Here is a 144,179-nt window from a genome sequence, read left to right as displayed (position 1 = left end):
AATCTTAAAAATGGAGAAAGGACTTCAATAGACATTTCTCCAAAGAATATTTACAAATAGCTAACTGGTATGCAAAAAGAGTGCTTAATGTCACTAATCATTAGGGAAATGCAAATCAAAACCACAAAAGGATATCACCTTACTCCTGTTAGGAGGACCTTTAAAAAAAAAACACACACACACACACAAGATAACAAGTGTTGGTGAGGCTGTGAAAAAAAGTGTAACACTTGTACACTATTGTCAGGAATGTAAAATGGTGCAGCTGCTATGGAAAACAACAGGGAGGTTCCCCAAAAAATTAGAAATAGAACTACCATATGAACCATCAACCCTACCTGTACATATATAATATAAGTGAAATCAGGATCTTGAAGAAATAGCTTCACTCCATGTTAATTGCAGATTTATTCACAATAACTAAAATATGGAAACAACTCAAATGCTTATCAATGGCTGAATAAAATAATTGTGACATAGTCATACAATGGAATATTATTCAGCCTTAAAATGTAACGTTTTATTTATTGTATTGATCATTGCTTTCCCTAACATGTTAATCCACTCTAAGAAGGAAGTTCACATTGCTATTATATGTAGTCAATTCAATGAAATCAAATATTTATGATGATATATATTTGAAAATGAAGCATATAGCTTCATATTCATTACTTTTAGCTTTTAATGAAGGAGATCTTGGAGTCTAGGACACTGCATGTAGTAGACCAATTAAATTAGATTATATGTGTGTGTGTGTGTGTGTTTATTTTTAACGTGTGAGGTTCCTTTTTGTAAAAAAATGCAGACTTTGTTCTTTGGCTTTTTTGACCACTTTTTTCAAATTGTTTTTGAAATATTGTCTAATCCTATTTTGGTATCATAAATTTACAATTCATATACATCTATGAATATATTACATAGATATATACAATCATATATATATTGTTTCCTTGGCCCATGTCAAAATATATATATTTCTCTCCCAAACATGTATATATACACATTTTAGAAATAAGTGTATTTATAACTGCAAATAATACATAATATATATGAAAAGTTTTATTTCAAAAAATTATTTATTTCTAAAGATCAGCAGGGTAGGTATAGCACCATTTTAATGTTATTCCCTTTGAAAAATTATTTAAAGAGCCCTGAAAATAATCCTTTCAGCTCTCCAAAAAACCCATTTCATTATCTTATTTTGTAACCAAAATGCATATTCGTAAAAATTTAATGCAGATAATGAAGCATAGCATTATACCCTGTCAATGAGGACACCAATCATGTGCAAAAATATAAAATGAAAAGACTGCAGTTTAATGGACTACACAAAAATAACAGTCTTATCATTTGCACTTAGCCTGGTTTCCCAGGGAAACAAGAACTATAAAACTAGTGCTCTCATACTTTTGATAGAAAATAAAAGTTAAATGATAATTATAACTATTAGGCTATCAGTCATACTGTCAGTCTCTATAATGTTAATAAATTTGGCCTTTGCAGCCAATTTCAGAAAAGTTTGCAATGATCTGAGTCTTGATGCTGGGTAAGAATATAAAACATCAAGAAAATAGAAGCAAATTTAATACTGAGATGTATAAAGAGCAAATGACAAGAAAATGTCAGGAACTTAGCATTTATTCTTATTTTAAGTATAGATGTAAAATTTTGTAACAAATTTTATGCATGCCCTTGTTTTGAAGTGTATGTGGGCCTTTATAAGATTCACAGGGAAAAGAACTTTAATAAAATACATTACTCTTCAACATATCATTTGTTTCCCTATTGAAATACGCCCAGCAGGTTCATGGTAACTGCTTGAGTAATAAATGTTCTCTAATATCTCTACTGGAGATCCCTATGTCTTCTTGCCTTATCAGAAATTCTCCTGAAATTCTTGGCTATAGACACCATTCTTTCTCCTATTCATTTATTGTTCCCTTGGCCCACATCAAAACCACTTCCTGTCATGAATTTTCAACTAAGTACATGCCATCAAATAGTACCTTTTCATATCTTTATTGTGAAAAACCATATTTATTCCTGATTTTTAGCATAAGTAGATTAATTTTAAAACTGGCTTGGATTTTTCATCTTCAGAAACTTTTGGTAAGACTTCTCCTATCATCTTGTTAGTATGCTAACAATTACAATGATGAAAATCCAAAACTATCAGCTTTAAAGTTTTTCATTCTCATCATTCTCTATGCTTTTATTATAATTATATGTATATCCGTAAGAGTGAACCTACAAATTGCATTTTCGTGACAGTATGAGAAAGACTTGTCCAAAAACCTTGAATTCAGAAAGTGTGGTCTTGCTTAACAGAAGCATACATATTCTTCTGTCTCTAAGAGTTTGTATCACAATTGCAGGATTCGTGTATACTGAGATTTTGCTTGTGAAAATTACCTGTGAAAAGTAATTATTTTAACTTTGGAAATTATTATTTCAATTATTATTAAAATAGCCAAATGACAATTTTTAAAATGAAACATATTCTGAGATATGTGTCTCCATTCTGCAATAAGGTGATATTTATCTTATCTCTATTTTGGAAATAATAGTTAATGTGCTTTTGCTTTTTGTATTTTTATTTTCTTAAGCAATTTAACGCAATATTCAAGAGTTGAGCCTGGAGAATGTGGCATTTGCGTGACATGGTTCTCTTTGTTATTTTGGGGCCTTTATATTTGCCCTAATCACTCCTATTGACTCTTCTCATGATATTTAGTTTTCATTTTTATTTCTCTGATTAAATTCCACCTCCCTAGAGAGCCTTCCTCTGAATGCCTCTGCTTAATTACTATCTATCACAGCATAGTTCATGTCATTCATCATGCTATTACAGTTTGCCTGCACTTTCATAAGTCTGCATTGCCCATTAGAATGTGCAGATACGTGAAAAAGATCTGGCCTCTTGGAACCTAGATCGATCCTGTCAAAGCACCATATCAATCTGTCGAGGGTCATTGGAGAACAATGACACCTTCCAGCACATGAAGGACATTCACTCACACATTTACTTAATAATATTTATACAGACTTCACTTTGCCCAAAAACCGACTGCACTATGGTCATGGCACGCAATGTAGACAGGGTGACACATGGTTTTTGAGGGGTAAAACTGAAAAGCCAAAAGGCAAATTTCACTAGAGTGTGACACGTGCTATGGAAGGGCAGGTATAACCCAAAGTGCAATGGGAGCACGTACGGAGGGCCAGGAAAAGCTTCCTGAAGGAAGAGACCTGCAAGCTGAGGTGAGAAATACGGTAGCATTTATCTAGGTAATAAGAAAGAAGAAAGCTTTCTAAGTAGAGAGAAGTACATTTCCATAAACCTAGATGAAATTAACATGAAGTTGTATTTAGGAAATTCACAGTCAAGTATAACTATGGCCTAGTCACAGTTATACTTGAACATGAGCTTGAGTTTGAGGTTGCATGACAAAAGGTGAATTGTAAAGGCACCCCAACATCCAATCCTGAAAAGTCCCATTAATCAAGTGGCATATCACATAAGGAGTGGAGATATTGTGTCTTTTATTGTCACCTACAAAAATTGTATGGGAATAATAGAAAATGGATAAAGAAAATGTGGTACATGCACACTATGGAATACAATGCAGCCATACAAAAGACAAGATTGTGTCCTTTGCAGGGACAATGGATGCAGCTGGTGGCCATTATCCTTAGCAAACTAACACAGGAACAAAAAACCAAATACCACCTGTTCTCACTTATAAAATGGAGCTAAATGATGAGAACACATGGACACACAGAGGGGGATAACACACACTGGGGCCTATTGGAGGGTTGTGGGTGGGAGGAGGGAGAGGATCAGGAAAAATAACTAATGGGTACTAGGCTTAATACCTGGGTGGTGAAATATCTATACAATGAACCCCTGTGACACAATTTTACCTATGTAACAAACCTGCACTTGTACCCCTGAACTTAAAATAAAAGTTAAAAAAAGAAAATGAAAGACGACTTGCGTGTTTTAGACCAAATCATTCAATTTAAAGACTATATCCTGAGAAAGAAAGCTGGATTTCTCATTCTGTTTCTCAGATATATACATTTTACTACTAGCTTTACAAAGAAAAGCTGAGAGCATCTCCAGATCTTAAGACCTAACATGTGAGAAGAGCAAGAAGGAGTTTTGGTATATTTCTTTAGCATTATGTAAAATGAGCTTTCTAAATTTTCTGTAACCTCCTATACATGATGAATAAAGGTCATTCCTACAAGATATTTCCTGATGTAGTTTAATGCAGGTTTACACACTGGCTGCCATATTTTTTCACAATCCTAGCCCATTCATTTCTATCCTTTCTCATGTGTAGTTCTGGGTACACATTAACATTTGACTAGCATCTAGGTGTAAGCCATTTTACAACTTATATAGAGTTTGAAAATGCTACTAGCTCCTGGAACCACCTTCTGATTTGTCAAATGAATATGCTGTTTGGTCGGCATCCACGCCTAGTACAGGCATTGAGCTAGCATCAGAAGCCAGACTTCCTGACGCTCAGTACAGTGTTCCTTTCTTCTGCTCTAATCTCTTTCTCAGCAGCTGGATAATGTATGGGGGATGAGATAATAACCATTACACTTATTTTTCTTTATGTAAAAAGGAGATCAAGAAATTAAAGTAAGTTTTATAAGCGTTAGTGCAATTATCATTTTGGTTGTGATGATAGTAAATTGAGATTAAAATATTGTTTCATCTATCCTGGGATATATACAATTGTCTTTGAAAAATATAACAATTCCTGGATTTGGTTAGCATACTTTTGTGATATTCAAACAGTTACATGATAAAACTACATCTGAAATGAAACAATTTAATGTAGAAATAAGATCAACCTGTTTATTTTCAATAAACATTCTTGCTATCTAAAATTGTCCACACGGTAAAAGCAGAGGAGATTTGTTCAGAATATAGCTTCTAATGAACTGATATAAAAACCATTAGTTTAGTTTGACATGTTTAGCATTGGTATTAGAGCAAAAAGAAAAAAAAAAAAAAAAAAGGCTTTCTTTCTTTCTTTGCTTTAGTGTGATTTATTTTCAACTCCTCTTTATTTCGATTTTATATAACAGTAACAGTGTTCACACTTTTTGCTATATTTTATTTCAGAAACAATGGTTTTGCTAATTTAATGTTTAAAATAAAAGGACTAATAGGTATGTATTTATCTACTATATAAATTATAAAAGAATACTTTAAATCACAAATATGCCGGTACAGAGAATACAAGCTAATCTTTTTAGTCTGTGCATAAATCAAATAGGAAAATAGCCCACAGAAGCACATTGGGATTTTTTGAGGAAAATGCAGCCATCACATAAATGATATTAGAGAAGCTGGGATCATGATTGGGCGTTCTTAATTGGTTAATATGAAACTTTGAATTATCTCCAGGTCTTGTTACCTTTCTTTGGTGTTGCCTTTTATTAATGATGTAGGAATCCCTAGGGAATTAAATTTCTCTTTCATGTGCTGTTAGACTGTTTACAACAAAACATTTTCAAATAAATTATTAAATTAATTCTCAATGTTTTTAAAAAACTAAAAAATAATAGCCTTAATGTATAAACAATATTGCATAACTTTTTTAAGACAAGGTCTCATTTTGTCACCCAGGCTGGAGTGCAGTGGCACAATCATAGCTCACTGTAACCTAAACTTCTAGGCTCAAGGGATGCTCCTACCCCAGCATCCCAAGTAGCCAGGAGTACAAGCACATACCAATGTGTCTGGCTACCTTTTTCTTTTAGTTTTTGTAAAGATAAGGTCTTGCCTTGTTGCCCAGATCTTAAACTCCTGTGCTCAAGAAATCCTCCTGACTCAGCCTCCAAAGTGCTGGGATTATAGGCATGATCCACCGTACCCAGCCCAAGGTTTTAACTTAATATATAACATCATTGATTTTTTTAAAAATTTATTTATTATTATTATACTTTAAGTTGTAGGGTACATGTGCATAACGTGCAGGTTTGTTACATATGTATACTTGTGCCATGTTGGTGTGCTGCACCCATCAACTCGTCATTTACATCAGGTATAACTCCCAATGCAATCCCTCCCCCCTCCCCCCTCCCCATGATAGGCCCCGGTGTGTGATGTTCCCCTTCCTGAGTCCAAGTGATCTCATTGTTCAGTTCCCACCTATGAGTGAGAACATGCGGTGTTTGGTTTTCTGTTCTTGTGATAGTTTGCTAAGAATGATGGTTTCCAGCTGCATCCATGTCCCTACAAAGGACACAAACTCATCCTTTTTGATGGCTGCATAGTATTCCATGGTGTATATGTGCCACATTTTCTTAATCCAGTCTGTCACTGATGGACATTTGGGTTGATTCCAAGTCTTTGCTATTGTGAATAGTGCTGCAATAAACATACGTGTGCATGTGTCTTTATAGCAGCATAATTTATAATCCTTTGGGTATATACCCAGTAATGGGATGGCTGGGTCATATGGTACATCTAGTTCTAGATCCTTGAGGAATCGCCATACTGTTTTCCATAATGGTTGAACTAGTTTACAATCCCACCAACAGTGTAAAAGTGTTCCTATTTCTCCACATCCTCTCCAGCATCTGTTGTTTCCTGACTTTTTAATGATCGCCATTCTAACTGGTGTGAGATGGTATCTCATTGTGGTTTTGATTTGCCTAGGAATCCAACTTACAAGGGATGTAAAGGACCTCTTCAAGGAGAACTACAAACCACTGCTCAGTGAAATCAAAGAGGACACAAACAAATGGAAGAACATACCATGCTCATGGATAGGAAGAATCAATATCGTGAAAATGGCCATACTGCCCAAGGTAATTTATAGATTCAATGCCATCCCCATCAAGCTACCAATGAGTTTCTTCACAGAATTGGAAAAAACTGCTTTAAAGTTCATATGGAACGAAAAAAGAGCCCGCATCTCCAAGACAATCCTAAGTCAAAAGAACAAAGCTGGAGGCATCACGCTACCTGACTTCAAACTATACTACAAGGCTACAGTAACCAAAACAGCATGGTACTGGTACCAAAACAGAGATATAGACCAATGGAACAGAACAGAGTCCTCAGAAATAATACCACACATCTACAGCCATCTGATCTTTGACAAACCTGACAAAAACAAGAAATGGGGAAAGGATTCCCTATTTAATAAATGGTGCTGGGAAAATTGGCTAGCCATAAGTAGAAAGCTGAAACTGGATCCTTTCCTTACTCCTTATACGAAAATTAATTCAAGATGGATTAGAGACTTAAATGTTAGACCTAATACCATAAAAATCCTAGAGGAAAACCTAGGTAGTACCATTCAGGACATAGGCATGGGCAAAGACTTCATGTCTAAAACACCAAAAGCAACGGCAGCAAAAGCCAAAATTGACAAATGGGATCTCATTAAACTAAAGAGCTTCTGCACAGCAAAAGAAACTACCATCAGAGTGAACAGGCAACCTACAGAATGGGAGAAAATTTTTGCAATCTACTCATCTGACAAAGGGCTAATATCCAGAACCTACAAAGAACTCAAACAAATTTACAAGAAAAAAACAAACAACCCCATCAAAAAGTGGGCAAAGGATATGAACAGACATTTCTCAAAAGAAGACATTCATACAGCCAACAGACACATGAAAAAATGCTCATCATCACTGGCCATCAGAGAAATGCAAAACATCATTGATTTTTAAGGCACAACATGATTTTATATATCACAAGAAATAGTATAATTGTAAGACCTACTGATTGTTACATGCATCTCACTTTTATATATGTTAAAATGTGAAAAAGGTGTTTTTAGGATTGATGACATAGGATATCTGTTTGGTTAATTCAAATAAATAACAAAAGAGACATTTCTTCAGACCGTTTTGCAGTGATAATTTTAGAATGTTGAAGAGTCTCCAGTAAGTATATAAGTTTGTAGCCAAGAGGCATGTCACCATTTGTTTGGTGGGATAGAAGGAGCAAAACATAAGCAATGGGCTGCATTTTATACTCTTTAGAGTACTAAACTTTTAAAGGCTGAAATAATGTTCGTTTGATAGTCACATCAGCCTTGTACTGTCTCACAAAGCCTTTTGTTATTGCGCACTAAGGAAGAATGAATTTATAATCATTCGTAAATATGGCAAAAGGAATTGCATTATAGCAGTCAGCAATACAGGCATACTTTAGAAATAAAGAATCTGAACTCTACAATATCTGTATTAGTCAGATTAGACGAGTTTTTTTTTTTTTTTTTTTTTTCACTGTGATAACATCCCACCAAATCTCAATGGCTTAGCACATCAAAACTTAGTTCCTTGATTATCTAAAGTCCGATGAAACTTCTGGGGATCTACAAGGTAGTTCTTATCAACAAAAAATAGTTTTCTTCAGGTTTTGTGCTGTGGCCTCTGGAGTTATAGAAATGACACAGAGCTGATAAGCCACATTGGGGCATCAATCCTCTCCACCTACTGTAGCCAGACTATTCATGCGACTCTTGACTAACTACAAGGGCAACTGGTAAATGTTGTGTAGCTCATGGATATTTAGTAATCACTAAATTTTCAGAATATTTCTTTAAAACTCTTTCCTCTAGCATATGCCTATTAGGAACGTCTTAACAAAACATTTCTTTAATTCTAACAATACTGAAATTGAAAGTAAGATGTTCTCTGTCATCATGAAAAAAAATATTTCCTTGGGTCTCTGGTAACGTGAACTATTTGCTCCCACCATCTTGCTCAATTTAAAACCAGGTCACACTTCTATTATAAGTGTTAGGCAGAATAACATATATTGATTTACATTTTGGTTTTCTCCTGTCAAGACTATGTTCAATTTGAGACCAGGCTAGCTAGCTATAGTGTTGCCACAGCATTTGTGTTGCCTACAGGAACAGTGTGTACTACAATGGACTCAGTATCATATGATAATGTATTTAATATGTGTCTATTCATAACTCTGGTCACATGTCCAGCATTCTTTTTTTGTTTTACTTTTTTAGAAAAATTAAATTTCAGTTCTCTTGATTCTTTGAATTTATATAAATGTATCCCAAATTGAAATAATTGTATTAAAGGGGTTAGACATTAAAAATTATTATTTATATGTACCTGAACAAAATATGAGAAAATAATTGATTGACCAAATTCATCATAAAAGCAAGTAGCTATAATTAAGAAAGTTGCAATTGTGTGGCAATGCAGAGATTCGAGAGTTCAGTATTGATAAAGTTGTGTCAACTTGAAAGCCTGGCATACACATTTTCTGGTTCTCAGTTTTTAATCACTTTTCAGTTCAAATATCACAAGATTTTTCAGGTCTTCTGTTATAGATAATATAGGTGTTTTGTCTGTCAGTGAGACCCATTGGTATTTAATATGATTAATACCAATAAATAGATTGAGCACAGTTTTAATATATACTCAAATGAAATAAATGTGATCCTAATCTTCCATAGAACAAAAGAAATTCACTGTTATTTTGTATCATTAATTATAGCTTTGTACTGTCTATTGTGGACACATCAAAAATTCTGTTTAAAAATAATAAAGATAGACATCCCAATGTTTTACAAATATATTTTACAGAAATATCTCAAATACCTTATATACACGTGTTTTGATGTTGTATGATTTATCACAAATTTGATACCTAACAACATTAAGCAGTTTGCCTTTGAATTGTTGACTGAATCAGAGTTTCTATTACTGAATCAGTACAGTAGCTGTAGCCAAATCTAAGAAATGGCATGTCCTTTGAATTCAAAACAAAAGCAATACCCTCAAAATTTTAAGCTGCATTTTTAAAGTTTTGCTTTCTCTAATTGTACATACAGTATAACATTATTCATGAATAATAATCAAAACAAACATTTCTAAAGCACTCATATGAGTCAGGCACCATCCGTTTATCTACCAATATTAGCTCAATCTTCACAGCAGCTCTGTGGTATAGCTAGGTTTTATTATGGCTGTTTCACAGTGGAGGAAACTAAGGCTGGGAAAACATTGAGAATATTGCCCAACATCTGGGTCTTCATAATGTGAGCTTTTAAAAATTGTATGCATAAGATCTTTAGAGTGAAAATAAGTTGGTGTTTGGGTTTTCAGCCTCTTTCTGAACTATAGAGTTCTCTCCAGGCTACCTTGTAGAAATTTGGGAGTTCAGCATCACTTTCCAATGAGACCCAAAGATTCAGGCGCTTAGAGTTGTGACTAGACCACTGATGGAGACATCAGAAATGTTTAACCCAACCTTGATCCTAGAGTCTTCACAAATGCTCACTGAAAAAAAATTCCCAGGACAATGTAGACCTCTCATAACTTCTGCTTTGAAATGTTAATAAAGAACCTTCCCAACCTGACTCTCAACTCTGGTACCAAATCCCCTACCCCTCTACCAGAAAGTTTACCCAAACAACAGGGGAGAAGAGAAAAGATATTTCAAAACACCAGAGATCACTTGCTTTGCAGAAGGACAGGAGTAATGACATTGTTATTGTTATCTGTAGGGAAACAAAGGATGGTACTTGAGATATCCATTACTCAAGAGATTTTCTTGGTTTGAAAGAAAACTAACACACACTGAGCTTAAGGGTGTTGAGAATGAATGAAGAAGTAGACCATTTAAATATGGCTGAAGTTCCTGTCTTTATCATGATGAGATTCTTTTGAAAATTCTAGAATAGGGAATTACGCCAAGTCCATTGAAGCATAAACCCTATTCTTGTATGTTTCTTTCTTGCTGGTGATTTTATTCAGCAGGTTGAGAAAGCAGCTCTATGATAGGAGAGGCTGTATACTCATAATTTTAATAACCTATGACGAATGATGTCTTTTTCTTATAGCATCTTTTCCTTCTTATCTTAATAATGGTAATTTATATGGGATCTGTCTAGTTTGAATGTATTTCAGTAACTTCAATACACTTTAGCTCAACTTTTTGATATGACCCAAAGGAGTACCAATAGGTCTCATGTACTCCCATGTGCTTTAGAAGGCGGGCCCAACACCAAGAATTTGAAGCAGGCTTGGCACAGTGGATCAGGCCTTTAATTGCAGCACTTTGGGAGGCCAAGGTGGGATAATTTCTTGAGCTCGGGAGTTCAAGACCAGCCTGGGCAAATAGTGAGACCTTGTCTCTACTAAAAAGAATTACAAAAAGTATCAGCTGGGCATGGTGGCATGTTCCTGTAGTCCCAGCTACTTGGGATGCTGAGGCAGGATCGTTTGGGTCTGGGAGGTTGAGGTTGCAGTGAGCTGTGATCATACCACTTCAGTCCAGCCTGGGTGAGAGATTGAGACCCAGTCTCAACAAGACAACAGACCAGGCGTGGTGGCTCACGCCTATAATCGCAGCACTTTGGGAGGCTGAGGTGGGTGGATCACCTGAGGCCAGGCCAACATGGTGAAACCCTGTCTCTACTAAAAATGAAAGAATTAGCCAGGCATGGTGGTGTGTGCTATAGTCCCAGCTACTCAGGAAACTGAGGTGAGGTGTTAAAATAGCTTAAACCAAGGAGGCAGAGGTTGCAGTGAGCGGAAATATCACCACTGCACTCTAGCCTGGGTGACAGAGCGAGACTCCTCAAAAACACAAACAGAAACAAAAACAAAACAAAATAAAAATGAAGGAAAGCAACCTGTGGGGAAATAATATAAATAAAACACTGGGTAGTTTGACAAGAGCATAATAATCAATTAGATTTTCTGATTTTCAAAAATTTGAATTGCAATAAAAGAAAATTCTGATGTGTTATGTTTTAACTTTTCAGTCACAAACAGATGTGCAAAATAATAAAGTTGACATCTTTATTTACCTTTACAAACAATGAAGACAAAAGAGTTCTGGTAAAACATTCAGGTAATAAAACCTGCTTATAATTTTGACCACATAACTCAATAGTAATCAGTTTAATATATAACACATAATAGTGGAAGGAAATAAGAAATATAGGCAAAAAAGAGAAGACAGGAAGAAAAACAGTATCAGAATGAAAAGGAGAAACAAGCCACATGAATATGAGGGACCATCATAGATATTCTGCAGAGTAAATTGTGCATACTTATTTACTTTTTTATAATTTTAATATTAAAATTATACATCAATTATTGATAGCAATTATATTAGAAAACACAATGCGACTATATGTTCAATGATAGAAGTTACCCTTTCATTAGGAAATAGGTTAAAAATAGGAAATAGACATAGTTTAAAATAAGGATGGAATACAACATATCATAAAACACTAATCAAAATAAGCTGGAAGACATTATCCATGTTAGGAACACGACAGTTCAGACAAGAAATATTTCCATGGAAAAACAGAACATTACATAACCATAGAGGTAGATACACCATAAAGACATACTAATCCTTAATATGTATGCACCTTACAACCGAGATTCAACATATGTAAAGCAAAAGTAACTGAAAGAAGATTTGTACAAATGTATAACAATGCTGGAAAAACTTAACATTTCTCTTATAGTAATCAAAACACAAATAGACAGGATATCATTAGGTTGTGAAGACCAGAACTTCACTATCAAATGTCAGTTTGTCGGAATTGACGTTTATAGAACACTTCACCAAATGAGATAAAAATATTCATTTTTTAAGTCACATAAAATATTAATAACCAAAACTTATTTTCTAGTACATAAAACAAACCTCAGATGTTGAAAGTATTGAAAACATACAACTTATAGTCTCTACTCACATGTTATTACCCCTGAAATCAGTTATAAAAAGTATTTGAAAAATCTACAAATATTTGGAAACTAAACAACATACTTTACTAAGATATTTCTACAAAAATGTATGCATCTATGAGGAGGAAAAATTTTAAAGTACTTTTAATTGAGTGAAATGAAAACAGAATTGTATCACTCAATGTCCAGAGAGCTATGGCAGCATATTAAAATGTGTAGGATGCAGTTAAAACAGTGTGTTTGAAGAGAAACACACAGCATCATATGCTTGTATTAGAGAAGATGAAAGCTTTTATATCAATGATCTAAAATTTGACTTAAAGTGGAAATGCAAAAGCAAAGTAAATCCAAACTAAATAAAAAAATAAATAAAAACAGAGACAATTAAAAAAATTTGAAACTGAAAGACAACAGAAAATTTTTAAAAGACATGTGTTTTTGATACAACCAATAATATTGATAAATTTATAGCCAGAGTGATAACAAAGTGAGAAACAGAAGACACAAATTATCAAGTTAAAAATTATATCAGTATGCCACCACATAGCTGAGATAAGTAAAAGGGTAACAAGTATACATTATAAACAACTTTATGCCAAAAAATTGTAACTGAGATGAAATTGACATATTCCTTGAAAGATACAAATTACCAATATTTACTCAAAAAGAAAGAGGCAATCAGAATAGTACTATACCTATTAGAGAAATTAAACTCATTGTTAAAAAAATTAAACGGTGAAAACTACAAGCCAAGATATGTTAACCAACTATTAAAAATTTAAGAAAAACATACCAATTTTACCATAAAAACAATTTCAGAAAGTAGGAAAGGAGTGAATGCTTTCCAACCCATATTGTGATACTTGGAATATCCTGAAATCAAAACTAGTAAAGACTTACAGGGAAAGAAAACAGTAAACTAACATCCCTGACGAGCACAGATGCAAAATTTCTCAAAATATATGGGGAATTAAATATAATAGTATACAAGAAAGATGATAAAGTGAGATTTACCCAATGCAAGCAAGATTGCATCAACATTTGAACTACGAAAATCAATCAAGGTAACTAACAATATCAAAAACAAAAACATAATTTGATTATCTTCAGAAATACGGAAAAAGCAATTGAGAAAACTCAATTTCCATTTATTATAAAAACTCGGAATAAAACATATCTTCCATAACCTGATTAATAGTATTTACAAAATATGTATAGCTAACACCGTAACATAATCGTGAAAGACAGTACTTTCACTAGGACCAGAAACGTGGCAAAGATGTTCACTTTCACCACTCCTGTTAAGCATTATATTGGAGATCAATGAAGAAAAAATCATCTTTTCGTGAAACATCGAAGGTGAATCAGCACAGCGGTAGGGGATCATCCCATTGCTGAGGGAGCTGTCAACAAAAGGCTCCTGCAGTTTTTTGGCCCGAAGATCCTGGACTAGGAGAAGGGGAAGTTCTAGGAATTGAAAAGTACTGAGAACTGAGTAGAGTGGAGAAAAGTGTCTTCAAGCTACCTCCCTTTCTTATGATAAGTCCAGAGGTACCTGAGAGAGGGCCTCAATGGAACCCCAATTCCCCATAAAGATACTTCCAGATAGAAGCACCTAAGCTGGGAATGCAGCGGTGCCTGAATCCTTGACTTCCCCTTCCTGAAGAGTCTGAAATCGGTGGGCTATGCCCCAAGTCTGGTGTGGGGAGGGCCACTTTGCCCATGAGGCCTTCGTGGTGAAGTCTTTGTAATTGCCTGTGGTTGGGCCTGGAAAATAACCCTAGGTTTTTAGCCACAAGTCGGAATACTTACATTTCATTTAAAAAGTGTTATTTTTCCTATTTCTATTGGAACTTATTGTATTTATAAAGGAAATGAATATCTTCTCATTATTTCATAGACGTGATTCCAGTAATCTGTATAAGCATTATCTGTTTTGAAGAAACCCATCAGAAAAATTGTCAGACATGTGACATCACTGAAGGATCAGTCTTAGATAACTGTGTTCAACTGACCCCTTGGTTATAATCTATTCAAGTTTTAATGGTCTTCTTAAAAAAATTTAGAAGTTGATATTTTATTAGGGTTTAATGAAGAAAAAAGGAGTCACTTTATATACCTCAATATACCTCAAATGTCAGATGCTTTAATGCAGAGAATTAGAGACATGTGAAATATTTGAAAGAAAAGGCTAAGGGAATGAGGTACCTGGATCTGGCACTGACAACCTCAGCTTCTATACCACCAGCACAGATTTCCAAAGCTCACCTAGAAGCAACTGAGAACCACCTGTCTGCCATCCTTGCATGCATCTGACTGTAACTGTCTTCAACAAACATGACTTTAACTGCTTTTCCATTTTCTGTATTTCATACAAGGGCCTCTTCTAGGACATAGATTGGCATAAGGGCAAAGGGCATATGAAAATGTACAACAGACACTGTGAGGTACACAGAAAAGGATCATCCAATGATAAAAAGAAACATGAAAGAAAGGTATGAGGCTTCATCAGAGAACTGGATAGTGGAGACAGTATAATGGGACTGCCCATAATTTTATGATTTTACATTCTTTACCCTTGGGTAGATTCTATGCCTGTGGGACTAATAAGCTTTGATTTAGGCATGACCTAAATGGTAAGAGGTCCAGGAAAAGCTGAAGCAGGAAAGGGAATGAATACACTCAGTTAACTACTACAATAAGAAAAAAAAAAATCCAACACTCAAAGCAACATTTTAACAGATGGTTAATCAACAATGTCATCTTCCTACCTGGAGAATAGTATCAGGGTTAATACATTCATAAATACATGAAAAATCAGTGGAGAAATTCAACCAATACCACTGTTACTTAAAAAAAAATGAGCTACTTTAGATGCTATTTTGAAGATTAATATGGTACTTTGCCTAAAATTTTCATGCAGAATATAACTTTCAAAGGCATTTTTGTATTAAAAATCACATTGCTGAGTAGAAGAAATAAAGGAATGCGAAACAGTATATTTAATTTACTATAAATATTTAGATGATTCACATTACAGAATGGATTTATTTTTCTTCTCTTGTATTAAAGCATCTATGCAGAGTTTTGGTCATTGTTTTATATGTTTAGTAGATTTTTGCCTTTCATGTAATTCCTCTAAAAATCTATGCCATGACATAGCTCTTTGTTTGTCAGGTCTATCGGGGTAATGCAAGTCAATTAAATTTCAGCAGAACATGTAATTACTGTTGGGAGTCCCTCTGCAAGATTTTCAGTTTCTCTTTAGGGATTTAGAACTGAACAATGAATAAATTTGGTTTAATTAAAATTCAAGTGCCAAATCCCTCAAGGCTCATTTTACAGAGAGATCTGCCAATCAGTCAATTGACAGACTCACAAAACTCTTGCTCACTCTGTGACTATCTTTTCCCTCATGTTATAACCCCCCAGTGAAGGTCTTTTGTTTGCTGATATTTCATCCCACATATCTTGTAATTTGGCAATCTCATAATGAAAGAAGTGACATCCTATTCCAAAGTAATGACTTATGTACAGCAAGTTATACAGTCCCAATCTGCACTAGTCTCTCTTGCATGATGTAAGACGACAATGTGGCGATTTTCTTTCTTCTCTTAGTGTTACTATTACACCATTTACGCAATACTTGAAAACTAAGTGACCTTCTCACTGAAACCAATGGTACACGTTGGAGAGCTTATTTATTCACTTTATCATTTGTTAAATATTTATTGATAAGCTACTATGTCACAGTCAACCTCTATCTGTTAAAAGTACAAAAGAGAGCAATATAAACATGTTTTCTGTTGTAGCAGGCCGAATAGGCAAGTGGGGAAAGCAAAAGATTTAATAAGAAAATACTACAACGTGAGACAGATATATTGACTAGGTAAGTAAAAGGTATGACTGGACAAAACTCAACCAAAAACATCAAAGAAAGTTTAAGTGATTCTGATCTGACACTTGCGTGAGTAGGAGGTAGCAAGGTAAGGAGTTTGTAGATGTGGGAGGATATGCCTTAGGCATGTGTAATCAGGGGCTGGGTCAAATGTGGGAAGAAAATTGTGGATACATTGTGGGGTGTAAAAATTATGAGTATGGGGGTTGGGAAAATTATCCAGGTGAAATAAATAGTGTGTGAGGTAGTGATTAGAGGAGGCACAACACTTTATAGAATTTAGATAAACTTCTTAGAGATTATCCACTACAAGGGGACTAGATTATTACAAATCAATAACTAAAACATTTTGTAAAGTAGAGTTTGTTTTAAGGAAAGGAAAAGGAATTCATAGTTTTTATGGAGAAAAGTGATAAAAATTAATCTGGAAGTCTTAATGATAATTTTTTCATACTCATAGAAAGTGTATTAAATTTTGCTTGTGGAGTGACTAGCCAAATTCAGAACTTGAATATTGGCTGGATTGCTTCATCTGTAATTTTTACACTTGGAAAATAGCTTCACAATTTTCTTCCCACATTTGACCCAGCTCATGATTACACACACTACAAATTTAGACACATTAACAAATATTACTGTATCCCAGATGAGGAGTATAGTCCACTTAAGTACCAATCGACATAAACACAAATAAATTCATAGTTATAAAATCCATTGAATATTCAAGTTGGTAAATAATTTACAATATTTCATTTTTAGAGGAATAATCTAGGCTTCAAGTTGGGGGACCCACTTGAGTGCTGCCATCCAAATGGGTAAGTGAGGGGCTCGTTCAAGAGAGTAAAGAATTGTCTATAGAGATTATAAAAAATGACAAAAAAGTGACACGAATGTCATCTGTGGTCAAGTTGTAAAGAGCATGAATATTACACTTGATGAGTCAGAATGGTCTTCAATATCAGCTAAAATTAATAACTACAGTATGTTGTCTTTTATATATAAGGAATAACTCCAATCTTTCTATATAAGTGTTTAGTTTAAGTATTAAAATAATATCCAACAACATCAAAAGAAAAGCTGTAGAGATAAGATTTGGCATAATCATGAGTAGTATCATCAAAGTAAAAACATATACACTCTTACAATAATGCCATATATACGAACAGAACCAGAAAAGAGCATTGTAGCTTCTAATGTGTCCAAGATATATGGCTTCAATAGAATAACAGCAGAAGAGCGTAATGATTACAATAACTGAGAGGCACAAAGGCATTCTTCGAAGTGTGTTCTTTATGTGGCTAAAAGCTATTTGTTGATTTCTTTGATATCCGTAGTGCTGTGGGGAAGATTTTACATGGATTATTTAATTTATCTTCACAGCAACCTGAAGAAAGTATATTATAACCCATATTAGATAAATGAGTTTTCTGCGGTATAAAGTGGCTAAAAATCTTTCCCAAATTCTTACCAGTGTTGGAGGCAGGATTCTGAGCATGGTTTGAGCTAACCCACTCCCAGTATTTTATATATAAAACATTCTTTAGAATATTTTACTTTTTAGTAAAATGAGAACGCCAGCTTATACTGGTTACTGAGAATACGTTATTAAATTTCCAAGAATTTTCTAAGTGAATGGCATCCTGTTGACAGTTTGAAATAATCCATGGTGGGGATATTTAAATGACAGAAATCTGAAAATATTATAAATCAGGGTCATTTTAAAAAGTTGGTTGTCAAACATTTACCAGTGCACCTATAGATACATTAAGCCAATCAGAAGAGAAGCAAACTGTGGTAAGGTCACAGACTGTGTTAAGATATATGTGTGAGGCAGTGCTCCTTTCACGGGGGCCCTAGCTGCAGGGGGTCTGTTCCTGCAGACCCTTGATTTGGCAATGGATGAATAAAGTACACTAACACAAAGATATTCTGCTTTGCCAGTCCAGTTGAGGGTCCCAGCTGCTTACAGGCTCCCTGCTAGCAGAGTCCTGTAAACAGTTGCGACTGGGCCCTGATCAGCTATTGAGTCTCATATGTATTCAGTAAGACGAATTAACAAAAGTTGTGAGTAAACACCACTAGAGGGTAGAGATTAAAGGCCAGGTTCTGAGGCCTAAAGCAAACACTATTTGCTGGTAATAAACTTCTGCCAACCCCTGAGTAGGAGGCGGTAATGTACCCACAGTAGGACAAAGGTCAGTCTTAAGCCCATGTAAGTAAACAGGTTGGTAATATAAATTTCCCACATTCTTTTGTACTTGGACCCTAATCTTTCTGGCTGCTGCAAAGAGACCCTGGCTCTCTTCAGCCAAGCAATCTGAAGCTATGCAAACTTTTAGGCCTTCCAAGAGAGTTTTTGGCTATTACTATAACGATCTTTAATATTTTTTCCACCAGTTTGAACCACAACATATGTGTATATTCTGCAGTATGTTGAGAGATTATGTTTTGCTGTAATAAATAAAGCTTGAAAGATGAATTATGTAAACCACATAGAAAGGAAATAATTTAAGATGCAGATGTCTCAATAAGTACATGGTCTGTGTGTGTGTGTGTGTGTGTGTGCACGCACACACATGCATGTGAGCCCACATATGGTGGGGAAGCAAAGTTAGTTAACTGGAGGCAGAAAAATTTGGTTTGGTAATAAAAACCGTAAAGCAAATACATGCATCAGAGTTTATCAGAGTAAGGTTGTGATTGTGTTACTGGAGTGTCCTGAATATCACCAGAATATTTTTCCCTGCAAAATGTGCACAGAAGTAAAAAGAAAGGATCAAGAACCAAGGAAGGTGCTAAAATCAAAGGTATTGCACTCTTTGAGGCCATAGCGGACCAGAAGGAAAGCTCTGGTGTGAGGAGCAGTTCAAGTATAGGCTTCCAGAAATTCAGCAAAAACTTCTGGCACAAAATCTGAATAGTGCTGGTCCTGAAGTCTGTTTACTGCTCCTTTTATTTTTTCTAACTTTTGGATTGTAGAAATTAAGAGTAAACATTCCACACAAAGTCTCCCTCGTTTCCACTAGCCCTGTAGCATCTTACTCATTTTACCTGTGAAAGAAGGCACCACAAAGTTGTAAGAGAATGAAGAATATTTACTATTATAAGAATCATCTATTTAAAGTAAAGTTTATAAAGCTAAAAGTTTAAAATAATCACTAGAGTTACTTGTTATCCAGATATATTTAGATTCAAAATTTACATGATGATTGTTAGAAAACTTTCAGTCATTTGATTAGAGATAATTAGTGTTAATCTATTAGACTGTCCCATGAAGAGTTGAACATAATTTGATTGTTCATACAGAAGAGTAATTTCTTCTTGCAGTAATTATTGACTCTTGATAATGATCAGTTATTAAAATAATTATTCCTCTTAAAAGACCCTACTGATCCAACCACTGATTACTATGGCATCCCTTTTCAGAGAAGGAGTTATTTAACAAATTACTATTTCTCAATGACTCTGCATCTAGCTATACAACAAAAAAGTATAATAAGTTTTTATTTCAAATTCATGGAGAATATACATAGCATTAAGAACAGGAATGGCTGTCAAAATAGGTAATATTTATTTTCCTTTTCTTCTAAGAGTTAGAACACTTTTTTTTAAAATCTGGCACTATATTTGAATAGAATTTTAGAACCTATTAGAAGCTTCCACATTCAGCAACTTGCTTAGTAATCATATCTATCCTATGAGATAGTAATGTAGATATCATAATAGTATATTTACAAATGAAGAAATTAAAAATTAAAAATATTAAGAAACTATTCCCCCAAAATCATTGCTATAGGACTATCAGTAAATATACCCACTTTTATGTAGTCATATGTTCCCTATTGTGTACCTTGAAGACTGGTGGCTTATGTCTGTACTTCCACGTCATGCACTATTTTTTAACATTTAGATATTATAGTTACAAAGAGAAAAAGGAGAACAGAAGGAAATGAGAAAAGAAAGGAAGACAATTAACAAATTAAAAAAAGGAAATAATTAAAATTGGTTTATATAATAGATATTTCTATAACACAATATGCTGTTTGTCAATAGTTAAACGTCTTGTTGGAAAACTTTCTATATACGTTTCTTGGAACAGTTTCTGCATGAGTTTAATCATAATGACTTTTTAAAAAGTTGTCGCAAGGCTAACATTTTGTGAAACAAAATTTGCTGAGTAGCACTTCTGTTTTTTCTGAGAGCATTTCCCCAAGAACTGAGTAAATGAGAATTTACTCTACAACAATAGATAGATACACTTTGATCCAGAGGGAGTAGAAGATATACTGCATTACCCCCATATGCTCTTTGGAAATGATATTATTCATTTCAGTGTTCAAACAAAGGGTAATTTGTAAAGGTTGCAGGCTCTGCATAGTCGTTTTGTCAAATTGTCAAAGCTTTCTGATTTCTTTAGGGACTGTTTCAACTGTCACACCATTCAGGACACATCCAGAGGCCAGCTCATTTGACAGTGGTTTGGGGAAACATATTTGTCTGAATATCAATTCCTGTCACTTTACATGCCATCTTTATAAATTATTGAAGCAATTATAAGAATGGAGAACACAGTGATTTTCAATGTGCCGTATTTGACTATAATAAGAGAGAGACTTTACAAAAGCAGTGATGCATTAAAGCTTGTATTATTTGGTCACTACTTCTTGAGCCATTTTCTTATAAATGTCCATCAGTCTGATAGACTTTTCCTCTACAAGTGAAACATAATATCTGACATATTTTTGGTGGTTTAATGCTTTATAAAAATAAAAAAGGATGATTATTTTGCAGTAGTTTGATGTTACAGAGTAGAAAAATAAACCACCAAGAAGTTAAATGACTCTCCAAAATCCCCTAGAAAATTAGTGGCAAAGACACAGCCATAAGTGGAATTCCTGATTCTTAACGTAAGGCTGCTTTTCGTCAGAACCTGGTAAATCCATTTTCAACTCAATGTTATTCAAAACACTTTAATTCTGATATGTAGTGGTTGAGACTAAGGGCTCTGGAGTGCATTTGCCTGGCGTCACTACTTGGAAGCTCAGACCTGGAGCAGGTGACAGAACTCATCTGCACCTCAGTTTCCTCATTTTCAAAACTGAGTTTTGAATGGAGCCTAACTCAGATCATTAAATAAATTAACATGAATTCTAATTTTAAGTGCATGGAACAATGTCTTGCACATGATATTCAAAGTGTTAGCCATTATTATAATGTTTTGACTAGTGATTATTTATGGAACATAACAAACCACTCCAGAATTTAGTGGTTTAAAGTAATAATTTTTGTTCATGAATCTGCAATTTAAAGAGGTATTGGGGGTTTTTACTTGTCACTGCCTCTCATTGTGTCATCTGAGGAGCCTTGGATAGTGTAATTGTTATGGATTGTATTGCATTGTGCTCAGAGAACTTAGATTCTAATTTATTGATACTTTGTACTTCTTGATATTCCTTTTGTGGTTTAACACATGGTCAACGATTTTTGTTTGACTGTTTTTATGTCTCAAGTGTGGTTTTAAAAAATGTGTTCTCTATTTTTTGCAGAATTCTATGGATGTCTATTACATTAAGTGTTTATTGTATTAGATCTCTGTATCTTAACTACTGTTTGATCTAGAAATTTTGAGAGAGTAAATTTAGAATACTGCACTTTTATACTTTTTTGACATGTTTTTCAGTTTAGATATTTTCACGTACAAAAAGATTCAGATTATATTTTTTTCCTAAATGTATAATTTTCCTACATTTTATCATTAAGGAAAAAATAATTTTATTTGTACATCTTATAATTAACATCATTCTTTGTTAGTGTTTTCCTGATATATATTCTATATTTTTACTTTATTTTTCTGTTTAATTACATGCTTTCTATATATATACTTAAAATTTATGTAACAGCTTTTATAACCATCATAATCTCTGCTTTGAACAGGCAATTTTAATGTTTCAGTTTATTTTAGTTATAAATACAATGGAAAATATTTCTCTCATTTTATTTTGTGTTTTCTACTTGGTATGCTTTCCTTTTATTTTCCTCCTCATTCATTCTTCCATAAAATTTACCAGATTCTGTTGGTTACCTAATTTTCTTCTACAATTTTGAAATGTATTCATTTTTATATTACTTTTGCAGCAAACCCTTTGAAATTTTAACAGATTTGTCACAGTGCAATGTTGTTATCTCTTTTCTACCAAAGAACAAATGCACAAAATAACATTATTCTGGTTTTTTCCATCCTCCATATTTCTTTGTTATTTTAGTTTTAGCTTGTTTTTGGTAATCCAGCAACAAATAATTTCTGTAAATTTATAATCAAAGTTTGCAGAATTTTACTTTGACAGATATTTATGAACATCTGCAATCACATACCAAAGTGAAAGAATAGTAAACTGAACCCATGCTCAGCAATCATCAGATTTTTATCAGTATTTTTGGTCCATTCTTCATCCTACCTTTTTCGCTGCAGTATTTTAAAGCAATTTCTACCAATCACATCATTTTACCGCAGACACTCAATTTTGCATAGCAAAGAGATGAAAATATTAGTATCACTCCTTTAAAGTTAATATTCAGAGTTTCTTTAAACAAAAAATTTCATTTAATTTCCTCCTATAATATCTGATTACACATGGTAAATCTGCTTTTACGTTGTGCTACTTCCTAATTTTTTGATGTATGCAATATACCCTTAATATTCTACTTCTAGGTGGACCAAATGTGTATATGATACATATTTGCTCCTTGACCTTGATTGATTTTTTTTTTTTTTTTGGTCTGTGGTTCTCAGGTCTTCCTTTAATAACCGAAAATGTACAGTCATTATCATCACAAATATTATCTTATTCTATCACTCTGTTCAGGATATCTTATCAGACTCTTTAAATCTGTTACCCAACTTTCTTAAACTGCTTCATTACTTTTATCTCTATCTTCATTAATTTTATCTCATAAAATAAAATTTATCACATAAAATTCTCAGCTGTATTCTGTGTTATTCTTTTGGCTCTTTTTTTCATTTCTGTAAAAATCTCCTGAAGTTTATAAATTCATCGGTTCTTTATAAACCTTCACTTATTTTTTTCAGTGCATATTGCATCTTATGACAACATACATTCATAACAAGAAGTTTTCATTATTTTTCATCCAAATTTGTTTTTTTATTCATACTCTTTTTGCTGTTTTATGGTTTCTATTCTTTATCTTTTTATTCATTTAAATACATTTGTGTACCTTCCAAATTGTTGTGTTATCTCCTCACTCATAGGCGTTATTCTTTCATATGCTAACTCTTTCGCCTGCTAAATCTTTCTCGTGGTGGTTTGTTTCAGTGCATGTTTTATAAGTTTTGATACTGAGCTCACCATCTGTAAGCGTTTACTTTCCTGTGGAGTCCAATGTGTGCTCTATAATTGAGGATTCAATAAATTTTTGACTTTTCCAAGGCTCCAGAGTTTTCACTATTGTGGGATCAGCTTTCATGATCAGTCTTCATAATTTAGAATTTAATTAAGACATGAGCATTTTAAAATTTCTTACAGAATAGACAACATTTTAAGCAACGATTTCTTTTCTCAGTCACAAATTTCTTGCCATATCACTGGCCAAAAGAGGATGTTGATCTAATCCCATTTTCATGACTAGCCATCTCATTGATGTTTGGACTTTATGCTAAAGGCTCAGGAGAAGTCTTTCCTGTATTAAAACCTGAATCTCATCCCATAGGACCAATATACTGTCTGCTAGTCTTATTAGCTCCCAAATTGTTAGCTCTCACTTTGTGCACCAGTTTCAAGTTACTTCTTTTTCTCTGATGCCCAGCGACTCTGCTGTGTTTCATTCATGTCTGAACATGTATTTTAAACATCATAATGTTAATTTCAGTGTATTACTGTGTATATGTAGCAAGGGTAGGAAATATGTGGCCCAATATTTTGTCTAAAATATCTATAATTGTATAATTTATTAACAGTTCTCTTTTCAGACCAGGCGCGGTGGCTCACACCTGTAATCTCAGCACTTTTGGGAGGCTGAGGCGGGCAGATCACAAGGTCAGGAGATTGAGACCATCCTGGTTAACACGGTGAAACCCCGTCTCCACTAAAAAATACAAAAAATTAGCGGGACGTGGTGGCGGGAGCCTGTAGTCCCAGCTACTTGGGAAGCTGAGGCAGGAGAATAGTGTGAACCCGGGAGGCAGAGCTTTCAGTGGGCCAAGATCGCGCCACTGCACTCCAGCCTGGGTGACAGAGCAGGACTCTGTCTCCAAAAACAAAAACAAACAAACAAACAAAAATCAGTCCTCTTTTCAAAATTAAATGATTCAACAAACTGTCATCTAAGGTGTTTTAAAAATAAAACATATTTATGCAGTTACCTTACTAATCCAAAACAACTCTGTCAGCATTACACATTTTACCTGGAAGTTATTTTTGTTGGATGGTAGAAAAAATATATATTATTAAGTGACTAATGTTATTAACTGGAATGCAATTTTTTATTATTAAAAGAAACATTCAAGGACATGTTCTCTTAATAAAAGTGAACAAGAATCTAAATTACAAAATACAACAACTACTAGGCTTAGAATCAGGCAAGATCTGAGTTTGAATACCACCTCTGCCAAGCAACGGTCTGATTCAGGATGCATAATTTTACTTCTGAAAATCTGCTATCTCATAGGGTTTTATGATAGGGTCATTATTAAAAGTATTCTAAAGTCTGTGAAGATCTATAAATATGTTAATCATTTTAACTACTAGATAGTATTTTATTTCACTGTGAATTTGTGGTAAAATAATTATGGCCAGAAATACATATATCAAGAAGTTATGAATGGCTCATTAAGAAAAGAGAAAAAAGGAAAAGTGGAGAGAACAAAACACAATATTATAAAAAGTGGCTAAAATACATTTGATGAATGTATTTTAACTTTCTAGTTTTATTTTAAACACATGATAAGGGAATCTCATTTTGTATTAACATTGCTTGCATAGCACTTTATAAAGTACCTTTACGTGGTTTACTAGTTTCCTACAGCTTTTGTAATAAAGTCCCACAAACTTTTCGGGTTAAAACAACAGAAATTTGTTTCTCTCACAGTTCTGAGTCTAGAAGTCTGAAAACAAGATGCCAGCACCCTCTCTGTGATGGCTCTAGGAGAATTCCTTTCAGGCATTTCCCTTAGCTTCCAGGATTACTGTAAATCTTTGGTGTTCCTTGGCTTGTAAATATATCACTGTAAAATCTATATCTCCATCATCATATGGTGTGTTCCCGTGGATTTCTGTCTCTGTAGCTCTTCTTCTTCTTCTTTTTTTTTTTTTTTTTGCAAGGATAGCAGTCATTTGGAATTGGGGGATCAGCCTATTCCAGTATGACTTCATCTTGACTTTATCACATTTGCAAAGACACTATTTCCAAATAAAGTCACATTCACACGTACAAGAATTTAGGGTTTCAACATATCTTTATCAGGGATACAATTTCACTGACAATACCTAGACATTAGAAAGAAAATAAGCATAAAATATGAACAACTCTATGCCCACAAATTTGGAAAGTTAGGAGTAAGGGAACAATTTATCGAAAGACACAAAATACCAAAACTCACTCAAGAAGAAAGAAATGATTTGAATAGCCTTACATCAGGCGAAGAAATTAAGTTAATACATATCTGAGTGCTGAGACAAGTGCTGACAAGAAGGATTCTTTGATTAATTTTACCAAATATTTAAGGATGAAATGGTTATTCTACATCAACTTTTTTCAAAAAACAGGAGCAACGGAGATTACTTTCCAACTCATCTTATGAGACCGGCTTTGTATTAACAGCAAAAACAGATAAATGTATTATGAGAAAGGAAACTATAGATCAATACTTCTCATGATCACAGACATAAAACAAGGGTAAAAAATGCTAGCAATCTGAATCTGAAAATATGTAAAAGGATAATACACCATACTAAATGGGGTTTAATTAATGAATGCAAGACTGGTTCAACATTTCAGTCAAGAAATGCAATTTATCATATTAACAGACTGGATAAGAAGAAAAAATGAATGACCATATTATTAGACAGAGAAAAGTCATTCAAAAAATACAACACATTCAAAAAACTATAAAGAGGGAATTTCCTTAATCTAATAAAAGACATGTAGGAAAAACTTCCAGCTAATATCATAATTAATGGAGACAGACTGAAGACTTACTCCCCTAAGATCAGAAAGGAAGGATGGCCTCTCCCAAAACTTCTATCCACTATTGTACTGAAAGTCCTTACTAGTGTAGTTGATCATACAAAAATCAAAAATATACAGAGTAGAGAGGAGACCAAGAAATAAAACTCTTTATTCACAGATGACAATATTGTCTATGTGGAGAAACCCCAAAGAATTAACGAAAAAAATGCTGGAACTAAAACGCAAGCATGACAAGATTGCATGATACAAAGATACAATGTGAATATATAAAAGTGAATTGCTATTTTATGAGAAATTGGAATTTGAAGTTAAAAAATCTATTTACAATAGCAATGGAAACCAAAATGCTTAAATTAAAATCTAATAAATATGTACAGTATCTGAATTTGGAAAGCTACAAAATACTGATGAAAAAACTCAGAGAGATATTTCTGTTTATAGATTGAAAGACTCAATATTAAGATGTCAGTTCTTCTCAGCTTAAAATACAGGTTGAAGGCATTGTCAATGACAATTCCAACAATTTGTTTTATAGATACTGAAAAACTGATTCTAAAATATGTATTAAAAGCCAAAGATCTCTAACAACCATAAAAACACTGAAGATAAACTAATTTAGATTAATCATACCACCTGATTTTCAGCCTTACCAAACGGCTACAGTAAGGAGGACAATGTGATATTGGCAAAGGAATAGGAACATGGATCAATGAAACAGAATGGAGTATGCAGAAATAGAATTAAACAAGCACAGTCAACTGAGTGTTTTTTATAAAGTGCAGGGCAATTTAATGGTTAAATTATAGTCTTTCAACACATAGTTCTTCAGTGCTTGGGTGTCCATATTTTAAGGAAAGAATCTATATACATAGCTTACCACTTATAAATACATTAACTTGAATAAATCATAAATGTAAACAAAATCTAAAGGACTGAGTTTGAAAATGAGTGATCAGATATAACCCAAAAGCATACCCATGATTTTTTTTTTTTAAGAAATGATGTTTTTTTAAGAAATGATGTTTTAAATTAGAAAACATTTTTTCTTTTCCTTTCTTTCTTTTTTTTTTTTCTTTTTTTTTTTTTGAGACGGAGTTTCTCTCTTGTCACCCGGGCTGGAGTGCAATGGCGTGATCTCGGCTCACCCCAACCTATGCCTCCTGGGTTCAAGGATTCTCTTGCCTCAACCTACAGAGTAGCTGGGATTGTAGGCATGCGCCATCACGCCTGGTTAATTTTGTATTTTTAGTAGAGACGGGGTTTCTCCGTGTTGGTCAGGCTGGTCTGGAACTCCTGACCTCAGGTGATTCACCCTCCTCGGCCTCTCAAAGTGCTGGGATTACAGGCATGAGCCACTGCGCAGAAGACACTGTTAAGAGAATCATTCATTAAATCACAGACGGGGAGAAAATATTTGCAAAGTACATAGCAGTTAAAGACTTTTATCCAAATTTACGAAGAACTCTTAAAAGTCAAAACAAAGGCCGAGGCGGGCGGATCACGAGGTCAGGAGATCGAGACCATCCTGGCTGACACGGTGAAACCCCGTCTCTACTAAAAAATACAAAAAAAAAAAACTAGCCGGGCGAGGTGGCGGGCGCCTGTAGTCCCAGCTACTGGGGAGGCTGAGGCAGGAGAATTGCGTGAACCCGGGAGGCGGAGCCTGCAGTGAGCTGAGATCCGGCCACTGCACTCCAGCCTGGGCGACAGAGCGAGACTCAAAAAAAAAAAAAAAAAAAAAAAAAAAAAAGTCAAAACAAAAAAACATAACAAAACAAAACAAAAACAATGAATAAAGGACAAAAGATTAAAAGACATCTCACTAAAGAAGATACACAGTTGGCAAATAAGCATATAAAAAGATTTTATTTATTTATTTAGAGACGGAGTCTCGCTCTGTCGCTCAGGCTGGAGTGCAGTGGCGCCATCTCGGCTTGCTACAAGCTCCGACTCTTGGGTTCACACCATTCTCCTGCCTCAACCTTCGGAGTCGCTGGGACTACAGGCGCCCGCTAACTTTCTATATTTTTAGTAGAGATGAGATTTCACCGTGTTAGCCAGGATGGTCTCGATTTCTTGACCTCGTGATCTGCCCGCCTTGGCCTCCCAAAGTGTTGGGATTACAGGCGTGAGCCACCACACCCAGCTGCATATAAAAAGATTTTAAACAAATTTTGTCATTAAGAAAATGCAAATTAAAACAAAAATAATGTATTACTCTACATCTATGACAATGGTTAAAATCCAAGAAACTAAAATTATTATCAATTTCTAACAGGAATACAGAAGAACTAGAACCCTTGTTCATTGCTACCAAGCATGCCAAATGACACAGTCACTTCGGAAGATAGTTGGCAATTTCTTGCAAAGGTAAAAATTATCTTACAACATAATCCAGCAATTGCATTTCTAGAAATTTACCCAATCAGAAAATTTATGTTCACACAAAAGTCTGCATTCTAAAGCTTCTATCAAATTTATTCATAAGCTCCAAACCTGGAAGCAACCAACATATTCTTTGATAGGTAACTGGCTAAACAAACTTTAGAATATTATTTAATGATCTAAAAGAATCAGCTATTAAACCACACATTGAAACCTCACACAATTTTATGACATTATGCAGAAACAAAAACAATTGATATAATAAACAAATAAGTGTTTAACAGAGGTTTTTGTATAGGCCAGTTGAGTAGATGACGTACAGTGTATTTTTTAGGGTAGTAAATGTATTGTGTATGAAACTGTAACGGTCAAAATTCACAGAATTTCACAGGACAAAGAGGAAGCGTTCATAGAGTGAAATTAAAAAAAAATCATTCAAGGGGTTGGAAGGTTCAAGGATGGAATACAGACAATAGTAGAGAATCGAACACTGTAAGAAACACATGAAATAACCTCTTTTAAGGAGGTTGGGGAAGAAGGTTCTGACCAAACTATCTTTGGAAATAAGCGAACATTCAAAGACTAAAAGCAAAAAGATCCATACATAAGTTTTGGTAAAGTTGTCCCAGTGATGATTTTGGTTAACAATCCTGAAACATACATATATAACAGAATTGATGTAAATGCATGATGGATAGTAGGAGCAAGTTTCTCACATCTGGAATAGGAGATTACAGACAAGAAAGAGAGAAAAGCTGGAATAAACCATGTAATACTGGATCAATTCATCCATAGAAACTATTATTGTAATGTAGATACAGATGATATCCACAGAAATTTTTATGAGTATATGTATATACATGAGTTTTATAAATTTCCTTGCTGTCATTTGGAAAGTCCTAGAATCAATAACACCTCAGTAGCAATTAACACATCCGGAGCCCAGATGCTGGTTTCTAATAACATTTGCTGAGAAAAGGAAGCTGAGCTCCTTAAAGAAGTGGTTCAATCTAGGGCTTCAGCAGGGATACACAAGATGAGCTTAGAGTATCTTGTAGTATCAGAAAGTAGGGAAGTACTCAAAAATTAAAAAATGTAATTACTGGGGTACTTCAAAGAAACAGAGGAGCCAACAGAAACAGTCGCAATGGCTAAATCCAGCCCAGTGAATGAGAGGGAGATACACACACACACACACACACACACACACACACACACACACACAGAGAGAGAGAGAAAGAGAGAGGGAGAGAGAGAGATTCTACCTTCACAATGAGACACAGCATATCTTTCCATTCCTTAATAGTGGACTGTGTATAACGACTATGCTCCAACATGTACAGCATGGAAGGACAGAGTGAAAGAGAATCTGAATAATTAAGAAAACTAACAAATATACTATCTCAGCTAGGTGATGAAATTTAACTTCAAAAGTGACAAATTAAACTGATGGCATGTATCCTTAATGTGATGTGATGAGATTGACACTTTATTTCAGTGGTTTTCTTCCCTCAAACTCATAATTTCAACCTAATCATCAGGAAACCACCAAACAAATCCCAACTGAGAAACATCAAAATATTCACCAATACTCCTCAAAACTTTCCAGGTCATCAAAAATAAGGAAAGTCTGAGAAAATAGTCATAGTCAGAAAAAGCCAAAGGAGAATGACAAGTGAAGGTAATGTGTATTTTGGATGGGATCCTAGAACAGAAAAGTGATATTTGGAGACATTGAGGTAATCTAAAAAAAGTATGGACTTTTGTTAATAAAATGTATCCATATTTGTTTATTAATAGCGACAATTATACCTTATACTAAGCTTTGGATATATGTCTCTGCTATCTTTGTAACTTATTTCTGAACCTAAAACCATTTTAAATAAAATATAATTGTTTATTAAAATATATGTGTATGTGTATATACACAACCCTACATACACACACACACACGAAGAAAGAGTTCTTTGTATTTATAAAGTGACTAAATGACACTACATTGTGGTTCTTACTCTAAATAATTTTAACCCATGAATACTGATAAAACAATAAAAATTATTGTTCCATATTAATATTTATTGTCTAAGTATGACAGCATCACTTTTCACAGTCTCTTCCATTCCTGTACTGATTAAGGAGAATTATTTTTTGCTTTCTCTATTTGAAATCTTTGATGTGCAAAATCAAGATAATGTTTGAGGAGATAAGTTGAAGATTTCTAAGTCTCACTTAATGGATTCTTTAAGTAGAGCATATTTACTGGCAGGAAAACAAATGAAGAGATCCAGAAGTGATAGTTAAATAGATTGAAATACACACACACAAATACACACACACACACGGAGAAGAGAGAATTCTTTATATTTATGAAGGGACTAGATGACCTATATTGTGGTTCTTGCTCTAGATGATTTTAACCCATTATTATTGGTAAAACACTAAAAATCATTATTCTATATTAATATTTGTTGTTTCTAATATGACAAAACAATATTATTGTAAGACTTCTCAGTATCGTCTATTCCTGTACTGATTAAGGATAATTATTTTTCGCTTTCTCTGTAAACCTTTGATGTGCAAAATCAAGATAATGTTTGAAGAGATGAATTGAAGATTTCTAAGGCTCACTTGGTGAATTTATTTAAGTAGGGAATATTACTGAACAGAAAAAAAATGAACAGATCTAGAAGTGTTAGTTGAATAGACTAAAAATTTAAAATTCAGTCCAGGCTGATATAGATGGAAAATTTAGAGGAGATTGAAAAGGAAAGAGAAATTTGGGGACCCTCTAGTATATGTAGTATATATAATATGAAGAAGAATTAAGAAGTTTCTCTGTGTTAAAAGCACATTTTTGGCATTTTGAATTTCTTCAATAGAGATGTAAAATCTTTTTCAATTACTTTTTGGTCTATTATACTTGCTTTAAGTATATCTATAATGAGAATAGATTCTAAATGTCTTGACATTATATAAGTTATAGCTACTTTCAAACTTGTCTCGGCAAAGACTACTATCATGGGAGCAGAAATTTAGTAAAATTAGCTCATTGTTTCTAGGCTATAAAATTTTCTTAAAGGTCAGTTGTAAAACTGAATATTTTTCCTCTTTACAAGTCTCAGCAGTAATACAGTTATTTCAGTTTTGTGACAATGGCACGTGTCCATTTGTCTACATAGCAAGTAGTATGCACAGATTATCTTCTCAAATTCTGTATGTATTTTGTGATATATTTAATAAACATAATCTTACTGTCTTAATTCTACATGACTTTAATTTATAAGCTTTTAGGTTTAACATTATCTTATGTATTTGAACTGCTCGCTATCCCTAGAAATTAAGCTACAGGCCAATACACTTTACATAAATAATGGTAATTGACAGGATTAAAATAGGAAACTGGCAGGCCACAGTGGCTCACACTGGGAAGTCCAGTGCTTTGAGAAGCAAAGGTAGGAGGATTGCTTGAGCGCAGGAGTTCAAGACCAACTTGAGCAACATAACGAGGTCTTGCTTTTAAAATAAATAAATAAATAAATAAATAAATAAATAAATAAATAGCTGGGTGTGGTGATGTGCATCTGTAGTCCCAGCTACTCATAAGGCTCAGGTGGGAAGATGGCTGAAGCCTGAGATTGAGGCAACAGGGAGCCATTCACACCACTACATTGCAGCCTGAGTGACAGAGTGAGCCCCCATCTCAACAACAACAACAACAACAAAAGGCAACTATATTGAAGTAACTGAATTAAAGTAAGTGAATTACTGTGTTAGTTTACTGTATCTTCTCTCATAGTAGGAAATAATGCATTCAGAATGATGGTTCAGCAAATGTACCATACAATAACCTTGCAATAATTAAGATAAGTAAAACAAATATTTAAAAACAACTGGAAAGTTGTATAAAGTTTTTATTTTAGTCATTCATTAATTCTCCCATTATAAGACTGTTTGTATTATATTTCTTGGTGAAAAAAAGGAGTAGAACCAGAAACTGTTAATTTATATTAAAATATATTTTTATGAAAGGGTATTAAGTAATTCACAGAACTGGGTTTGATCTAGAACCAAGGGAAAAAGGTAGAGTCAAGATCCTATAACCAGAAAAATGTTCCCAGGGAATAGCTGCTGGCACTTTGGCCACTGGATAACTGGCTCTGAATCTCCACCAAAGCCACCTCAAATAAATCTTAAATGGCCCTGTACCTTTGACTATAACACAAGTGACCAATATTTATTGGTAGAAGTCTAATGATTAGACTCTGAGGATAAGTTGGACTTACGTGGCTGAGTAGAACAAGGTTATTTCAGCTCAATTACGTCTATACTGAAAGTTGTACAGAGGTTCATATTTTCATTTGCATCGGTATAGACAAAGACATCATGTGTGTGAATTGTCCCAAAGACAGACTGACTCCTAGAATATATTTGAGAAACTCATAAACGTCTTTAAGAAGAAAAGACTTAGCTTTGCAACCCACAAATGGATAAACAAGCCCAGTTTATAACTGTACCAACTTAGCACAACTTAGCAAGGCCTTTGCAGCACCTTACAATGCTTCCTTATCTCTTACATAATGAAATATAGCAATATTGGGAAAACACTGGAATTGAAATTGGTGAGTGTAGGTGTATTTATCAGTTTCTCTCTCATTAACTGAGTGACCTTGGTAAAATTATCAGTGAGTTTCAATTTATATATACATATGTATGTGTATATATATGTGTATGTGTGTGTGTGTACATATTGTGTGTGTGTCTGTGTGTGTGTGTGTGTGAGAAGAGAAAGCATATATTCTTATAAGAATACCCTTCCTAGAGCATATAAAACCGAACTGTACTCTGACTACCCTGGACACATGCTGTCAGGACTCCTGAGGCTGTGGCATGGGCATATGTCCTTAACCTTGGCAAAATAAACTTTCTAAATATATACTCTCTCTCTACTCTCTCTTTCTTTTCTGGCAGTGTTTTTCAAAGGATCAAATTAAATGAAATAATGTATCTGAAATGTTTTATGAACCCTAAAGCAATGTAAGTTATGTTTGTTAATTAATCATCACTCAGATCACTCAAAGATCCTTGTGAGATTTTCAAAGCACTGCAACTGATGAACAACAAATGATAATCATGATAAATAAATATAATAAAGAGCACTAAATTTATTACACTGTTCAGATTTCCTACAATGCCTACTTAGAATTATAACATTAAGCAAAAAAATATAGAGCTTCATTATTCTCTGTATATAAAGTATCAAACTTATACTGAAGTAATAACCAGCAAGTAAAACAGATTTACTTCTTACAGAAATATAATTGGGCATTGATGGAGAATTTTTCCTCAAACCCAGGCATTTGTATCAGAGATATTTCTGTAAATTGGAGAAAAACGATTCTCTAAATTTAGCATATGTTAAAGCCTATAAACAGTAAATAAAGAAAAGCTATCTTAGTAGTACGATAAACAACAGAGCATCACCATAACTTTGATGCATGGAACAAAAAGAAAGTAATGGCATGGTGGTTTTAGAGCTATGTGGTCATTGTTCATGCAGGTAAGGTAACCCATTAACAATGCTTTGCATAAGGTAGTTTGCTAGGATCAGACTATTCTAGGACTACAGAGATCTACAGCTGTTAGCTGTAGACAAGAAAAGACAGAATGGAAACAATGCAACTCAAGTCCACACTGACCTGAGCTAGCTTCATTGCTGGGAAAAATGCAGCCAAGAATCAAGGATAAAGACAGACCAGAAAACCGAAATAACAACCAAAGAGGATAAAAAATAGGATCATAGCAAACGGGAGTGGTGAATTGGGAAATTTATTTCAGAGCTAAAGTTTTGCTTAAGTTTTCTTTTTATATAGTTCCTAATATGTGATAGATAAGATTATTAGTTTGGAATTTTAAATATCCTGTAGAGAATCAGATTCTTGGCTTGAAGTTGGAAAAGCTGTTCACATCAGAATGTGCACTTCATATTCCAATAAGAATATATATATTTTTTATACTTTATGTTCTAGGGTACATGTGCACAACGTGCAGGTTTGTTACATATGTATACATGTGCCATGTTGGTGTGCTGCACCCATTAACTCGTCATTTACATTAGGTATATCTCTAATGTTATCCCTCCCCCCTACCCCTACCCCAAAATAGGCCCCCATGTGTGATGTTCCCCTTCCTGTGTCAAAGTGTTCTCATTGTTCAATTCCCACCTATGAGTGAGAACATGCAGTGTTTGGTTTTCTGTTCTTGCGATAGTTTGCTGAGAATGATGGTTTCCAGCTGCATCCATGTCCCTACAAAGGACACAAACTCATCCTTTTTTATGGCTGCATAGTATTCCATGGTGTATATGTGCCACATTTTCTTAATCCAGTCTGTCATTGATGGACATTTGGGTTGGTTCCAAGTCTTTGCTATTGTGAATAGTGCCGCAATAAACATACGTGTGCATGTGTCTTCATAGCAGTGTGATTTATAATCCTTTGGGTATATACCCAGTAGTGGGATCCTGGGTCAAATAGTATTTCTAGTTCTAGATCCTTGAGGAATCGCCACACAGTCTTCCACAGTGGTTGAACTAGTTTACAGTCCCACCAACAGTGTAAAAGTGTTCCTATTTCTCCAAATCCTCTCCAGCACCTGTTGTTTCCTGACTTTTTAATGATTGCCATTCTAACTGGTGTGAGATGGCATCTCATTGTGGTTTTGATTTGCATTTCTCTGATGGCCAGTGATGATGAGCATTTTTTCATGTGTCTGTTGGCTACATAAATGTCTTCTTTTGAGAAGTGTCTGTTCATATCCTCTGCCCACTTTTTGATGGGGTTGTTTGTTTTTTTCTTGTAAATTTGTTTGAGTTCTTTGTAGGTTCTGGATATTAGCCCTTTGTCAGATGGGTAGATTGCAAAAATTTTCTCCCATTCTGTAGGTTGCGTGTTCACTCTGATGGTAGTTTCTTTTGCAGCGCAGAAGCTCTTTAGTTTAATTAGATCCCATTTGTCAGTTTTGGCTTTTGTTGCCATTGCTTTTGGTGATTTAGACATGAAGTCCTTGCCCATGCCTATGTCCTGAATGGTATTGCCTAGGTTTTCTACTAGGGTTTTTATGGTTTTAGGTCTAAGATTTAAGTCTCTAATCCATCCTGAATTAATTTTTGTATAGGAGTAAGGAAGGGATCCAATTTCAGCTTTTATTTTAAGGCTTGTTTTATTTTAATGGCTGATCTATGTAATCACGGAGGCCAGTATGTACAGACAAAGGGGGAGCTTTTATTTATTGGTCTCTTCCTCCTTGGACAAAGTCTTGATGATCTCCTCCTTCTTGGCCTGGAGGCATTCTTCATGACGTTTGCCTGCTTCCTTGGTCTTAGACCTGCGGGCCTCAGCCTGGTCAGCCAGGAGCTTCTTGAGGGCCTTATCTGCCTTCAGCTTGTGGATGTGTTCCATGAGAATATGTGGCCACAGCCGTGAGTATGCTCAGGCTTCAGAAGAGGCTCGCCTCTAGTGTCCTCCACTGTGGGAAGAAGAAGGTCTGGTTAGACACCAGTGAGACCAATGAAATAGCCAGTGCCAACTCCTGTCAGCAGATCCAGAAGCTGATCAAAGATGGGCTGATCAACTGCAAGCCTGTGACGGTCCATTCCTGGGCGCGATGCCAGAAAAACACCTTGGCCCGCCTGAAGGGCAGGCACATGGGCATAGGTAAGCGGAAGGGTACAGCCAATGCCCGAATGCCAAAGAAGGTCACGTGGATGAGGAGAATGAGAATTCTGCTCCGGTTGCTCAGAAGACACTGTGAGTCTAAGAAGATTGATCCACGTGTATCACAGCCTGTACCTGAAGGTGAAGGGGAATGTGCTCAAGAATAGCTTAAAATAGGAGGACAGAATCACTAATTTATTGGTTATAGCCACTTGGTCAGTTTTGAAAAAATTATCATTTAGACGTGAAATATAGGCCAAATAATGAAATAAAAATAGAATATATTTGTTAGAAGAAACATGGTCAAATGAAGTATGAGAAACATGTCAAAATTATAAACTATGTGAAAGGAAAATAAATCTTGGGGCCCCCAAATCATGAAGCTAAAGAGAAAAGTCAAGGTGGGAGCTGCTTAGGGCCAACCTGCCTCCCATTCTATTCAAAGTCACCCCTCTGCCCGCTGACATAAATACATATCTGAGTGCCTCCTTTGGAGGCTAATCAGAAACTCCAAAGAATGCAACCGTTTGTCTCTTATCTACCTGTGACCTGGAAGTCGCCTCCCCATTTCAAGTTTTCCCACCTTTGCTTCAAGTTGCCAGTCTTTCTAGATCAAGCTGATGTTCATCTTGCATATGTTGATTCCTGTCTTATGTCTCCCTAGAATGTATAAAACCAAACTGTGCTCTGACCACCCTGGGCACATGTTGTCAGAACTCCTGAGGCTATGTCATGGGCACGTGTCCTCAACCTTGGCAAAGTCAACTTTCTCAGTTAACTGAGACCTGTCTCAAATTTTCGAGATTCACAACTAGAAAGTAGTAAAGCAATAATTGGACCAGTCATTTCAGCAGCAAGAAAGAGAACTATCCTTTTCTCAGCAAAATGTAGATCAATAATGTGGTACAGAAGAAATTCACTGGTAGTAAAAATGTTGCAAAAACTATGTAGAGAATTAACTACCAATGATAAAAAAAATGATATATATCATAACACATTCTTTCTTGATATTTATACCTACCTTGAGAGCAAGTATTAATTTCTGCACTTGAAAGGTGAGGAAAATAAGGCTCAAAGAAAATATTTGCTTTCCCCAAAGCCAGATACATTAAAGTCACTCAGGGTTTAAAACTTACATCTCTCATTTTCTTAAATCTTATCTTCTTTTCTTTTTTTGCCTTTATTTGATTTAACATATTTTTTAAAACATAAATTTTATTGTGTATATTTGGGCTTTATAGCATAATGTTATGGGATACATAGAGATAGTAAAATGGTTATTATTGTGAAGAAATTAACACAGCTATCATCTTATAGTTACTTTTTTTGTGACAAGAGCAGCAAAATCTAGTTACTTAACAATAATCTCTAACATAATACAGTTGTATTAACCATAGTTACAATGTTGCACATTAGATCTCTAGACTTATCTATGCTACATATCTACTATTTTGACCTCCATCTCCTCATTTTCATGCCCTTCCTCCCAACCTCCACTACTGATAACCACTGTTTTATTGTCTATCTCTGTATATTTGAAATTCTTTGTTTCCCAGATTCCACATATATGTGAGATAATGCATTACCTTTGAGTTTCTGACTTATTTCACCTATAATGCCCTCCAGATTATCCACAGTGTGGCAAATGGCAGTATCTCCTTCATTTTTAAGGCTGAATAATATTTATTGATTATATATAGCACATTTTCTTTATCCGTTGGTCCATCTGTGATCATTTAAGTTGTTTCCATATCTTGGCTATCATGATTAATGCTGCAATGAACATGAAAGTACAGATATCTTTACCATAGTGATTTCATTTCCCTTGCATATATAAGCATAAGAAGGATTGCTGCGTCATATGGCAATTCTATTTTAAACCTCTTTAGGAATCTCCATGGTCTTTTTCATAAGGGCTGTACCAGTCTACCTTCCCACCAACAGCATATGAGGGTTCCCTTTTCTCCACAACCTTGCCAACATTTGTCTTTTCTTGTCTTTTTGATAATAGCCATCCTAATGGTGTGAGGTAATAGCTTATATTGGTTTTAATTTCCATGTGCCTTATGATGCATGAGGTTAAATGCCTTCCATAAACCTGCTGGCCATTTTTATGTCTTCTTTGCAGAAATGTCAGTTCATATCCTTAGCCCATTTTTTAACTAGGTTATTTGTTTTCCTGCTATTGAGTTTTAAGAGTTCTTTATAAATTTGTGGTATTAGCCTCTTATTGTATATATGATTTACAAATATTTTTTCTAAATCCATAGGATGCTTTTCATTTTGTGGACGATTTCCTTTGCTGTGGAGAAGCTTTTTAGTTTTATGTAGTCCTATTAATTTAGTTTTGCTTTTGCAGTCTGAGTTTTTTGTGTGACATCCAAAAAATCATTACAAAGCCAATGTAAAGAACTTCCAAAAAGATTGTTCCAAACAGTAATATGTAATTACTAGTAGTATTTTAACTAACTTTTGGGAGAAATTGAGTGTGATGGCCTATCTACAGAAATAAGATTGGGAGAATATATCAGAGAGTAAATCCATTTCAAGATAGTTATTGCTTTATTTATCAAATCCTAGAGATGAAAATAATACAGTCTATAATTATTTCAAGTCTCTGTATATGCCACATATATTATATTTATCTGCTTTTCTTAAGTATCCTAAAAAGTTAATATTCTATGACCCATTTACATGTGAAAAAAAGTGAGTTTCAGAAATTAGGTAATTTTTTTTCCTAAATCACAAGGCAGTGGTAATGGAGGATTCAAGATAGAAGAACCAGATAAAAATTAGCAAGAATGTAGAGGAAATCAATAACACCATCCGTCAACAGTATCTAATTGACATTTACAGAACACTCAGAACACTACGTGTTATAATAACAAAATATATAATCTTTTAAAGCACTAATGAAACATATACTAAAACAGGTCATATTCTTGGCCATAAAACACACTTCAACAAATTTAAAAATTATAGTCCTACAGAGCATGTTCTAACCACCATAAAATCAAACCAGCAATTGAAAAAAAAAAAAGAAAGAAAAATCTCTAAACACTTGAAAATAAACAATATGCTTTTAAAAAATTATATGCATCAAATTAAGTAAAATAAACTAAAAATACAATATATCCAAACTGATGAAACACAATTTAAGCAGTGCTGAGAGGAAAATTAATAGTATTAAACGCTTACATTAGAAAATAGAAAATATCTCCAATAAATAATCTAAACTCCTATCTCACGAACCTAGAAAAAGAAGAGCAAAATAAGCCATGAGCAAGCAGAAGGAAGGAAACAATAAAAGAAAGAACAGACATAAATGAAATAAAAAACAGAAAAGTAATAAATAAAATCAGTGAAACAAAAATCTGGATTTTTGAAAAGTTCAATAAAATTGGAAATATCTAGCACCGTTCATGAGAAATAAAATAAAAAGCTTACAAATTAGTAATATCAGAAGTAAGGGCTATAACTGCAGACAAGTGCTGATATCAAAAGACGGATAAGAGAAGGTAATGAACAACTATATTACAGTTCAAAGAACTGCAAGCCTCTCATACCTTATTTAAGAAAGAGTCTCGGCTGGGCGCAGCGGTTCACGTCTGTAATTCCAGCACTTTGGGAGGCCAAAGCGGGCAGATCACCTGAGGTCAGGAGTTCGAGACCAGCCTGACCAACATGGAGAAACCCCATCTCTACTAAAAATACAAAATTAGCCGGATGTGGCAGCACGCACCTGTAATCCCAGCTATACGGGAGGCTGAGGCAGGAAAATATCTTGAACCCGGGAGGCGGAGGGGTTGTGGTGAGTGGAGATCACGCCACTGCACTCCAGCCTGGGCAACAAGAGCAAACTCCGTCTGAAAAAAAAAAAAAAAAAAAAAAAGGAATTGCTAAAAACCCAAAGACAACAGGGGAGACATAAACAAGAATGCTAGAGGGAATTTTAGCCTTGTATACTACAGGTACAGTAAATATAACACCTCACATTCACAGTAATTCAAAACATATTTAAAAAACCTTCCCTAATTAGAGAACAGCATTTTATTATTCTGTTTAGAATCACAGGAGATGAATGCGGAGGGGAAAAAGCTCACTAGCTAGGATAGAAGATGAGATGAACTTCTACAAGAAGCTCTGCTTTCATTTCTCTCCTGGTATATTTTATTTATGAGGCATCATTAATACATATTAGGAGTCAGTTTTACACAAGATAATCTGAGGGGGAAAAAAACACTATTTCTTGAAGAAAAATGGCCTCATTTGTTATCCAGTGTTTTATTATTATTTTCTTGTCAGAGAACAAATTGAAAATTTTAGTCTATTTTCCCTTATACACAAAGGTATCATCTTTACTTTATGCCGTATTTTGAAATATCATGGAGTTACTTCCTTGATTCAAATTTCTCCTGAGCATGTCAGGTTGCTCAATTTTACTTTAATTATTTCAATAATTTAATATTTACTGGTTTGGGAAATAATACTTTAATTTCAAACCAAAGGAAATGCAATACTGCACAAATTTCTAGATGGTCAATACCAATCCAAAATGTTGCACTTAAATTATTTACTATAGAAATTGCTTTAACTCTTCCATGGCTTCTGGTACAGTCTTTAGGACTCTGTTGATTGCTTAACTATTCAGAGTTCTTTGTAAAGTTCATTCACTATCATGTAGTCTTGGTCTTAACGTAACGTCATCATTGACTAGGAATATACCTCTTCTCCTATATGATTTTATTCACTTATTTGAAACACTTCTAACATTGAAAAACTAGGCTCACATCCCAACATGTTCACACAGGAGACTCATATTTCTCTGAGAAGCGTCAGTAAACACGTATTCAATAACTTTAGTATTTATCACATTTAGGTGACATCTGTGTCTACTTGCACTTGATTTTGAGCTCCTTGAGGCTTGGTTCATATATCAGTCTCCACATTCTCAGTGCATAGTATAATACCTAACCTGTGCTGAGACTCAATGAACAACAAGCATGTTAAAAATTAACCAGTAAATAAATGAATCAATGTGAGATTAACATGACATCCATCTCATTTATTCAGCAAAAAAGAATCACACACTTTCCATATGGCAGGCAAAGGCTGATTATACAAGTGTTAAAAAAAAAAATACAGACATTTTTGTGTTGCATGTACTTTAATTGTATTTGCCTAAAAATGTTGTATCTATTATAATTTAAAGGTCAGCCAACATTTTAACTTTTTAAATGTAATTAAAAAGATGCTATTAATCATGTTCCTAGAGTCGATTTTCCACTCTTGGGATTGCAGCAGAAGACGCAAGGACATTTGGGTATATGGTCCTGAAACATTCGATAGCAGAGTGGTTAATCTGTGAGTCTGAGATCTGGACTCTGCTATGTATCACCTGTAGGGCCTGGGGCAAATCAGTTCACCTTTCTATGTTTTTCTATGTTTTGATTTCCTCTTTAAAAATGGGGAATAATAATAAGACCTATATAAATGGTTGCCATCAAGCTTCAATAAGTGAATTTATGTGAGTAACAATGGAACAACACCTGGCACATGGTAAGCTCTTGACAAATGTACTCATTATTATTTTTATAAGACTATTTGCCACTAAATGAAAGCATTCTAGTATGACTACTTAATTGAAGTTTAATTTTATGGAGAAAAATGTAGTTTCCTCTTTCTATAAAATGTCTACCCAATAAGTGTGACCATCATTTGTATACATATCTTGCTCCCTTAAATTCCTGTTTCTTGAAAAAATGACTACAAAGATATATCTGAAAAAAATACTGTTGCTTATTTTATTTTGGGCACAGAGGGTCACCGGATTTTATTTATGCATATGTTTTTGGATTTGGTCCTAAGACAATCTTCAAGGGTAAAGAAATACCAAGGTAGTGAGGCTTTTCATAAAAATGTGCAGATGGAATTATTTTGCCTCTCCAAAACCCTAATAAATAAATTTAAATAAACTTTTTGCAGAAGAAGAATAAGCCATATTATAAAGAAGGGAAAAGATTCCATGAGGTACTTAATGTAGTAATGTATATACTATCCTCCACACCTCTTCACCAAATAAGTGTGTCAGTACAATTATTTCTCCATCCAAAGGCTTGTCTGGCATTACCCTTTCAATTGAATCTTAACATGTGTGCACAGATACACTTGTGCACACACACAAACACACAAATTTAATCAACCTGCCTTCTGAATTACCTGTTTACCCTGCAGAAGTTTTATATTATTAAGTGTAAGAAAATGTATTACTGTAGTGCTGTTATTCTCTGTCAAATAGGTTGGTTTATGTGCCATGCATCTTAGCACAAAAAATTGTGCCCAATAATGCTTTGTTGAGCCAAACCTAATTCAAAGTAAATAGAAAAGCTCTTATTGTAGAGATAGAAGTTCAAAGGTCAAGGCTATCTATATAGAGTGCAAGAGTCTGAGTTGGGTATGGCCTAATTTATGTATGGCTTCAGACATTAAAATTTCTTCCTACCCACTCTTGAAACAGCTTTGGGTTTCACAAAATATTCACTTTAAACTTGATTGTTAAAATTAATAATAGCATAATTCTAGTTCAGTCCTTTTAAAGCATAAAATTCTCAGACATTCTATGACAATGCAAAATGGAAAGAAATGGGAATAGAGAATCACAGGAGTTTTATGAGTAATGCCATGTTTCTTTATATTATTTTTATTAAAAATAATAGTTGTAAACACCTGTGAGCTAACAATGATAATGTCTAGATGCCTACAAATGTATCCCCCGAGGTGTCAATAAAATTTAATCACCAGATTATATTGGGGATCTACTGCTGGTCAATTTACTAGGGGACATATTATCACCAGGTGAGTTTTCTTAATTCTCAGTGATTCTAAATCAAATGTCAGCCTCTGTGCCTCTTCCTTAAAACAATTTAATTGTTCTTGCATTTATAACTGTCATCTGAGGCATAGTAAAAAGAAATTTCAACAGAGAAGTGACAATTAGAATATAGCATGTCCTCAAGGATTTTATCCAGAGAGATTCCATTATGTAAATTGCTAACTTTCTTGCCTCTGAATTCAATTCCAAGGCACAAGGATATTCAAAATTAAATCAAGTTGGAGTTATAAAGTGAACTTCCAATACAACTGGCAACTTGAGATTTTTTCCTTCTCTTTCCAAATTCCAAATCTTAATTATTCTCTGTTGTCTTAAAACCTCTTGAGTTCAATATAATCATGTATAATATGTGAGAATTGGCATATACTGACTGCAGGCAGAAAAAAAATGACTTTTCTACTCACTTTACATAAGATAATCTAATTATTTCTTGAAAAGAGCACAATGTGATTGATGATACCTCTTAGGAAAATTTAGTAATCTGGAGGAATGTATTTATGCTTTTATTCACAGCAAGGTTTTATATTAAAACATTAAAGAAAATGACAGGTTTTTAAACACTTTTCTCTAAAGATACTCTCAGATCTTTTCTCATCTGTTGTTTCAGGCTCTGCTTTTTAGAATCTCTTCTACAAAGATAAATGTATTGTCTTTGGTACCATCTCTCACTCATTGTTTTTTACTTATGCCCCTTAGATTCTTGTATCTGTGTTGAAACCTATAGTTTGCAACAAAGAAATGTTTTACATGTGGAACATAGAGGGTTTGAGAATTTACTAAAACAAGAAGCAGGCAATTAATTCCCGAGAGGAATTTACATTGAACAAAATACATACTATTAAAAATAATCGCAAAAAACGCGATTATTCTTGCAGCAACCTAATATGAATAATAAATCCAGCTTACTTTAATATAAATTTGTGTACTTATATATCTGTTTATATTTCAGATGGCCTCTAGATAGAAAAAGCGGGTGGTATCCTGAAGCCAGTTCATACAGCCTCACAGAAGCAAATTTTATGCTTCTCTTCCCAACGCCACATTCAGCAATGATACATTTGTTGCTTGAAATTGGTCATAGTTTGTATATTTATACCACAGAAAGCTGCAAACAGCTTCAAATCGGCTTCGGAGAACAGTTGTTGAACATTTACCAGCACACCATTAGTGAAACTATGGGTCAAAACTAACACCCCTATAAACATAATCTTGAAGTTTAATTCTACAGATACCCAGGCCTAACTTTTGAAGGAAAATAGAAGTTAATAAAGACGTGTAACCAATTGTTGTTAATTCTTACAATGTTCCTGCCTCAGCATCCATTTTGAGTACAAGTTTAACTTTCTCCTATGAGAGGCAGGGCTTGGTCACCATCGACAAAGTTTCCAGTTCTACACCACGCTCAAATGGCCCAAGCCTGCTAGGCAGAGATAAGAACTTAGAGGCATCTCTTCTGTCTAGTCCACTGGGCTCCTGCTTTCCTGCCAGCTCCTTTAAAGGAATCATTCAGACATTTGCACAAAGTGACCCACACCCTCCCTATTCCCATATATATTCAATGCTGCTATTTCTCTCTCTCTCTCCGTATGCTCCTGAAGGCTCTTCCTGACCCAGACAGATGAACAAATGCCCTCCTTACTGATCGTACTCTCTTTACTCAGGATGTGTAAGCACAAAGTCTTTGAGCTTGTTTTCTATTGTGGTGGTGTATTGAATGTGTGCCTTCTATCTGAAGAACTATGGGCTTCCCAAGGATGCTGAGGAGAACACAAAGGCAGGCTGCCAGAGACAGAGTAATGGTCAGGCAGGCATAAACAGCACATGAGTCTGGGTAAGAGTCCCGGACCAGTATACTGACTAACCTCCATAATTTCATAAGACAAGTCCCAGTATACCTCCCAGTATAAACAAGTTTCCCTTGTGAGGGAACCTCGTCATCACAGGTCCAACAAATAGGCATTAACCCATCCACCAGGTTAAAAATGTATCCCAAGGAAGTCCACTAAACACAAATGTTCCACTTCCATATTTTCATTAGGGCAGGGTTGCTAGCTAATCTGGTATTGGAACCCCAATTTAACTGGGCGTTCCGAAAATACTATTTTATTCAATCCATATTTTAAAGATGGAGGCTAGATGTTGTTTTCCTATTACTGGAATACAGAATATATCTACACTAAAATAGAATATTTAATTATTTATAGATATTTAAAGTCAATTGTTAATACCATTCTTTTAATGCATTTTAGTAACTGCACTGTTTATTGTGAATCATTGTGTTTAAATTCAATTATTAGAAATGTATCTGAAACAGTAATTTTTTAAAAAGATTGTTTTAAATATACGTATATTAGTGTGAAGATTTTGTTTTGTTCACTACTATATGTCTGTATCCTAGAATAAATAAAGTCAGATAATAGAAAATGAATAGTCTTAAATAATCTGAATTTAAAATAAAAATCATATCCTCCATTTGAATGTTCATGTGAAGTTTTTTTTATGTGTATCTCTATTGCTTATCTAAATGCTCTCAATATTCCTATGAATTATGCAATATCAGGTTCATTTTATAGATGCAAAAACAAATTACTTTTCTTGCTGCATCTTTGCAGAGCTTCTTTTATCTTACTAATATTCATTCACTAACAACCTCTAACTAGAAGATGAGGTCTCTATCTTCACTACAATTATCTTAGTCTGGATCAAATCAAAAAGTCCAGAATTTATAATTTCTACATTAAAAACTGTAGAGCTTATAATAATTTTCTTTCACCACAAATCAGTCTTAGTATCTTGGACAGGACAGATACAGGCTTGTTCATCTTTAATCTAACCTCATTGTGAAAACTCTGACAATGCTCACTAAAATATGTTATGGAAATTTGAAATCTGAAAAAGGAAGATATACTGATCACATTTATCTAGAGAAACAGAACCAATAGAATGTGTATGTATGTATGTGTCTGTATGTGTGTGTATGAAGATTTATTATAAGGACTTGTCTCATGAAATTACGGAGGCTAGTGAGTCAAAAATCTGCAGTGTGCAGGATGGGCTGGCGGGCCCAAGATTTGAGTTTTTAAGTAAACTTTTTATACAACCCAATGAAAACTTGTAAACATATAAACTTCAGCTTTTGATTCAAGTGTCCAATGATAACGCCAAGGCTGGAGTGCTTAGGAAGTAAACATTCATTTAAGAAGTATTTCATTTAAGAAGTATTCCTTTAAGAAATATTTCAGACTGGGAACGGTGGCTCCGCCTGTAATCACAGCACTTTGGGTGGCCAAGGTGGGCGGATCATGAAGTCAGGAGTTTGAGACCAGCCTGGCCAATATGGTGAAATGCTGTCTCTACTAAAAATACAAATACTAGCCAGGCATTGTGGCGGGCACCTGTAGTCCCAGCTATTCAGGATTCTGAGGCAGGAGACTCGCTTGAACCCAGGAGGCAGAGGTTGCAGTGAGCCAAGATCGCGCCACTGCACTCCAGCGTGGGTGACAGAGTGAGACTACGTCTCACAAAAAAAAAAAAAAAAAAAAAAAAAAAAAAAAAAAAAAGAAGTATTTCACTTAAGAAGTATTCATTTAAGAAGTATTGAGTAAACATTCATTTAAGAAGTATTTCTTAGGTACTTCCTGAATACATCCTAGGCAAGGGGTTTGCGGTAAGCATGCTCTAGATTTTTCTCATTTCTCTCAATAAGTTAAATAGATTTCAGATTCAAAATTATTTAGGTTGATTGACTATTTCATGGGGGGATTCGATTTTATGAAGATCTAGAATGCTTTAAATTTTATGAGAAGTCCTCAGAAATGAATGCTTTATAATATGTATTCATTATTTTTATTATGGCTTATTAACCTTGATGTGTTTAGGGACATTACTGTGCTATTTTTAAGAGCAGGTGCTTTGGAGTAGCACCCTTAGGTTCTAAGCATTGTCCCAGGCACTTGACATGCAATGGTAAATATGACAAACACTGCCATGGGCCTCAAAACTATTTTCCAACCATTACAGGTGACTATAGTCCTAACCTTCTCTTTGTCCCGCAGAACTAAATCTCTCTATTATATATTTTAGCACCGAAACATACTTCAGGGCTGTTTTCTCTTCTGTGAATGTGCCTAACCACAATGCTAAACACAGAGTCTATTCAATAAAAATTGACTAGTTGAATTGAATTAGGCATGAGGTGCATTTTCAGTGAAAGGCTTCCAATAAAGAGCAGCACTTACTATTTTCTGCCAGAAACAATATGTGGCACTGGTTGAAAGAAAAGATAAAGTGGTGTATTTTCAGCTCGGATCACATATTTTCAGCTCGGATCAGTTAGTGGCAGTAATATTCTGTATGTAGTTTTTCCATATTTATTTCTCAGAATCATAAAAATAGGGTATTTTAACGCTGGACATTTCTCAGAGTTTGGTTATAGTTTTCTAAAGATGTTTTTAGAGGAGTATATGCTTTCTTGCTGTAACTCCTGTTTTGTGTTGACCTCGCACTATTGCAACAATACTTGCGTCTTTTTTTCACATTAGTCAAATTTTAAAAATATTCACGGTTTTCATACACGCAGTGTGTGTTTGTGTGCGTGTGTCTGTCTCTGTGGATTATGACAATGTTGCATGCATGTCTTAGCATTTTATATTAGCATTCTATTTAACAACATATAAAATTTTCTATGTCAATATGAGTATTAATAAACATGACTTTTAAATGATTCTGTAATATTTCATCATACAAAGTCACTATATAAACAGGCTCCAAATGATTCAAATTTAAGTTACCAATTCTGTCATCATCATAAAAGTGACCACCTAGGTAATGAATATTTGTGCTTCATTTCATTTTTTCTCTTCTCACATATCTCTTTCTTTTTATCTCTTATGTATAACAGCAATAATAAAATACAAATTCATAACCCATGTTTGAGTAATGGATATGCTATTTGCAGGTGATGAGAAGCCACATTGTTCTTCACTCTATTCTTTCAATTTCTGGATCAAAGACCACAATTCACAGTGGAAGAGATTTTGGCATCCAGATGGGATGGCAACCAGGCCACAGGAAATGTTTTCTGACAACTTAGAGATTCACTTTTTGGAAATACGCCATGACCATTGCCTAGGGATCTGAAAACATGAGATGGTATTCTCAAGGTAAAAGCAACTCAACTCAAAATGTTGCTTTTCACATAAGAGACAAAATGAAAATCAATTGCAGCTCTCTGTATAAAAAGAGAGCAAAGAATAACCATGCATGCTTCTGAAAGTTTTATCTTCTTGTAAGGATTAAAGTAAAAAAAAAGTATTTTCAAGGGTAACAATTAGTCTATATTTTGAGGTTCTAAAATCAATTTTTAACAAAGACTAGAAATAAAGAATTATATTGCCTCTAAGTGTAGATGAATCACACTTTATAAATACAGTAAGAATATTGAAGTTATTGGTACACTAAGAAAGTAATAAAATTAAATGTAACTGTGAATATCAATGTGTGTGTTAGTATATGAATTAAATAGCATTTAAACTTTCACCAAAGAAAGATGATAGATGATACATAGATAGATAGACACATAGATATAGACAGATAGATAGATAAAGATAGAGAGAGAGAGAGATAAATAGATCCTCAAAGGGAATTTTACTGAATGCTTGTGTAGCTTAATTATAAGTAAGTAAAAATAATTGAATCTTAGAGTACATTGAATTTTAAAGCTGGAAAAGTTTTTAAGAATGAAATAATTTAGTTCCTTTGCTTCACCAGTATGAAAACTGAATTTAAAAAAATAAAAATCAATTTAGCTGATGCTTAAGCAATTTAAAAAGAGTAAAAACTTTCTTTGTTTAAATGAATCATAATTAAAATAACTTTTGAGACAATTTATTGATTGAAAGCTGAATGAGAATCATTGGCAATGTAGACATTACAAAAATCACAGGTCAGGAAGAGTACTGGCTTTTCTTTTAGGCCTATCTGGAGAATGTATCTAGCAAGTAAATGTATATAAGGCATAAGAGTTTACCTGCATTACTAATATGATAAAGTTAAGTGAAATGTGAAGATTTCAGAGGGCAGCCATAAATGTCATCATAAGTAGAGTTAGAACACAGATTAGGAACAATTTAAACAGTTAGAAAAGCTAATGCAAAGGTCATGCTACTCACAAACCATGAGGACTTCAATTTTCATGACATTTTCTCTAAGGATGTGAAGTTCACAATCTCCAAAGGACCATTTAAGTTCTATCTCATAAAACTGGAAGGCTTTCTTTTTTCACAGTCAATGACCAACTAATAAGACAAGTGATTAGAGAGAAAGCAGTCCTAAGAAACAGAGCAAACATAATAAAATTACTTGGCATTCTTAATTTGGAAACTCTACTAATTTAATCAGATCCAGCAAGTTTGATGAATACAAATATTGGAGCCTGAAGGAGATATACTGAATATCAGAATACTAGATTAATTAAATATAATGAACAATAGAAAACAAACTAAAACATCAGGCTGAAGCTACAGGAGGCAAATTCCAGTTATTTATTTATTGTCTTGATCAGGTTATTTAATTTTTCTGAGTTAAAATTTTCATATTTTGTAAACTAAAATAAATATATATTTATTTCAAGATTCTTGGGCATTAAAGTAACAGCATATATAAAAGTTCTTATATAGTTAATACATACTTATACATTTTAAAAATCATAGCCTAAAATATAGGTTATAAAATATTGCATGTGATTTGGATAAACAATTGAAAATTAAATACATAATGGAAACAAAATAAATATATCACTTTCATGCTTACATATGTGCAGAGACAAGCTTGGCTGGGAAGACCCTAACTCAGCAGTGCTAGAGGAATTAAAGACACACACAGAAATATAAAGGTGTGGAGTGGGAAATCAGGGCTCTCACAGCCTTCAGAGCTGAGAGCCTCAAACAGAGATTTACTTACATATTTATTGACAGCAAGTCAGTGATACACATCATTTCTATAGATAATATATTAACTAAAAGTATTCCTTATGTGAAATAAAGGAATGGACTGAAATAAAGATGGGCTCTGGCTAGTTATCTACAGTAGGAGCATGTCCTTAATGCACAGATCACTCATGCTATTGTTTGTGGTTTAAGAACAACGTTAAGCGGTTTTCTGCCCTGGGTGGGCCAGGTGTCCCTTGCCCTCATTCCGGTAAATCCACAACCTTCCAGTGTAGGCGTTATGGCCACCACGAACATGTCACAGTGATGCAGAGATTTTGTTTATGGCCAGTTTTTGGGCCCATTTATGGCCAGATTTTGGGGGCCTATTCCCAACGCATATGTGAAATGAAGATGAGAACAGAGAATTGATATGGTTTGGCTGCATCTCTACCCAAATCTCATCTTTAATTGTTGCTCGCATAATCCTCATGTGTTGTGGGAGGGACCCAGCAGGAAGTAATTGAATCATGGGGGCAGGTGTTTCCCATTCTGTTCCCATGAGAGTGAATAATTCTCCTGGGATCTGATGGTTTTATAAAGGGCAGTTCCCCTGCCCATGTTCTCTTATCTGCTGCCATGTAAGATGTGCCTTTGCTCCTCCTTTGTCATCTGCCATGATTGTGAGGCCTAAAATATAGGTTGTACAATATTGCATGTGATTTGGATAAATAATTGAAAATTAAATACATAAGGGAGACAAAATAAATATATCCTCCCCAGCCATGTGGAACTGTGAGTTCATTAAACCTCTTCCCTTTATAATTACCCAGTCTCCAGTATGTCATTATTAGTAGCATTAGAACAGACTAATACAAGAATTTTTCTTAATGTAATCAGAATCAAATGCTAAATCTTAGCTATCTGAATATTTAAAGTAAAAGCCTTCTTATCTTATTTGTTGAAATGATGTCTTTACCATATAATTTTATTTTTATAATTTGACTAGATATATTAGCACATTGTATAGTATTTTTGCAAAATATGGCTTCATTTTCCATTTAGTAAGTCCCAGTCTTTCTTAATCAATAAGAACACTGGAATGAAGATAAGAATAAAGTAGAATTGCAATGCTACCTTTATACTTCCACAAAAGATGAAGAATAGTTCACATTTACATAAAATTATATTTTCATTGAATTAAGTTAAGAAGAGTTGAATAATATCTTCCCTCTGACATATGGGAGTACAACATTCCAGGCCAAAAGCATTGCATTTTAAGTAGTTGTCTCTGGAACGCCTGCTTTCCAATAATTAACTTGATTCTAGTGAGAAATACTTGCTTATCTCCCTCCCAATTAATAATTATTGCCCTTGTTTTATTTGCATGTCCCAGGTACTGAAAAACTGAAATGAAATATTTGACTCAGGAGGAAAATATTTAAAATAATTCCCTTGTTATAAGTTTTGGTGATGTTATTCTTTATATATCTCACACATTTATCATACTAGGACAGCTTTGACATTATTTCTTCTTATTAAGTTTAATACCACTGTCTTATTTACTAAATCTTTTGTTTATCTGTCATACTTTGTGCTTCTATATTTTGGGGTCTATATAGGAAACCAGGGAAGATATAGATGTTCCACATAAAAATCAAATTTACATATGATGCCATCAGCGAAATACCAAAAATGCTGCTTGGAAGCTGCAAATGCCATACAAATATTCTTATGGCAATGAGGCTAGAAATGGGGAAAAAGTGAGAGGCTTCCTCAGTTTCTAAGTGTCTTAATTGAGAATCGCCACCACCCTGTGTGTTTGCAGAGGAAATAGAGACTTTGTAAGCTTCTTCAATCTATTGCTTAAGAACATGTGGAGAAAGGGAATACTGGACATTTGGAAGAGCTCACAATAGTGTTGCTGAAACTCCATTTTAGACTGAGAACTGCTCTTAGACATATTTGTCCTGAAAGTTTGATGGGAACTTCTCTTGTTGAAAGTTGCGCTAAACTACCACAAGGGGTTTTTCTTAGAGTTCTTTCATCAGGGACCCTGTGACAAGTAATAAAAGCTGCAAAACAGAATGCCAAGCAATACTCTTAGGGTAAGATATGGTATGTTAAAGCCTGTTGGACTGTTTATAGGTTATTTGGTGAATGTAAATATATCAAACATTACTACACTTTTCTGTATGTGATCACTTAATTTTAAAAATATTGTACTTACTTGCTCCTTATCTCATTATATATGCCAATTTCAAAATATACCACATGAATGTATCCTGTTTTAACTGTAGAAAAGGGGAGAACTATTTTTCAACCAGACTGGCAAATACAACATAAATGTTTAAAATGTTTATCACAAAGGACATCTTTTACATTTAGAATACTACTCTGCCATCTAGGGGAAAACTAAGAATCCTAACACCCAGTGGGAGAAAAATTCAACTAGAATGAATTCTTCATACTTAGAATGCAAAATTATGCCAAGTAAATAGTGTAAAGGGCCGGACCCGGTGGTTTACGCCTGTAATCCCAGCACTTTGGGAGGCCGAGGCAGGCAGATCATGAGGTCAGGAGTTCGAGACCAGCCTGGTCAGCATAGTGAAACTCACTCTCTACTAAAAATACGAAAAATTAGCCTGGCATGGTGGCAGGCGCCTGTAGTCTCAGCTACTCAGGAGGCTGATGCAGGAGAATTGCTTGAACCCAGCAGGTGGAGGTTGCAGTGAGCCGAGATCGTGCCATTGCACTCCAGCCTGGCAACAGAGTAAGACTCCGTCTCAAAAAAAATTAAAAAAAAAAAAATATATATATATATACACACACACACACACACACGCATATATATACATATATAGTGTAAAGTCACCATCAACAGTAAGATTTTTTACTAACCTTGTTATTGTAGATCATAGAGGTAATAACAACAAAAAGACAATATTTACAAAAATAAATCGACACGTGTTTAGCAGCAAAACGAGTAAAATATGACTATATTGATCTTTGCTTCTTTTCGTTATACAGATGATACCTAATCTTCAAATAAATTGCATCTGAAAATTATTTGCTCTCTTTGTGTCTCATTTATAAAATTCTTTGGCCGCAAATGTAGTGTTGGAATGCAGTTTCTAACTGCTGATGCCTTTTTCTTTTTAGATGATTGACCTTTATGTTCAATGTCGTAAATATATTAAAGCCACTCTCCACACCTCCTTGCATATATAACAAGAGCAAAAGCACTGACTGTGCATTCACAGGTCACTTTCATAGAATGTTTAAATTTTTAAAAATATTTCTAATCCAGTATTGCTTTTTCTTAAGGAAGTGAAAGAGGTATTGCTTAAATAATTTTTCTGGGAATAGCAGTTTGCTGATTATATATGTATGTAATACGTCATCAAGAAATAGAGAGAATGTTACATATTATGTAATATATAATATAGCATATTATATAATATATAATCAAGAAATAGAAATCTCTCTCTCTCTCTCTATATATATATATATACAATCTATATATTGTTATGTAGTCCCCCTCTGTATATATATGGGTAACGATATATAGATTGTAATGCATCACTAACTTTTGTTGTTGTTGCCATTGCTGCTTCTTGCCTATGTTCAGCTTAGCACATTCCCTTTGTGTACAATCTGTGATTTCAGGCACAAAAATAAAGGAAGGTGCATGAAAAAGTCACTTTTCATTATTATGGAGCGAATTTCTGTTAGGCAACAAGAAAACTCTCAGTAGCTTGTACTGAACTCCTGCTGTCTTTTAAAAGGTCTTTATGCAAATTGGCATTTTTATGTAGGTTACTTTGTGAAGAGAAGCTAATTCGGCGAAGGTCAATTTATCTCAAAGCAAGTGTGAAATGTGTAGTTTGTTGAATTGATCTATTATTTCATTTAATGTTAAAATAAACCACAATTCAGTTCAGGTGAAATCCAAACTCTTAAAATGACCACAACTCATGAATAAAATAAAATATGTACTTTTCAAAATAGTTAGATAATGAGATCTATCCCGTCATCAGATAAATGACTTTTTTGGAAACTATTAACAAGAAAGAGTATATTATTGTTCTTTGATTCTTTTCACATAAAGAAAAATGTGGGCCAGGAGCGATGGCTCACGCCAGTAATTGCAGCACTTTGGGAGGCTGATGGGGGAGGATCAACTGAGGTCAGTAGTTCGAGACCACCCTGGCCAGCATGGTGAAACCTCGTCTCTATAAATATACAAAAATTAACTAGGTGTGGTGGCACCTGCCTGTAATCCCAGCTACTCAGGAGGTTGAGGTAGAATTGCTTGAACCCGGGACGGGGAGGTTGCAGTGAGCCGAGATCATGCCACTGAACTCCAGCCGGGGTGACAGAGTGAGACTTGGTCTCAAAAAAAAAAAAGAAAGTAAAATGTGTTTGCTTTTCTATTAGTATCTCAGTACAGTTTCATTGTGCCCTTCTGAATTATTAAGGCTTAATATCTAAAATGATCTTTTCTGTCTTTCTAAAAAGACTCTTTAAATGTAAAATAGAATACAGATGCAAGAAAACTATAAACAGCGTCACATGGCTTAGTAAATTATTATAAATTTTAATAAGGTAAAAACTACAAAATCCAAGAAATATAACAAAGTCACAAACATAGAGACTCCTCATGGGCTCAGATTCAGTCTCAAAACCACCCTTTCCCTCAAGATCAGCCGGCATCCTGACTCGTATATTAGTCCTTTCCTTTCATCTTATCCACATTTTATCCTCCAGGTGTGCTTCACAAATTACAATTTAGTCTTGCCAACTTTATTTTACTTTTATGTTTCAGTCTTTTTTAATCTACAGATTCCCTTCTGTCCTTTTTGTTTCCTTGTAACTTATCTGTTGAAAACCATGTGGTGTTTGACCTTTAGATTTTTTTGCAGTCTGGATTTTGCTGATCGCATACTCATTTCAGGATGTTCCTCTGTCATTTACACCTTTTGCAAATCGCCAGTTGGCCACAGAGAGTTTTCATCAGATTCGTTTTCAATTCCTTTGGCAAGACTATAGGTATTGTCTTGTCTTATCAAGAGGCATGTCTTGTGGTATAAACAGTGGTTGACCTTCCGTGACTAAATCAATTGCTGCCTAGTGAGTAGCAAATGGCAATAGTCAAATTAAAGGTAAAAATACGGTTCAACTACTGCCTGAGTCCACTTGGGCCACTATAACAAATAATCACAAACTAGAAATTTATTTCTCATAGTTCTGGAAGCTGGAATGTCCACGGCCAAGGCAGACTCAGTGTCTAATCAGAGCCCAGTTCCTGGCTTATAGACAGTGCCTTGTTTCTGTGTCCTTACATGGTGGAAGGGATGAGGAATGTCTCTCAGACCTCTTATAAGGGCATGAATCTTATTCACAAGGGGCCCAACCTATTACTTAATCATTGCCCAAAGGCCCCACCTCCTGAAACCATCCAACTTGGGAGTGAGGATTTCAAAACAGAGATTTTGGGGAGACAAGTATTCAGACCATAGCAACTACTATTTGGTTTCATAGTAATATAACTCCTTTGGAAGGACAGGATAAATCTTTTCCTTTTGTATCTTATTTTAAGGATAATGATTTGCTTCCCTATTATTTTCCTAAAATTGGCTAACTATTATTATTAAGAAATTATAACTTTAAACATATTTGATGAATCTAAGTTAGTCTTATATATCATCACTTTTGGAGCTCAAATTGTAAAATGTTTGACAGTGGCAGCCTCTTCAATATGACACCTGAGTCTTTTTGACATAACCCTTAGCTATCTAAAAAAGAAAAGGCATGTCTATTACTGGACACAAAGATTATTTATCTCAATTTTTATTGTTTATATACATAACATGTCTGTAATCCAATAAAGAAATACACATATACACTATGAATATAAATCATCCACATTAAATAGATATCAAAAGAAGAAGATACATAAAGGGCCCAAATGTTGGAATTACTAGGAAAAAAAATACTTATAAATAACTTTTGCATTGTAAAGAATCTAGTGGAAAAGGTATCAAATATGCATGACCAGATATAGAATATTATAATATACAGAAATGGAAACTCTAAAAATGAGATTAATGAAAACACATGCACGTATACACACACAAATAAACACACATGCATACATACGTGTAAGAAATGAAACTGTCCTCAGTGGGTTATCAGCAAATTGAACACAGCAGAGAAAAGAATCATTGAATTTGAAGACAATTAGTTAAAAGTTATTCCAACTGAAATTTTTTAAAAAGTTGGAAAAAGAAACAGAACAAATACAAACTGGTCTCAGAGAAATGAAAACTTATTGCCACACAAAATTCTGCTCATGAGGCCAGGCGCGGTGGCTCATGCCTGTAATCCCAGCACTTTGGGAGGCCCAGGTGGGCAGATCACCTGCAGTTAGGAGTTCAAGACCAATCTGACCAAATGGTGAAACTCCATCTCTACTAAAAATACAAAATTAGCTGGGCGTGGTGGCACATACCTTTAATCCCAGCTACTCAGGAGGCGGAGGCAGAGGTTGCAGTGAGCTGAGATTGTGACACTGCACTCCAGCCTGGCGACACAGCAAGACTCTGTCCCAAAATAAAAAAAAAAATAATAATACCCAAAGATACGTAGTAGCACACGATTAATACATGCAACAACTTGGATGGATCTCAAGAACATTATGCTGGGTGAACAAAAGTTAATCTTAAAAAGTTGTGTGGCTTCATTTGTATAACATTTTCAAAATAACAAAATCAGAGATATGGAGAACGTACTAGTGATTGATATGGATTAAGAAAGGGGTGAGAAGCAACTTTAAAAGAATAGCACAAAGTATTGCCTTGTCAATTTCCAACTTTTTAAATTTATTTTTGATAGCAATATATATATATATATTACTTTTTATTATTACTCCATTTTTACGCCTTTGTATTTCTTTATTTCTTCAATACATTTTAATATACTGTGCTGTACTTGTCATAGATTTTCTAGACTGAAATTTAATTCTCTTGTTTTTCTTCTTTATTTGGGAAGTGAAGTTTATGGATTTTCTTCTGTGGATTTTTCTAGATTGAATACACAGATTCTAGTATGTTGGACTATCTTTATTGCTATTTTCAATGTTTTGTAATTATGTATACTTGTGTCTCTCTTAGGCAGAAACATATATAAAGGCATGTTTTCTTTTTGCCATGTTGATGGGAGCTTTTTTTCCAGTTGTGTTTAATTTCTGATTTTATTGCATTTTGCTCCAATATTTTTATATGATTTTCATTTTTATAATTTATAGAATTATTTTAGTACAGCCTAAGATACAGTCAATAACAATATTATTTTTAATTTAGTTAAAAAGTCTATTCCCTAATAATAGAGGAGTTCAATATATGAGACTGTGTATATATGTGTGAATATATATATATATAGTGTATATGTGTATATATATATACACACTTTCTACATAAAAAGAGTATAAAATATTTTGTGATCCTCAAAACTATTAGGAGAGTGATATCAGCACTCTCCTACTAAAATAGGAGAGTGATCCATTAGTAATGAATGTTACATAGCATTTCATTCCATAAATGTATGAAATATTATATATCCATTATGCTGATAATTTATGAGTTTTCAATTTGGGACTGTGATGAATAGAGCTGGTAACAGCAGCTAACTAAAGGCCATTAAATGAACACATTTATGTGCCTCTGCTGGGTTTAAACCTAAAAATGGAATTTCTGTATCAGAGGGTATTCAGATGTTCATCTTTAACAGATACTGGCAAAGACTTTTTTAAGGTGTTTGTCCGATATTCTCTTTTCACCAATATTCTGTGACTTTTCTGATTGCTAAATGTTTTTGCCAGTATTTTGTATTTAATTAAAAATATTTTAACAACAATAGGTAATATATTGTCTCCTGTGAAATGCTTGTTCTTTTGTCTATTTCTGCTAGAATAATCTTTTTGAAATTGATTTATAATAAATCTTTATTTATATATTTACTAATATTTATAGTAATTTTTATATGCTATAGATAATAATACTTTGTTAAATATCTTTATTGTGAATATGTTTTCTCATATTTTGGGATACACGATTTCTTAAATGCAATGAAGTCTAATTTACTAGTTTCCAGGTTTTTATTTGAGTGCTCTCAGTGTCCTAGATAAAGATTTGTGCCTTTCTCTAAGGACATACAAATATCCTCCTGTGTATTCTTCTCACAACTTTATTGGTTACCTGTGTACATTTAGATCTACAATTAATATGGATTGATTATGTTTATCCTTGCAATTAAAGATCAAGAGAAAATTATTTTCTATACAGTTTTCCAATTCATTTGGCATTATACAGTAACAAAATCAGTCGTTCATCACTGTATATATGAGGATCTACTTCTGGACATAATATACTTTTTAAAACATTGATAGACTTTATTGTTTAGAGCTGTTTCAGGTTTGTAGACAAAAATTAGTGGAAACTACAGTAAGCTCCTCTGTGCTTCCCTCACCTAACACTCCTTCCACACAGCTTCCCTTATTATCAATATTTTGAAATACTATGGTACATTTCTTACAATCGATGAGAAAATATGATACATTACTATTAACGAAATTCCATAGTTTCCATTAGGGTTCACTCTTTGCATTGTACAAGCTATGGGCTTTGACAAAACCATAATGAGAAGTAACCACCATTAGAGTATCATAACCACCTATTTATCCCTCCCTCCCTTCCCACCAACCACTGGAAACCACAGCTCTTACTGTTTTTATTATCTTTTCCAGAAAGACATATAGTTAGAATCAGTCTAGTATGTAGCCTTTTCAGATTAGCTACTTTTATTTAATACTTGACAATATTTATATGAGTGTCCTCCATGTCTTTTTGTTACTCGATACTTCATTTTTTTATAACTGAATAATATTCCATTGCAAGGATTACCAGTCCATTTATCCATTCACCTACAAGATTACATCTTGGTTGCTTCCAAATTGTGGCAATTAAGAAAAAAATGCTATAACCATTAATGTGCAGGTTTTTGTGAGGACATATGTTTTAAGTAAATACTCATACCAAGAGTATGATTACTAGATCTTACCATAAGATGAGGTTTAGTTTTGTAAGAAAGTGCAAATTGTCTACCAAAGTGGCTGTACAATTTTAGTTTTCCACCAATAATAAATGAGTTTCTTTTGCTCTACGTTCTTTTGTTTAGTTGTATTAGGATTTTAAATCTCCTTAATTATAAGATTGGGAATTAATCAAACTATATGTTTTCTGGAAAAATAAACCTAGTAATATATGTTGATGATGAAAATAATACTCTGGGGTACAGTAAATGACATTTTGTATGGCAAAAGTTAGCGCTGGCCTTCAGTCCTGCTCTGATACAAAGCCAAATAATATAGCAATTCTAGTGTTAAAACTCTATGAGTTACCTCCTTTCAGATTGTTCTGTGAAAACCGAGCTAGATATTCCTTTTCACAGATGGTGTCACCGGCCTGTACCCTATATGGCGATACGTGAAACAACTCCTTTCACTACGCTTGCAGATGATCAAGGACATCCGGCCTTACATCTAAATAGGAGGACCTAGAGTAGTTTACATTGAGGTCATGAAACAGCTGGGGAAGTCTCTTATGTGTGCCTCTCCTGAGCATTTAATTAACTGTCTGCGGTATCTGTAACCTCTTCAAAACAGTCTGCATAGTCATTTGGATAAACATTTAAACTATTCTACATTTATTAGTATTCTAATAAATAATTACAGCTACCACTGAATCTACAACATACGTTTACTGGCACATAAAACAAATTGCAAAGTGTGATTGCTTATATATTCTTCTGAATAATATGAAAGAACCACTTAGAAACTATAGCACTTCACACCTATATGGTCAACTGTGTATACCTTAAAGGGTTTTCACATGGGATTTAGATTAAACATACCTGCACATGTGCATTAAATATAATAAATATAATAGGTATTATGTATAAGTATTTCATATGAATATTTTTGGATATTCATGTTTATAAACTGTTACATTTGAAGTAAAATTCACTCCATACAGCTATGAAAAAATGTGTATTAAAAATAAAGTATCTCAACTAGTTTCCTTTTTTAAAGCAGAATTCAAAGAAAATAATGTCCAATTCTGCCTATACTGATAGATGACATTAATGAGATAGTGCGTTTATTGTGCTATTCTCAGTGTCTGCAACTTCACTATAACATAAGGAGAAATTACCCAATCTTTTTTCATAAGGATGACAACTTGCACTTTGGCAAATAATGACTAAAATGACTTTGTACAAATATTTTTCATCCATAAGCCTTTTTCTCAAAGTTATTGGGATTTAAATTAATCATTATTATGTTTTTATAATGTCACCTTTTAAGGAACTCAAGATTGATAGGTATAATTTGAAGGGCAGTGCGCCCCAAACATCTAAATACCCACTGCACATATCATGCTGACTGATATCTCACTATTAAAGATTTATTCCACTGGGATAGAGTTTTAAGAAATTTACATATTCAAAATATCCAAAGAAGAGGTAAATTTAAAAATTTGAAAGCTCACAGTAAGTCTCTATTTTTACCAGTGGCTACCTGATCAGGCAGGAACTAGACAAAAGCTAGGTGAAAACAAGTTAGAGAGAAAGGGATAAGAGACAGCAGAAGCACTCACTTTCTATAGGGTCAGGAGAGGGTGCCAGAGCTCCACTGCTTATACTTTACATATGTAGGGACAGCCAATCTTGTATACATACTCACGAATCTGAGAGTATAACAACATTTTGCCCACCTAACTCTTAACATTGATAAAGCATGGCTTCCTCTAAATTATTATCTCTTCAAATTTAAGTGTCTTGGTTTTATTTTGGAGCATCCTCTGCCAAAAGCAGATATTAATTCTATGACACTTAATATGTAAAAAAGCTTAATGCACAACGGTCAAGGGCATTGGAAATACACAGATGTAGATTTCATTTCTAGCTCCATCAAATGCAATGTGTGACACCATATTGACTTCAATTTCCTGGTTTCCAAATATAGAGAACAAAGACAATAACACTAGGTTGAATTGCTTGCAACTAATGTTTACAGTTTATGCATATAACATACTATTTCTCACACTGAAACGTTTGATAACATTTTAAATATTCATAATTGTTTTATCCAATGTAAAATATTTATAATAGTTTCTCTCCTTACCTCAAGTTTATTGTAAAGATTTAATTAAATAAGCTATGAATTATGATGTCTGGTAAAATGTAAGATGCATATAAATGGGGTAAGTGTGTGTGCTAAACTAATACTACTGTCCTTTCATTAACTTAGGAGCACTGGACAATTAGACTATTTTATTAGACTTTGTTTATTTTATAGAGTATTGTAGGACAGTGCTTCTCTGAAGAACAGACATAATCTCTGCATTAATGAGAAATCTATAGTAGGAAGCAGTCATAAGCTTTTGGTTTTATTTTGGTTTTGTTTTGGTTTTTTGCTTTTATTACCTTTAGGACATGCTTCCTCAGTGCTCGAACTCCAAACTGAGTTAGTGTTAATGCATGGATTTGCGTCTTCCTTTCTATATTCGGGTAAATGTGGCTCTCACTGCCTCTATATTACAACATGTAAGATAAGTTTATGTGTAATGTGTTTTGAAATTATTCACAAAAATTGATTATCCCATCCTTTATATTCTATAAGTTTTAATATGGTATTTCCTTTTGCAATAATTGGCCCATGAGTCTTTTAAATAAACTTTTGCATAATTACAGCAACAGAAATACTATGAATTTTATAGAACATGCCATGCCATGGTCTTTTTATATTTATTTATTTATTTTTTATAAACAAGGTCGTATTTTGCCACACAGGCTGAAGTGCAGTGGCACGATCAAAACTCACTACAACTTCCTAGATCTCCTGGGCTCAAGTGATTCTCTCATTTCCACTTTCTAGGTAACTGGGACTAGAGGCATGTGCTACCAGTCCCAGCAAGTTTTTATTTTTTTAAAAAATTTTTTGTAGAGACAATAATTTCACCATGTTGCCCAAACTGATCTCAAGTCTCTGGGCTTAAAAAATCTGCCTGCCTCCACCTCCCAAACTGCTGGAATTATAGGTGTGAACCACTCATTGCACCCAGCCCGTGCCATGATCTTTAAATATCAATTGGCTGCATTCTCTGCACTAGAGTAAAAATATATATACAATTTTAAAAGGCTTAAGCTGCTATAACCCAAGAAGACCACGGTGCTTTTAAAGATACTTAATCAAAGGTCAAGAATAAGAAATGTTGAATGAAAGAAAAATTTATAATCACTTTTTTAATGTAAAATAATTTTTATGTTATTTAATCATTAAAGAAGAATTGTGGTTTTGATAGTTTAAAGGTTACAATCTTGTGGTTATAATTATCATAATTACCTAACCTTATGTATGTTAGGCAAACTTTAATGAAATTCATTTTGTCACAAATTCTTTACTGAATAAACTAATTTATTAAAAAAAATAAGGAACTTAGAAATTCCCAAGTAATCTTAGTTAATACAACTAAAAGATGGCCATATGGCATGGCTGCAATAGTCATAACCGTTTTCAAAAACTCAGTTATTTTCTAGATGGAACTGTGGCCTTAGATACAATTTCAGATCTATATTTAGCTAAAATGTTGCAAAATTGGGTAAGGACATATTCCTACACTTCTAAAGCAGGCTTTTGGCCATTTGCCTACTTTATTAGACTGTATTTATTGAGTCAGAGAACATACTAGAATTAACGGCTAGAATTCAGAGTTTTGGAAGTCAAATATATGTTGTAGCAGGGAGAAATATTTCTGCCTTTGATCTGTGACCAATAAATCACAAGCCAGCGCCCATCTTCAGATGAAATAGAATATTTGGCCACAGTCACTTTGATATCACTCTTACTAAAGTGTCATCACACCAGCCCTGTCAAGTACTTAATTACAGAATTGCTTTTACCGGGAAATACACACAGTTGATATTTTTCACCATATTCATCTCAAGCCTTACCACCTTTTAAGGAAACTCTTAATGTCTACATTTTTATTAATTTGTGTAATTTAATTTCGAAGTTTTTTAATTTGGAAAAAACATTCATCGTATTTTAGGACTGTGAGAATTGAATTTTGAGTATAAATCAGAGCAATCTGTTTTGGAGAGCAATTTGGTAATATTTTGAATTTTGCTATCAGACAACATAAAATTTCACATGCACACACATACACTAATATATGAACAAATATTTTTCCAGTCCCTTTGCCTGATCAACAATTAATCATTTTGTTATGAAGATGCATATCCTCTTTTATGTAGAAGAAAGCTTCTTCTATTATTTAATTGATTATTCTTCTCCTTTTTATCTTCAATTTTTTCTGTATTTCCTAATTCATGTATATCAGACCTACTTCCATTCTCCAGCTTGATCCTCTTGTAACTGATCTTTTTGCAAAATCATATTTTTTCTAAATTTAATAAAATATGGCTGGGCACGGTGGCTCATGCCTGTAATCCCAGCACTTTGGGAGACTGAGGCAGGCGGATCACCTGAGGTCGGGAGTTCGAGACATGGAGAAACCCCGTCTCTACTAAAAGTACAAAATTAGCTGGGGTGGTGGCCCACACCTGTAATCCTAGCTACTCGGGAGGCTGAGGCAGGAGAATCGCTTGAACCGGGGAGGTGGAATTTGCGGTGAGCTGAGACTGGGGCATTCCACTCCAGCCTGGGCAACAAGAACAAAAATCCATCGCAAAAAAAAGAAAAAAAAAAAAAAAAGAAAAAGAAAAAATCTTGATCTCGATTTCTCTACTGTTTAATCTTACAATCATTGCCCCCTTGATAGTATTTTATTTTAATATGCTATTTTTGTTTGTCACTTGAAAGCATATTCTCTAAACTCAATTTGTTTTCTTCATATTGATGACATTTGTTTTCAAATATTGTAGGCACTATGTACAACATACTGTAAGGAGACAGGATGCCTTTTACAAATTACCATATTCTTTTCAAAATTCTAAAATAATCCTTTTTTTTTTTCCAACCATGGAGTCATTTAATGTGCCTAATGATATTTCTGTATTCTCTCTTTTAATACATTCTTTTTGGAAGTTTAAATGTGTTCTGTCAGATATATTGCAGACCCTTCTTCAAATACCTGTATGACAGATAAAGGGAGAAGGAAGAAATTTGTGTTGACTCTGATTTTTTTTTTTTTTTTTTTTTTTTTGTATTCTGCTGATCCAGTTTGCCATAATGCGTGCAGGCTTAGTTAATCATGTGGGCAGCTGTAAACTAGGCCGGGGGCCTGAACTTTGTTGAGTTGTTCCAGGCAGGAACTCTGGTAACTGTAGATTCTGAGTCATGCTTAGGGGCACCTGCTCCCCTGTAACCACCACACTTACTAGCTTGACAGCATCCTCAGTTTTTGCCAGATTGGGAGCTTAACAAGGATCAATGCCAAGTCAGAATTCTACTGGAATGAACTGCCAGGCAGGGCAAGTAGAGTAGGGCACAAGACACCGTTGCTCAAGGTTTTGTTTGCTTTGCTCTGTGTTTCGGTACTAGCTCAAAGATAGTTGGTGCACAGTTCCTCTTTTCTAAAAGATACAATTGCCCTTTTACAAACCCCACTACAATGCCTACATTTTACTCGGGCCACATTTCATGCCAAGTGTTGGTTAGAGATGAGTTTTGTGCCCAGGACATCACGGAGGTAGCCCTGTCACCATTTTCTGAACAGCTCAGCTTGTTCCTACCAACAATCCCATTGCTTCATCTTGATCTAAGCTTCTGCTAATCAAACTCTGGGAGTTTTCTAGTGCTTTTGGATAATTTCATTTACTGTTTAAAAGCAAAATGAAACATAACACATATAACAAATATTTTCTTTGTATTGGTAGCTCATATCTATTCAGATCCTGTATAGATATCTCTAGTGCATTGTTGGCACTCTTCTGATTTAGGATTTTTATCCTTTTTATTCTTTTGAAAAATTGCCCTTTATTATTACAGACATGATTTTGAAACAATGGAAATCTAAGAAGAAATTGCTCATTAATGTCTTCCAAAATAAAATTTCTGTTTTAATTTGGTCATAAGATCTTCCAGACCATGTCTTTGAATAATCAATTTTGACATATTTATATACCCACATATATAAAATACTTAGGTATAATATTATGTGTTATCTCTCAAATATGCATAGCTATCTATACATACAGCCCTTTGTTTTTCTTCCCTCACATCATCCCTCATCCCCTGTCCTACCCACTACAGGGAGGCAAGATTAGCACTTTGGAGGTGGGGCCTTGTGGGAGGTGATTAAATCATGGGGACAGAATTCTCCCGTTTTTAAGTTCTTTGAAAATTCTCCAAAGAATTTTCAAATTCTTTGAAATTCTCCAAAGAATTTTCAAATTCTTTGAAATTAATTGAAATGATGAGATGAAGGAAGAGAAGAAGGGGGAGGGAGAACAGAGGTGAAAATTAAATCAGGTCAAAGTCTAAAACGGCACTGCGGTTTTGGAAAAAACTCAGGCATTGTCTGGCTTATTCAATTTCTGTTCTTTGTATTGCTTTTTCAGTGGATAAAATGTTATCACCAGCTCACCTCAGCATCTTCCAAACATACCATCATTTTTTTTCTTCCTTTTCTAGTTTTCTTCTTAAAAACAAATATTATTAGGGTTTTTATTTTATAGAAATGCCTACTTTATTTAAGAAATATCTGTGAATACATTATAACATATGAGTCACTAGCTTTACATCTATCTAGGTTCATAAATATTTTCAACTTACGTTTGTATTTTCTAATGCTTATAGTTCGTACAGTTACTTTTGGATTTCCAGAATGCTTTTGGTAATTTATTTGAAAAGCAGTGTCTTATAGAAATAAGGAAACACCCCCAGATGGATTGAAGAAGCGAATGTTAAAATGAACATTTGTCACATGGAACTGACTTCTTTAGTAGGCAAAGGCTGTGATGGCTGTACAATATTCCCCTTACTCTTTACTTCTATTTCCAAGTACTTAAATATCCTTAAAAAATATAAAGCTTTACTGGAAGGTGTGAAAATGTAATATGATTTGGATCTGTGTCCCCATCCAAATCTCATGTTGAGTTGTAATCCTCAGTGTCGGAGGTGGGGCCTGGTGGGAGGTGATTTTATCACAGGGATGGAGTCCCCAAGAATGGTTTAGCACCATTCCCCTAGTGCTATTCTCCTGACAGAGTTCTCACAAGATCTGGTTGTTTAAAAGTGTGTAGCACCTCCCTACTTCTCTCTCTTCTTCCTGCTCTGGTCATGTAAGACATGCCTGCTCTTCCTTCGCCTTCTTCCATGACTTTAAGTTTCCTGAGGCCTTCCCAGAAACCAAGCAGATGCCAGAATCACACTTCCTGTACAGCCTGTGGAACCATGAGCCAATTAAACTTCTTTTCTTTATAAATTACTCAGTCTCAGGTATTTATAGCAACGTGAGAATGGACTAATATATAATTCTATCAGAAATATCCTGCCTTACCTGTGCCTAATTTTGACCTTGATGGCTTTTGATTCACTTGAACAGAGTTCGTTATTGTGCTACTTCAGCACATAAGAGATGCTATTGTTCCTTCCTGTTATAGACCTATGATAAAGATTTCTCTGAAGCAAATGCACTTTTCCAGGAGTAATATTTAGCATAGTGTCCTCTCCTCCCCACCTGTAGAATATTCTTTATACAAGAATATCAAAAAAGTAGTATATCAGAAAAGATTATCAAGTATCATAGCTTTATGTTCAAAGTTATGTTTTAAGTCCAATAGATTAAGAAAGATATATTATCACTTCTTCTCTGAGCAAATCAAAGGAAGAAATATTTTATAGTTATTAAAATCACTATTTCTCTCTCTGTGTTGCTCTCTTTCTATTTCAGCCTTTCCCTCACTTTTATTCCTCTTTTAAGCCTGTTTTAATAATATTTAAGTAACTGCTTTGTCCTAGATAATGAAACTTGTCTAATATAGAAATTTTTGGAATGACTCATTTACTGTATTGGTTCACCTTGTGTGACAAGTATACTGAAGAGTTCATAAAGAATGACAACATGGTGAATTGCTCTAATTGAATCAATGATCTAAATAGCCTTTTATATCTTAAATAACTCTGTTTAGCTCAAGCCATTAAAGTGACAATAATTTTAAGGGATATGCTATTGAAAATTGCTGTTCTCTTCAATATATTAAATCTTAACTTCAGGCCTAGAACTCTATTAATGAAAATATAATTTCAGCCTTACCAACGCATTCATGAAAGTAAATTGATCTTTATACAGTGTATTGAAAAAAATAATGGCATTTTTTTCTTACAAATGAAAGCTGTAGGGATGTTTGGAATTGAATTGTTTGTTTATTTCTTTTTTGCTACTGCATTATGAAAAAAATGGTCCACAAATGCTAAAAAAACAAAAATCTAGTTTGGTGTACCTTGTTTCAGTAGTCTAAAAAAATTTATCAAACTTAATTGGAGATAACATTGGGATTAAAAACTAGCATGGCTTAACTTTATTTTTAGTTAAGTATCTGGTATTTGTTCTTGGGGCATTACCTAACTACCTTTATATAAGTTAGGTATGCAGTACATAAGACATTTGTTAAAATTATAGATTCATGGAGCACACGTGCAGGTTCATTACATAGATGTGTTGCATAATGCTGGGATTTGGGCTTCTACTGAACCTGCTGCCCAAATAGTGAACATTGGATCCAGTAGGTAGTTTTTCAACCCTTGCCCCACTCCCTCTCTCTTCCCTTTTGAAGTCCCCAGTATCTATTGTTTCTGCCTTTATGTCTATGAGCAACACAAAAATCTTAGGACCCTTTTTTGCAAATGACTGAAAATTTTATCAAAAGTGCCTTAAATAAGATGGAAATTTATTACCACGAAATTGAAATATTCAGCTCGTATTAATTTCAAGCACAGATAAACAGGAATATTACAATTAGTAATTATTTTGTCTTTTTTATTCATCAGTTTAAAGTCTACATTTCATCTTTTTTTTCAGTATATTCAGTTACACAACCATCATCACTACCTAATTTTAGTATAATTTCATCACTACAGAAGGAAACCCCATACTCATTATGAATTACTCCTCAGTCCCCACTTCTCCAGTCATAGGCAGCCAGTAGTGTACTTTCTGTCTCAATGGATTAGTCTAGTCTAGATTTTACTATAAATGGTATCATATAGTACGTGGTCTTTTGTGATTGGTTTCTTTTACTTAGCATAATGTTCTTCAGGTATAACCATGTTGTCATATGTATCAGTATTTGATTCCTTTTTATATCCAAATAACATTTGTGGTATACTACAGTGTATATGGATATGCAACATATGTTAATCCTTTCTTCAGTTGACGCATATTTAAGTTGCTTCTATTTTGGGATTCTAAGGGGGCAGTCTTTTCACTTTCCAGATGGTGTTCTTAAAATGCAAAATTTTGTTATGTATTTGTCATGTACAACATGACAGTTTAAAGTACGTATATATTATATAATAGTTTAATCTAGCTAATTAATAATGTTTGGCCTTAGCTGGTTATAGTTTTGGGATAATAATGCTTAACATCTACTGTCTATGCATTTTTCAAGAACACAAGATATCATCATTAACTTTAGTCACCATACAGCCACCTTGTGCAAATCATCTCTTGAACTTATTTCTTCTAACTGTAATTACGTATCCGTGGATCTACATCATCTAGTCACTCAATCCCTGCCAACAACCTCAACCTCTGGTGACCACAGTTTTACTCTCTACTTCTATGACATCAACATTTTTAGATTCCACATTTCAATGAGCTCATGTGGAATCTGTCAATCTGTGCCTAGCTGAGTTCAATTAGCATAATGTCTTCCATGTTTTTCCATGTTGTTACAAATGATTATGATGAAATCTAAAGTATTTATATATTTTCTTTGGTTACTTGTACTTTGGATGTCATATATAGAAAATCATTGTATAACCCAAGCTCACAGATTTGCTCCTATGTTTTCTTTTGATTTGTATAGTTTTACCTCTCACATTTAGGTCAATGGTCAGTTTTAAGTTCATTTTCATACATAGTGTGAGGTAGGAGTCCAACTTCATTTTTTTTTTTTTTTTTTGCATGGATAACCAATTATTTCAGCCACATGGTTAAAAGACTATTACTCTACCACTTGAGTTGCCTTGGTACCCTTGTCAAAAATACTTTTATTATGAACATAATGGTTTATTTTTTGATGCCATTTCTTTTCCATTGATGTAAATATCTCTTCCGCTCTAGTACCATACAGTCCTTATTACTGAAAATGTTTTACTAAGTTATGACATTAGGAGAAATATCTTCTACTTTTGTTCTAATTTTAAAGATTGTTTAAAATATTCTGCATCCTTTACATTTCTGTAAAAAATTTAGTATTAGCTTCTAACATTCCACAGACATAAAAAATGAGAATTTCTTGAGATTGTTTGAATCCACAATATGATTAGTTTGTGGAGTATTTCAATTTTAATGATATTAAGTTGACCAATCACTGAACATAGAATTGCTTTATGTTTGTTTAGATATTGTCTCACCTTCAACAATATTTTGTAATTTTCAGTGCACAAGCCCTGAATTTCTTTTGCTAAATCTATTTCTGTTTTATTTATTTTTTGATACTATAGGAAATGGAATTGTTTTCTTCACATAATTTTTATATTCTTCACTATTAGTATAGGGAATTACTATTGTTTTTGTATGCTAATTATGTATTCTGTTGTCTTACTGAATTTATTAGTCATATTAGACATAATCAGCTGTGGGCGTGTTTGCTTATGCTTGTGTGTGTATTTCTTAGGATTTTATATATAGAAGGTCATCTTATTTATAAGTAGAGATAAATCATGACCTCTTCCTTTCCAAAATGAATTTCATTTTTTAAAAATTTTTATTATCTATTTTATTATTTTTAATTTTATGTGTACATAATAAGCATATATACTAATGGGGTAAATAAGATATTTTGATACAGACATGCAATGCATAATAATCACATCTGGATGAATGGAATATCCATTACCTCAAGCATTTATCCTTTGTGTTATAAATAATCCAATTATACTCTTTCAGTTATTTTAAAATATACAATAAAATTATTATTGACCACAGTAACAATGTTGTGCTAGTAAATACAAAGTCTTAGTCATTCTTTCTAACTATTTTCTTATACCCATTAACCATCCTCACCCCCTTGTCCCTCTCTTCCCAGCCTCTGGTAACCATCCTTCTATTCTCTATCTTGATGAGCTCAATTGTTTTAATTTTTAGCTCCCACAAATCAATGAGAATGTGTGGAGATTGTCTTTCTGTGCCTGGCTTCTTTCACTTAACACAATGACCTCCAGTTCCATTCATGTTGTTGCAAATGACAGATCTTATTCTTTTTTTTTTTTTTAATGACTGAATAGTGCTTCGTTGTGTATATGTACCACATTTTATTTATCCATTAATCTGTTGATAGACATTTAGGTTGCTTCCAAATCTTAGCTATTGTGAACAATGCTGCAACAAACAAGGGAGTGCAGATGTCTCTTCAATCAACTGACTTTCTTTCTTTGGGTATATACTCAGCAGTGGGATTGCTGAATCATATGCTAGCTGTATTTTTAGTTTTTTCAGTAATACCCAAACTGTTCTCCATAGTGGTTGTACTAACTTACATTTCCACCAACAGTGTACAAAGATTCACTTTTCTTCACATCTTTGCCAGCATTTGCTATTGCCTGCCTTTTGGATATAAGTCATTTTAACTGGGGAGAAAATATATCTCATTGTAGTTTTGATTGGCTTTTCTTTGATGATCAATGTTTAATACCTCTTCATATGCCTGTTTGCAATTTGTATGTCTTCCTTTGAGAAATGTCCATTCAATTCTTTTGCCCCTAGTACCTTTTTCCTATGGAATTGTTTGAACTCCTTATATGTCTGGTTCTTAATTACTTGTCAGATGGGTGGTTTGCAGATATATCTCCCATTCTGTCTGTTGTCTCTTCACTTTGTTGATTGTCTCCTCTGCTATGCAAAAGCTTTTTAACTTGATGTAATTCCATTTGTCGATTTTTGCTTTGATTGCCTGTGCTTGCGGGGTATTACTCAAGAAATTTTGCCCAGATCGATGTCCTGGGGATCGTCCCCAAAGTTTTCTTGTAGTAGTTTCATAGTTTGAGGTTTTAAATTTAAGTCTTTAATCCACTTTAATTTCACATTTCTATATGGCAAGAGATAAGGATCTAGTTTCATTCTTTTGCATATTGATATCCAGTTTTTCTAGCACCATTTAATGAAGATGCTGTGTTTTCTTCAGCATAGGTTCTTGGCTTTGTCAAACATGAGTTTACTGTGAGTGTGTGGATTTGTTTCTGGGTTCTCCATTCTGTTTCATCAGCCTCTGTGTCTCTTTCTATGCCAGTACCATGCTGTTTTGATTAGTATAGCTCTGTAGTATAATTTGAAGTCAGGTAATGTGATTCCTCCAGTTTTTTTTCCCTCTCAAAATAGCTTTGGCTATCTAAATTTTAGGAATTATTTTCTATTCCTTTGAAGAATGTCATTGGTATTTTGATAGGGATTGCATTGAATCTTTAGATTGCTTTGGGTAGTATGGACATTTTAATAATATTGATTATTCCAATCCATGAACATATAAAATTTATCAGTTTTGGGGAATCCTTTTCAATTTATTTCATCAGTGTTTTATAGTTTTCATTGCAGAGAATTTTTATGTGTTTGATTAAATTAATTCCTAGGTATTAAATTTATTTGCGGTTATTATAAATGGAATTACTTTCTTGTTTCTTTTTTCAAATTGCTCACTATTGGCATATAGAATTTCTGAATTATTGCATGCTAATTTTGCATTCTCCAACTTTATTGCATTTGTTTTTCAGTTCTAACAAATGTTGTATGGAGTCTTTAGGTTTTTTCAAATACAAGATTATATCATCTGCAAACAAGGATAATTTAATGTCTTCCATCCACTTTGGATGTCCTTTCTTTCTTTCTTTTGTCTGACTGCTCCAGCTAGAACTTCCAGTACTATGTGAAATAACAGTAGGGAAAGTGGGCATCCTTGTTGTTTTCCAGATCTTAGGTGAAAGGCTCTCGATTTTTCCTCATTCAGCACAATACTAGCTGTTGATCTGTAACATGGCTTTTATTATTTTGACGTATGCTCCTCTTATACCCAATTTTTTAAGGATTTTTATCATACTCTGATCTTTTCTTCTACTAAGAAGAAAATGCTGAATTTTATTAGATGCTTTTGTGGCATCAACTGAAATGACTGCATGATATTTATCATTCATTCTGTTGATATGATGTAGAATATTAATTGATTTGTGTATGTTGAACCATGTTTGCATTCCAGGGAAAATCCCACTTGGTCATGATAAATGATCTTTGTAACGCATTATTGAATTTACTTTGTTAATATTTTGTTGAAGATTTTTACATCAATATTCATCAGAGATATTTTCCTGTCATTTTCTTTTTTATGATGTGTCTTTGTCTGCTTTTGCTAGCAGGGTAATACTGGCCTCACAGCATGAGTTTGTAAGTATTTCCTCCTCCTCTATCTTTCAGAATAACTTGAGTAGGATTGGTATTAGTTCTTTAAATGTTTGCTAGAATTCAGCAGTGAAGACATCAAATCCCAGGCTTTTCTTTACTACCAGAATTTTTATTACAGCTTCCATCTCATTACTTGTTACTGGTCTATTCAAGTTTTCAATTTCTTCCTGGTTCAATCTTTCTAGGTAGTATGTATCTAAGAATCTGTCCATTTCTTCTAGATTTTCCAATTTATTGACATATAGTTACTAATAGTAGCCACAATGATCCTTTGATTTCCTGTAGTATCAGTTGTAATGTCTCCTCTTTCATTTCTAATTTTATTTCTTTGTATTTTCTCTCTTTTGTTCTTAGTCTAGCTAAAGGTTTTTCAGTTTTGTTTATGTTTTCAAAAGAGCAACTTTTTATGTCATTGATCTTTTGCATTGTCTTCTTCATCTCAAATTCATTTATTTCTGCTCTGATCTTTATTATTTATTTTCTTCTACTAATTTTGGGCTAGTTTGTTGTTGCTTTTGTAGTCTTTAAGATGCATTATTAGATTGTTCATTTGATGCTTTTTTTCTTTTTTGATGTAGACATTTACAGCTATAAACTTTCCTCTTAGTATTCCTTTTGCCGTATCACATTAGAACAGAAACTACAGAAATTCAAAGGTTTTAGTATGTTTTCATTATTATTTGTTGCAATAAATTTTTTCAATTTTTTCTTGATTTCTTCATTGACCCACTGATTATTCAGAAGCATATTGTTTGATTTCCATGTATTTTTATGGTTTCCAAAGTTCCTCTTGTAATTAATTTCTAGTTTTATTGGGGTCAGAGAAGATGCTTGATGCTATTTCCATTTTTCTGAATGTTTTAAGACTTGTTTCATGACCTAACATATTAACACCCATACTTAGGGATGATACATATGATGAGGAAAACATTGTATACTCTGTAGCTGTTGGATGAAATATTTTTTAAATACCTATTAGATCCATTTGGCCTATAATGCAGGTTAAGTCTAATGTTTCTTTGTTGATTTTCTGTCTGGAAGATCTTTCCATAGCTGAAAGTGGAGTGTTGAAGTCTCCAATAAATAGTGTATTGGGGCCTATCTCTCTCTTTAGCTATAATAATATTTGCTTTATATATCTGGATGCTTCACTGGAGCATGTTTTATAACTTAAATAATTAAATATTTTTTAAATGTGATATAATTTTACATGATTTTAATGGTGTTTATGTAATACAACTTGTGTAAGATATTTATGAATGGTTTTCAAAGCTTCTTGAATATTACAATATAGTATTCTTTACAAATGTTTGTTTGTAACTCTATCATACTGGGGTAGAATCCTAATAAAAGGATTTCAAAGTCAAAGGGCATGAACATTTTAAAGGCTTTTATACATATTTTCTGATCACCTTCTAGAAGATATTACCAGTTTGCTCTTCCTTCAGACAGTATGAGATTACTTTATTCCAAGTATGTGATAAAATTATTATTTAGACCATTGAACTAAATGCATGCTTAACTTCCAGTTCTTGTACATCCAGATGTGTGTTATTTTTGTCTAATAACAATCCTGAATTTAAAGTATAGTGTGATTTTCAATACACAAGTTTGGCAAAGACTCACTTTTAAAGATGTATATTTTTTCATGGATATAACTGAAAGGCAGCTGTAGATGAAAGAATTGAATGTGTTTGTTGGCAAAAGTGATTTTGCTATGTAACACTGGAAAACAATTGAGTTTTAAATGTGACTTACGCATGAAATTTAGTATCAGTCTCCAAAGGGAGCATCTAAGCCCTGCTTGGAAGAAGAGTGTATATAATATAAGTTTGCTAGAAATACTAGTTGTGTTACTGATAATTATCATTTTTTTTACATATTTGAGTTTATACCTATTAACTCATTTATGTGTTCTATTTTCCCATTTCTTCTTTTTTTTTCATTTTTGTGAACTAATTTTATTTTATTTTAATATTTTTCTCCTCCTGGTTTGGAATAATGAACATTTCTAATTTGAATGGTTATCTCAAGAACTACAGTATAAATAATTAACTTAGTAAGGCCTAAAACTAATCAATATCTGTAAAATAGTAGAAGAACTTTTGTCTTTATATAATAATACAAGGAAATTGTCTTTCAACCCCTTCTGATATGCTATTGTTGCTTTATATTTTAGTTTTGCTTTTCAGTTTACATACGACAATCTAACTTTATTTTACCTTCAATATTTCTTTGGATTCTTGAACACATCTATATTTTTGTTCTCTCTATTCCTATTCTGTCTAAAATCTTCCATTTTAAAATATTTCTCTGTGTTCTGAAATAGCATCTCTTAGAATTTCCTTTTTGAAGATACCATAATGCAAATACTCTAAGCTTGATCTAAAAGTATTTTCATTCTTAAAAGATCTTTTATATGTCTAAAATTAAAGCTGGGCATTTCATTCCTCTAAAAATATTGAAGATGGTATTTCATTCTCATTTAGCATTTTATGCCGCCATGAAATTGAATTGTCCTTTTAGTGGCTGTTGCTTCTATGGTAGTTAGCCTTCTCTCTCAGGGTGTCTTTCTGATCTTTTCTTTTTTATCTGTGTTTTGCTTTTTTACTTTACTATTTCCAGATGTATATTTCTTTTCACTTATCTTGATCATGATTGATTGAGATTTTAAAATCTGTTGAGTAGTATATGTATCAGAAAACTTTTAATGGGTCACCTTAGATCTCTTGGCTTCTGTCCATGGATCCTCAGCAATTTTGTTTTCACTTCAGTAACTGATGTATATTTCAACTCTAGGTGATGTCCACCTATGTGTATAAACCCCACAGTTCTTTGCCTTGCACATGTCATATCTTCTGCCTCCTAAACTCTAAAATTCCCTGGTTCTGTTCAGCACCGTGATGCACAGTTAGCGTTTCAGAGGAGTAAGTTTTGGACGATGGGTTTAGGAGAAAATACGTTTTTCTTTCTAAGAACACCAGTTAGGACAGTTGTTAGTAAATTCATCTTAAGCAATAGTTACTTTCAATAGGACTTGGGAGCAGAATAATTTAATGGACTGATAGTAATATGGACACCATTGGCTTTTAGAGGTGAGATGGTGATAATCTCTGTCATAAAGTGGCAGTAAAACTACTGAGGCTTTAACACGTTTAATTGGGAGAGGGTGCAGGCAGAAGCTGAGGTGTTGGAAAGAGCAGTGGTTGTTGCAGTTGACTTGTATGATGGCAATGATAATTATACAGATTTTGGAGATGGTTGGCTTCTGTAAATGACATTGAAATTTTTGCAAAATGAAAAAGTCGCTGGGCAACTTATTTCATACTGTCAAGTCAGTAGTTTTGAATCGAAACATAATGACAATTGAAATGACATTGAAATTTTTGCAAAATGAAAAAGCCACTGGGCAACTCATTTCATACTGTGAAAAGTCAGTAGTTCTTATCCATGGATTTTAGGCAGACTGTAATATATTGTCTCTTACAGCCACAAAAAAGACTGCACTGAAATTTAGCCCTACATGTAGCCCTACAAAGCAGCCTAATTTTAATGGTTCCAAGAAGGATTGTACCACTAGAATAAATAGTAATTTAAAAAAAAAAATCACATTCTGGAAAAAGTTGAAGAAGTTAATGCAACTTAACTTATTAAAAGACTTAAAAAATAGGTTGTCTCGCCTCCCTTTTGAAAACCAGATGGATTGTGGCAGATGACAATGGGCTATGATAATCCTAAACCACCATGCTGGATGTTGTGTGTTTACTGGAGCAGATCAACATAGCCTTTATCATTTGTAATATTGTTATTGACCTAACACATGTATTCTCTTCAGTCTCCATCAATAAAAACAATAAAAACCTGTTTGTCTTTACAGGACAATGCATATTCTCTGTATTGCCCCAGGACAATATTTATTCTCCTGCTCTTTACCATAAATTAGTCTGTTGGGCGCATTATTATCTTGCATTCCACAGAATATTGTACTATTGAATTGGTGATATTTTACTAATTGTAATTATATTGGGCTGGAAGTAACAAGTATCCTAGAGGCTCTGTTTAGGCAAATGTTTCCCAGAGAGGAGATGAAAACCTGTGAAGAGTCAAGTTCTTTTACATCCACGAAGATGCTGTGGTCCAGTGGCCTGGAGTGTGCTTTCTGATATTAGGGGCAAGTTGTTGCACCTCACATTTATTATCTCTAAAAAACAGGTAGAGTACATGAGCACCCACGTGCTGATTTTTCTAGGGATGAAGGTAAGATTCAGGCAAAATACTCTTCTAAATATAATTCTGCTAACATTATAAATGGAGCAAAGAACTTTGATAAAAACCTGGCGTATACAATGAAGTAGTTTACCTTTCTGAAAGGACAGAAGAATGGTCCTTAGTAGCCCAAGAACTAGTTTTACATAGCTATCAAGGTTCACACATTATTGGTTCAATTTCATGAAACACTCTGACGTTTTGGATAAAGTAAAAACAACATTTTCACACCATGGTAACATAAAAATTCTAACTCTAATAAACCATACATTAAAATAAAAACAATTGTTTTTATGTAATTGTTTTATCTTTGGAAAAGTGAGATATATCTCTGATATGTTTCCAAGGGATTTCTGCCAAAGTCATGCTATAACATTTTGTGCAATACATGGATAAGTATTTATTGAAAAGAAAATTTTCAACTGAATCATGATTTCTAGTGTTCAAACATTGTCATCACAAATCAAAAGAAAATAACATTATATGCTATACTTAATAAAATAGCTTAAGAGAATATGAATTTCCAAATATTTCCTTATGGTCTTTTGTGATAGGAATGCATCAACTTGATATTATTAAAATTAATTTTTGAGATTACCTATTATAGGACAAGTATTTTATTACTGACTTTTCTTGTTGAGATTCATTGGAATGGAAAAATTAAATAGGAAAATAATTCATGATTCAAGTCATTTTTTCTTTGAAGTTTTTCAAATTAATTGGGGGTAATTATGAAATAATTCTGATACTTTAGAAGATAATTATGTCTCTGAATGAAGAATAGATTAGGATGGTGGAAGTGGGAACAGTAAGATCTGTCAGAAGGCATTGAAGTAGTTTATGTAGCAGGTGAAATACTTTGGAAATGATATAAACAAGGACAGTAGTATGAAATGAAGAGAAGTGCATGAATTTAGCATATTTTCTGGATTTTAAGCTGTTAGAAATTGCTAATGAATTCAATCTGTGAGAGAGCTGAAGGTGAAAAAATATCAGGGATAATTAATAAATTTTTTATCTAATATGTAGTAAAGTATTATGTAATTATTGGGGGGACAACATTGGGAAAATAACAGCGTTACAAGCGTAGAAACCAAAATTTTTCTTTGAATATGTAAAGTTTGAGATACAGAGTGGTTATTTAAGTGGTGGTATCAAGAGACTGCTAAAAATATGTTCCACTTAAATTCTGAGTCAGACCTGGCTGCTGAAATGTGTGAGTTGTCAATGTACAAATGTTATAAAAAACTAAGCTATTTTCCAAGAGTGAAGGAATGTGGATAGAGAGGCAGAGATTAAGACTGAAGTTAAGGATACCCCAACACTGTAATTCACAAAAAAGAACAAAACACATTAAAGAAGACTAAGAAGGGGCCAGCAGATCAGAAAGAAACCCAGATAATGTGGCTTCAGAAAACAAAGAGAACACATTTGAAAACTAAGAAGTGGAGGCAAGAGGCAGAGTAAGATGCTTGATATGGTTTGGCCCTGTGCCCCCATCCAAATCTCATCTCAAATTGTAATCCCCATGTGTTATAGGAAGGGCAGGGTGGGTGGTGATTAGATCACGAGGGCAGATTTCTCCATTGCCATTCTCATGATAGTGAGTTCTGACAAGATCTGATACTTTAAAAGTGTAGTACCTCCCCCTTCGCTCTCTCTTTCCTATGCCATGTAAGACTTGCCTTGCTTCCCCTTCACCTTCCACCACGATTATAAGCTTCCTAAGGCCTCCCCAGCTATGCAGAACTGTGAGTCAGTTAAACCTCTTTTCTTTATAAATTACCTAGTCTCAGGTATGTCTTTATAGCAGTGTGGGAACAGACTAATACAATGGCTGAATAGAAGCCTCCATCGACGTTCCTCCCCACAAGAACACCAAATTTAACATCTATCTACACAAAAAAAATACTTTCATGAGAACCAAAAATCAGGTAAGCAATCACAGTACCTGGGTGTAACTTCATATTGCTTAAAGAGAAAAGGGTAGGAAAGACAGTCTTGAATTGCTGACATCACCCTTTCCCCATCCCTTGGTAGTGACCACATGGTGCTGACAGAAATTCTGTGCACTTGTGGGACTTTGCATGGGAATACAGTGCTGCCAACACTGGGCAGAACTCAGCTGATGCCCATGGAGGGAATATTTAGAACAGCGCTATCCAGAGGGGAATTGCTCATCCCAGTAGTCAGAACTTAAATATCAGCAATGCTGGCCACCATGGGCTAAATTAGTCTGGGGCCCTAAATAAACCTGAAAGGGAGTCTAGGCCACACGGACTGCAACTCCTAGGCATGTCCTAGTGCTGTGTTGTGCTTGGAGCCAGCGGACTTGGGAGTCACATGACCTAGTGAGACACAGCAAGGGTGGCCAAGGGAGTGCTTGTGCCACCCTTTCCTCAACCCAAGGCACCACAGCTCACAGCTGCAAAGGAGACTCCTTCCTTCTGCTTGAGGAAAGGTGAGATAAAATTAAGGAGGATTTTGTCTTGCAACTTGAAGAGCAACTCAGCCACACTAGAACAGGGCACAAAGCAGAGCTGTGAAGTCCACACCCCAGGCCCTAGCTTCTGGAGAGTATTTCTAGATACACCATGGGCCAGAAGGGAGCCCACTGCCCTGAAGGGAGGAACCCAGTCCTAGTGGGATTTATCACTTCCCGACTACAAGCTGACTGAAGAGTCTTTGGGCCTTATGTGAATGTTAGCAGTACCCTGGCAGGCCTCCACAACGGCCTGTGGTGGTTGGACATGGAAAACCCTCCTCTGCCTGGGGAAAGGAGAGGGAAGAGTGGGAAGGACTTTGTCTTGTGGTTTTGGTGCCGGCTCAGATGCACTAGAATAGAATAGCAGGTAGATTTCTTAGGTTTCTGACTCCAGGCCCTTGCTCCCAGACAGCGTCTCTGAATCTGCCCATAATCCCTTCTCTTCAAGAGAAGGGAATAAGATTGGCTGATGATACAGCCTGCTGATTATATAGCCCTAGGACCTTAAGCAAACATAGGCAGTGGCCAGGTAGTAGTTATAGTGGGCTTGGTGTGAGATTCAGTTCTGTGCGGGCTTCAGGTCTGACAGAGTGCAGTTCCAGTGGTGCTGACCACTGAGGTGGTTGTGTCAACCCTCCCCCATCTCCAGGAAGCTCAGCTCACAGAAACTCTGTTTGGGAGAAAGTAGGAAAGAGAACAAGAGTCTCTGTCTGGTAATCAAGGGAATTCTTCTGGATCTTATCCAAGACCTCCGAGACCACCAAGGCAGTACCTCTACAATCTGCAAGAACCACAGCATTACCTACTGTGGGGTATCCCCTAATGCAGGTAAGGCTGCAGTGACCAAAAACTGAGATCACAACCCCCAAGTTCCTTCAAATACCTGGGAAGCCTACAAGCCCAGACTGCAAAGACTACAATAAATACCGAGCTTTTCAATGCCCACATACCAACAAACATCCACAAGCATCAAGACTATCCAGGAAAACATGACCTCACCAAAAGAAATAAATAAGGTACCAGGGGCCAATCTTGGAGAAGCAGAAATGCGTGACCTTTCAGAGAGAGAATTCAAAATAGGTGTGCTGAGGAACTTTAAAGAAATTCAAGATAACACAGAGAAGTAATTCAGAATTCTATTAGAAAAATTTTATAAAGAGATTGAAATAATTAGAAAGAACCAAACAAAAATTCTGGAGTTGAAAATGCAGTTGACGGCCAGGTATAGTGTCTCATGCCTGTAATTCCAACAATTTGGGAGCCCAAGGCAGGTGAACTGCTTGAGCACAGAAGTTTGAGAACAACCTAAGTAACATGGTGAAGCTCTATCTCTACAAAAAAAAAAAAAGAAAGAAAAAAAAAAGAAAAAGAAAAAGAAAAAAAAGAAAAGAAAAAATTAGCCAGGCATGGTAGTACATGCCTGTAGTCCCAGCTACTTGGGAGGCTGAGCTGGGAGGATCACTTGAGCCTGAGAGGTAGAGGCTGCAATAAGCCATGATCATGCCACTGCACTCCAGCCTGAGTGAGACAGTAAGACCATTTCTCAAAGAAAAAAAAAACTTAAAAGAGAAAGAAAATGCAACTGACATGCTGAAGAATGCATCAGATTCTCTTAACAGGAGAATTGATCAAGCAGAAGAAATAAGTGAGCTTGAAGATAAACCATATGAAAATACACAGTCCGAGAAGACAAAACAAAAAGTAATACAACGGAATAAAGCACACCTGGAAGATCTAGAAAATGGCCTCGAAGGGGCAAATTTAAGCGTTATTGGCCTTAAAGAGGAGGTAGACAGCAAGGGCTAAAACTTATATTCAAAGGGACATAACAGAGAACTTCTCAAACCTAGAGAAAAATAACAGTGTTCGAGTCCAAGAAGGTTAAAGAACACCTAGCAAATGTAACACAAGGAAAACTAATTGAAGGCATTTAATAATCAAATCCCCAAAGGCTGAAGGATGGATCCTCAAAGCAGCAAGGGAAAAGAAACAAATAACATAAAATGGGGCTTCAATACAATTTACAGCAGACTTTTCAGTGAAAACCTTACAGACCAGGAGAGAGAGAAATGACATAAAATTCTGAAGGAAAAAACTTTTACCCTAGAATTTGTGTATCTGGGAAAAATATCCTTAAAATGTGAAGGCGAAATAAACACTTTCCCAAACAAATAAAAGCTAAGAGATTTGATCAACACCAGATCTGTACTACAAAAAAATTGCTAAAGAGACTTCTTCAATCTGGAGAAAAAGATGTGAATGAGCAATAAGAAATCTTCTGAAGGTGCAAAACTATCTGTGAATAGTGAGTACACAGAAAACACAGAATATTATAAAAATGTAAATGTGGTATTTAAATTACTCCTATCTTAAGTAGAAAGATGAAAAGATGAATTGATTAAAAATAATAACTACAATTTCCAATGCATAGACAGCATAGTAAGATATAAATAAAAACAACAAAAATATAAAAAATGAGGAGACAAACAAAGTGTAGAGGTTTTATTAGTTTTCTCTTTGCTTACATGGTAATTTGTTTGTGCAATCACTATTAAGTTGGCATCATTTTAAGATAATGGGCTATAAGATAAGTGCAAGTTTCGAATCTAAAAACATGTAATAGATAAACAAAAAATAAAAAGTCAGAAGTTAAAACACACCAGCAGAGAAAAATGCCTTCACTAAAAGGAAGACAGGAAAGAAAAAATACAACATAAAAGGAAGACAGGAAGGAAGGAAGGAAGGATGGAAGGAAGGAAGAGAAGATTACAAAACAACCAGAAAACAAATAACAAAATGGCAGGAGTAAGTCCCTACTTATCAATAATAAAGATTAGTAAAAATGGACTAAATTATCAAATCAAAACACATTGAGTGGCCGAATGAAAAAAAAAAAACACACACACAGAACAAGACCAAGTGATCTGTTGCTTACAATGACCACACTTCAGCTATAAAGACAAGCATAGACTGAAAATAAAAAAAATTGAGAACCATTCCATGCCAATGGGAAAAAAAAGTATTAGGAGTAGCTATGCTTATTTTAGACAAATAAATCTCAAGATAAAAAGTATAAGAAGAGACAAATAGGTCACTATAAAATGATAAAGGGGTCAATTCAGCAGGAGGATATAATTATGAATATATATCCACCAACACTGAAGCACAAGTATACCATTGTACCATTTTCTCCACATTCCCAACACTTGTTATCTTTTGTGTCTTTGATAACAGTCATGCTAAAACATGTGAGGAGATATCTCAGAGTGGCTTTGAGTTGCATTTTCCTGATGATTGGTGATGTTTAGCATCTTTTAATATACCTTTTGGCTATTTGTATGTTTTTTGGTTTGGTTGTTTTTTTAAGGTAAATGCATACTTAACATACAACCACCAGTTTCCCTCCTAGTTATCTACTCAGGAGAAATAAAAATATATGCCCACACAAAGACTGGTCTTTATTTCAGAGCAGTATTATTCATAATTGTCTAAAACCGGTGAGTAGATAAGTAAACTTTGATATAGCCATCCAAAGGAACACTACTAAACAGTTAAATGAAACAAACTACTAATACACACCACAACATAGATGAATCTCAAAAACACTATGCTAAGTAAAATAAGCCAAGCCCAAAAAGAATATATACTGTATATTCTCCTTAATATGAAATCCTAGAAAAGACCCAACTATAATCACGTTAAACAAAGTAGCATTTGAGATCAAAAGAGTCTACAGATATTGATGACAAAGGGGCATGAGGGAAGTTTTTAAGATGATGAAAATATTCTAAATCTTGATTGTGGTCATGATAACTTGACTGCACACATTTGTCAATCTCACTAAGCTATGTACTTAGGAAAGATAATTTATTCCATAGAAATTTAATTCAATGAAGTTGATATAGATAGATTATTAGCACAGCATTTTCCCTTTATACATTTTGCCATTTATTTTCTTCTGTACTTATTCATATTCTTTTGTGTTAAACTGAGTGATATAGTTTGGCTGTATCTCCACAAAAATCTCATCTTGGATTGTGATTCCCACAATTCCCACATGTACTGGGAGGGACCCACTGGGAGGTAATTGAATCATCGGGGTGGGTCTTTCTTATGATAGTAAGTCTCATGAGATCTGCACAAGTTCTCTCTCTTTGCCTGCCACCATCCATGTAAGATGTGACTTGCTCCCCCTTGCCTTCCACCATATGAGGCCTCCCCAGCCATGTGGAACTGTATGTTCATTAAATCTCTTTTTCTTCCCAGTCTCAGGTATGTCATTATCAGATGCATGAAAATGGACTAATATGCTGTGGAACAAGCAAATTAAGGCTATCTGCCTTTTGGCAATTAAAAGTCTGGTGCTGATAATAAAGAGTACAGCTTCATGGGTCTGCACAAAATACTAAGGGCACAGATGACAAATTAAGAGGTAGGAATCCAGTAGTGGGAGTGCATTCATATATGAAGCCTGTAATATATTAAGTAATGTGAGATCCTTAACTTTCTCTATTTTTTTTTTTTTAATCAAGTGAGTGGAGAAATAATTGTGGTGGGTAAAAGAATCTCAAGAAGATACACTCAGAGTGAGTTTTAAAATGTCACTAGCAGACAAAACAGGTGGAATTCCTCGGGATAATCATTCTAAATACACAAGTATATTGCATATAATGGCTTTTGGGGAAAGCAAGCAGGATTAATTTGTCTTATTTAAAGCTTAAAAAATGCATAAGGGGAAAGTAAAAAGAATGACAGTATTACTGGTAAATGACTCACATTAAGAAGGGCAGTCATGCATCTATGTTCAGTACTAATTTGGAAATGACAATGGCATTGGAATTAGATAGTAATAGCTTTGAATTTTTAGATTGTTTTGAACAATATATTTATTTTAATAATATTGATTCTTCCTATCCATGAGCACGGGATGTTTTTCCATTTGTCTGTGTCATTTACAATTTTTTAAATCAGTGTTTGTAGTTTTCCATGTAGAAGTTTTTCACTTCCTTGGTTAAATGAATTGCTTGGAATTTTTATTGTGGCTACTTTAAATGGGATTGTATTCTTGATTTGGTTCTCAGCTTGAGCATTTTTGGTGTATATAAATACAGCTGATTTCTGTGCATTAATTTTGTTTTCTGAAAGTTTACTGAAATTATTCATCAGGTCTGGGAGGCTTTTGGAAGAATTTGTAAAGTTTCCTAGGTAGATCTAGTCATCAGTAAACAGAGATAATTTGACTTCCTCGTTTCCAATTTGGATGCCTTTTATTTTTACCTCTTGCCTGATTGCTCTGGTTAATACTTCCAGTACTATGTTGAACAGGAGTGGTGAGACTGGACATCTTTGTCTTGTTCCAATTCTTAGAGAAAATGCTTTTGACATTTTCCCATTAAATGTGATACCAGCTGTGGGTTTGTCATGTATGGCTTTTATTATTTTGAGTTATGTTTATTCAATGCCTAGTTTATTGAAGGTTTTTATCATGAAAGGATGTTGGATTTTATTAAATGCTTTTTCTGTGTCTATTAAGATAATAATATGGTTTTGTTTTTAATTCTGTTTAGTGATGAATCAGATTTATTAATCTGTATTAAAACACCCCTGTGACCCCAGAATAAAACACTTGATTATTGAATTATGTTTTTAAAGTGCTGCTGGATTCAGTTTGCTAGTATTTTGTTGAAAATTTTTGGAGATTGTTCATGTGGGATTTCTGTCTGAGGTTTCCTCTTTTTTTTTCTTGGGTCCTTGCCAGATTTTTGGTATCAGGAAGTCTCTCTTTGTCAATTTTTTTGAACCCTTGCAGTAAGATGGGTACTAAACCTTTCTTGCAGAGCTGGTAGACGTCAGGTATGAGTCCACTCAATACAGGGCTCTTTTAGTGAGTAGATTTGTTATTACTGACTCAACTTCATAGCTCATTATTGTTATATTCAGGATTTAAATTTCCTCCTGATTCAATCATGGGAGGTTGTATCTAGCAATTTATCCTTTTTCTCCCAGTTTTCTAGTTAGTGAACATAGTGTTCAATGATAGTCTTACATATATGTCTGTGGTATCAGTTGTAACATCATGGGTGTCATTTCTGGTGGAGCTTATTAAAATATTCTCTCTTTTGTTCTTCATTAATCTAGGCAGTGGTCCATCAATTTTGTTTCTTCTTAGGCATGCTGGTTCCTGTTTCTTCCTTCATAGTCGCTCATGAATGCCCACCTCAAGACTTTTATTTGTTCTCCCTCTACCTGAGAGATTCTTCCCCAAGTCTTCTTGTTGGCTGACTACATCTCATCTTTCAGAACACCCAATTCCATCTACCTTTTCAAAAAACCAACTTTACATTTTGTTGATACATCGTATGATTTATTTGGTCCCATTTCATTAAGTTCTGCCCTGATCTTTGTTATTTATTTTCCTATGCTACCTTTCCTATGCTCTAGTTCCTTGAAGTGCAATGTTACTTTTTTGTGTTAATGTGAGATCTTTCCAGCTTCTTAATACAGACATTTAGCACTATGCACATTCCTCTTAACATTGCTTTTGCTGTATCCTGGAGGTTACTGTGTCTATGCTGTGTATATATTTTCATTTGTTTCAATTTTTTTTTCTGACTTCTGCCCAATTTTGTTATTCACCCAAAAATCAGTCAGGAGCAACCTGTTTATTTTCCATGTCCTTGTGTAGTTTTGAGAGTTCCTCTTTGTATTGATTTCTACTTTTCCACACTGTTGTCTAAGAAAATACTCCATATGATTTTGATTCTTTTGAGTTTATTGAGACTTGCTTTGTGACCAAGTAGATGGTCAATTTTGGAGAATGTTTCATGCATAGATGAGAAAAATGTATATTCTGCAGTTGGTGAGTAGAATGCTCTATAGCTATATATTAGGTCAATTTGGTCAAGAGTTTAATTTATGTCCAGAGTTTCTTTGTTAGTTTTCTACTTTAATGATCTGTTTAGTGTTGTCACTGGGGTGTTGAATTCCCACACTATAGTATATAGCTATCTATCTCTTTTTCTTAGGTCTAGCAGTGGTTCTTTAATACACCTGTGTGTTCCGGTGATGGTTGTGTATATATTTAAGATAGTTATATGTTCTTGCTGGTTAACCCTTCTATCATTATATAATACCCTTCTTTGATTTGTTGTGTTTTGTTTTACTGTTGTTGATTTAAAGTCTGTTTTATACAGTAAAAAATAAAAATGTCTGGTCTTTTTGGTTTTCTATTTGCATAACATATTTTTCTCTTACTTTGAGCTTGTGGGTGTCATTATTCATTAGGGGTCCTTTGAGGGCAGTAGATGGTTGGGTTTTTATTTTTATCCAATTTGCCAGTCTATATCTTTTAAGTGGAGCATTTAGGCCATTTACATTCAAAGTTAATATTGACACGTGAAGTTTTGTTCCTGTCATAGTGTTTTTAGGTAGTTGCTTTGTAGTCTCAATAGTGTATTTGCTTTATAGGATATGTGTACTTTGCATTTATGAGTGCTTTTGTTGCAGCAAGTTCATCTTTTCATTTCCATATTTAGAACTACTCTGAGCATTTTTTATGGCGCCAGTCTAGTTTGGACAATTGCCCTTAGCATTTCCTTGTATGGGAATGACTTGATTACTCATTTATTTATTAAGCTTAGTTTGGCAGGATATAAAATTTTGGCTGGAATTATTTTTCTTTAAGGAGTCTAAAAGTAGGCTCACAATCTCTTTTGGCATGTAAGGTTTCTGCTGGGAAATCCACTGTTAGCTTGATGGGTGTACCTTTATAGGTGATTTGACCCTTTTATCTAGCTGCCTTTAAGATTTTTTCTTTAGTGTTGACTTTGAATAGTCAGATGATCATATGTCTTGGTGAAGTTTTTCTTGTACATTATCTTACAGGTGTTCTCTAAATTTCTTGTATCTGGGTGTCTACCTTTCTGGGAAGACTAGGGAAATTTTCCTGAATTATTCTCTGAAATATATTTTTTTTCAATTTGCTTACTTTTTCTTCTCTCTCAAGAATATTTTATAAGTTTTGGTCATAGCTTTGGTCAACTTAGGTAATCCCATATTTCTCTAAAGCTTAGTTTAATTAAAAACAATTTTTTTTTCTTTATTTTTGTCTAACTAGGTTAATTCAAAAAACTGATCTTCAAGCTCTGAAAATTTTTCTTCTGGTTGGTCTAGTCTATTAGTAAAGCTTCCAACTATATTTTGAAATTTCTTTAGTAAATTTTTCAATTCCAGAATTTCTACTTGTTTTTCCATTAAATATAGCAATCTCGTCTTTTATATCCTGAATCATTTTTCTGGATTCTTTGCTTTGATTTTCAATTTTTTCTTGAATCTCATTGTACTTCCTATTGGATTCTTTATCTGTCATTTTAGAATTTTCATTTTTGTTAGGATCCTTTGCTGAAGAATTGGTGTCTTCCTTCAGAGGTGTCAACACTCAGGTTTTTTGTTCTGCTAGTGTCTTCACACTGATTCCTTCTCATCTGAAGCAACAGTTGCTTTTATTTTTTTTATTTGCTATCATTTGAATGGAATTTTCTACATTTTATTCTTTTTTCCCTTGAGGATATGACTGTGGTGTGTATTGAGTATGAATATTTGGCTTCATTTTTGGGTGCTTTCAGGGGGCCACATCTCTATATAGGTTTCTTGGTTGTGGATACCCTCTCTGTTGTGGTTTTCTCACATGCTGCTTGTTGTAGTGATGTATTGGACATATGAGTTGATGCACTATCTTCTACAGGGCTGAGACTGCACAGGTCTCATAAAGCTTATCTCATTCACTAGCACTGGGACCTTCTGACAGCAGTTTTTTATTGGTGGTACAGTTCAGTATTCCATGCAGTAGGTGTCACTTAAGAGTAAAAGCCACCCACTCTCCAGGACCCTGTGAATGAGGGGAGGAACCTACCCTAATAGGAGAAGGAGGGAATCAGCATATTGGGGTATGCTGAGATATTGGGGGCAGGGTTGAGGCACTGCACTAGCTGCTTATCCTGGGCAAGTAGGAACATGCTCTGCTTTCATATCAGGGCCCTGTTGCAGGGTTTGTGACCTTTAGTTCATATAATCATTGTCCTCTGCCTCCTATCTGTGATGAAGAACCAAAGAAATTCCCTTCTGGTGGCTACTACAAAATTGGTTTCAGGGCTAAGCCTCTTCCCCCAGTCCAGAGCAGACAGACAGCTCTGTGATTTGTCTGCCCTTTATGGCCAGGATAGTACTGCCTTATGTAATGAGCAGGAGATGGGCCCAACCCTTCACTCTGTTGTGTCTGCAACAGTGGATGGGGGCAACAGGAGATAACCTCTTTCTCATTTCTATTTCCAGCAGTCAATTCCACCCCCTTCATCAATTGACTCCATGTCCATGTTTCCTTTGTCCCAAAGGCAGATTGGAGGGCTGTGCTCCCCTCTTCCCTAAAGGCAGCCCACACTGAGGGCTAGATCTTTAAGGAACCCACAGCTCCTCAGGGATCTCCTGGCACCATATGGTTGTCAAAGTCAGAGCAGGTCATGGGCTATGTTTGTGAGGTATCTGGTGATGTGGCAACCTAAGGGCTGAAGTCCCCTGGGGAGAACAGTGGCCTATAGTACATGTACAACCAGTGTGGCACCTGCCAGTTCAATTTGTGTATGGGAATACCTGCATGAACTGACCACCCAATTTATTGTCCTTAGCAAGGTCCCATCACCACTAACATCCTTGTCTGGATTGTGAGGGCAGAGGGGCTCCCCAACACTTTGGAGATCAGATTGTCACACAGGTGAGGAGACAAGAGAAGCCATGACTTACCCTTTTCATGGTCCAGGTTTCTAGGGAGACAATCTTTGCCAGTCTCTTGCTACTTTCCTCTTTTGTGCCCCAGGTTGTTCCCATGGATGCTCCAACAGGTCCTTGCTCCACTCCCTCAGATTTCCATTTAAATCATGGCCATTCGCCTGTAACTTTGATCTTTCTGAGGAGAGCTAGCATCCAACATCCATAGTCAGCCAACTTGAGAAAAAAAAAAAGAGAAAAAAACTATGAAAACTTTTAAGGTAAAAGTAATTTCGTGATTAGCCTTCTTTGTGCTGGTTTTCATTTATTCTGAAATTAGTTTTAAAGCAACCCTTACACATACACACAAATAAAAAAGTATTTAACAGTGACAATCAGTGTAATATACTTTAGAAATATTTCCCTTCCAAAGACATAGCATGGATTTATTGAATGCCATTTGAGAAGATCCTTGAGAGTTTTATAATTTAAGTTTCAAGTAGGAATTATACTCTGTGTCTCTCAGCAATATTCATGACAGGTCTTACTGCAGAATGTCATTCAGTAAAATACTCTGTGCATGAGTTTGAATGTAATAATTTTACTCATAAAAAATCAGTGCAATAAATCTACTGATTCAGCATTAAAATTTACCTCAAAAAAAGAAATAATTTGTCTTGTCAAAATACCATTTCACCACTAACTAGACACTTTTTCAAAGTCTCACTTTTCTAAAGGATTAGATAGAGCTCTCATCCCATAGGATAATCAGAAAGCTTGATAAATCAGTGTTGTTTATATTCAAAGTATATTTGAGACTTCAGAGTTTATCAATTGCAAAGGAGAATTAAATGAATAATTTTTCAGTTAATGTTAACATAATTTGTGGAAATCATCCTATGCTCATATCATATGCAGTTTTTTAGGGGGTGGGGTTAGTATTAATTAAACTGTATATATAAAATTTGGGCTACATGCATTATCTCATTCAATCCCGACAACACCCGTATCAAATAAATATATTTTTCTTTTTCTCATGGATGTAGAAAGTGGAATTTATATATGCTAATGAGTTAACTGTCTTAGTTTATCAAATACTTAATTTGTGCCAGGAACATTCCTAAGCATTTTATACATGTTACCTAATGTTATGGCTAAAACCAGTTAGGGAAATACACATACAGACAGAGTGATAAACACACAGGCAGAAAATACATTTTACATCAGAGAGTTACCTGACCAAGGACTACACTTCTTTTGCTTTTCTCTAAGACCAACCCAATGATAATTCCTTGACTTAACTATTTTTGTTTACTAATGTAAAGCAGAGATTAGGTGCTCAATAATTTTGTTTTGAAAATATGACAAATTAATAGGAGAATGAATGAATAAATATTGAATACTTCTATTTTACTTCCCATACAGTTAATATAATGTATTTTAAAATACTGACTTAAGAAATTTAATTAGAGAGCTCAATTTATTTGAGATATCCCTATGTTTTACAATCAAAACTGAGTAAAGAATTTTATAAATTATGAACTATGTAATCAAAAAGTGATTTTTGAATGTTAATTTGTGTGTGAGTACATATCTTTATCTGTTTTGGTTTACTCGTGCCTGCTTCCCCTGACACCATGATTTATAGTTACAAGTGCAAGTGAGATGTGAGTTGTTACATGTGCACACTGAGATTGACTGTGAAAATTGCATGTAGCTACGGATTAATACAGTCAGAAGTATGGGATTTTCTGTTCTTTTTGCACTCTACTGACAGATGGACCCACTGTTTTGCTGGAAAGTGGAGCCAATTTGTCTGGCTTTGAAGAAAACAGGAGAAAAGAAGATATAGTAGGGACACTTTAATGGTGAAGAAAGAGCAAGCCATTGACCCAGCTAATAAAAGCTATTGCTTATAAGTACCGCGCGCTAACTGATTGCGCCACCGGACGGGCAGGGGAACATCACACACCGGGGCCTATTGTGGGGAGGGGGGAGGGGGGAGGGATGGCATTGGGAGTTATACCTGATGTAAATGACGAGTTGATGGGTGCTGATGAGTTGATGGGTGCAGCACACCAACATGGCACATGTATACACACGTAACAAACCTGCACATTGTGCACATGTACCCTAGAACTTAAAGTACAATAAAAAAAAAGTTATTGCTAATATTAGTTTATCATGTATTAGATGCAAGTTTATACTGTTTATCACCATTTGATGTTTAAATTTTGTTTATTGGAGCTCAAAATTGAGGTGGAAGTAATGCTTTCTGAAAAAATGAATTTAAAACTTTTACATTGTGGAAAGAAAAAGAACTCTGCGGACCTATCAGTTTGCTGGGGCTGCCATTTGAAAGTAAACCAATTCAGGTTGCTTGAACAACAAAAATTTACTTCTTCATAGATCTGGAGGCCAGAAGTCCAAGAGCAAGGTGTCAGCAGGGTTGGTTTCTTCAGAGACTTCGCTTCTTGGCTTGTAAATGGCTGTCTTCTCCTTGTGCCTTTACATGGTCTTTCTTCTGTCTGTGTCATAATCTTTTTTTCTTCTAAGAATATCAGTCCTATTGGACTAGGCCCACATCAGTGACCTCATTTTACTTTAATCACCCTTTAAAAAATCTTATCTTTAAATGAGAAGCTGAATGTTAGAAACTCAATATATGAATTTGGGGAAAGGGACAATTCAACTCATAATAGGAGATGGTGTAAAGAATCACCCGGCTAAGTCATCTGATTTGTACTAATCATCTTTTGATGTAGACAGGTACCTCAGCCTTAGTACTGAGGAGGGCATGGGAGAGGTAATTTCATAGCATCCTGTCTCTGCAAATCCCTCTGGAGAAAACTGCAGAGAAATATATTCAATTTAGGGAGAAAATTGACAATACATTATATTATTATTGATTCGAATAAAATGGGACATAGAAATGCATGAAATATCTGGTGAAATATTTTAAATGCATAAAGAGTAATTTATATTGTGTTCTAATTCAATCTGGCTAAAATTATTACTAAAAATATTGAAAAAATCAGTTTGAAGGAAATGTATACAATCAAAATTTTGTGATAAAATTTTCATATCTACATATTTTTAGACAATGACATCTGTAATATTATTATAAATGTTTAGCAATTCCAAGCTTGAGGCAAACTCCACAGATAGATTAACTGTATTTCATTAGGTGATAGAAAAGGAGATGATCATCGATTGACAATATTTCATCCAACACTTTTCTACATTTAAACTCAAGAAGAATGCATCATAAATACAGTATGCTTTCTTAACACCTTATACTACTAGTAGCTTTCATTTTTTCTTTCTTTTTTTCTTAGTCTAATCTTTATTCTATAAACTATTTTCAGTTGAGAATCTAATAAATATAAGTTGGAGAGATATGTTAGCAAATTGTTCACTTTTAACTAAAACACAAGAGGGCACCCTTTCCTTCTGTTAGAACATGTCCTCTGCTTCTAAATTATATGCCATGGAAATATCATAAAGGATTGCCATGTAAAAATAATATTAATTTTATTTTGCATATTTATGGGCTCGCTTTTGTATTTAACCAGTAATAATTTTGCTGATCCCAAAAGTCACAGCATATTATTTTAAATAATATGAACATGATTTTTAATGGAAATGAATTCTAAGCCAGAAATGTCAGTGTCACTGAGCTATTCAAGAGCCAGATGTCTCCCTAGTGTCATGATAGGGAACAAAAATAAGGCGGGGTTTGGCATGACTCGTGGTGTTTATTAAGTATAATTTATCGTAAATTTCTGTGTTTAGGATTAGGAATTATTTGTACTGAATACTGAATACACTGAATGTGTATTCCTATTTTCTATGTTCTCAAATGAATAGCACACTACTGCTAGGTTAACCCAGTTTTAAACAGAATGTAAGCAAGACTGGGCCTAGAGGAAAGAACAAAAGTTGAAAATTCAGTGAGGACCCAGCAAATAATAATTGCCAATATTTATTTAGTGTCTGTTTTTGTCGATCACTTGTGTAAGCATTTTCATTACAATATTTAATTGATACTACATTGAGTCATTATTTACTATTTTCATTCTCATTTAATATAGAATAAAATATAGTATTATAAGAACAAATAAACTAACATGAAATGTGTCTTTGAATTCTGCTCTCCCTCATCAGAAACCTAGGGCAAAAGGGAGCTGCTACAGCTGCAATTTTGGCTGGGCAACAAGACTTGCCACCAGGGTTAGCTTGTGCTGACCTGGTCTGCATGTGCTATTACTGGTTTACCAGCCTGCTTCCCTGAGATAGTGGTGCATCAAGACCCCCTCTGCTCTAACCCCAGGCTGAAATTCAGGCATTTGGAGCATCATTTGCCTAGACCATCAGCCTGAGGTGCCCCGCTCCTCCTGGACATAAATCAAGGTATAGTGGGGCCCTCTTTGCTCCATGCTTAGGCAGATCTCCAGGCATTTGAAGCAACCACTCAGCTGTATTAGCCCAACTCACCCCACCCTTCCTGGATGTAGATCGCAGTGAGTAGGGTTCTCTCTGTTCCATGTCCAGGCATACCTCCAGGCATCTAGAGCACTTGCTTGCCTGGATGACAGCCTCATCTTCTCCACCCTTCCTAGACATAGATAATAGATCATGGTTCAGGGAGGAGCTTTCTGCTTCATGCCCAGGCAGGCCTCCAAGTATTTGGAGTAATCTTTCATCTGGTTCATCAGTCTCATATGCCCCACTCTTCCTGAGCTTACATCATGGGGTAGTGAGGTTCTCACGGCATCGTGGTGCAGTGAGCCCAGGCAGAGATCCAGGCATTCAGAGCACCTACTCACTGGGATTGGCAGCCTCTCTCACCCTACTCTTCTTATGCAGAAATCTTCTTGCATAGAGGCCCTCTCTACTCCAACCCAGGCCCATCTCTAGGCATCTAGAGCACCTGTTTGCCTCAAATAGTGGCCTGAGCTACCCCACACTTCCCGTGCAGAAATCCTGGTGCATGGAGGGGACTCTATCCTTGATATACAGGCAGATCTCCAGGCATCTGGAGCACTCACTATTCTAAAATTAGGAGTTTAGACCAGCCACCATCCCAGTGGAGAGAACTTGGGGCCAGAAAGGCTTCCTAGATCCACATTTAGACACATTTGTGGGTGCTTGGTACCCACCCACTGAATTCTTCCTCAGTTTTGGTGCTTATGCTGGCAATTGGGGGACCTGTAGGTGAACCTGCCTAGGCCAGCCCTGCCTATCTTGGCCCCAGTCCCCCAAGACTAAGCAGAGAGCTAAGACCACTGTGTACTTCATGAATCAGCCCATTTCCTGAGGAAACAGAGAGGTTATCTAAATAACAAGATCAAGTATATCTCAGCCACATTGGCTGCAGCTGGCTGTTACCTATAAGTACCATCTATTGACTTGTAGGTCAAACTTCACAGCCCAATATAAAACCTGGTGACAGACATGCATAGGGCTATAGAAACAAAGCCAAAAGACCCTGCTCAGTATTCTCAAGAGTCACATCCTATAGGGAAGAGGGAAAGGAATAGAAAAAATATATATAGGGAATAAAACCAAAATAAAATATTCTACCTGTATGAAAATAATTACAAAATTGTAAATGTTAATGTCCCAATATGAGAAGGAAACAGCACAAGAATTTGGGCACCATGAAAAAGCTAAATGTAATGACACACCAAAGGATTGCAGGAGCTCTCCAGCAATGTAATCAAAATGGAAACTGAGAAATCATAGATAAATATTTGAAGCATGGATTGCAAGGAAGCTCAAAAAGATCCAAGACAACACAAACAAAATTAACATGAAGAAACTTCTAAAGCAATCTAGTAAATGATGAAGCAGATAAACATTCTAAAAAGAAATAAATCTGAGCATCTGGAACTGAAAAACTCACTTAAGGAATTTCAAAATACAATTGAGAGCTTTAGCAATAGACTGGGCCAAGAAAAAGAAACAATTTAAGTGCCTGAAGACCAGTCTTTTTAACTAACACAGTCAGACCAAGAAAAATAAATAATTTAAGAGCTTGAAGACGAGTCTTTTTAACGAATACAATCAGACAAAAATTTTTAAACAATTTTTAAAAATATACAAAGTCTTTGAGAAATTTGCGGTAATACAATGTAAGCAAACCTAAAAATTATTTGGTATTGCTGAAAGAGAAGGAGAAAAACAAATACTGTGAACAAATAATCCAAAAAAATGTTCCAACTCTTCCTAGGGAGGTTGGTATCTAGGTGCAAGAAATCCAGAGAATACCTGCAAGATACTGTAGAAGACAAACATCACCAAGGAATACAGTCATCAGACTCTCCAAAGTCAATGTAAAAGAAAAATTCTTAAAGGTGGCTAGAGAAAAAGGTTAGATCATGTATAAAGGGAACCCCAACAAGCTAACGGTGGATTTATCAGTAGATATCTTACAATCCAGGAAGGATTGGGGGCCTATTTTCATCATTCTTTAAGAAAAATTTCATCCAAGAATTTTTATATCCTACCAAACTAAACTTCATAATCAAAAGAGAAATAGGACCTTTTCCCAACAATCAAGGGCTAAGGGAATTAGTTACCAAGAAAAAAGCCTTACAATAGATCCTTAAGGGAGTTCTAAATGTGAAAATAAAAGAATGAAACCTGCTATCACAAAACCATACTAAAATACATAGCCCACAGACCCTATAAAGCAATGGCACAGTAGAAACTACAGAGGAACCAGTGACAACTTCATGATAGGATTAAAACCTCACATATCAATATTAACCTTGAATGTAAATACTCTAAATGCCTCCATTTAAAAGGCACACAGTGGCAAGATGGATAAAAATACAAGACCCATCCATCTTCTATTTTCAAAAGACCTGTCTCACATGGGTTGATGTAAACTGAGAAAAAAAGAAATCTACCACATAAAAAGAAAACAAGGCCGGGTGCAGTGGCTCACGTCTGTAAACCCAGCAGTTTGGGAGACCGAGGCGGGTGGATCCCCTGCGGTCAGGAGTTTGAGACCAGCCTGACTAACATGGTGACACCCCATCTCTACTAAAAATACAAAATTAGCTGGGTGTGGCAGCCACCTGTAATCCCAGCTACTTGGGAGTCTGAGGCAGGAAAATTACTTGAACCCAGGAGGCGCAGGTTGCATTGAGCTGAGACCATGCCATTGCACTCCTGCCTGGGCAAAAAGAGTGAAACTCTATCTCAAAAGAAAAAAGAAAAAGAAAACAAAAATGAGCAGGGGTCACTATGACTATATTATACAAAACAGACTTTAATCCAATAATAAAAAATGATAAAGAATAGCATTATGTAATAATAAAGTGTTCAATTAACAAGAAGGCTTATCTATTCTAAATATATACACATCCAACATTGGAGCACCCAGATTTATAAAGTAAGTACTTCTAAACCCACAACAAGACATACACAACCTCACAATAATATTAAGGGACTTCAGTGCCCCACTGACAGTGTTAAAGAGGTCTTCAAGGCAGAAACTAACAAAGAAATTTTGGACTTATATTCAACATTTGGCTAATTGAACCTAATAGACTTCTACAGAGTACTTCACCTGTCAGACTCATCTGCACACAAAATATACTCCAAGATTGACCACACAGTCTCCCATAAAGCAAGCCTCAATAATGAAAGAAAGGAAGAAAGGAAGAAAGGAAGAAAGAAGAAAGAAAGAAATAAAAAGAAAGAAAGAAAGAAAGAAAGAAAGAAAAAAGAAAGAAATAAAGGAAGAAAGGAAGAAAGGAAGAAAGAAAGACCATGCCAACCACACTCTTGTACCACAGTGGAAGAAACATACAAACGATTACCAAGAAGATCTCTCAATACCACACAATTGCATGGAAATTAAACAACTTTCTCCTGAATGACTTTTAGGTGAACAACAAAGTAAGGCACAAATTAAGAAGTTATTTGAAATAACTGAAAACAGAGAAATGGCATACCAACATCTATGGACTGTAGGAAAAGCAGTGTTAAGAGGAAAGATTAAAGTATAAATCACCAATCTTAAAATGTTAGAAAGACCTCAAATTAATGATCTAAAGTCACACCTACAGGAACTAGAAAAAAAACAGAACAAAGTAATCCCAAAGGTAGCAGAAAAAAAATCACTAAAGTCAGAGCAGAACTGAATGAAATTGAGACCCAAAATTTAAGGTCAGTGAAACCAAAGGTTGGGTCTTTGAAAGAATAAACAAGATCAATAGACTAATAACTAGATCAATACAAAGGAGAAAAGTTTAAAATAAGCATAATCAGAAACAACAAAGGTGGCATTACAACCTATCTCACAGAAATAAAAAAGATGCTGAGACTGTTATGAACACCTATATGCACACAAACTAGAAAATATAGAGAAAATAAATTCTCAGAAACACACAACCTCCCAAGATTGAACGGGAAAGAAATTGAAACCCAACAGACCAAAATCAAGTTCTGAAACTGCAGCAGTATTTTTAAAAAATCAATCAACAAAAGCCCTGTACCAGTTGGATTCATAGTCAAATACTATAGGACATGCAAAGAAGAGCTGGTACCAATTCTGCTAAAACTATTCCAAAAAACTTGAAGATGGACTATTTCCCAAGTTATCTAAAAAGCCAGCATCGCCCTGATACTAAAGCCTAGCAAAGACACAATAAAAAAAGAAAACAACTGTCCAATATCCTTGATGACCAAAGATGCAAAAATACTCAATAAAATAATAGCAAACTGAATCCAACAGCACTCTTATTCAGTATATCACTGGAATACTGGCCAGAGAAATTTGTCAGAGCCATGAGGCCCCCTTTCCAGGCCCTAGTTCCTGGAAAATATTTCTAGACACATCCTGGCCATAAGGGAGCCCATTGCCTGCAGGAAGGAATCTAGTCCTGGCAGGATCCATCACCTACTTACTAAAGAGCCTTTGGGGTCTGAATAACCAGCAATGATACTCATGTCATATGCTGTGGGCTTTGGGTGAGACTCCAAGACATGTAGGCTTCATGTGAGACTCAGCACAATCCCAGCTGTGTTGGCTACTAGGAGAGACGCCTTCTGCTGGAGAAAAGAAGAGGGAAAAATAAAGGGGACTTTGTCTTGCACCCTACGTACCAGCTTGACCACAATAGGTCAGAACACCAAGCAGACTCTTGGGGTCCTGAATTCAAGGCCTTGGCTCTTGGGTGGCATTTCTGGACCTGCCCTGGGACAGAGAGGAGTCCACTGCACTGAAGGGTGAGTCCTAGGCCTGACAGCATTCATCACAAGACGACTGAAGAGCACTTGGGGCTTAAGGGAACAGCTCTCATTGCCTTGCAGTACTCCCCATAAGCCTGTGGTGTTGGTTACCATAAGGTGAAGTGCCTCTCCCTGTGGAAAAAGGAGGAAAGAGTGAGAAGAATTCTTTCCCATAGTTGAGTACCAGCTCAGCGGCACTGTAATACAACACCAGGTAGACTTCTAAGCTGTATGACTTCAGTCCCTGGCTCCTAGAAGGTAATACTGGACTCTCCCAGGGCCTAAGGGAACTTATCACCCTGAAGGAAAGGATAGAGGCCTGGCTTGCTTCACTACCTGCTGCTTGTAGAGACCCAGGGACATAAGCGAACACAGGCAGTAGCCAGTAGTTGTTACAGTGGGTTTTGGCTGTGCTGCCGCCAGGTCAGACCTAACACAGTCCCAGAGGCTGTGGTTACAGAGGTGCCCATTTCATCCCACCCCAAACTCTAGATGGCTCAAAACAGAGAGACAATCCATTTGTTCGGGAAAAAGTAAAGAAGGACAAGAAGAGTTTCTGCCTGGTGATGCAGAGAATTTTTTTTCAATTTTATCCAAGACCATCAAGCCGTTACCTCTATGATCCTGCAAGTACTACAGCATTACTGGGCTTGGAGTTTCCCCTAATGCAGATACAGCTTAGAGCTCAACACCAAAGTCCTTTTAAATATCTGGAAAGCCTTCCCAAAAAGGACGGGTACAAACTAGCTGAGTCCGCTAAGTCTACAACACATACCTAACTCTTCGATGGTCAGACACTGAAAAAGTTAGCATGCATCAAAAACTTCCAGAAAAACGTGACTTCGACCAATAAATTATATAAGGCACCAGGGACCAATCCATTCAGACAGAGAATTCAAAATTACTGTCTTGAGGAAACTCAAAGAAATTTAAGATAACACAGAGAAGGAATTGAGAACCCCACCAATTACATTTAGCAAATAAATTGAAATAATGAAAAAGAATCAAGCAGAAATTATTGAGTTGATAAATACAATTCACATGCTATAGCATGTATCAGATTCTCTTAATAGCAGAATTGTTCGAGCAGAAGAAAGAATTAGTGAGCTTGAAGACAGGCTATTTAAAAATACATAGAGAACCTCCCCACAAAAAAACACACAATGAAGCCCACCTACAAGATGTAGAAAATAGACTCAAAAAGGCAAATCTAAGAGTTATTGGCCTTAAAGAGGAGGTAGAGAGAGAGGGCTAGAAAGTTTATTCAAAGAGACAATAACAGAGAAATCTCCAAACCTGGAGAAAGATACCGATATTGAAATACAAAAGGATTATTGACCACCAAGCAGATTTAACCCCAAGAAGACTACCTGAAGGCATTTAATAATCAAATCTCCAAAGATCAAGAATAAAGAAAGGGTCCTAAAACTAACAAGATAAAATAAACAAATAACATATTACAAAGTTCCAATACAACTTAAGAAGACTTTTCAGTAGAAAAGTCTGAAAAGCCTTACAGGCCAGGAAAGAGTGCCGGGATATGTTTAAAATTCTGAAGGAAATCCACTTTTATCCTAGAACAGTACATGTGGTGAAACTTGCCTTCAAACATGAAGAAGAAATAACTTCCCCAGATAAACGAAAGCTGAGGAAATTCCTCAATACCAGGCGCATCATATAAGGAATGCTAAAGGGAGTACTTCATCAGAAAGAAAAGAACATTAATGAGCAATAAGAAATTATCTGAAGGTACAAATCTCACTGGTAATAGTAAGTACACAGACAAATACAGAATAATATAATACTTAATTCTAGTATGTAAAGTACTCTTTTTAAACTATACTTTAAGTTCTAGGGTACATGTGCACAACTTGCAGGTTTGTTACATATGTATACATGTGCCATGTTGGTGTGCTGCACCCATTAACTCGTCATTTACATTAGGTATATCTCCTAGTGCTATCCCTCCCCGCTCCCCCCTCCCCACAATAGGACCCAGTGTGTGATGCTCCCCTTCCTGTGAACAATGAGATCACTTGGACACAGGAAGAGGAATAAAGTACTCTTAAGTAGAAAGAATAAACATTGAACCAATCAAAAGTAATAACTACAATAACTTTTCAAGGCACAAATACTACAATAAGATATAAGTAAAAGAGGGCCAGGCGCAGTGACTCACACCTGTAATCCCAGCACTTTGGGAGGCTGAGACACGTGGATCATGAGGTCAGGAGATCAATATCATCTTGGCTAACACAGTGAAACCCCATCTCCACTAAAAATACAAAAAATTAGCCAAGCATGGTGGCAGGTGCCTGTAGTCCCAGCTACTCGGGAGGCTGAGGCAGGAAAATGGTGTGAACCTGGGAGGTGGAGCTTGCAGTGAGCCGAGATCACACCACTGCACTGCAGCCTGGGTGACAGAGCGAGACTCCATCTTAAAAAAAAAAAAAAAAAGATATAAGTAAAAGCAACAAAAAGCTAAAATGTGGGGGATATAGGATGTAGAATTTGTATTAGTTTTCTATTTGTTTATGCAAACAGTGTTAAGTTGTTATCAGCATACATTATGGGTTATATGATGGTATTTACAAGCCTCATGGTAACAACAAATGTGAAAACATGCAAAGGATACAAAAAAATAAAAAATAAAAAGCAAGACATCAAATTCTAACACCAGAGAAAAATCACCTTCACTAAATGGAACACAGGAAGGAAAGAAAAAAGGAAGAAAAGACCAGAAAACAAATAGCAAAATGGCAGGAGTAATTCCTTACTTATTATCGATTACACTGAATGTAAATGGACTAAATTATCTGTATTAGTCCGTTTTCACATTGCTATAAAGACACTACCCAAGACTGAGTAATTTAATAAACAAAGGAGGTTTAATTGACTCACTGCTCCCGATGGCTGGGAAGGTCTCAGAGAACTTATAATCATGGCAGAAGGGGAAGCAGGCACCTTCTTCATAAGGTGGCAGGAGAGACAGAGAGAGTGTGTGTAGGAGGAAATGTCAAACTTATAAAACCATCATATCTCATGAGAACTCATGCATTATCATGAGAACACCATGGGGCAAACTCCCCCAGTGATCTAATCACCTCCCACCAGGTTTATCCCTCAACACCTGGGGATTACAATTCAAGATGAGATTTGGGTGGGGACACAAAGCTTAACCATATCATTCTGCCCCTAGCCCTTTCCAAATCTCATGCCTTTTCACATTTTAAAACCAATCATGCCTTCCCAACAGTCGCCCAAAGTCTTAACTCATTTCAGCATTTACTCAAAAGTTCACAATCCAAAGTCTCATCTGAGACAAGGCAAGTCTCTTCTGCCTATGAGCCTGTAAAATCAAAAGCAAGTTAGTTACATCCTAGATACAGTGGGGGTACAGGCACTGGGTAAATGCTCCCATGTCAAATAAGAGAAATCAGCCAAAACAAAGGCTACAGGCCCCACGTGAGTTCAAAACCTAGTGGGGCAGTCATTAAATCTTAAAGCTTCAAAATAATCTCTTCTGATTCCATGACTCACATCCAGATCAAGATGATGCAAGAGATCGGCTCTCATGGCCCTGGGTAGCTCTGCCACTATGCCTTTACAGGGTACAGCCTCCATAGCTGCTTTCACAGCTGATTTCATGGCTGGCATTGAGCATCTGTGGCTTTTCCAGGTGCATGGTGCAAACTTTCAGTTCATCTACCATTCTGGGATCTGGAAGACAGTGGCCCTCTTCTCACGGCCCCACTAGGCAATACCCTAGTGGGAACTCTGTGTGGGGGCTCCAACCTCATATTTCCCTTCTGCACTGTCCTAGCAGAGGTTCCCCATGAAGGGTCCACCCCTGCAGCAGACTTCTGCCTGAACATCCAGGCATTTTTATACATCCTCTGAAATCTAGGGAGAGGTTCCCAAACCTTAATTCTTTACTTCTGTGTACCTGCAGGCGCAATGCCATGTGGAAGCCACTAAGGCTTGGGAATTGTGCCCTCTGAAGCAATGGTCAAAGCTGTACATTGGCCCCTTTTAGCCACAATTGGAGTTTAAGCAGCTGGGACACAGGGCACCATGTCCTGAGGTGGCACAGAGCAGCAGGGGCCCTGGGCTTGGCCCACAAAATCATTTTTCTCCCTAGTCCTCTGGGCCTGTGATAGGAAGGGCTGACGCCAAGATTTCTGACATGTCTGGAGACATTTTCCCCATTGTCTTGGCTATTAACATTTGGCTCCCCATTACCTATGCAAATTTCTTCAGCTGGTGTGAATTTCTCCCCAGAAAATGAGTTTTTCTCTCTCTTGCATCATCAGGCTGCAAACTTTTATACTCTTCTTCCCTTTTAAGCATAAGTTTAAGTTTCAGATTATTTATCTCAAGTTCAAAGTTCCATAGATCTCTAAGGCAGGGGCAAAATGCCACTAGTCACTACACTAAAACATAGCATGAGTGACCTTTACTCCAGTTCCTAATAGGTTCCTAATCTTCATCTGAGACAACCTCAGCCTGGACTTCATCGACCATAACAGCATTTTGGTCAAAACCATTCAACAAGTCTCTAGGAATTTCCAAAATTTCCCACATCTTCCTGTCTTCCTCTGAGCCCTCCAAACTGTTCCAACTTCTGCCTGATACCCAGTTCCAAAGTCACTTTCACATTTTTGGGTACCCACTTTTCATAGTAGTACCCCACTTTCTGAGCTACCAATTTACCGTATTAGTTCATTTTCACACTGCAATAAAAATACTATCCACAATTGGGTAATTTATAAACAAAGGAGTTTTCACTGACTCACAGGTCCACCTGGCTGGAGAAGCCTCAGGAAACTTACGATCATGGCAGAAGGGGAAGCTGGCACCTTCTTCACTATCTGATGGAAGAAACAGAGAGAGTGTGTATAGGAGGAAATGTCAAACACTTGTAAAATCATCAAATCTTATGAGAACTCACACATTATGACAAGAAAAGCATGGGAAAAACTACTTCTGTGACCCAGTTACCTCCCAGCAGGTCTCTCCCTCAACTCCTGGGAATTACGATCCAAGAAGAGATTTGGGTGGGAACACAGAACCTAACCATGTCACTCTCCTATCAAACAACATAGAGTGTTTACATTGATTCTTTTAAAAAAAAGATAGCCAGTGATCTGTTGCCTACATTTTACCTATGCATGCACACACGGACTGCACAAAGGGATGGAAAAAGATATTCCATGCCAATGGAAACAAGATAAAGCAGGAGTAGCTACACTTATGTCAGACGAAATAGATTTCAAAACAAAAAGTCCAGGAAACAACAAGGTCACTATATAATGATAAAGGAGTCAATTTATTGAGAAAATAATAACAATTGTAACTATATATAGACCCAGTGCTAGAGCACCCAAATACATACAGCAAATATTATTAGAGCAAAAGAGAGAAATAGACCCCAATATGATAATAGCCAGAGACATCAACACCCCACTTTCAGCATTATACAGATCTTCCAGACAGAAAATCAACAAAGAAACATCAGACTTAATCTGCACTATAGTCCGAATTGGCCAAAAAGTTATTTACATAACATGCCATCCAATGGTGGCAGTATAGACACTGTTTCCTTAGCACATACATTATTCACAAGAATAGACCATATTTTAGCTCACAAAAATAAGTCTTAAAACATTTTTAAAAATGAAATAATATCAAGCACTTTCTTTGACCACAATAGAGTAAAACTAAAAATCAATAATGAAAGGAATTTTGGAAACTATACAAACATACGCAAATTAAAAAATATGCTCCTGAATGACCAGTGATTATTTGTATTACAGTCTTTATTTCAAATTTATTTCCATTCTTATCTTTAGTATTTATTTTGTTCTACTCATTTTGAATTTGGTTTGCTCTTGCTTTTCTAGCTCTTTAAGATGCATCTTTAAGTTGTTTATTTGATGTTTTTCTTCCTTTTGATGAAGGATGTTAAAACTACAATCTTCCATCTTAGTATTACTTTTTATTGTGTTCCATAAATTTTGGTATTTGTATTTTTATTATCATTTGTTTCAAGAAATTTTTAAATTTTCTTCTCAACATAATAAAAGCCATACATAAGCCCCACAGCTAGTATTATACTGAATGGCGGAAAACCTGAAAGCCTTTCCAGTAAGATCTGGAACATGACAAGGATGTTCGCTGTCATCACTGTTCTTCAACATGGTCCTGGAAGTCCTACTTAGAGCAATCAGGCAATAGAAAGATATAAAGGGCAACTGAATTGGAGAAGAAGTAGTCAAATTATCCTTGTTTGCAGATGATATAATCTTATATTTGGAAAAACCTAAAGAATCCACTAAAGAACTATTAGAACTAATAAATAAATTCAGTACAGTTGCAGAATACAAAACAACATACAAAAATCAGTAGCATTTCTATATGCCAAAAGCAAATAATCATAAAAAGAAATCAAGAAAATAATACCATATGATAGCTACAAGATAAAATACCTAGGAATTTATTTAAGCAAAGGAGTAAAAGATCTCCACAATGAAAACTATAAAATATTGATTTGATAAATTGAAGAAGTCACAAAGAAATGGAAATATATTCCCTGTTAATGGACTGTAAGACTTAATATTGTTAATAAAATGTCCATACTATCCAAAGCAACCTCAATAAAAATTTAATGCAATCTCAATAAAAATACCAACGACATTATTCTCAGAAATAGATAAAACAATTATAAAATGTATATGGAACCACAAATAGCTAAAGATATCCTAAGGGAAATATAATAAAACTGGAGGAATCACATTATCTGACTAAAAATTACAGTACAGATCTATAGTAACTAAAACATCATGTTTGTGGCATAATACACACATGGATCAGAAGAGAACAGAGAACCCAGAGATGAATCCATACGTCTACTGTGAACTCATTTTTGACAAGGATGCTTTGTCAAAAGCATCTTTGTACTTTTTTGACAAAAAGTACATATATTGGAAAAAGTACATTCTCATCAATAACGTGCTAGGAAAACTAGAAATCCATATGCAATTAGATTCCAATCTCTCACCATTTGATCTTTGATACAAATATCAAGTCAAAATGGGTTAACGACTTAAATCTAAGATCTCAAACTATGAAACAACTAAAAGAAAGCTTTGGAGAAACTCATGAGGGCATTGGAGTGGGCAAAAATTTCTTAAGTAATACCCGCAATCACAAACAAAGTAAAAATGAACAAATGGCACTACATCATGTTGAAAAGCTTCTGTACAGCAAAGAAAGCCATTCACAAAGTGAAGAGACCACCCACAGAATGGGTAAATATTTGTAAACTGCCTATCTGAGAAGGGATTCTTAACCAGAACATATAAGGAGCTCAAACAACTCTATAGGAAAAAAGTCTAATAATCTGATTTAAAAACGGGCAAAAGGTCTGAGTTGACATTTCTCAAAAGTAGACATATAAATGGTGAACAGGTATATAATAAGGTGATCAATATCATTGACTATAAGATAAATGCAAATCAAAACTACCATTAGATATTATCTCACCCTTGTTAAAATGACTTTTATCCAAAAGTCAGACGATAACAAATGCTGGCAAGAATGTGGAGAAAAGAGAAACCTCATACACCATTAATAAGAATGTAAAATATCACAACCCCTATGGAGGACAGTTTGGAGGTTCCTCAAAAAACAAAAAATTAGAGCTGCCATACAATGAAGTAATACAACTTTTAGGTACATAACCAGAAGAAAGAAATCAGGATATCAAAGAGATATCTGCACTCTGATATTTATTGCAACACTCTTTACAATATCCAAGATTCGGAAGCAAACTAAGTGTCCATCGACAGATGAATGGATGATGAAAATGTGGTACATATATACAATGGAGTACTATTTAGCTATAAAAAGTGAGATCCTGTCATTTGCAACAACATGGATGGAGCTGGAGGTCATTATGTTAAGTAAAATAAAGAAGCCAGGCACAGAAATACAAAGTTTGCATGTTTCATTGATTGGTGGGAGCTAAAAATTAAAACAATTGAATTTATGGAGATAAAGAGTAGAGAAGTGGTTATCAGAAGCTAGGAAACCTAGTGGGCGTGGGGGATGGGGTGAGGGGAAGTAGGGTTGGTTAATGAGTACAAAAAATAGAGAAAATAAACACGATCTAGTATTTGATAGCAAAAGAGGATGACTATTGTCAATAATAATTTAATTGTACATTTAAAGGTAACTAAAACAGTATAATTGGATTGTTTGTAACACAAAAAATAAATGCTGGAGGTTATGGATACCCTATTTACCCTGGTATGTTAATTATAAATTACATGCCTGTATTAAAATATCTCACATAATCCATAAATATATACACCTATTATGCACCCACAACAATAAAAAACAAACCACAAAGACATACTATCTCACACCATCATAATGGCTATTATTTAAAAGGCAAAAAACAACTCATGCTAGTGAGGCTGTGGAGAAGAGGGAATGCTCATTCACTGTTGTTGGGAATGTAAATTAGTCCAGTCACTGTGAAAAGCAATCTGGAGATTTCTTTAAAAACTGTAAACATAACGATCTTTTGACTCAGCAATCCCATTAATCATTATATACCTCCTAAAAACCAAACTCTTCTCCCAAAAAGACACACATTCGCTTGTCATCACCATACTATTCACAAGAGCAAAGACATGGGATCAACGTAGGTGGCCATCAGTGGTGAATTGGATAAAGAAAATGTACTAAATATGCACTGTGGAATACTATGCAGCCATGAAAAGAACAAAATCATGTTCTTTGTAGCAAAATGGATGCAGGTGGAGGCCGTTATTCTAAGCAAATTAATGCAAGGACAGAAAATCAAATACTGCATGTTCTCAGTTATAACTGAGAGCTAAACATTGGGTAGTCATGGACGTAAAAATTGTAACAATGGATACATGGAACTATTAGATGAGGGAGAAGGACAAGGATTAGAAAACTAACTATTGGGCACTATGCTAAGCCTTTGGGTGATAAAATCATTGATAATCCAAACCTCAGCATCATACCATCATGCAATATACTCAGGTAACAAACCTGTGAATGTTCTCCTATAACTAAAATAAATCTGAGAAGAAAAAAGTGTGTCTTAGTCCATTGGTGTTGCTAAAACAAAATACCACACAGGCTGGGTAATTTATAAATAATATAATTTATTTCTCAAATTTCTGGATACTAGAAGTCCAAGATCAAGGCACTGGAAGATTCATCTTGTGAAGGTTCAGACTCTGCTTCCAATATGGAGACTTGAACTATATTCTCACATGGCTTAAGGTCTAAGGGAAAAAAAATGCCTTGCCAGTTCCTTCCAATTTCTTTATTAGGTTTGAAAATACTACTAATTCCCTTCATGAGCACTCCATTATTTAATCACCTTCTAAAGGTTTTGCTTTTTAGTACTATCACATTGACAATTCAGTTTTAACATATGAACTTTAAGGGATGCATTAAAGCCTAGCAAAAGGTATTTGCACATTTTGGGAAACTACAAAGTTTTGATTTCATTTAGTTGTGATAATAAAAAGTCAGAATGTTTCTGTTTTTTTTTTTTTTTCTTTTCTTTTTAAGACACAGGTTCTCACCCTGTCACCAAGGGTGGCATGTATATGTGTGATCATGCCTCACTGTAACCTCAGACTCATGGGCTCAAGTGATCCTCTTGCCTTTGCCTTCTGAGTAAGTAGGACCACAGGCAAGTGCCACCTCACTCAGCTAATTATTATTTTTAATTTGTATGTTTGTTTGTGCATGTGTGTGTACCTGGAGTCTCACTTTGTTGACCAGGCTGGTCTCAAACTCCTGGTCTCAGACAGTCCTCCAGCCTTGGTCTCTCAAAGTACCGGAATTACAAGCGTGAGTAACCATGCCCAGCAAGAATGGTTTCTTGCAGTTTTATCTGTAGGAACAGTGGTTATGTTGGTGTGTGGCATTGCAAACTATGAGGGCACAGTGATATATTTATTTTGAGTGGTTGGTAAACTTGAGAATATTCATTGATTACTAAGTCATTGATATAGTTTGGATATTTTGCCCTACCCAAATGTCATGTTGAATGATAACTCCCATGCTGGAGGTAAGGCTTGGTAGGAGGTGTTTGGGTCATGGGAGACGATCCGTCATGGCTTGATTCTGTCTTCATGATTGTGAGTTCTCATGAGATCTGGTCATTTAAAAGTGTGGCACCTCCTCTACTCTCTCCTTGTTGCTCCTACTTTTGTCATGTGAAGTTTCTGTTCCCATTTCACCTTCTGCCATGAGTGAAAGCTCTCCTGAAGCAGATGCTATCATGCAAAATGACAACATTCTAAGAGAATTGAGTTGTATCATGTATGTGGCAGTATATGCTTTACATCAGCAACCAATATATGGAGATGTCTCTCCCATAAGCCAGAATGCACAGGAGTACATTGTTCTGAAAATCAAGATGTGGAAGTGGGTGAGTCTCAACTCTGAGTTGCACTGAATGCACATCTTAGTTTTCAATGGAAGAAGGCTTCTATCTGACGCCATCAACAACTGCCTCTCCCTCCTAAAATCGCAGACCCATGAGTTCCCTCTGTTATCTCAAAAACTCTAACTTCATCAGAGAATACACACTCCTCAGAGATCTGAGTTTCAGCTCTATAGTACCCCTTCTCTAAATTTTTGAGTTTTTAAACTTCCAAGCTCTTTTCCTTGTTTCCTGAGTCTTAGCTCAGCTGCAGTTACTTCCTCTCTACTAAACTAGTGTTCGCTGCTTCTTCAATAGCCTAGTTAACAGCAACAGTATTCTTAGTTAGTAATTCTTCATATAAAAACCTATCTAGTTGTTTCTGTCTCCTGACAGGGGTGGACCTGTGTTGATATATTGAATGCAACTCATTAAGCTATTTGGGAAATATAAAGTACTTGAAGAGTATTTCACAGAAATAGGTATAATTTTAAACAGACCTTGCCTCTCAGGTGGGTAACATTTGAATATATATGTCTCATTTACTTTGTGTTGCTATAACATAATACCTAAGGCTGGGTAATATGTAAAGAAAATAGGTTTGTTTGGCTCACAATTTTTGTGGCTGGAAAGTCCAAGAGCATGGTGCCAGCATCAGTTCAGATTCTAGTGAGGGCTTTTGTGCTGTGTCATAACATGGTAGAAGGTCAAAGGGAAAGTGGACACATATGAAGGGGAAAACCATGAGGGGCATCCTTTCTTTATAACTACCTGCTCTTGCAGGAACTAATCCACTCCCACGGATTAGTGCAGTCACAAAATGAGTCCCTTAAGAGTGAGAGAAAGAGCAAAAAACTCATTCAGTACTTTAAGAGTGATGTCAAGCCATACATGAAAGTGGAACCCCGTGACCCAAATGCCTCCCATTAGGCAGGTCACACCTCTAAAAGTTTTACCTCGCAACATTGGTGCAATGGGTAATAAGGTTCCAACATGAGTTTGGTGGCGACACTCAAACCGTAGCTTATGATTACCTAAATATCCCGCCAATATCCAAATATTTCCTCCTGGTATACAGGAAATAAGAATTTCTCTCTTTGGAATTTATAAAAATTAGTTAGAATTGTAGTAAGAAATTGTTAAGAGCTAAGTACTCTGGCAATTAACAGGTTAGCCTTACTAGGGCATAGATGTATTTCAAAGTTAAAAAACCCACAGTTTACAATATTAAAATTTTGCACAGCATTAGAAACTAAAATGTCTTTCAGGACTTTAGTAAATGAATACAACTTTTATTACTGGACCAGTGCATTTTAAAATATATTCATTCTTGTATGCTTCATATGCTGCCAATAATGCAATGGTATGAAACAAAAATTATGAAACCAGCATCTAAATTTCAAGAATTAGCATTGTCACTTTTCAGTTTGATGTGGAGAAGATTAATCTATTCATAATAGTTTTTATCTCATAGGTTACAGTGGTTAATTAATGAGTTAAAATACACAAAAGAGGAAGAAGGGTTTAACAAAATGGCCAAATAGATCGCTCCAGTTATCATTCCTCTCCAAGAACATCAAATTGAACAAATATTGACACAAGAAAGCATCTTCATAAGCACCAAAAAGTCAAAGGGAAAAAAAAGTATTAGACATTTTTCCTGGTAAGCCAGAAAATTTTCCCATCTTTCCCAAGTCCATGAAGGTTGTTTATCGAGGAGACGGCAAGATGCAGTGTTCCTGGGTTTATAGCACCCCATAGTGCAAAAATGGCTTCAGTGACTACAGGTTTAGGTTACAACACTCAATGCCCTTTGAAAACAGGTTTGTTTGGCTCACAATTATGGTGGCTGGAAAGCCCAATAGCATGGTTACAGCATCTATTCAGCTTTGAAATAGAAGCTGAAAAGCTTCTATTCTTCCATTCTTGGAAATCCCTCCCAAAAAGGACAGGTATAAACAAGTTCAGGCTATAATGATTAGAATAAATACCTAACCCATTGATACTCAGACATTGACAAATGTCCACAAGAATTAAGCACATCAGGAAAACATGACCTCACCAAATAGACTAAATAAGGAACCAGAGTCCAATCCCAGAGTGACATATATGTGAGCTCTCAGTCAGGGAATTCAAAATAGTTTTCCTAAGGAAGCTCAATGAAATTCAAGATAACACAGAGAAGGAATTAAGAATCCTATGGCAGATATTTAACAAATAAATTGAAATAATTTTTAAAAACCAGCAGAAATGCTGGAGCTGAACAATTCCATTGATAAACTGAAAAATGCATCAGAGTCTCCCAATAGCAGAATTGATCAAGCAGAAGAATTAGTGAGCTCAAAATCAGGTTATATGAAAATACAGAGTCAGAGGAGAAAAGGAAATTTGAAAAAGAAGGAAGAACACCAACAAGATATAGAAAATAGCCTCCAAAGGGCAAATCTAAGAGTTTTTTTTTTTAACCTTAAAGTAGAGGTAGAGAGAGAGATTGGGGTAGAAGAGAGATTCTTGTGAAAGGAAGTCAAAGAACACAGAGAAGATTCAACCCAAATAAGACTATCTCAAGGTATATAACAATCAAACTTACAAAGGTCAAGAATAAAGAAAGGATCTCAAAAACAACAACAAAAAAGAAGCAAATAACACAAAGAAGACTTGATACATCTGGCAGCAGAATATTCAGTGAAAACATTACAGGTGAGGAGAAAGGGGGATGGTATATTCTAAGAACTGAAGGAAAAATTCTTCCAATATTATGGAGTTACAATATTTAATATTATATATATAATCCAGAATATTATATCCAGCAAAACTATCCTTCAAACATGGAGAAATACTTTCCCAAACACACACACACACACACACAAAACCCATAAAAGCTTTAGAAGAGCAATTCCTAGTAGAAAATGTTATGTGAATGTCACCAACAGAATGTATGTTGTTAAATGAATAAATGTATAAATGAAAATCAAACTGCAGAGATTTTAAGAGTTGAATGTTAATCATGGAAATTAAAATTTCAGCAAGAAAGTGGGCCTCCTATAATGATGTTACCTACTTTCTCTGAATAGCACAATTTGATATCAACATAAAGATTTATTTTAGTAGAAAAATTTTAACATATCATAAAATTATTTGTCCTGCATTAGAATTATAAAATTTTGCTGCCTTTAAGTCAGATGTTTCCTCTAGTGTCTAAGAAGCACAATGAATTAATATTTCAAAGATTAGCCAGGTGTTCACATTCACAATAATCAACATAATATTTATCTTGATATAACATTATATGAAATTAGGGTAGCCATAATTGCTGGCTGCAAGGAGGATTTGCAAGAATTTTATTAAAACTTCTAATCAATTGTACAAGAAAAGCTTAGGCAACCACTCTAGGTATAACTCAACGAATTATATGACTGTATATTGCGCACTTATATGTTTTATATCTTAAAACATAATGACCTCTTATATGAAAATACATGTTGCCACTTTGTGACATGATCTTTCCCATTCTTCCCAAGGCTGACTCATTTTGAGGGTTTTGTATATCACCGTCTTGATAATTGTGTAAGTCCTACCTTGATCTAACTACAAAAGAATTGTGATATAGTTATTGCCAGGTATAACTAAATGCATAGTCATTGTGTATACCAATTAGTTTTAGTTCACAAGAACTACTATATACTTTTGCAAAGTGTTAAATTCTCATCTATTTCTGTTACCGCATAGTTTTGGAATTTGAGCGTGTTCTAAATATAGTATTAATAGTGACTGAAGGAAATACCTTTTTTTGAAGAAGTAAATAAGGAAGGCCTTAGAATTATCTACTATACCATAGGAATGAAAAAATAGCTAATGAATAATTGGGAAAATTACTTTTAAAAAACTATCTGTAGAAATCAGTGAGTTTTAAGGACTTTCTAGATAAATACACTTAAGTGCATATAAATGCACCATCAGATTTAAGTATAGGTTTTTTGATATTTGACATCTCATGTGTCAACACTAAAGTTAAGGAAAAAAGAATTGAGAAAGTTAAGCACAAAGGTAAAAAATATTAGTAGCAAAATGTCCACTTATAAATTACAGCATAATAAAGACTCATGCTCAATTTAAAGTATCTTGTATTTTTAAAGATTAAAAAATGTAATTATATACCCAAATTTTGCTGCATAATTCTTCATGGGCCCCATATTCCTTGCAAGACCATTGCTTTTTTTCTGCAGATGATAGCAATAAATGTATCTTTAAAATATTTTACTTCATTATGGCCTTAGGGAGAACACTACACTGGATTTTCTGAAAGTATTATGCCCATGATTTCCAGGGCTTGCCATGTGCCTGGGAAATTTCTCCTTTTGGACTTTCCCTTTCCGTTCATTAACTCATTTCTACCACACCCCAGATCCCCAGCAGAGACACTGGGTCACAGAAACACAAATGCACCACTTCTTACTTTACTGTTAAGAACAGAATTTGAACCCGAGCAAGCCTTAAATATTTTATTTTTAAAGTAGAAGAGTGTCTCCGATTAGATTTACTTTTAACAAAATAATTTTTACTACTTCATTTTCTTTAAAATAAAATGTAAGGGGCAATACCAAAGAAAATACAACAAAGCAAAGATTTATAAATAATCTATGATTTTAAGACTGATAAATCTCTAAGGCATTTAACGCATATAATTATAACAACGCACCAAGAAGGGGAAACCTACAAAGTTACTTCGCGAAGGCTAATACGTTGATTGAGTTTGCAGCTGCAGTACTTGCTTAGGGTAGAAAACAGAGCAAATACTAAGCAAGGTGAAAGTTCCAAAATTTTTTAATGTCTATTTTATCAAATTGCACCATGATGTATTCTTTTTCCGTATAGCCTTTATATTCAGTAACTATTTGTACTTTTTATCCTAAAATAAAAATTACCCATTGTAGTAACAATGATGGTGGTGTATTTTATTTCACAAATAAAATAAAGATAGGCAAATTTTTTTTGTAAAAGATCAGGTTGTGTATTTAAGTCTGTGCGACCATAGGACCATAAGGCCTCTCTCACAGCTAGTCAACTCTGCCATAATAGAGCAAAAGTAGATATAAGCAATTCATAAACAAATGGATGTAGTAGTGTTCCAATAAAACTTTGTTTACAAAGATGACCAATGGACTGGATTTTGAACACAGCCATAGATGGCAGTCTCTGTGACTGATACTTAAGTGTCATATATTTGCAATTCTGCTAACATTTCATGAATGATTTAAAACTGCAAAATGGATCAAAATATTTTGTTTGCTGCAAGTTATTAGAATCCTTCAATCAAAAATATTTTATAGTAGGATATGCTTATCTTCCTAATACATTACTGTTTTTTATATTCTAGGAACCAGTTATTTATAATATACATAAGCTGCATTAATATTAATTTTGCTACCAGTATAACAATGGAAATAATTCGTGAGCAAAAAAAGACACAAAAGATAATGCGATGTAGAGAATGTTTGAGCTAAAATAGGAAGAAATCATTGTAATTTATACCTCTCAAATTACAGTTAAAAAATAAGTCTGCTGGGCGCCGTGGCTCACGCCTGTAATCCCAGCGCTTTGGGAAGCCGAGGTGGGCGGATCACGAGGTCAGGAGATCGAGACCATCGTGGATAACACGGTGAAACACCGTCTCTACTAAAAATACAAAAAAATTAGCCGGGCGAGGTGGCGGGTGCCTGTAGTCCCAGCTACTTGGAAGGCTGAGGCAGGAGAACGGCGTGAACCCGGGAGGTGGAGCTTGCAGTGAGTCGAGATAGCGCCACTGCACTCCTAGTTTGGAAATATGTTGATGCCACTCAGAGTTGTGACAAAACCAAGATTTTTAAGTTCAGGGGTACATGTGCAGGTTTGTTATATAGATAAACTTGTGTCACAGGGGGGTTTTGTACAGGTTACTTCATCACTCAGCTATTAAGCCTAGTACCCATTAATTAATTTTCCTGTTCCTCTCTCTCTTCCCACTTTCTATCCTCTGATAGACCACACTGTGTTTCCCTCAAAGTGTCCATGTGTTCTCATCATTTAGCTCCCACTTATAAGTGAGAACATGCAGTATTTGATTTTCTATTCCTGCATTAGTTTGCTAAAGATTATGGCCTCCAGTTCCATCCATGTTTCTGCGAAGGACAAAATGTCATTCTTTTTGTGGCTGCATAGTATTCCATAGTGCATATGTATCACATTTTTTAAATTTAGTCTATCATTGATGGACATTTTGGTTGATTCCATGTCTTTGCTATTGAGAGTAGTGCTGCAATGAACATACATGTGCATGTGTCTATAATAGAACAATTTATATTCCTCTGGGCATGTACCTAGTAGTGGGATTGCTGAGTTGAAGGGTTTTTCTGTTTTTAGTTCTTAGATGAATTGCCACAATCTTCCACAATTATTGAACTAATTTACACATCCACCAACAGTGTATAAGCATTATTTTTACTCTGAAACCTTGCTAGCATCTGTTAGTTTCTGATTTTTTAATAATAGCCATTCTGACTGGCAGGAGATAGTATCTCATTGTGGTTTTGATTTGCATTTTTCTAATAATCAGTGATATTGGGCTTTTTTTTTTTTAATGATTGTTGGTCACACGTATGTCTTCTTTTGAAAAGTGTCTGTTCATGTTCTTTGCCCACTTTGTAATGGGGTGGTTTGATTTTTCTCTTGTAGATTTAAGTTCCTTATAGATGTTGGATATTAGATCTTTGTTAAATGCACATTTTGCAAGAATTTTCTCCCATTTTATCAGCTGTGTGTTTCACTTTTGACAGTGTCCTTTGCTGTGCAGAAGCTTTTTAGTTTAATTAGATCCCATTTGTCAGGTTTGCTTTTGTTGCAAAATTGCTTTTGTCTTCATCATGAAATCTTCACCCGTTCCTATGTCCTGAATGGTACTGCATAGGTTGTCTTCCAAGGCGATATGGTTTGGCTGTGTCCCCACCCAAATCTCATCTTGAATTTCTATAATTCCCATGTGTTGTGGAAGGGACCCAGTGGGAGACAGTTGAATCATGAAGGTGTGTCTTTTCTGTGGTATTCTTATGATAGTGAGTAAGTCTCACAAGATCTAATGGTTTTATAAAGGGAGTTTCCCTGCACAAGTTCTCTTCTCTTGTCTGCCACCACGTGAGACATGACTTTCACCTTCTGCCATGATGGTGAGGCCTCTCCAGCCACATGGAACTGTGAGTCCATTAAACCTCTTTCTTTTGTAAATTGCCCAGTTTCGGGTATGTTTTTACCAACAGCATGAAAACAGATTAATACAGTAAATTGATACTGGGAATGGGGCACTGCTGAAAAGATACCCAAAAATATGTAATTGGGTTTGGAATTGGGTAACGGGCAGAGGTTGAAACAGTTTGGAGGGTTCAAAAGAAGACAGAAAAAGGTGGAAAAGTATGGAATACCCTCAAGACTTGTTGAATGGCTTTGACCAAAATACTGATAATAATATGGACAAAGAAATCCAGGCTGAGGTGGACTCAGATGGAAATGAGGAACTTGTTGGGAACTGGAGCAAAGGTGACTCTTGTTATCTTTTAGCGAAGAGACTGGCAGCGTTTTGTCCCTGCCCTAGAGATATGTGGAACTTTGAACTTGAGGGAGATGATTTAAGATTAACTGGTGGAAGAAATTTTGTTTGTTTGTTTTAAAGAACATCTTTATTTACGCCTTAATTTCGTTATTTACCCAGTAGTCATTCAGGAGCACGTTGTTTGGTTTCCATGTATTTGTGTGGTTTTGAGGGAGTTTCTTAATCCTTAGTTCTAATTTGATTTCACTGTGGTCTGAGAGACTGTTTGTTATAATGAAATTTGCTTAGAAGAAATTTCTCAGCAAATATGCTTTGCTCCTAGTTAACACCAATGAGACAGCTAACTCAGATTTTCATAATCCTTATTCTTCTGCATTTAGGAAGATAGTGAAATGGATGGAGCATTAGGGATGGAGCTCTTAGGGACCTGTGAGGCCTCCAAGCTTAGAAATAAAGGAAAATCTGAAGTTTCTTAAAGAGAAATTCCAGGCACTTAGCTAGCCTTGAGACCTAAAACAGCAACTTGATAAGCAGGAAGGTAATAGTAGCTTAATACAGAGTTAGAATCACATGAATGTTGTGTTCCTTATAGAAACTAAAGAAAGCAGCCAGACGTGGTGGGCTTATGCCTGTAATCCCAGAACTGTGGGAGGCTGAGGTGGGTGAATCACTGGAGGTCAGGAGTTCAAGACCAGCCTGGCCAACATGGTGAAACCCCATCTCTACTAAAAATACAAAAATTAGCCGCACATGTTGGCGCACACCTGTAATCCCAGTTACTCCAGAGGCTGAGGCAGGAGAATTGTTTGAACACAGAAGGCAGAGGTTAAAGTGAGTGGAGATTGCACCACTGGACTCCAGCCTGGGCAACAGAGCAAGACTCTGTCTCAAAGAAAGAAAGAAAGAAACGAAAGAAAGCATCTTAACATAGATGTCCATGTGTTGTCTTCAGAAACTCAGACCGACACCAAATGGATCTATTGGCACATAGACCTCAGATGGCGGAAGCTGAAGACCAAACTCTGACCACAGTTCTTTGTTCTGAATTTCTTCCTGAGAGTCATGGATGAGGTCATACCCATGAGCCGAAGCTAACATTCTTTTCTGCTTATCTCAAATTTTTAGACAAATCTTGACTTCCTTAACCAATTAAAATTGGAAAATCTTTGAATCCATTTATGATCTGTGGGCCTCCACTTCTAGATGTCCTTCCTTTTTAGGTCAAGCCAATGCAACCTTCATGTGTCAATTTATTACTTCGCCTGTAACCTCTGCCTCCCCTCTCCCCCACATTTAAAAATCCTTACCTGTAAGCCATCTGGGAGCTCAAGTCTTAAGCATGAGCTGCCCAGTTTTCCCAGCTTGACGCCTTGCAATTAAACACCTTCCTTTTCCCACTGCAAACCTTGGTATGAATATCTGCTCTTCCTGGGCTGGGCTTGCAGACTCCAGTTTGGTTTGATAACAATAGTGAATGTGAAGCTATAAAGAAAGCACGTGGGACATTGTCAGCTTCAATGTGATCACTCAGAGGTGCTCTGCCATTGCTCAAGAGCTATCAGTGGACAATTCCTTCCTTAGTGACTCCTCTCATTTGAGAATGAGGATTTGTGTGTCGCATTCAACTGTTGTAAGAAAAAATAGCCCTTTCAACTTAGAGTTGGTAATATCCATGAATTAGAAAATAGTGAAATCTAATAATAAATAATACGTTAAATCTTTCAATAGATTTCTGTTTCAACAGTTCTCATCCCTATATGTCTTTTCTGTCCTCGTTTTCTTTGATTTATGGAATCTGTTTGTATCAACTTTTTTTCCCTTCTCTCTAAATAGCTTTTTCTTCTCCTAGTCTGACAATTATACTTTATTGTCATAATATACAATTCTTGTTACGAGCGAAACCTCATTTTATTTTTCCACTTACTCTGCAGTGATCTCGCATAGTTGGCTTTAGTATAAAGCTCCTGGCTAGTCACCCAGCCACTCCCCCACACAGCCAGCTATTCACAATTAGTACAAATCCCTCAATTCAATTTTATTCAATGCAGTTCAATTCAAAGCGGCTCAATTCAAGTCAGTTGAACTCATTCTCCCACATGTTGGTGCCAATTCTAATTCTATCCTCTTCTCTCTCTTTTTGTTTTCTTTTCTTTCTTTTTTTCTGTGGATGATCAAAGCATACATGAGAAATAGACCTGGTAATTTGATCAATCATTCAGCTATCCTTTCTTTGCAGGGTGGATGTTTACAATTGTGTGCCACTCTTGACTATTTCCAGTTTTCCATACACATCTTATTTAATGCATCGATACTCCTTTCTTCAGTGCTTTAAGATTTATTTATTACTTCCAGAACTCTTCCCTTTTTAGAACTACTCAGTTAACTTCCCATTTTGACTCACACTGATTGTTTTTGTTTTACAAGAGCAGGAACTTCCATAATCATAAGATTTGTGATGGCATTACAAATTTACTAAATTTGTAAATTTGTAAATAAAAGACACTCACTTTTATAATATATCGTGACAGAGAATCTGTGATATATTTTTTAAAATTTCACAGCTTTAAAGCTCCTGAATTATATCTACTCTTGTGTTTGTTATAATTTTTTCTAACATGTCTATTCTTCTTCCTCAAGTCTTTGTACATACATCTGATCATTTTACCTTTTTTTTTTTTTTACTCTTTATAAATTGAGAGATTCTGTCCAATATCATTAACATTGTTATTTTGTGCTTTAGGCCAACTTTCTCCATTTTTAAAAACTAAGAATTACCCCTCCTCTATTTTTCTGTCATCAGTAAACTATTTTCTAATTGATACAGTCATTAAAGTTTATTTTGAGTCTTTAAATGATATTATATTTTATTTTCAGGTAATTTTGAATCTGGATGTGTCTCACAAATGTTATCAATATTAGCAAAATATGAATTTGCTGTTTACTCTGTTACTGCTTTATACTCTATATGATGGACACATCTAATATATATTTGTATTTTGTATACACCAGTGATGTGTTAGTAAGGAATATCAACAAATATTTACAAGGAAGCAATTGAATTCAGGGTAGTGATATTAAAGTGGATCGATAAGGTACAATCCATGCTTTACACAGTAAATGTCTTCTCCTGTTACTCTTCTCCAGGTAAGCAAATGGCATCACCATCAACTGAGTAGCTCTGGCTCAACCTCGGGGTTGATATTTGATTCCTCTCAAGTTCTTATACTCAACTTCTTGTTCATTAGTTGCAAAATATACCTCAAATCTAGCAGTCTCTCACTAGTAACTTCCTCCAATCTTTCCCTGGACTGCATGTGAACCTTCTAGCTGGTCTCTTTGTTTCTACTCTTAGCTAAAATAGTTCATTTGCAGTCAGAATAATGTCTCCAAATTGACATCAAAGTATATCATTTTCTTCCAATGGTTTGCAGAGTAATTAGGTTAAAAACAAAATTGCTTATAATATCTTGTAAGGTCCTACAGGATTTGGTCTCATCCATTAGGACTTTATCTCTTTTAATTCTTCTTATTTGCTTGGCTTCATCCACAAAGACATTCTTTTTATTCCTCAAACACCCAATGCTCACTCCCTTTTTTGAGCTTTTGCTGTGACTTAATGATCCTAGGCCTAGCAAACCACCCTCTTAGGTGTTATTTGGGGTGTCTCTTTCTCTTCATTTAGAACTTTGTTTAAAAGTCATCTCTTTGAAGAGGTAAGCCTAACCACCCTCATCAATGTTGACGACTTTTCTGCAAATTACTCTCTATACATTTTTCTAGAGCATTTAATCATTTATTTATTTATTTATTTATTTGCTGTGTCAAGCATTAGGGAGTCCATAAAACTCAATATTTTTCTCAACAGGATCTTTTAGTTTAGATATCTACCATAACTTAGAGGTAGCAAAAGCCTAAGGCTTCAGAACTATGATTTTCTAGACCATAGTGAGGAATCTGGGATTAAGAGGATTTACCTCAAATGAGAAGCATATATTAATACAGTTTCAACAGTTCTCACATTTTTATTTGATGAGACTCAACTCTTACATTTTGAGCTAGCAGAGATGTTCTCCTGCAAGAATGCCCTCTGAACCATGCCTCTAAGAAACAAGAACAAAAATCACAATGTCAGCACACTGATTTAATCATCTGTTCACCTTTTGCTGCCTTTATTTAACAGAGCCTTCTTGCCTTACTAAAATAACAATTCAGTTTGTTATGTGAATGTTGTACAGTTTTCCTGAACCATAGCTATCATGGGAAAAAATGCTTTAAATATAATATTAACCATTAAGGGAAGGGATGAATGTGTAAAGAGTTTTATAAGATTACACAACAAAATAACAAGAAGATTTTTAACGAATAAGAACAATGAAATTCTATGCCTCTGAACCAAAAGGGAAAGTATATGAAGGGTAACATTTAATAAGTACTTGAACCCATTATACTTGTTACTTTTAAGAGACTTAAACTTTCTGAACCTTGGTTTTCTCATGAATAAAGTGGGGATAAAATTTGACAGTTGTGAGGCCTCACAACAATACAGACAGTGACAGTTTGAGTATTCTTAACATTATTTCATGGGCCACAGAATAAGGTAATGTTGACCATAAACCTTTTCATGAATTAACTTTTCTTTTCTCTTACTTTCTTTCTTTCTGTTTTCTTTATTTCTTCTTTCTTTCTTTTCTCTCTTTCTTTTTCTTTCTTCCTTCCTTCCTTTTTTTTTTTTTTTTTTTGAGACAGAGTCTCACTGTGCTGCCCAGGATGGAGTACAGTGGTGTGATCTACTCGGCTCATTGCAACCTCCGCCTCCCAGATTCAAATGATTCTCCTGCCTCAGCCTCCCAAGTAGCTGGGATAACAGACGTGTGCCACCACACCTGGTTAATTTTTGTATTTTTAGTAGAGATGGGGTTTCACCATGTTGGCCAGTCTAGTCTTGAACTCCTGACCTCAAGTGATTCACTCGCCTCGGCCTCCCAAAGTGCTGGGATTACAGGCATGAACCAACACCCAGCCAATATTTCTAACTAATGTAGAATGACTGACTTGAACTAAAAACTATGATTTGGAAACTTAGTGAACATTTTTCCATCAGGTTCCAGTCTTACCATGATCTGTTTTGGAATCTTTAGCTTTAAAACTCAAAGTTTTACTTCTTGGTGGCTAAAAATTTAAACAAAGGGCAGACATAAATAACTACATAGTACATCTTACTATTTGATAAAAGGTTATTTACAAGAAAAATGCCATTTTAGATAGAAACAAGTTTTCTATTGGTGTTCTAATGGTGGTGTTTTAACATAGTTCATATGAATTTATAGAGCTGACAACTTTCTATAAAAACGCAATTAGCAACATAGTGTCTGGTGATCACTTTAAAGGCCTTCGATTCCTTGGTCCTCTGCATTATCCCTTCTGACAATATTTTTGAGTCAGTGTAACACATTTTATATGTGTGTATGTGTGTGTAAGTGAATTATATAAAGCATTATATATAAAGTCTGTGGGATAACATGTAGTGCCTCTTAAGCACTCATGAATGATATCTATCATTATTATTCTGATTCTAAGTCCTGTGATCATTCCATTATGGTTATTATTCTACTATTGATATCACAGATATAAAAATTTACCTAGATATCCCTATTTGCATAAATGCTCCAAATGAAATTTTTTTTTCAAGTGGAGCCTTTTTTATTTATACAACAAAATTTTTCTCGTACTTTTTTCTTTCAAACAAATTCAATTGCTTTAACATTAAGTCAAGTGCTAAAGCAATTTTAGTTATAAATATTTTTCTTATTTTCTTGTGGTTAGGACTTGACAGTGAATACACCCGTTGTATGACTTAGAAAGCACATCACCAGAGCACGTGTTTTGAGTGCCCTCTAGTGGTCTTTCAATCAGTAACAGCCAACGTCACCACTACAGATTTTCCGCAGAAGCTCCTGTTTTTCCAATCAAGGAAATAATCTTCAAAGGAGACAAATAAACTGCCTTCTGTTACAATTCTTGGAAAAACTCAAATAAAGGAGAAATTCATCAAAGCATTTTTTCAATTATAGAAAGTTTTATTGCGACATTTTATTTTTTTTTAACTGAATACTGTTATGTAGAAATCGTAAACAGTGGTATAATAAATACGCTTTGTAGAAACTATAAATATTGTTATAGGATGGGCACGGTGGCTCACGCCTGTAATCCCAGCACTTTGGGAGGCCGAGGCGGGCGGATCACGAGGTCAGGAAATCGAGACCATCCTGGCCAACATGGTGAAACCCCTTCTCTACTAAAAATGCAAATTTTAGCTGGGCAGCTGGGCGTGGTGGTGCGTGCCTGTAATCCCAGCTAGTTGGGAGGCTGAGGCAGGAGAATCGCTTGAACCAGGGAGTCAGAGGTTGCAGTGAGCCGAGATGGTGCCACTGCACTCCAGCCTGGGTGACAGAGAGGGACTCCATCTCAAAATAAAAAATAAAAATAATAATAATTAAAAAAAATGTTGTTATAAAGGTATTATTCTGTGGTCAAGCGTGGCAGCTTACACCTGTAATTCCAGAACTTTGGGAAGCATAGGAGGGAGAATCACTTGAGCCCACCCAGGAGTTCGAGTCCAGCCTAGGAAAAAAGAGAGACCCCGTCTCTACAAAAAAAAAAAAAAAAAAGAAATTTAATTTGCTAAGCATGGTGGCACATGCCTGCAGTGTCAGCTACTTGGGAAGCTGAGGTGGGAGGATCATCGCTTGAGCCTGAGATGAGGCTGCAGTGAGCCGTGATTGCACCACTCTACTCCAGCCTGGGTGACAGAGCTAGACCCTGTCTCAAAAACTAATAAATAAATTAATTAATTAATTAAATACAAAGTTGTTATAAAGTTACCTTGTTAATAAAAGAAGTTCTATTTTCTTTGCCATTCCTCCATCATGGCTTTTGTTTTTCCCTTACTGCCTTTCTTTTAAAACTTCCTTATTAACCTTGTTTTACTATTTTTTACATACATTGAGTTATCTATTTAAGTGTATTTAAGCATTTAAAAGTGCCTGACACATTAATATCTTAATAAATGTTAAATAAATAAAATCCTAACTGAACGATAAATTATCTAGTTAAATGAGAGAATGTTTAAACTCAGTCATGACTGTAAATAAATACCACCCATAGAACATTTTTATTAGCCATGGAATCTTCTATTTCATCCTGAATTATGTATTGTATTATACTTTCAAAGTAAATACAAGAATTTTTGTTTGATAACTGAAGGGAACTAATAGGTGACCGTGTCTTCATACGTGTTGTTCTCTGAACACATTTTGTAGATGAGATTCAGTTCTTTTTTCTCATTTTAGAATTATATTTCAAATTGTGATTTAAATTCTTCTTTGAATCATATTATAATCAGGAAATGGTTTTCTGTGTTCAGCATGGTATTATATCATATATCGATATAGCATATATATATCGATAGACTCTATCGATATAATAAAATAAAGTCATAGAACTAGAGCTCCCAGGGGGCAAAATGGTTTTCAGGGAAGTGTTGGGATGTCCTACACAGGCTCACTGCCCAGTGCCACCTTTACACTTTACTCCTGGCATTCCAGTGCAGTGCTCCTCAGCAGTCCCAGCTGTGGCTCAAGTAGGTCAGGTGTGGTTTGGTTTGCCACTCCAGAGGGCACAAACTGTAAACCTTTGCAGTGTCCACATGGTGCTAATTCTGCAGGTTCACAGAGCTTGCAAGCTGTGGGAAAATGGCTGCCTCCACCTAGATTTTAAAAGACGTGTCAGACAGCCTGAGGGCCCAGGAAGAAACCTGCCACAGAGATGGAGTCATCACAGAGTTCCCACTAGGGCAATGCCTAGTGTAGTCACAATGGTGGGGTTACCTCTAAGACCCCAGAACCGTAGAGCTACCAGCATCCAACTCCAGCTTGGGAGAGCTGCTGCATGAGTGCACCCTGCAAAGCTTTGGGGGCTGGGCTTCAAGAGCCATTGGGGGTTCAATGTGTCTTGGTGGTGGGACATGGAGTCAAGGAAGATTATTCTGGAACCTTAAGATTTAATGCTGTTTGTCCTGTTAATATTTGCACTTACTTGAGACCAGTTATCTTTTTTTGTTGTTGCTATTTATTTGTTTATTTATTTGGAATGGGAATGTCTATCTTATGCCTGCTCCACCATTGCAATTTGGAAATATAAGACTTACTTGAGCCGGGCGCGGTGGCTCAAGCCTGTAATCCCAGCACTTTGGGAGGCCGAGGCGGGTGGATCACGAGGTCAGGAGATCGAGACCATCCTGGCTAACATGATGAAACCCCGTCTCTACTAAAAATACAAAAAACTAGCTGGGCGTTGTGGCGGGCGCCTGTAGTCCCAGCTACTCGGAGGCTGAGGCGGGAGAATGGCGTGAACCCGGGAGGCGGAGCTTGCAGTGAGCCGAGATCGCGCCACTGCACTCCAGCCTGGGTGACACAGCGAGACTCCGTCTCAAAAAAAAAAAAAAAAAAAAAAAAAGACTTACTTGATTTTACAGGCTCACAGCTGGAGGTAATTTTGCCTCAGGATAAATAGTGCTGTAACCACCCAAAAACAGTTTCTTCTCACCTGCTTCCCAGATACAGCCAATTTATTAAGACAGGGAAATTGCTATAGAGAAAGAATTTAATGCATGTAGAGTCAGCTAAATGGGAGATAGGAGTTTTCTTATTAGTCAAATCAGCCTTTCTGAAAATTTGAAGGCTAGGGTTTTTAAAAGATAGTTTGGTGGGCAGGGGCCTAGCAAAGCGGAATGCTGACTTGTTGGGTGGGGGATAAAATCACCAGGAGTCAAGCTGTCCTCTGGTGCTGAATCTGTTACTGGGTAGGGACCGCAAGACCAGAAGAGCGAGTTTACTGATCTGGGTGAAGCCAGCTGATCCATCACGACCCAGGGTCTGAAAACTACCTCAAACACCAATGTCAGGTTTTCTAATATTAATGTTAGCTATAGGAACAATTGGGGAGGTTAATGATCTTGTGGCCTCAGACTGCATAATTTTTAATATTGTGGCTAATTTGTTAGTTTTATAAACACAATCTGGTCTTGAGACCAGGAGAGGGTTTGTTTTGGGAAGGAGCTGTTATCATCTTTGTTTTGAAGTTTAAGTATAAACTAAATTCCTCCCGAAGTTAGTTTGGCCAATGCTTAGGAATGAACAAGGGCGGCTTGGAGGTTAAAGGCAAGATGGAGTCGGTTAGGTCAGATCTCTTTCCCTGTCATAATTTTCTCACTGTGACGACTTCTGCAGAGGTGGTTTCAGCGCCTTGAGTCTCACCCATATCTAATTTAGATGAAACTCTGGACTTTAGACTTACAAGTGATGTTGCAATGAGCTAAGATTTTTCAAGCTAATGGCATGGAATGAAAGTATTTTGTATGTGAGAAGAACATAAGTTTTGAGGGCCAGGAGCAGACAGCTACGGTTGTGTGTTTGTCTCTTCCAAAACTCATGTGAAAATGTAATTGCTGTTGTGACGATATTGGGAGGTATGACCTTTAAGAGGCATCTAGGTCATGAAGTCTCTTACCTCATGTACGGACTAATGCCATTATTGTGAGAGCGGGTTTTGCCCTATCTTGCTCTCTTTCTTGCCCTTTCTTTGTCCTTCTGTCATGCGGAGCCTTCCACCACATTATGACACAGCAAGAAGGCCCTCACAAGGTGCCAGCACCTTGATATTGGACTTCCAGCCTACAGAACTGTGAGTCAATAAGTTTCTGTTCATTATAAAGTAGTCAATCTCAGGTATTCTTTTATAGCAGTACAAAATGGACTAAGAGAGCTAATTTATTCAGTTAGGCAGAATTTATTCTGCTTATATGCAGGAGTAGCCAGGGACTCTCTCTTTATAAACATATCTTAAAGGATGGGTTATCCTGAAAAGCAGATATGAAGAATTGTGGAAAAGGTCTATCTCAACAGTTAGCTGTGGAGTGTATGATTTAATACAAATAAATACAACTGTAAATGTTCATATATAGTTCAGTTAGGCTTTTTTGTCGTTGTTTTGTTTTGTTTTTTTGAGATGGAGTCTAGCTCTGTCACCCAGGCTCTGTCTTGGCTCACTGCAACCTCCGCCTCCTAGGTTCAAGCAATTCTCTGCCTCAGCCTCCCAAGTAGCTGGGATTACAGGTGTCCACCACCACGCCTGGCTCATTTTTGTATTTTTAATAGAGATGGGGTTTCACCATCTTGGCCTGGCTGGTCTTGAACTCCTGACCTCGTGATCCACCCGCCTTGGCCTCCCAAAGCGCTGGATTACATGCGTGAGCCACTGCACCTGGCCTATAGTTCAGTTTTTAAAATGCATTTGGACTTCAATTCCAAACTGAATGACTCATTTAAATATTGTTCACATTTTGTTGAATAATATTTTTAAAGCAATAACAACCGTATATCCAGTCGGCCTCCATTTACTTCTGAACTCAAGAAGAATAGCTCATGCCGTAAATGACAAAGAGCAGCACTTACAATTGGCAACATACTGAAGTCATTCACTCTCAGCTAAAAGATATGATCATTTCTAGTATAGCTTTTTACTTTTATTTTCTTTCTTTCCTTTTTTCTTTCTTTTGTTCCTTTTTTTTTTCTAGAAACATTTTTAGCATATATCTAGCCAATCAACTAAATTTGCTACTCATGCTACTTTGCTAACATTCATCAAAACAGTAAATCCTACTTAGGTCTGATAATTTAATTTCTGGGGTATGCATGGTCCCTATCTTACAACAAAAGTATAATTTTTATTTTTAATAATGCATAAAAGCTGATAGGAGGTTATTGCTAATCTAGAGAGTTCCATCAGCTACAGGAAAATCATGGCCAACTTGCTTACTCATCTATGTAATCACTTAGAATTGTGGGTAAAATTTAATTTGTACAATTGTTTATTTGTTGAGCCGTATCTTTAATGCTTCATAGCTCCACCTAAGAATCCAGGTAGTTTTTGTAGATTTTTTAATTATATAGCTCTTAGAAAAGGGGAATCATGATTATAAAACAAAACTAAAAACAATCTACTTTTATAGAATAAAATGATTGTTCTGAAAATATTCTATAAGAACAAAACAGATATTTAGTTATTTTCCAAAGAAGTGATCTAGAGCAGGGTTTTCAATACTCAGTCTCCTAAGGATTGTGATAGGAATTTAGAGTGGTGGTCTGTAATGAAATCTTCCTGGTACCTCTTTACTTAAGTCTCCTTGAATGGAGCTTGAAATAATGCAATCCACACCTTTAAAAAATGAATCTTAGGACAAGTGCGGTGGCTCACACCTGTAATCCCAGCACTTTGGGAGGCCGACGTGGGCAGATCACCTGAGGTCAGGAGTTTAAGAGCAGTCTGGCCAACATGGTGAAACCCCATCTCTGCTAAAAATACAAAAATTAGCCTGGCGTGGTGGTACGCCTGTACAGGTGGGTGCCTTTAATCCCATCTACTCCAGAGGCTGAGGCAGAAGAATTGCTTGAACCCAGGTGGCAGAGGTTGCAGTGAGCCGAGATCACATCATTGCACTCCAGCTTGGGTGACAAGAGCGAAACTCCATCTCAAAAATAAATAAATAAATAAATAAAATAAATAAAGAAGGATCTTAGAGCTTTAATAAAATGATAGATTATACAACAATAGCCAACTCCAACTCTAATTCCAACAGTGCCAGTTTTTATATTACCTAATTGAATCCTCACAATAATCCTATGAAGTAGGAAATAAGGAATACAGGGAAACAAAGGATTAGTAAGCCTAAGTCATTTCCCTGAGGTTACACAGCTGGTAAGTTATATAACCAGTGAGTCACATAACTCATTCTTGAGCACAATTAAGCCATCAACAAATATATAATTGTCTGAATGAAGATCTATGCTAATCAAAACAAAAAACTGTCAAATCTCCTCTTTTTATAACAGGGTACATGTATACATTGATTTTTAAAAATGGATTTAAAATACCCAGTACTTTAAAAGAGTATATTTCATGTCCAGAATGATGGTTTTGAAATGCAGAACCGCAGCCATCATGTTGTCTCTCTAACTGACAGTTGCCAGGGGTAATAACATAAATTCAACACAGTGAAAGACAAAATACATCATGCCATTAAGGAGATGATCTTACTCAGGTCATTGCAACAGAGAGATTCTTCATTAACGGGGAACATCTCAAGGAAGAGACTGAAAACCTGGGATATTATAAAACAAGGGAATCATGAGCAAGATGGATAGAAATCTTATCTGAGTCACTTAAGGATATTGAAGTATATGTGGGAACAGTAGTTATTTGGGATAAGACATTTTGGAACATGAAAGGGGAAAGGGTGGGGGAATTTATCATCCTTTGCTGTTTTCCAATGGCAAGGGCTCAGGCAAACTCTAACATGGTCAACACAGTAACATAATCTTTCTGAACATTCTTGTTCTAGATATGCTTCTATATTTCCTTAAATTTTAACAACTGACCTGAAAAGCATTGATCACTGCATATTTTAAAGTACTAAGTTTTTGCTAAATTAATTTGCCAATAGCACAATTTTTACAAATGGCTTTTTTTCTATATCACCCCCAAATTATTTAAATGTGTACTATAAGTTGAGCATACCTAATCCAAAAATCTGAAATCCAAAATGCTCTCAAATTTGAAACTTTTGAGCATCAACATGATACCACAAGTGGAAAATTTTACACCTGTCGTTATGTGATGAGTTGCAGTCAAAATGCAGGTGCACAACACAAAGCTTACTTAGTGTCCCCAAGGGGGAAAAATAATCTTTCGAGCCTTCTTCATCTGTGATATATCTTTTCCACACACACCCGGATTCCCCCATGAAGTACACGCACAAAGGTTAATAAAATGCCATGTGTGCAGGGTAAATATGTCAATGGCAGCCTCCACACAATGCCCTACATGGGGCCAAGATCCATGTGCATTACCCACTGCTCTGGCTTATTTTCTGCTGTGTGGTGTAAAGATTTTGTTGAAATTGTCCAAAGGGTCTGGATGATGCCCCTCTAGGTAACAGTAATAAGGAAAAGGATGAATTTATGCTTGTCTATATCACAGAAAGTAAAGCTGTTGAAGAAACTGGACAGCAACGTGCACGTAAAACAACTTACAGAAAATTATGATGTCAGCATAACCATCACATGTGACCTAAGGAAACAGAAGGATAAACTGTTGAAGTTCTCTGGTGAAACTGATGAACAGAACTTAATGAAAAATAGGCCAGGGGTTCACGCCTGTAATCCCAGCACTTTGGGAGGCTGAGGCAGGTGGATCCCTTGAGGTCAGGAGTTCAAAACCAGCCTGGCCAACATAGTGAAACACTGTCTCTACCCAAAATACAAAATTAGCCGTGGTGGTGCACACCTGTAATCCCAGCTACTCGGGAGGCTGGGATACGAGAATTGATTGAACCCAGGAGGCAGAGGTTGCAGTGAGCTGAGATTGTGCCATTGCACTCCAGCCTAGGCAACCGACTCAAGAGCAGTGAGTAATGCACATGGATCTTGGCCCCATGTAGGGCATTGTGTGGAGGCTGCCATTGACATATTCACCCTGCACACATGGCATTTTATTACTCTGTGTGTGTGTACTTCATGGGGGAATCCGGGTGTGTGTGGAAAAGATATATCACAGATGAAGAAGGCTGGAAAGATTATTTTTCCCCCTTGGGGACACTAAGTAAGCTTTGTGTTGTGCACCTGCATTTTGACTGCAACTCATCACATAACGACAGGTGTAAAATTTTCCACTTGTGGTATCATGTTGATGCTCAAAAGTTTCAAATTTGAGAGCATTTTGGATTTCAGATTTTTGGATTAGGTATGCTCAACTTAGACTCTGCTAAAGACTCTGTCAAAAACAAAAAAAGAAGTTAATGAAAAGTAGAAAAAAACTACATAAAGCTAAAAAATGAGACGAAGTATTAAAGGAGTGCATCCATCAGTGTGGCAGTAAACACATACAACTTAATGGTATGCTGATCATGAAACAAGCAAAGGTGTATCACAATGAACTGAAAATTGAAGGAAACTATAAATACTCAACAGGCTAGTTGCAAACATTTAAGAAAAAACATGGCATTAAATTTTTAGATGTGTGATAATAAAGCATCTGCTGATCATGAAGCAGCAGAGAAACTCATTGATTTGCCAAAGTCACTACTGATGAAAATATGACACAAGACCAAATACATAACACTGATGAAACATCACTGTTTCGGTGTTCTTGCCCCAGAAAGACATTTACTACAGCTGATGAGACACCACTACAGGAATTAAAACTGCTAAGGATAGAATAACTGTACTAGGATGTGCTAATGCAGCAGGCAAGCATAAGTGTAAATTAGCTGTGTTTGGGAAAATCTTGCATCCTTGCTTTTTTCAAGGAGTAAGTTTCTTACCACTTCATTATTATGAGAGATTTTGTCATTCCTTGACAAATTTGTCTGCTCATTCTTTATCTGAAATACCCATTACAAGTTATATTTCCAAAAGTGACTTCATTCATTCAACCATGTAACCAAGGTATCTATAATCAATGACACATAAATATAAAAACCCCTTCTTGAGCAGCATGCTAGCAGTAATGAACAAAGGCAAGGGTGCAGAAGGCTTTCAAAGAAGTCAGCATTGTATTCATCAGAGTTCATGTCTATATTTTATATATATATATATATATATATATATATATATATATATATATATATATATGAATGAAAGGGTACTTATTAGAAGAGTTGGCCTATGTGATTGTGGAAGCTGAGAAGTCACATGACAAGCTTTTTGCAAGCTGAAGACTCCAGGATGCTAATTGCATGCGTGAGTCCAAATCCAAATGCCTTGGAACAAGAAGAGCCAATGGTGTAATTCTCAGTCCAAACCATTGATTTAAGTCTTGGAGTCTAAAGGCTGCAGAACTGGAGTTGTTGTCCATGGACAGGAGAGGGAGAGTGTATCCCAGCTCTAGAAGACAGACCAACATATTTGCCTCTTCTCTGTTTTTCTTTTCTCCAGGCCCCCAGCAGATGGGATGGTGTCTGCCTATGTTGGGGACACATATTCCCCACCCAGTCCACACAGACTCACATGCTAATTTCCTCTGAAAACACCTTCATAAAGACACTCAAAAATAATGCTTTACCAGGTTTCTAGGTATTCCTTAAGTCAATTAATTGGATACCTAAAACTAAGTTTCACAAGCTTGAAGGATGCCATGTATGCTGTTGCCAATGCTTGGAACATGGTGACTAAAGACACAGTTGAGCATGCCTGGCGCAACCACTGGCCTGTGACTACTTTCAGTGATAATAAAATATAAAATGTTGACTTTGAAGGATTCCACATGTCAAGAGAAAATAAAATTGTATCTGACCTCCTTACATATGCAAAAACTACTCCTTCAGAGTCTGTTAGTAAGCTTGAAGAAGTGAACATTGAAGATGTTTTTAACATTAATAATGAAGTTCCCGTTGTTAATTCATTGACTAGTGAAATAACTGAAATGGTTCTGAATCAAGGAGATAGTGATAATAGTGATGATGAAGATGACCCCTTCAACACTGCAGAAATAGTGCCTGCAGATGATATAATGAAAATGTACAATGGACTCATTGAAGGACTAGAGCAGCCTGCATTCATAACTGAACAAGAAATCACTTCAGTTTTCAAAATGAAAGAAGCACTTTAAGACAAAAATGTTTGTTAATGAGGCAAATGACTCTGGAAATAACATTAAAAGACCCATCTAGCAGAATGCCTCCTAATCCCTAGAGGACACATTTCCTGCTTCTGAAGTTTCTTCTCATCTTGAAAAAAAAAATACAGCGTACAGTAAACTTTTAATCAAAACACAGCATCAAAGGTGGAGACTGCCGTTGCTTGTTGTTGCTGTTGTTTAAAGAATGATGCAGGTATTCTGCTGATACTATTGTGCTGCTAAATTATTCTAAACATACTATTTTTTCACTATGTTAATATGTCTTTTTTACTGTTAAGTAATTATGTGTGAGTAAGTGTTAGAAAATTATTGCTTATCAATAGCATATAAAGTCAGAGTAAGCAATAATGGTGATGTCAAACAACCACAGACTGTCCACATGGGTGGCTGAGATAGTGACACCTTTGCTTTCTGATGGTTCAGTGTACACAAACTTTGTTTCATGCATGTAATGTTTTAAAATATTGTATAAAATACCTTCAGGCTAGCATAAGTATATGCATAAGCATACACATATATGAAACATACATATGAACATATATATGAAACATACATATGAAACAAACATATATATGAAACATATATATGAACATATATATCAACATACATATGAAACAAACATATATATGAAACACAAATAAATTTTGTGTTTAGATTTGGGCCCTATTCCCAAGATATCTTATTATGTATATGCAAATATTCCAAAAATCCAAAACATCCTAAATTCAGAAGTGGTCTCACGCACTCAACTAGTATTTTATAATTTAAACAGAATTGCCTTAAAATACTCAAATCTACGGAAGAAATAAAAAGAAATGTAAGAATGAAAAGGGAAATTTGAGTATAAGGAGTCTTCTTTGTGTATAAAAAAATGCAACAGCAATACTGAAAAATGTCTGCAAATCCAAAAGTCAGAAAATAATAAAAAGCAATATAAAACAATTTGCTTTAATACTTTCCAAGGAAATGACTATAAGAAATTTACTTGTAATCTATGTAATTTGGAATTGTTTTTTCATTTGTGGCTTGGTTTGGATTCAGTTCCAGCCATATTAGTGGCCAGAAAAGCCACATTATATCTTAGGGATTAAAAGAACACTTTCAGGTACAGACAAGAGTATGTTTTAACTTAGGATAAGAACTTCATGAGACGGTTTGGGGCATGCAAATATGCAGAATGCTGTTTACTAATGGGAATTTTTATTAACTTAGAGGTATAAAGTTACAGTTTTCTTCTAGTTAGTTGGTTAATAAATACTTCCTGGCCCACAGAAATTAGTCTTAGGCAAGGATACAATAACTGAGGGCCATGCAGAAATTCCAATGGGCTTTTAAAGGTGGTCTATCTACCCCTATAATGATGAATATAACCAGCTCCATAAAGATCTACGGGTCCATGACTGAGTACAGAGCATGAACAAAAAAGCCAATCTAAAGCAGACTTTAATGTGGTAATGTTTATCTCTGGATTCTTTATGTTTCCTTTACCAGGATCTGGGACAAATTTCCCCCAAAAATTCTACTCTTGACGCTCTCTGTGTAAATGATTATACACTTACTCATGTCTACAGGTTATTTTTCTCTTTGCCATTCACCAGAAGTAACCCCTCTCAAAGTATTGATCTTTGGGTAACCATTACTGGTTTCATTTCTTGTTCAAACAGGTAATTGTTATGGCAGCCGAATTTATGTCTACACACAGTCACTTTCTCTGTGTTAAAGCTGTTGGCACATGTACCACTTCAAAGTCAAATCGCCTGAGGTTTGACATCCTCTACCATAGAGCAATGCCTGTCTTCTGCAGTGGTTTCACTGTCTCAGATTAAAAGCAATTCCTTCTTGTTTACAAGTTGAAACAGACCTAGTCTATGAAAGGTCTCTGTTTTTCCTCTATTATTTTCCACAATGTAATGAGAATACCCTGAAAATTGATTATATACGAATAACAAATGTTAAACCAATGATTTCTATTTCATACATGATTATTTGGAAATCTTAATTCAACCTAATGTCTAAGGCAAACACACATGCACAAAAACATGAATACATATAAATTAACTTGTGATAATTTTAAGTCCCTAAGTCTCAGGAACTAGAACACACACACACACACACACACACACACACACACACACACACACACACACACAGAGATATGTAGAGTCATGAATCACTTAACAATGAGGATAAATTTTAAGAAATATGTCTTTAGGCCATTCCATCATTGTTTGACCATTACAGAGTACACACAGGCCTAGATGGTATAACCTACTACATCCCGAGGCTATATGGTATAGCCTATTACTCCTAAGCTAAACTTGTACAGCATTTTACTGTATTGAATAACAAAGACAATTGTAACACAATGGTAAATATTTGTGTATGTAAACATATCTAAATATAGAAAAGATAATGTGCTGTGCTACAGAATATGGCATCTACAACATCACCAGGCAATAAAAAATTTTCAACTACACTATAGTCTTATGGAACCACTCTTGTGCATGGGGTTCATCATTGACTGAAACGTCATTACAGTGCATGACTGTATAGTACAGTTACACAATGGATAAGATTTCAGGGATTCATAAACATATTGTAATATTTTAAAATACAGGGTTTTTTTTTTTATAGGCCACTCAATTCCATAGATTGTTAAATTTTAAAAGGCTAGGAAATTTATCTCACTCTGACTTACTTGAGAGTATTTGATAATTCAACTGCTGATGTTTCTATAGACAGCTGTGTTTATTGTATCAAGTGAATCTAGCAAGTTGAAAACTTTCTGTTTCTAAATCAAAAAACGACCTATTTTATATAAATCTCCTCTGTGGAAACAGAGAACAGGGATTCTTTTAAGTGCTGTGTTACTCATCAATATGCAAAATGCAAAGTATTTTTGTAGTAAGATATGAAAAGTTTTTTTAAAAAAATGCTGAATAAGTTGAGAATCTGAAAGGAATACCTCTTGAAAATCTGAATCAAACTTCATTTTAATATTGCCAATTTATTTAATAATTTCAGCCAAGTAAGACACAGTAGCATACTCTAAAGCTCATTTTTCTTCTTTTCTAGCTACTAACATTTCCATCCAACTTCTGCTGCTGAAAATAATAGATGACAAAGTTTCTTTCTTGTCTGATTATAATTGAAAAATCCATTCATCACCCAGGTGTGGGAAAACTTGGCCCTGGGTACAGATCTTGGAGCACAGAGGAATTTGCCCTATAAGTCTCTTTCCTGTCTACTGCCCCTTAGGGATCCTGCTCACAACCAGGTGGAAGAAAAGTTTACTTCTTCACAGGGCCCAGGGAATTCTTGCTCTTCCTCCGCATACATACTCCTAAGCATCACACTTTCATCAATAATACCAGATGCTGCCACTAATGACCTTGGGAAGAATTCCACTGGTAGTTTAATAAACAACTTTTAAAATGAAAGAATCACAGAAACATGAAAGAATAAAAAAGAGAGAGAAAGAGATAGAAAGGGAGAGAATGAAAAAAAGAGAAAGTAAGAAATAGAGAAAAAGAGGAAGAAAGAAAGAGAAAAAGGTACAAAAATGACAGACGAAGGATGAGAAAAGGAAGTAAATTTGACAAAAGGTCATCCTATTTCTTATCATTGTCTCATGAGAATTACATCTGCCTGCATTTTCTCATTTTTAAAATAATTGAACTTGCAAAATTTTACTTAGAGAAGCAGATATACAGAATTGTCATTTTAGTAAAGTACCTGGTTCTCTCAGTGTTTGTATAATAATTGAATTCTCTCTCTCCCTACATCCCTCTATCTCTGTCTCTGTGCACTCTACCTTTAACTTTATTGCAAATAGCAAAGTATTGATTCTTTCAAAAAGCCCAGCATCCTGTGTGAGAATGCCAATTGTAACACCGCATTAGCTCTGAAACCTCTTTGCTAATAGTGAATCTCTTTGGCAGTTGTTCCGGAACTGCTGACAAGACATACTGCTATCTCTTCAATTTCATCTTCCTCTTCTTTCCTCCCTTTGGGAGAAGAACATCTGTATGCCTTAGAGGGAGTTAAATATGTTAGGACAGATCTCTTGCCTTTCAGCCTACTAAGAATTATTTTACTTTTTTCTCCCCAGCTCATTCTGTAGGGTTGGAGTTTTTTCTAGGGATCCTATATCAAAAGCCATATCTATTCACAGAATTAATTCTCAGTCAAGACATATTTAGGGAGGCTCCACTTTATGTCAAGAAATGTGCTTAGTCATTGGATTTAAGAACTCAAGTCAAAGTCTTTTCATTTGGGGGAAAGTAATCTAACATTAGACTCAGAGTGTGGTTTTCATTTTTCAAGAGCCTTTTAAAATAGAAAATACAAAAATCACACTTATGCGTGCTTTCTAAAATAATCCTATCTGTTTGGTACGTATTCTTAAACGAAATCCTGAAGTAAAATATGTAAGTATATTCTGACTGTATATTACCATTTGGAAACAAGGACTTTGAACATTGAAGTATTTTAAGCTTTGAAGAATGGAGTGCAGAATTTATATTTTGTGTTTGAACAACCAACCACGAGGTCTCAAACTATAGAATTAGGCATAAGTGAGAAAGGTAGCAGAATAGTGAGTATGAACAGGAAAGGTAGATAAGATTTTTTAAAGAACATACAGCTGGACACTAGACCTTTCTTTGTGTCTCTGATTTCCAAAAGACAAGCAACACTCGCTGGTAAGGATAAGTGCTTTTCAGAAATATTTCTATGTTATTTCACCTTTCTGGACCTCTGGAAAATAAGGATTATGAATACTACAAGAATTAAATCTAATAGTACTTTAATCATTGAATCAACAATGTCTGACTTTATAGAATAATAACCTAGGTAGGGGAAAAGATATGAATTTTGGAGCCTGACTGACCAATAGATGGGAACATTTACCAATGATTCTGAGTCTCAATTTCTTCACCAGTAAAGCACCTAGAATTGAACGCGATAGAGTAGACTGGGGCTAAATCAGTATATTAGTAGAGAAAGGTTTTGAATAGCAGAGAAAGTCTCTTTGTATCAGATCAAAGACTTTATCTTTAACTACTTAAAATTATAAATATAAATTCATATTGTGAAATCCCCCTTTTCACTTTTTTCTCACCTTTCAATACCATGGACTCATTCTTATAACTTAGAATTTTTCTTTCATTCTTTGTTTTCTTGTTTGCCGGCTTTAAATAATCCTGTAATTTCAGTTATCCTCATTCATGTAGGAAAATATTGTTCATTAAACTGTTGGTTAACTAAAATGAGGGTTTATGTCTCTTTTTACTTTTTTAGTTTAGTTATCCAACATTATTGTTTATATTAAACATTTCATAAATGCTAAATGAATGAATAAATTATGTAATAATTCATTTTAGTAGCTGGAAAATATATATTATCGTTTCTGCATATATACAGAAAGCCATACCAAACTGCTATGCAGGAGAACAAGGGACAATCCTCAAATGGTGGAATTTCAGGTATAATTGAAATAAATGTTCTGGAGGGAAGATATACAAGGGACATCTCCTATTACATCAAACAAATCAAAGAAATAGTTTTAATATTGTCTTTGGATACAACTATAATTTTCCACTTATCAGTATCTAAGATTTAATTAGTTATGCATATAATGTTGGAATACATTATTTCAGTTTGCTTTGCTATATGCATTTGTTCATTTACTCATTGTCTATGTATCTTTCTTTTATTAATACCTATGAATGGAGCATTCACTATACAGAAAGACTCTTCCAGTTCTGGGGAAACAAGGGTGAATAATAATATCTTTATACTCTAAAGTGTCACTGAGATATTTAATGATATAAACATACAGTATGTTAAAATTAGCTGAGGAAATTAAGCATAATAGTAACATCTTGGTAAGTAACTTGAAGATGATATAATGAATCTTATGTGAGCCCATAAGTCAAATATAGTTTTTTTGTTTACTACTATTTCATTTATGTAATTTCTAGACCTCAGAGCTGCTTTTAGCTTTGAATTTTTATAAAAATTGTAACCACCTGTAGTAATATGTCTTAAGTATTCTGACCTAGTTATTTTACCTCTAGATCACTGCAATAACAAAATAAATAGATGATCATGATGAGGGGTTTATAAGCACAAGTCATATGTGCATTGTAGGCTAAAGTACTATTCAACTTCATCCTCACTCTAGAACAAGGTGGGTGAAGCTGAAGACTCTGGCTGAAAAAATTTCTGGTTTCATAACAGGAAAGGATAGACTGACTGTTAGAGATTCTGATTCTTAGTGAATTTGCCTAGAAGTAACACTTTATCTTCACATTCAATTGTTCAGAGGAAATGACATGGCCAAGCCAGAGTACCAGTGTGAAGAAAGACAAGGTTTCCCGGGAGAGAGGCAGAATCTATTTCTGAATAATAATAAATCACCACAAGGAGCCTTTATACCCAAACAAATGAAGTATGACCCTGGCCTGGAATAGTATGATTGCAGAATACACAGACATCAGTAGACAGTATTAGCATATATTTTGTGGAAAGAATGAATAATTAGTAAATGAATTGAACTGAAAAGAAAAAGTAAGGTGACTCCTAAGTTTTAACTTTACACACCCACAGTAATGTTGTCATTTACTCAAATGGGGAAGTGCTAAGAGGGAAGCAAATTGGGATAGGAATATTCATGGATTCTGTTTTTGACATGCAATTAAAGAAGTCAAATAGTCCACATATACTGGCCTACTGTATATCCAGCACTGTGAAAAATTGAGAATATAGCAGTAAAGTACTCAGAGTCTAGTATTTAAGTATTCAAGTTCAAGAATTGGTATAATTCAGTAAATAAACACATGATAAATAAACAAGTAATATGGGGTAAAGAATGACCTTATGGGGAAGAAATAGCACTAAGAAATGGCCTTCTGAGGCCATTGCATTTGGAGTAAGATGTGAATGATGAGTAATCACTAGATACGTAAATATATTCTGAACTAAAGGAAGAGATGAAGTAAAGGCCTTGAGATAAAAATGCACTTGACTATTTTGAGAGATGGAAGGCCATTATGACTAAAGTATAGTGAATAAGAGAAGAAAGGTGAGAGATGAGAATCAAGCAATCAGATAGATGACTAATCCTCTAAGATCTTGTCACCATAGTAATAAATATGTATTTAATTACTGTTGAAATTGGAAGGCTTTATTAATCATAGGAAAATCATAATCTGAGTTGAACGTTAGAAGGGTAACTCTGGCTACTGTGTGGAATACGGGTATTAGGAGTGCAAGGCTGGAGTCTTGCTGTCTGATGGAAGCTATCAGGCATAGCCCTTGGATTTTTTTTTCTACCTGTACATTTTTAGGTAGAAGCAAAACTGTCTGATCTTCTCAAAGATGTAGAGAAACGGTCTATAAAGTGGTAGAACAAGGAGGGATCTTCCTTTGCTAATCAATAAATCTTTTTATTAAACAGGTTAGAGCTGATTAAAATTATTACCAGAAGAAAATTTCTTTGCTTTGTAAATATGTCCATTTTATTCACTAACTACCTATTACAAATATATTGGTAATGTTAGAATAATTCCTTTCCATTGCATCAAGTTTAAAAGCTTTTGCAAAGCAAAGGATATGATCAACAAAGTGAAGAAACAACACGCAGAATGGAAGAAAATATTTGCAAACCACCTATTTGACAAGGGATTAATAACCAAAATATATAGGAAGCTCAAACAACTCTATAGAAAAAAATCTAATAATCTTCTCAAAAAAATGGGCAAAAGATTTGAATACACATTTCTCAAAAGAAGATATAGAAATGACAAACAGGTATATGAAAAGGTGCTTAACATCATCAGTTATCGGGGAATTCCAAGTGAATATTAAAATGAGATATTATCTCACCCCAGTTAAAATGGCTTATATCCCAAAGATAGGCAATCCCAAATGCTGGCAAGAATTTAGAGAAAAGGAATCCTTTTACATTTTGGTGGAAATGTAAATTAGTACAACCACTATGGAGAACAGTTTGGAGCTTCCTCAAAAAGCTGAGAAAAGAGCTATCACATGATCCAGCAATACCACTGCTGTGTATATACCCAAAAGAAAGGAAATCAATACATCAAAGAGATATCTGCAATCCCGTGTTTGTTGCAGAACTGTTCACAATAACCCAGGGTTGAAAGCAACCTGAGTGTCCACCAGCAGACGAATGGATAAAGAAAATGTGGCATGTATACACAATGAAGTACTATTCAGCCATAAAAAAGAACGCTGTCCAGTCATTTGCAACACTATGGATGGAACTGGAGGTCATTATGTTAAGTGAAATAGGCCAGGCACAGAAAGACAAACACTGCATGTTCTCACTTACTTGTGGGATTTAAAAATCAAAACAATTGAATTCATGGAGATAGAGAGTAGAAGGATGATTACCAGAGGCTGGGAAGGGCAGTAGGGGGATTGGCGGGAGGTGGGGTTGGTTAATGTGTACAAAACAAAATAGCAAGAATGAATAAGACCTACAATTTGATAGCACAACAGGGTGACTATAGTCAATAATAACTTAATTGTACATTCTAAAATAACTTAGAGTGTAATTGAATTGTTTGTGACTCAAAGGTTAAATGCTTAAGGGGATTGACACCGCATTCCCCATGATGTGCTTATGTCACACTGCATGCCTCTGTCAAAACATCTCATCTACTACATAACTATATATACCTATTAGTACCCACAAAAATTAAAAAAAAATTAATACAAATAAATTTTAAAAGTTAAAAAATAATTGTTTTTGAAAAACAGGAAGAAGACTTGGACACTCTTAGTGTATAACTAGCTGAGAAAAAAACGAAATAATGAAAGAACACTTATTAACCCAAAATAATGGAGGGAAGGAAAGCTAAAGTCACAAAATGAGTAGGACAGATATAATAAAATGACAAACTTGAAACCAACTACATTAGTGAATATATTAAACATAAATCGATCAAATATTTAATAAAAATAAAAATGCTTACACTAGATTAAAGACTAATATCCAAAAATATGCTGGTCACAATAGAATATACCAAAAAGATTTTTTTAAGCTGAAACTCAATGGATATTAGCATTCAAACACTAGTCAAAGAAGCGGTGATGTTTTGGTAGTAGGATTCGGGCAATAAGTGATAGCAAACATAAGAAAATACACTTTATAATGATAAATGACTTAATCCAATACAAATTTTAATAATTTAGCAATTGTGAACCATGATAATTGTAATAATGCAGCTAATGTTTAAGATCAGTACACACACAGGAAAAATTGACAGGCCTTAAAAAAGAAAGAGGAAAATACACAACCACTCTGGCATGATTTCATTTGTACACTTTGATTTCAGTATGACATACTGCAAAAGAAAAATTTGATAATAAATACCATAGCGGCTAGGTACGGTGGCTCATGCCTGTAATCCCAGCACTTTGGGAGGCTGAAGGGGTGGATCATGAGGTCAGGAATTTGAGACCAGCCTGGCCAAGAGACCAGCCTGGCCAATATGGTGAAACCCCGTCTCTACTAAAAATGCAAAAATTAGCCAGGTGTAGTGATGGGCAGCTGTAATCCCAGCTACTCAGGAGGCTGAGGCAGGAGAATTGCTTGAACCTGGGAGGCGGAGGTTGCAGTGAACCAAGATCGCGCCGTTGCACTCCAGCCTGGGCAACAGAGCGAGACTCTGACTCAAGAAAAATAAAAAATAAAAAATAAAAAATTCCATAGCATATTAGGGCAGGTGAGTGTGAATCTACTTACAGTACGGTGTAAATTGGAAAGGTAGACAATCTCAGATTAGGAAGTCCTTGACCTACTATGCTATGATGAGGAGTTTCTACTTTTTCATAGAGGCTATGAAGCTCTAGAAAGGATTATTTGGCAGGAATGACATAATTATATTTGCTTTAAAAGATTACTCTCACGATAATATGAAAAAGGTATTGGAAGGGGTAATCCAGGAAGGATAAAAAACTAGTTATAGAGCTACTATAATAACTCTGAAATAAATCTGTTTTTAAAGCAGGAAAATAGTACCATCTGAGAAATAGAATTGACATAATCTAATTACTGATTGGATAATTGACTTGAGAGAGTATTTAGAATTTGAGTTTTCTGTTTTGGGTAGTCAGAGGGTAATACTATGGAATTGTCTGGGGAATACAAAAGAAAAGTCCAGATTGAAGAGAATGACTATAGTGATTTCAGTATAGGGTTTATTTTATTGAATCTGGCTTTTCTGGGCCTCATGACAGAGGCCTGGACTGGAAATTTGGGAGCTTTGATGTATACAAGAAATAACTGAGAAGCAAAGTTCTTGGTTTCTTGGGAGTAGAGAAGGAAAAGGTGGGGTTATCTCAGAGACATTTTGACTCGTTTAGAACGACGACCATAGCAATTCATACTCATGTAAACAACATTGTTTGCTTTTTTAAAAAAGTAGTTCATTGAATAAAAACATTTTCAACCTCTTATTGAAAAGATAATATAGTATGTATTTTTAGGAAATAAGGAAGTAACTTTGCCTATATATTTTTCTGATTTCAATTTACAGCTAAAGCTAAAATCAACACGCATACAGAAAAATACACACAAACATACATAAACACACACAAATTGAGCAAGTTAGCATTATAACACATTTTGAAAATATCCTATGAAGAATTGTGCATGTTTCTTAATGTTTCCATTTTAATGACATGAATTATAAGTATATTTATTTTCCTGTGATTTTTATTATTAAAGTTTAGTTTTTAAAAAGATACCGAAATCTATAAATATATTGATTCATTTGAACGTAGATCATTTTAGCTCACAGAATTTACTTCCCCAAGTTCTTATATATTACTTATAATTTCAAGGCAGAATTTAGTAAGTGGATAAATGGAGGTAGGGAATGTCTGGTAGCTGAACATGCTGTATATAAAATAGTAATGTGTCCATTTAGTGTTTAGCTGGATTCTACTCTATTCTGTTGCCATTAAAAAGTTAAGATAGTAGGGAAGAGAGTACACACACTCTCAGGATAGCAATACAATATATAAAAGGTTAGAGTGATTGAAAAGAAATTACGTAATACAATTTGAGTTAAATAAAGAATAAATCCTAGAAGTTAAATCTCTCAATTATCAATATCTTTTTAATTGTTC

The 144,179-nt window shown here is 35.2% G+C and overlaps 1 long non-coding RNA gene across 1 annotated transcript; it reads right to left on the bottom strand.

Annotated features, from left to right (window-relative positions):
• Positions 1-36,074: 36,074 nt before the first annotated feature.
• Positions 36,075-121,415, bottom strand: LOC123569812 (uncharacterized). Its single transcript, XR_006693618.3, has 6 exons — positions 121,308-121,415; positions 118,568-118,742; positions 89,989-90,189; positions 49,990-50,148; positions 40,494-40,793; positions 36,075-38,700 (listed from the first exon to the last, which is right to left on the bottom strand). It is a non-coding gene; the product is annotated as an uncharacterized lncRNA (long non-coding RNA).
• Between the last annotated feature and the right edge of the window lie 22,764 nt (positions 121,416-144,179).

Source organism: Macaca fascicularis, chromosome 17 (assembly GCF_037993035.2).
Source record: "Macaca fascicularis isolate 582-1 chromosome 17, T2T-MFA8v1.1".
Classification (NCBI taxonomy): domain Eukaryota; kingdom Metazoa; phylum Chordata; class Mammalia; order Primates; family Cercopithecidae; genus Macaca; species Macaca fascicularis.
This window is presented reverse-complemented; position numbering and strand designations above follow the sequence as displayed.